General features: G+C 42.3%; 5 protein-coding genes and 1 long non-coding RNA gene across 9 annotated transcripts in view; all 6 read left to right on the top strand.

Annotated features, from left to right (window-relative positions):
• The window catches only part of LOC306748821 (uncharacterized protein), a 13468-nt gene extending 5075 nt beyond the window's left edge, over positions 1 to 8393 (top strand). The window contains exons 7-13 of the mRNA XM_079232045.1: positions 152 to 427; positions 1106 to 1180; positions 1559 to 1692; positions 1799 to 1954; positions 6104 to 6161; positions 6246 to 6326; positions 6432 to 8393. Of these exons, the coding sequence (XP_079088171.1) occupies positions 152 to 427; positions 1106 to 1180; positions 1559 to 1692; positions 1799 to 1954; positions 6104 to 6161; positions 6246 to 6326; positions 6432 to 7990 (2339 nt within the window). The 3' untranslated portion in view covers positions 7991 to 8393. The remainder of the gene's footprint in view (positions 1 to 151; positions 428 to 1105; positions 1181 to 1558; positions 1693 to 1798; positions 1955 to 6103; positions 6162 to 6245; positions 6327 to 6431) is intronic.
• A 6238-nt stretch (positions 8394 to 14631) lies between these two features.
• Positions 14632 to 16282, top strand: LOC306748505. Its single transcript, XR_013771156.1, has 3 exons — positions 14632 to 14675; positions 15666 to 15722; positions 16096 to 16282. It is a non-coding gene; the product is annotated as an uncharacterized lncRNA (long non-coding RNA).
• Positions 16283 to 21680: 5398 nt separating this feature from the next.
• LOC306748766 (regulation of nuclear pre-mRNA domain-containing protein 1A-like) lies at positions 21681 to 29934 on the top strand (the record flags this gene model as incomplete). Its single annotated transcript, XM_079231976.1, has 7 exons — positions 21681 to 21831; positions 24678 to 24807; positions 26082 to 26188; positions 26713 to 26807; positions 27067 to 27193; positions 27912 to 28087; positions 29836 to 29934. The coding sequence occupies 7 exons, from the start codon at positions 21681 to 21683 to the stop codon at positions 29932 to 29934; spliced, it is 885 nt and encodes a 294-aa protein (XP_079088102.1).
• A 7148-nt stretch (positions 29935 to 37082) lies between these two features.
• LOC306748638 (uncharacterized protein) lies at positions 37083 to 40489 on the top strand. The gene is made up of 8 exons (XM_079231844.1): positions 37083 to 37195; positions 37297 to 37342; positions 37731 to 38685; positions 38845 to 38941; positions 39063 to 39128; positions 39218 to 39319; positions 39748 to 40003; positions 40228 to 40489. The coding sequence occupies exons 2-8, from the start codon at positions 37300 to 37302 to the stop codon at positions 40473 to 40475; spliced, it is 1767 nt and encodes a 588-aa protein (XP_079087970.1). The 5' UTR covers positions 37083 to 37195; positions 37297 to 37299; the 3' UTR covers positions 40476 to 40489.
• Positions 40490 to 53774: 13285 nt separating this feature from the next.
• On the top strand, positions 53775 to 64257 carry nfyc (nuclear transcription factor Y, gamma; the record flags this gene model as incomplete). Of its 4 annotated transcripts, XM_079231542.1 has the most annotated exons (11): positions 53775 to 53873; positions 54041 to 54112; positions 55561 to 55674; positions 57406 to 57501; positions 58472 to 58648; positions 60033 to 60074; positions 61145 to 61213; positions 61738 to 61887; positions 62226 to 62330; positions 62435 to 62494; positions 62976 to 64257. In XM_079231542.1, 11 exons carry the CDS (start codon positions 53775 to 53777, stop codon positions 63093 to 63095), a joined length of 1104 nt encoding a protein of 367 aa, XP_079087668.1. In that variant the 3' UTR covers positions 63096 to 64257. The 4 variants fall into 4 exon arrangements, with proteins under 4 accessions (XP_079087668.1, XP_079087665.1, XP_079087667.1 ...); XM_079231539.1 differs by lacking the exon at positions 61145 to 61213 and having other exon boundaries at positions 60033 to 60118; positions 61740 to 61887; XM_079231541.1 differs by lacking the exons at positions 60033 to 60074; positions 61145 to 61213 and having other exon boundaries at positions 62979 to 64257.
• Positions 64258 to 70317: 6060 nt separating this feature from the next.
• kcnq4 (potassium voltage-gated channel subfamily Q member 4) lies at positions 70318 to 119085 on the top strand (the record flags this gene model as incomplete). Its single annotated transcript, XM_079231849.1, has 15 exons — positions 70318 to 70619; positions 94396 to 94486; positions 105755 to 105881; positions 106049 to 106224; positions 106858 to 106983; positions 107982 to 108092; positions 108199 to 108294; positions 108385 to 108473; positions 109495 to 109620; positions 110665 to 110718; positions 112372 to 112598; positions 112685 to 112784; positions 117763 to 117894; positions 118053 to 118191; positions 118888 to 119085. 15 exons carry the CDS (start codon positions 70318 to 70320, stop codon positions 119083 to 119085), a joined length of 2094 nt encoding a protein of 697 aa, XP_079087975.1.
• Positions 119086 to 119367: the final 282 nt, after the last annotated feature.

The following is a 119367-nucleotide window of genomic DNA, read 5'->3' as shown; positions in this document are numbered from 1 at the left end:
TTATTGTGTAAAATGATCAGAGTGCAGACATTTTAATATACAGAGTCTCATTTTGTTAGCCCTTGTAATGGTCTTATTGATGGTGTAAGTCCTACTGTATCACTTACTTAATTTTCACAAATACACAATCTCTTTCATCTCTAAATCCCAGCAGGCAAAATGGAGAGACCTCAGGGTTGTGCGCCTCCTCCTGCCACTGACGCCCAAACTCCTGGATGCAAAGAGACTCCTGGGTGGAAACAAAAGCAGGAGAGAAGTCCCCCAGAGATGCAAGACACACGGAAAGTGTTGGAAGGCTCTCAGAGAACATCACCTGTAAAATTCTTCAACCCGGACCAGCTCTTTTCTGCTTCAGTGAATACAAAAAAGCTGGACCAACCAAGACCCAGCCAGAAAGCAGAAAACGCACTTCCAATGATTTTATTAGGTAGGCATCTGTGTCTACGTTTTTTACCATTTAATGTACTGACAATGTTTGGCAGTAGCGGCACTACAAGTAGCCATATTACTTGTTTAATTATATTTCTCAGTAGCGTGGTGGTAGCGTCTGCATTTTCTGAATTAAATAGCTTTTCAATAGTTTAGCGCTTTAATTATTAGTTTTATTAAGTAGTGAGCATAAGTAGAGTAGTATCTCTGAAACTCAAGCACTGCTTTTTTTTTTGCCATCTAAAATATTCAAGCTTGTCTATATTTACTTGATGGGAAGGTGGCAGATGATGAAGACTGGGGGAAAGGGGCCACATATGGCTATGCACACTCTGTTTATTATATTAATATGCTACAGACAGTGTAGTACATTATGTATTTGTACAAGGCCGGAGGATATTGCTATGTTAGTAAGGTGCATGATTGTTCATGGATGTTAGACTTGAGTGTGCATTGAAGTTGAATATACATTCATTTAGATTACGGATATTTGTAGTATATATTTGAATATTAATAGCATTTACTTGGAATGAAGTTGCTTCAAGGAAAAAAATACAACTACTTTTTCCATGTTGCTGTAGCTAAGCTTTTGGGGGAAGCTTCATTTAATGACGAGTAACTGGTAGCTAAGCTCACTACACTTAAACAAACCGTATCTGTTTTTGTATGGTCACAGGAGAAAGCACTGAGGGCTGCAGCCATTTGTCCTCCTACTTGAAGGTGAAGGGATCCGACGGTGAACCAATCATAGGTGGGTGTGTCCATCCTGCAGTGCCCTGCTGTTGAGTCCTTTTTAAGATGAAATGCCCAATATCGTAAAACAGAACTTATCTTTTGAAATGATTTATTCTTGCAAGAAGAGGCAAAGTTATACAGAGTCACAAAGAGTCTGTAGAAGTGAGACCTCGAGAGTCACACAGTTGTATTGAGTGAACACATGTTGGGGGGATGTGGATTGAAAACATCTCATTTGTCTTTTTGATTTTATTCGACAACAGGAAACGTACTCAAAAAAAGAATATGCCATTTCCCGTTACAATCCCTACACAGCAAACCCTTTTCGCTTCCCATTATTTAATTTCTTTTCACAAAAGCATCCAATATGTTAAAGACGGCGTGTCATCACCAGGTATGGACTTTGTGTGGGAGTGTCGAGAGCATTCTTTAAACCCATTCTACCTGTGTGAGAGCTGCAAGGTGATGCTGTCCTCCAAAGACATCTGTCAACACATGATCAGCAAGGATCACCAATACAACTTCATTGTGAGTGTTGTCTCAATAATGCATTAAGAACCTTTTATGAAATAAATGTTTTAAGTATTGACCAATCATTCCCACATTTTATATCCTAATGATTCATGTGTTTCAGAAAAGTCAGAAAAGTCAATTTCTGTACTTCTGGCCGGAAAGTTATCTACTCAAGCCTCCTGATGTGTATCTGGAGAAATGGATGAAATTGGAACTTCTGAAGGACATCGCCCAGTGTCTGTCAGAACAGGAGCGTTACGTCAAGATGGATGCTCAGGTAAACTGTCAAGCATGTTTTGTCCAGGGAGTAATTTGGACACAATGTGGTTAATAATGTTTTTAAACATAAGTTGTCTTTTTCTGCTGAAATATATTGTTTTATTTATAGTGGACTTAGTTTAATATGTCACAATTAACATAGCAATAGACAACCCATTCCTCCCCACTCTAGCCTAGGAACATATTCAGACTATCTGGGAATAAGCAAGAAATATACCAAAATATCCATCCATCCATCCATCCATTATCAGCCGCTTATCCGGGGTCGGGTCGCGGTGGCAGCAGGTTCAGCAGGCCGACCCAGGCTTCCCTCTCACCCGCAACACTTTCCAGCTCATTCTGGGGGATCCCGAGGCGTTCCAAGGCCAGCCGGGAGATATAATCCCTCCAGCGTGTCCTCGGTCTTCCCCGGGGTCTCCTACCAGTTGGACGTGCCTGGAAAACCTCTAATGGGAGGCGTCCAGGAGGCATCCTGACTAGATGCCCGAACCACCTCAGCTGACTCCTTTCGACACGAAGGAGCAGCGACTCGACTCCAAGCTCCCTCCTGATGTCCGAGCTCCTTACCCTATCTCTAAGGGTGAGCCCGGCCACCCTGCGGAGGAAGCTCATTTCGGCCGCTTGTATCCGAGATCTCGTTCTTTCGGTCACGACCCAGAGTTCGTGACCATAGGTGAGGGTTGGAACATAGACCGACCAGTAAATGGAGAGCTTCGCCTTCCGGCTCAGCTCCCTCTTCACCAGGACGGACCGGTACAGCGCCTGTTTTATTGCTGCAGCCGCACCGATCCGTCTGTCGATCTCCCGCTCCACCTTACCCTCACTCGTGAACAAGACCCCGAGATACTTGAACTCCTTCGCTTGGGGTAGGCAGTTTGTCCCCACCTGGAGGGAGCAATCCACCGGTTTCCGGCAGAGCACCATGGCCTCAGATTTGGAGGCGCTAACTCTCATCCCTGCCGCTTCACACTCGGCTGCAAAACGCCCCAGTGAATGCTGGAGGTCACAGTCCGAGGAGGCAAACAGGACCACATCATCTGCGAACAGCAGAGAGGCGATCCCGAGACTCCCGAACCGGATCCTCTCCGCCCCCTGGCTGCGCCTAGATATCCTGTCCATGATGGTCACGAACAGGACCGGTGATAAAGGGCAGCCCTGGCGGAGGCCAACACCCACCGGGAACGTGTCTGACTTATTACCGAGGATACGAACACAGCTCCTACTGCAGGCGTACAAAGACCGGATAGCCCGTGCCAACGGGTCCGGCACCCCATACTCCCGCAGCACCCCCCACAAAAACCCCTGAGGGACCCGGTCGAAAGCCTTCTCCAAGTCCACAAAGCACATGTAGACTGGTTGGGCAAACTCCCAGGACCCCTCCAGTAGTCTTGCAAGGGTAAAGAGCTGGTCCACTGTTCCACGACCGGGACGGAATCCGCACTGCTCGTCTTGAATCTGAGGTTCGACAAGCGGTCGGAGCCTCCTTTCCAGCACCCTGGCATAAGCTTTTCCCGGGAGGCTGAGCAGTGTGATGCCACGATAGTTTGAGCACACTCTCCGGTCCCCCTTCTTGAAGATGGGAACAACCACCCCGGTCTGCCAGTCCATGGGCACTGTTCCCGACCCCCATGCGACACTGAAAAGGCGTGTCAACCAAGACAGCCCAACAATGTCCAGCGCTTTCAGCATCTCAGGGCGGATCTCATCCACCCCTGGCGCCTTGCCACCAAGGAGCTTTTTGACTACTTTAGCGACCTCTGCCAGGGATATGGGAGAAACCACCCCAAAGACTTCCGGCGCTGCCCCCTCTCCGGGGGACATGTTAGCCGGGTTTAGGAGTTCCTCAAAGTGCTCTTTCCACCGCCCGACGATGTCCCCAGTCCGGGTCAGCAGTTTCCCCCCCCCCCCCTGCTGAGAACAGCCTGGGGTAGGCCCTGCTTTCCCTTCCTGAGCCGTCGGATGGTTTGCCAGAACTTCCTTGAGGCCAACCGAAAGTCCTTCTCCATGGCCTCCCCGAACTCCTCCCATGCCCGAGTTTTAGCATCCGCGACCATCGCAGCTGCAGCCCTTCTGGCCTGCCGGTACCCGTCAGCTGCTTCAGGAGACCCCTGGGCCAGCCAGGCCCGAAAGGCCTCCTTCTTCAGTTTGACGGCTTCCCTCACCCCCGGTGTCCACCACCGGGTTCTCGGGTTGCCGCCACGACAAGCACCGATGACCTTCCGGCCACAGCTCCGAGCAGCCGCGTCCACAATAGAGGCTTTGAACATGGTCCACTCGGGTTCCATGTCCCCAGCCTCTCTCGGGATTTGTGAGAAGTTCTTCCGGAGGTGGGAGTTGAAGACCTCCCGGACAGGATCCTCCGCCAGACGTTCCCAGTTCACCCTCACTACACGTTTGGGCTTGCCAGGTCTTTCTAGCCGACTCCCCCGCCATCTGATCCAACTCACCACCAGGTCGTGATTAGTTGACAGCTCTGCTCCTCTCTTCACCCGAGTGTCCAAGACATACGGCCGCAGATCAGATGATACGACTACAAAGTCGATCATTGATCTCCGGCCTAAGGTGTTCTGGTACCAGGTACACTTATGAGCCACCTTATGCTCGAACATGGTGTTTGTTATGGACAAACTGTGGCTAGCACAGAAGTCCAACAAAAAAACACCATTCGGGTTCAGATCGGGCAAGCTGTTCCTCCCAATCACGCCCCGCCAGGTTTCTCTGTCATTGCCCACGTGAGCGTTGAAGTCTCCCAGGAGAACTATGGAGTCGGCAGGCGGCGCCCTTTCCAGGACCCCTCCCACCGACTCCAAGAAGGCCGGATACTCTGAACTGCTGTTCGGTGCATATGCACAAACAACAGTCAGAGCTCTACTCCCTGCAACCCGTAGGCGCAGGGAGGCGACCCTCTCGTTCTCCGGGGAAAACTCCAACATAGCGGCGCTCAGCCGGGGGCTCGTGAGTATCCCCACTCCCGCCCGGCGCCTCTCACCCTGGGCAACTCTAGAAAAGGACAAAGTCCAACCCTTCTCCAGGAGCTTGGTTCCAGAGCCCACGCTGTGCGTGGAGGCGAGCCCAACTATATCTAGCTGGTACCGCTCCACCTCCTCCACCAGCTCCGGCTCTTTCCCCACTAGCGAGGTGACGTTCCATGTCCCTAGAGCTAGTCTATGCTGCCGGCGATCGGCTCGCCCAGGTCTCCTGCCTGGCCCGCCGCCCGGTCTGCATAGCACCCGACCCCGATAATTCTCCACGCGGGTGGTGGGTCCACGGGGTGACTGCTGCTCCATGTTGTTTCTTCGGGCTGAGCCCGACCGGGCCCCATGGGCGAAAGCCCGGCCACCAGACGCTCGCCGACGAGCTCCCCTCCTGGGTCTGGCTCCGGGAGGGTGCCCCGGTTTCCCTTGTCCGGGCGAGGTAGCTATAGACCGTGGGCTGCTATTCATCAGGGTTTTTTGAACCGCTCTTAGTCTGGGCTCTCCCCCGAGACCTGTTTGCCTTGGGAGACCCTACCAGGGGCTGACACCCCGGACAATATAGCTCCCAGGATCACTGAGCCACTCAAACTCCTCCACCACGTTAAGGTGGCGATTCATTGGAGGAGATATATACCAAAATATATTATTTTTAAATGTATTCCTAATGCAGTTATCGTAGTCCACGTCTCTTCTGCCAACAGCACAATGTCGCTCCCTTTCCTCTGGCAGCATACACAGCCACTCTTCCTTGCTGCAACTGACTCAACCACTAAGCGTTGTGCAAACAAATTTTATGTCACCAATATTTTAGTGACTTTTGAAGCTTGTGCTATTTTTTTCTCTTTGGAAAAGAGTTGGCATCACTGCACACACTGCAGTTACTTTGCGTGTTCCAGCGTCCGCTCCTGTGGATAGTAACTGCAAAGAACTTCCACTGATGCTGCGTGGTAACTGAGGATAGACACTGATCCTCTTCCTGTTTCGGTTGCTCAAGGGTTGTCTCACTTCCTTTGTGCAGTAAATCAAGCCTTAATTTTCCAGGTAGATCATACCAGGTGGCAGACATAACTGCGTTGTGAAAGCCATTTATTCCATCATAAAAAGATAAAGCAAAAAACCTGTACTCATCCATTATGCTAATTGTTGCTATGTTTGTGTCTTCACTCACTCAGCTTATACTGCTGGTACCGGAGTTGTATGAACATGTTCGGACTGCTCCGTTCAGTAAAGGTAACAGTAAGCAAAGTCTACAGAGTGTATGGTGCGTCGGGGTATACTGTATTTGGTATCAACTCTGCAATTTGCTTTTTGTAGCTTTAGAAATAGTTAAAAACATCAAGAAAGAGCAGAAGCTGAGCGTCTCCTGTCAACCCATCTGTACTGCTCAACGAAAGGGTGAGTCCCATTAGCCCAGGTACACGGTTTTCGTGTTCTTATACTAAAGTGACTAATACAGGCAGGTTATGGGTAAGAGCATGTGTTCTGGTTTCTGTTGCACAGTCCAGCTGCCTGAGGCCCAACATAGTCCAGAGGAATCTCTCTCTATGGAGATGCAGCCAGCACAGGCACTTGAGACGAATCCAGAGCCACCAGATTCCAGACCCTCCGTCTCTCCGCACCAGAGGCCGATCCAGGAGTTGCCAGTGAATCAGGCAGGAGTCTACCCAGAATCCACATCTTTCTCTGTTTCTCCTCAAAACCTGCCAGTGTCTTCCAGCGATCAACATCTTCCAACCAGGAAAAGACCAGTTGTTGAATCTATTGAAACATTGATGAGAGATTGCACCGATCAACCCAACCTTAAGGATCCCATGCCAGCCAAACGCAAACCCACGTACAGTAAGCTGCAGCCCATCATTCAGCCAAGCCCCGACTCGGTCTCTGAGTCCACTTCTGTAAACCCTGCTTCAACCTCCGTCCCCCTGTCTCCTCAGGATGAAGACATTGCACCTGGATCTGATGAACAAGACATACCCATTCATCACCTAATTGCTCTAGTGAAAGAGAGGAAGTCTGCGCTAAATGCATCCCGTCTCACAGCCGCTCCGGGTAATGGTGAGACTACGACCTCCTGCTCCAACACTTCATTAGAAAGTGGGGTACAAAAAAGACAGGATTCTAAGTCTGTGCAGACTACATCTGAAATGGCCATGAAAAGAAGAAGAAAACAAATATGGGCTGAACATTTGAAAATGGTTAAAGAGACAACAAATCCAGTCCCCGCTTACGCATTGGGGGAGAAGTTCAACTCATCTCTTGATGGCTCTTCAGCGAGGGACGACCTTTTGTTCAGGGCGACTGAAGCCAAAGCAGTCGGTACCGTGTTACCTTATGCCAGCACTGCTGACCCAAGTGACCCACAACACCAGAGAAGTATCAACACTCAGACCACCTTTGGAAACACGAGCCAGTCCAACTCAAGTTCCATTAACTGTGCAGTCGTCAACAGTAACCCAGGTCACATACCACAGCCACGCGATTACACAGAGAACGACAGCACTGAGTCTCGTCAGTTGCCCATTAACGCCATCGTAACTGTCAGGTCAAACCAGCCTAAACGGCAGTTTATAAGTGGCAATAATGAAGAGGACCTCGCTGAGGTGAACAGGGGCAGTCTGGTCACTCACAATTTCTCCTCTGTTGCAGAAATATGCCCCAGTAACGTTTTAGGAGGATATGGTCGGTACAACCAAATGGTTTATGTCACCAACCAACAGTCGGGTTATTTTTCTTCTGAGACTGTTGGAAGTTACGCAACACCAGGCCACCTTCCTGTACACACTGGGAGTTCATTTCAATTTGAAGGGTACCCTACAGAGGAGCTCTACTTCCCAAGCCAGATTCACCCGCACCGAGAAACGACCCGCCAAAGTCTGCAATATTTTGGAAACAGTTTAGCAACTCAAACGCCCCCAGAAAGGATGGGGCTAGTTTACCTCAATCCTCCAGCTATTTACCATCCTCCTGCAGCAAACACGGAAGTAATCTACTACCCTCCTACCACCAACACTCAAGTCATGTCCCAGGCATCTGCAAACGCCTCTGGTGAAGAGTTTTAAACCCATAGCCCTCCTCCATGAAACTACCTGTTTAACCGTGTCAATAACAATACCACGTTTGTTCTGCATTAATGTGTGCGTGCGTGATTTCTGCACTGTGAGGAAATCTCGTCCATTTCGCGTGTTTTAATTGAAGTTAATCTGATATTCCGTTGGAGTTGCATCAAGTTCAGGATATTGAAACTATTGCTTGCTTTACGTATGAAGGATGACGTTTCAAAAAAGCTAGTATAGCTATACTTTCAGTTTTTGTACATTTCTAATATCACATGTTCAGCAGACTGATTTGTGAAGTTGTTTTATATTCATGTTTTGTTCATTTTAATAACATTCCTGTCAAATACAGTTATTGAATGTGAAATATATTTGTATATTTTCTCCATAAATTTGGTTTTTCATCTTTTGACTTAACTTGTTTTGTTTGTTTTTTCATACATACAAATTACTGTGTGAACGGGGATTGCATTTAATGTGTCACTTATCAACGTCCCAGAATTCTCGGTGCCATGTACAGAGTACATTGCCCACGAAACATCTTAACCATTGAAATTAGACAAATGCACCTAGGCTTTCCTAGTAGAGGGAATTAAAACAATGTCAATTTGACACAAGATTTGTCTTAATTCTAACCCCACACAAAATCCCCCAGAGACATTGATAAAACCTTAACCTAATCGGACACATTTTGACAGAAAAAAATGTACTAATAAATAAACTTTTGATAAAAGCAAATACTTATCGAAGAAGGTTGCCGCCTATAATCTTTCTCCCAAGCTGAATGGATGACTCAAAAACACGCTTGATTCCATGTAGTTGTTACTCTTAACTCTTGTTGTTTGTGTTCTTTGCTATCTATGAAGATGAAGACTTCCCAGATGTTCATCTTGACAACAGACCGACTTCCTTATTCCTGAATGGCCCTTTATCTCAATCGCCACAGACAAGCGTGTCATTGTCCATGACTTATGTCCCACCAATGAGCCATGTGATTAAATTCAGTGTATGAGGGTACAAATAGCAGAAAGACATGTAACTTGTGGAGGACAATTATTTTACCCGCTGTTGAGTCTTTTTACGGTGAAATTAAGAATATTGTGAAACAGAAATTGTCTTTTAAATGATTCATTCTTGCAGGAAGAGGCAGTTAAAGAGTGTAGAAGTGTGCGCTCCAGAGATAGTCACACAAAGTTAGACTGAGTGATCAAGGGGGGCTGGGTACTGGAACACCCGGCTCCAGGCCGCGGCAGTAAAAGAGGTGCTTCATCTTAAAAACATACAGATATATATATATATATATATACGTTCTATCCGTAAGGCATAGAACACGTGCTTGTTATTCAACAGCATTGAAAAGGATGTGCATGCAGGCAGTCAGCTCCTGCAAGGATCACAAGTTACACAATGCAAGCTTGTGATAGTTTGCACAATATAAGTTATACATCTTATAAGAATATAAAATACTCATAAAAATATAACGTTGCCATTACATTATGCAGAGTTATTAGGGTTATTATCCTCATTTAACTCATATAGGCATTCATAGAAGATTTTATTAGTTATTGGAAAGGGAACACATCTCATTTGACTTATTGATGGAAAGATTCCTTCTTGGTGATATTACATATATTATTACATTTGCATAGATTCATGTGAGTGACATTTATTCTTTCTATAACATCTTGTTTTATATTTGTGAGAATTGATCTATATGTATCTATACCTTTTGATCTTGAGCTAAATATATCCAAAGTGGTTCATATTTTCTTTTACATACTAAAATACTTTTAATAATTCCCGCAAGTCAGTAAAATTCTGGAATTGTTTTTCAAGGTTTTAACAATTTCCTCCAAATCAAGTCAAGATGTTCATTGAGACTTGGAGGGTCTCCCCTATGGATGTAAGAGGCGGTACGATAATAGATAGATTGGGTGTATTCACTGTTCACCTCGTCTCAGGTACGATTCTGTGAATATGTGAACGTTCCTTTTTCATGTACAACAAAAACCTCTGTTGTTGGTTGAGGATATTTTTAAAACACTTGGCTGCTTCCCCAGTTCCTGGAAGTTGAACGCTAGTAATGGTGGGAGTAGAGGAAGGGAGGAGAGCATTTCTGGGGCATGTTTTGTTTCAAGGTTGTTTTGACTATCATCCTCCTCCTCCTCCTCCTGTGGTATTTGCAGGAGCTTCAATGTCATGCAAGATGGCATCAAGGCCAGACCTCTGTGGGAAATGAATGACAACTGATGTGGGGGAAATTATTCAACCCAAAAGAGAGCAGAGCTACTCCGTGTAGATGCTATAAATCAGGCTGTTGGAAAAAATAACTAGTTGTAGTCGGGCTGTGACCTTTCAGATTACGGAATCCTTCCTTGTTTTAATTGCACTTTATATGTGACTTATCTTCTGAGGTCTCACACAACAAAGAGATGCCTTGTGAAGGACACCAAGAGGTATTCCTCTCCAAACACACACACACACACACACATTTACAAGTGAAGAACAACATGTCTGCCTCTTTGGAATGTCTACCAGGAGGGAAACTCAATCGAGACCTGATCTCAAGGTAGATGAGGAGGGATCAGAGTCGAGTGGTGTCAAACCGCCAGCACCCTCCTGTAATGAAGTGTTTGTTACAAGATATAGAGAGGACAGAAGGTCAGAGACCTTTGAGTATTCACTAGAAAGCATAATGTGTGTGATTTCAACTCTGCTCCTTCTTGCAAGAATAAATTACTTGATTATTGATTTTACACTAGGTGTCGAATTTTTCTAACAGGCCTTTATTAAAAATAAAGTGTTTGTTTCCTAATATGTTGTAATTACAAAATATTGTTTGCCAATTAGAACAATGCAATAAAATGTTATTGTAGGATCCATGCCTAAACTTGTGTGTGTTGGCTACAACCTGTGGCTTGCTTCACTAATTATCACAATTACTGAATGTGTGCTTTTCCTAATGGATTAAGGATTGTAATGTGAAATGTTATATTTGAGTATTTTATACTCTTATATGTAAATAGCATAGACTATCAAAGCTTGCCATATGTAAATTGTAGTTTCATGCAGCAGATGTCCCACTGCATGCAAATCCTCTTTTCTGTCTTCAAATAACAATCAAAGGGTAGTGTAATGCTGCGTTCATACCATCGCGCCGCGCTCGGTGTGAACGCAGCATTACACTACAAAGGGACAACAGACGGGGCGTTCCAACACACATCTCAAGATGCGTCTCCTCACTTATTGGCTATGTGGTCACTCTCTGTGAATTCCCCAAACAGAATGTTTCAAATATATCTCCCCCAAGCCCTGTGGTCACTCTCTACATAGTTGGATGTGACTTTCTTTCTGGTGGTCTCACTTCCACAGACACTTTGTGACTTGGTGGAACTATTCTTCTTGCAAGAATCAATTATTTCATAGATAAATTCTGTTTTTTAGTATTCATCATTTCAGCTTTAAAGGACTCACAGTGGGTCCCCACAGTGTCCTCCAGAGAACTGCCGGGTCTAGACTCACTCCTATGATTCAAGGAACACTGTTGAGACCATCGTATGTATGGTATGTATCCTTGAGCCGCAATCAGAAAACCTATTGTGTAGTAGTGTTGTTTGTTACGTTGTTTAAGATTTAATCTCAGTGAGACATCATGATAAAGATTAAGTAAAGACTAAGATTAAGTTTGCTTTGCCAAGGTGGAAAGGATAAGGGCTGCATAGATCTACCACGGTGACCGTCATAAATATAGACAAGGAAATACAGCATTGAAGGGGGCCTGACAAACAACTTTAATTTATGTGACCAAGCGGAACTTGCTAAAGGCCCAAAGTCTGTTCTCAGGCAATCTCCGTTAAACAAGTTGTATGATATCACATTTCACTTTTTGTGTGTGTCCTGAGCTCCAAACCTGCAGATGTGCTCATTTCATAAATACATGAGTAAATTGAGCACTAAGGCCAATATTATGAAATACAATCATTTTGGCCAGGATAATCATTACATGAAATGTTCATATGTCCCATGTAGAGGATGTGATGGAAGTCTAGTGAGCAGATTAACTGAAGACAGAAGCAGCAGGAGACTTTCAATGTCTTAAACTGAAGAATTATTGAAGCTTCAATTTAAGGAGAACCGAGTTCCAGCAATACAAGTGATAAACAAGAATGTAGTCACAATACAAAGTGCTGGATGTACAGAGATAAGATATATAAAATATGGAGTATTTTCCCCACCAGGCCTTATGTCTCAGTTGTCATGCGGCTCAAGGCTTCGATTATCTACCATGAGTGAGCGGTGTTCCTTCAACAAGCCTCTCAATGTGTATGTTAGGATTTAGGTGTTGAACTCTCTCCCTCATGTCCTCGATGAAGGATTTCCAGAAGAGAGACAGTGGAGCTACTATCACCCCACAACCCTGAAGGAGAGTCCTCCTCCCACTATCTACTTACTGTTTTTTGCAAAGTAACAGCACTTTTACTAGACTGGTTTGGGCTACTCTATGTTTGTGTAGCTTCAGAAAACGTATACATTTATCAGTGCTGCCAGAGCTAATATGCATGTGTGGCCGGAAGCACAGAGGAGTTTAGGTTACAACACACACAGAGGAAGTGTGGCTTCAAACTCAGCTCAGGAAGTGTGAACATTTTCCTGTCAACACATATTATGCTTAGATATACGTTTTAAAATATATTTTCTCTCATGTATTTGTCATACATACTATATGTGTTTACTTTACTACGCCACGTAGCAAATAGTTGTTTGCTGCTATATTATTGCTCTGAATTCATTTGCATCTTTAAACTTTAAAATACAACTTTAAAACATAATCCTATATATTTATCTCTATGTAGGGTTCATCTAATTAATTAATTAATTGCAAAATCGTGAAACTGCGGTGAACTTCAAGTGAACTCTGTACACTGAAGCGCTATGAAGTTAGATTTGTGTCTTTATTACGCAAACAAAAAAACATGTTTTGAGAGCAAATTTCTCGTTTTAAAAAAACCTTTCCTCTCAAATCAAAAACCTTTACTCTCAAAATAAAAACCTTTGCTCTCAAAATAAAAACCTTTACTCTCAAAATAAAAGCCTACGCTCTCAAAAAAAAAAAAATCGCTCTCAAAACTAAAAGCTACGACTTGAGTTTGGACGTAGTGGGCGGGGCATACGCTCCTGAATGAGCGAGGAGTTTCTATTGGTGGGTTTGACTGGGCTCTTGGCACGCTACGCTAACGGGACTCCACGACACTAACAACATGAAAACAAAGGGAAGTGCTGATACATTTAAAATACTTTTGACAAAGCAGAGCAATATGATGTCAACTTACCTCTATGTCCTCCTCACCGTAACCTCTCGTTAGCGTAGCGTGCCAAGAGCCCAGTCAAACCCACCAATAGAAACTCCACGCTCATTCAGCAGCGTATGCCCCGCCCACTACGTCCAAACTCAAGTTGTAGCTTTTCATTTTGAGAGCGTAGGTTTTTATTTTGAAAGCAAAGATTTTTTTTTGAGAGCAAAGGTTTTTTTAATTGTAGCCAGAAATTCTAGTTGCAAACGAGAAATTTGCTCTCAAAACATATTTTTTTTGTTTGCGTAATAAAGACACAAATCTACTTTCATATAAGCTCCTGCTTTCAGTGGAACATGCAGAAAGCATGAGGCCATAAAAGTCTCTGTGGTTTTGAGCACCTGACTGCCGCTTATACAACAGTGACCTTTGTAACCTTAAGTCACTAGAGCAGTGGTTCTCAAATGGGGGTATGTGAAGGCACTCCAGGGGGTACGTGAGATTTCTTTTTACTTGCTTAATTGAGTTAGCTCAGATTGATTGACCTTGTACTGTTTAATGTGGGCTCTGTGTTGCTTATGACCTCAAGGCTTGAACAAAGCTGTGGCGTTTAGGTGGTCAGTGTTTGATTGGCATCTAAATTAGGGGCAATAGAGGGAGGGGGGTAGGAAGGTTGAATACAAGTCTGTTTCACAAAGCTAGCTACGGTGTGACTTCTCACACAGGCCTGTCTCTCATGACACAACAAAGGCTTCACTACCATATCTGTTAATCATTGTAAAATAGTTTCTCTCAACGAGGCAGAACGAAGTCAGGATACAAAAAGATAATATCAAGATTTAATCCAAAAAACTAAAACTATTTTCATCTGATCTTCCATCACTGACCCGAACCATCACAACAATATACCGGACAGCCCCTTACCCTAATTCTAAACTATATACCAAGTCTTATCATTCAGAATCAGAAACCGTTTATTGCCAGGAATGTTTGCACAAACGAGGAATTTAGTTAGGCGGAAGGTGCATACATTGGACGAGACAAACAACAATCAACGACAGCAACAGTGCAATGATGTCTAAATCAGATAAGGATAAAGTGCTCAGACAACAGATAACATTAACAAACAGTCATCGGGAGTAAAACATGGAAGAGATATCCTCACAGTGCAGAAATAATCCTCTCTCTCTCACTCACTCACTCACACACTCACACGTTGATTTGATTGGGCCCGGGAGAGAACTTGTTGCGGCGCTTCGCTGCTCACTCCCCCCTGATACAGACAGTGACTCGTTTTATCATTTTTTTTCACATTGTCCTTGAACGTTACTTCCCTGATTTCAGATTTCGAATCCTCGACCGAGCAACGAGGAGACGAGACGGACACGAGCCAACTGACGGTGAGCTGCTGTGAGCTCGGTAGTCAAAGCGCCTTTAGCTCGTAAACAAACTAATTACAAGGGTTTCGATGACACGTTGAACTCAAGCTTAGTTTAAGTTGTTTAAATTGGTAATTTACGTCCTCTCAGCTTTAACTTAAATCAGCTGCGTTACTTAGCGACAGCAGGTGTAACGTTAGTCAATCGTGGCAAACGTTTAGTTTGAAATGATTGACAGGTGAAGTCACGATTTAGATGTAATTGTTACTAACTTTTCTTAACTCTCACTGAAAGGCTGTTTTGTTAAGGCCGCCGGGTCAGGAGAGCCCTAATCGATAACCTACTGAGCTAGGAGTTTATTGCACGGGGTTCATAGAGGGAAGCTAAGCCACAATAACGAACGTTAGTTTACGTTAACCACGTCGCATGATAGCTGTTGTTGTTGGCCTTCAGTTCATGTCTTTTAAACTTTTAAAAAGTCACTTTAGCAACCTAATCCGAAGGAGACCATCCCGTCTGTTGGGGTGCGATGATGTAGCAGCGCCATCTAGGTGTCGGTTTGATTTAGACAGTTTACAGTATCGGTGTCAGTGATCCTGTTATTTTAATACAAGACGAAACTGATGTCCAGCAGATACTGGACACAAACACATGGATACAACACTAAACATGCTCAACCAATGTGCACACGGTCATTATGGGCATTATCGTTGCCATTCTATGGCTCTGTAAACTTTGGTAAAGTGAATAGACTTGATATAAGTATTATGTATGAAGTTAAATGAAGGGGACTGATGTATTCCTGTCATTGTTGACCGTGATTCATCTCATACTCTTTATTATCTTACCCTTTCATTATACACCTATGTTTCAGGAAGTTTTCTATTTTACTGTCCCTTTCCATATGTGCTTAGCTTATTCATGCTATTTTAGAAGTAACCCAAAAATAGTTGAGGCATCTGGACACAAGCACATTAAATTATATGTACTTACTGTAAACTCCAACTTTAGCTGTGTGCAGGTGGTGTTTCTACATCTGCAACATGCAGCCGGTTGAAGAACAAAAAGGTATGTATTTTGCTATCTGCATGTGGGCTACCATGATGCTAACTCTTTTTATTAGGGCTCTGCGGAAGCAACCCTGGTATTGTTTTCACCTTGCGAGTCTGTGTGTGTAAATGTGTTTTGGGAGACACTTACCGTAGCGGGAACTACCGCAGAAGCGGTTTTGAGTACTTTACCAGGCCTCTTCTACATGTCTGTCTGTGAAGATGCAATCACGAAACTTTACAGGTGTGAAGTTGAGATCAAAACAAGCACTGTGCCAGAAGTTGGGGGGGGGCTTTATCCCCCTGGCCCAGTTTGGCGTTGTTATCCCTGTTGTCATCCCATCTCAAGGTGGTTTCTAGTCTGTAAGGAAGTTTGTCTTCTGTGTTTGTAGGCATTTCTACCAAAAGCCTGCTGTTCAATTCTTTGAAGGTGTATTTGAACAACAAGAACAGACTGCAACCCATTATTGGTCTGTTGAAAGCACTCCCTATATTCTGTGTATGTTGTATGTGTTCTGTGTGCATTTATATAATTTGTAAAAAAAAAAATTGTACCTTCAGGTCTGGGCAGCATTATAGAATGCGTGAAGGTGGGTACACAACACCGAGAAGTGTTTTACCTGTGTGACGTGTGTGTGTGTCGACTCAGTAAAGCTGACATGCGGTGCCACATTATGGGAAGCCTCCACAGATACAACTACATTGTAAGTAGTATAAAATAAGTCATGAGCGTTTGTGCTGCCTTGGATTGTAGTTTATTCACAGGCGTTGTTTTGCTTGACAGAAAGCCTGCCACCCCCACTTAGTGTCTGCATGGCAGGAGAAGTCGGACCTGTCTAAACTGGCCCGGCCACTGATGGAGATGGCCACGGTACTTGAGGGTAAAGAGGGGCCTGGAGAAATCCAGGTATGCTATTTTGACTGTGAGTTTGTAGTTCTAAACAGATCAGTGTTTTAAGTACTCATATCTCGTTGCACCTTTTTTATGTGAAGTGGTTAGAGGTTGAAGATGCTGTATACCAGAAGATGGCAACACACAGTGAGAATGCGGGTCAGTCACTATTACCTTGTTTAGAACAGTGGCTCTCTATCCCTCTCCACCCCATTCATTCCCACATGCTGTCTTTTTTGTAAAAATATTTCCACATGTTCATCAGTCTCTTTCTCTTTTTAATGCGACAGCTGTAACTCTGATAACAATCTTAAAAGATGAGCAAGGGCAGGGTGAATCTGAGAGACATTCAGAGACCACATCTGTGCAGAGGATCGTTTTGCTCTCACAGAACCAAGAAAGACCGTCCACGAAGTCCCTCAAGACCTTAGCACAGACAAACGAAACTGTAGCTTTTATGACGTCAGAGGACTGGTTAGAGAACACATCACCTGAATCCACTGTTCTATGGGAGAACAGCAACAGCTTTCTTGACGGCTACACAGGAACCACGCCTCTCATTGGTGAGCACAGACGTAGAACAGCAATGGGTGCAAGAAAATGCAGGAACGTATAACATGATTGAAAAGTAAACATTTTAATCGATTGTAGGATGAGACATTTCTTTACATATGGATTTTTATAATGCACCGAAACTAAACAGAATTGTTCTTACTTGCATTATAACCAAAAAATAACTGTTAGACATCAGTGTTGAGAATTCAAGTGATGAGTGCTACTGCATATATAATGGTTTTAGATAATTTTAAGGAGTAGAATATTCTTGATTAGAAGATCAATACCAATTTCATGTCTGTTTTAAAAAAATATGTAGTTTAGCATATCTTACTTCTTGACTGGGATTAGAAACGTACAAGGGTCTCATTGGTTGCCTGCGAACTGTTCTGTTCCCAGCCAAGGACTAATACAGCACAGATATTCAATACATTGAATCCCCATAATTGGCAAATTGTAGTTTTTACACTTATATTTTTGTATGGATTAAACAAATCAAAGGGATATAACATACATTTTGTGGGCAGAGCCATGTCGCTTGTTTCCAGTCTTTGTGCTAATCTAACCAGCCTATTGTACAGTTCTGAGTGGTATTGATCATATAACTCCTAGAAGGAGCACACATCTGTGTATTTTCCAAAAAGAAACGTCAAACTATTACTTTAAGAGAAGCTGTTTAAACATGTTTGCAACAGGTCTTTTCCGCGTGGTTGAATGTAGAAGTGAAGATGGCCACACATGCTGTTTCTTGTGTCACTGCTGCCGCATCCGATCCAACACAAAGGACATCATTGACCACCTAACCAAATCTTCCCATCTTGTGAACTACTTGGTCAGTTTTGTTTTGAATCAGTAATTGAAATGATCAAGAACAATATACTACTTCACCATTACGCATCCCAAGGCTGCAGAGAACATGCACGGTTTTTACTTTAAAGTTCCCTGAAAACGTCTGTGTTTAGATGGAAATTCTTCCTGAGAAGGTGGAGGTAATGATGGCAGATATTAATAACAACTATCCGCTTCTCCAATCACTGGCCAAGAAAGTGGAGCAAGAGGAGGGCAAAGGAGTGCTGCAGGTATCAGATTTCCTTTTAAGTATAGATCGATCCCGCCTTGGTTATTCTCACCTCGGTGTAAATGAGGAATTCACTCGATCTCATCTGTCCATCAAAATGTTCAAACATCTCATGTTTCCAGGTGTTAAACCCACCAGAATCGCTGTGTAGCCTACTGACTGGCAAAAGTTACCACTGGTGTAAGTACAAGTGCATGCCCATCCACTGTTTTCTTGTTTGGCCATAACCCATTCACTTCTTTAGTTCCAACTCTCTGATCTTGATAAGTGATTTGTGATGTAAGTATAACACTGACTTGACTCTCTGACCCCTAACACTCTTGCAGATGCATTTCTTGAGGTAAAGGTGGTGAGATTTAAAAGTGATGCTCCACAAAGTTTCAAGTTTGAAACACTCAACTCCCTCCAGGCTTGAAAGGTGGCTGTTAAAACATAAATAAAAATGCATGCAGTACCGTAATCTCCTAAATCCAAGGTGACCACAGCCTCAGTTCTCCACGATGGAGCAAAGTAGAAACTTTTACTGCCACCTTTTTCATAGTATAGGCAGGAGTGAGTTTTGAGAGCAATTTATACTTTATACTTATTAACTTGCATTAACAACTATTGTATTATTCACTATCTTCTCCATTCGTTGTGGTTCTCTGTATGCTGCTGTAGTCTCATATTTTACCTCTTCAACTACATCAATGTTTCTTTTTCAGCATTTAAACACACAATTTTCAGCTCCATACTATTCTCCATCCAGTGTATTTTGTATCGTTTTCTTCTTTTACAGGTATAAAGATGCTGTGTAATGGATGGATACATACTGACGTCCAAAAGCAGAAAATAGCTGTCAAAGGTTTGTGTCTTTGGAAGCAACATCACTTGAAGAGGAGGAAAACTCGGTTTTGTCTCAGTAATTCAATATTTTTGTAACTTCTTGTGGTTTTTCAATTTCTGTGGGTCGAATTTACACTTTTTCTTTAAGGGCCAAGTGTGAACAAGACTTCAAATGAAGTCATGCCAGAAAAATCTGGCGTGTTGCGGTCACAATGGCCCAAAACAGTGATCACTAAGAGGAAAAAAAGGAAAACGAGGAAAGGGACTAACCCTGTGTTCAATGTAAGCGTGCCTCTCACCAAAGGGTCAATGCTGCTGGAGAGGACCTCTTTCAGCACGGACAGCCTCCCTGTGACATCTGCATATTCCCCTTCAGTCGACTTAGATCTCAGTCCCTTGCCAGAGTCCGACTCAGAGCGCTGTGAGTTGGACTATGACGCGGGATCATTGGAAATGTACCACGCTGAACACGCCTCACAACTTCAGCATGACCTCTGTAGTGGAGATGCAGATGCTGGACAATACATGGAACCAGAAAGAAACTTCACAGTCACTCTGTATCAGGAGGGGAATGGTTACTCCAATGAACACTTCCACCAGTCAGAAAACTTAAAGGTTTATGGGGAAAATAATTACACCGGAAAATATGGTTATCAAGCAAGACCAATTGAGAGATTTTACAACGATGGTCGAAATGAAAGCCCACAGACACAAACTGAGTGGATGCCACCTGCTTACTATGGACGAGAGACGAGCTGCACGGAGCAGTGGTACAATTCAACTTCACAGAGTAACGTTGGCGCAAGAGTGTCAAGAGAAGGACACAAGATGAACTGGGATGTTGCGCAACACTATTACTACCAACAACTCCAACCAAATCAGTCCATGGCACAAGGTCATAAGAGTCTTCTGCCGGGCAGTGAGGGACAGCATGGTGTGTCTGGTGAAGTGGCTGCTCGGTCCGATGCTGCGTGGATCAACGTTCAGCCTTGCTTTGGAGATCCCTGTGCTCCCAGTGGCAGCATTGCACCGGAGCCTACAAGGCCGTTTCACGAGATTCAACAGGGTCGAATGCCAACATACATGGGAGTTCACTATTGGTCATGATTTGAGGATTTCTGGAAGCTCAGATTGAGCAAATCCATTTTTGTTTGCATATCCAAAGTTTAATTCTGCTCATGTTGCCACAACCCATTAAGACCTCTACTGAAGGGGCTGGTCTCCCATGTAATGAAGTCACACGCCGATGCTCGAGCTTTGTTCCTCTAAAATAAATGTTCTCCGTCAGAAATGGGAACTTCCTAATGGACGGATGTTTTTCCTGGAGTGATACAACCTTCATATCCTCAGTATGCCACTTTGGCCCTTTTTTATTGTCAACATTTATTTTTTATTATTTTTCATTATTAAATTTGTGTGAAACGTGTTGATTTAGCATTTTCTTTCCTCCAAATCACAAAAATAAATATGCAAATGTGTACATCTAAACTGAAACAAGCCTGGAATGTGACATATTTTCTTGGATGTGCTTGACCATTTAGGTTTTCAAGCAAAAGTGTATCTGTCAAAATAAAGGATATGGATGATGATGGCCTATGTTTTTGTTATTTTATAGGTTTCAGATCACACTGACGTTCTGGTTTATAGTTGTCACTAAATTAATGAAATATGTACAAATAATACTTGTAATAATATCTACATGTTCTATTTCTTTTGGACCATTATGCCAATGCGACTGCATTATGTACAAGCTGTGTTTGTGTTTCTCCAAAGAAGAATTTACTAAAATTAATAAAATGTTTGATGGCCTACTTTTAGTTTTGTGCTTGAGTGTATTTTCTCAATTTCTTTAGGGCGACCTGTTTTTGCTATCCCCAGTTGACTTTGTCAGGTTAGATAGCACTATTAATGTACTGCATGATTAAGTTACTACTGTAACAATGCAAATGACCATTGCTGTGGTGCAAAACATGTTTTGTGAATGATAGAATGTGAAAAAGAATTGCTGTCTCTTGATTTTAAATGTTAAAATGTAAGATTTTAAATCAAAGTTCATGTTATGAAGGGTGGGGAAAGTTACCTGAAGAATGGATTTAAGCCTCAACGCAGTCAAATTCAGCAAATTATTTCCTCCTCATACATCCAACCAGTACAATAAACCAGCAACGACCTGACAAAAAATAACGCTATTCTGTTACATTTGTCACGCCTTTAATGAACTCATCAGATAATTCTGATAATGACTATTCTCCGGAATTATATCAGCAGCCTGTTATCACAGAAATGCGCGACACAACGCTCATTTATGTTGTATTTACAGCTGCTAGTTGGACGATCATATTCATGTCTGTAAATTCCATCGGACTTGAACGCAGCATGCGGAAGCAGCTCCTGCAGGCTGCTGTGGTCACAAGCTAAGTTAAACCAGAAAGGCAGCTCATCACTACTTGGAGAACGGCGGTAGCGAGCTAGTTAGCAGTAAGACCCAGGCTTTACGCAGGGCAGGCAGCGTACTACATTTAATTTGGATGGCTGAAATGCATGTGACGTTAGTGACCAGTGGCTAGCTGCAGAGACACCGTGAAGCTGCCTCTCCCAGTGTTGTCGCCCCCTCGCAGCTCGTCAAAATGTCAGCTTTCTCTGAGGCGGCTTTAGAGAAGAAACTGTCAGAGCTCAGCAACTCTCAGCAAAGTGTGCAGACGTTGTCGTTGTGGCTCATTCATCACAGAAAACACTCGAGGACTATTGTCAATGTTTGGATCAACCAACTGAAAAAAGGTAAGGTCGCCAGAAGCTAACAGTTAACGCTAGCTAGTTCCCCAAAACAATACAGACACACACAAGTTAACTTGTGCAGAAGCTGCCTATGAATAAAGCCTTATTGTTAATTTCCAATTGTCGCTATTTAATGTACCGTCACTGCTAACACAAGCCACATTTAGAGCAACAACGTCGCCAGTTGAAAAGGAGTTGATTGATTCGCCTGGCTAACCGTAAGGTAGTCTTGAACCACGTGACCTGTCCAACGTTGGCCTGGCCAATGGTCACGTGTGAGGACTAGTTAAGTTAAAGGTAACCTCTAACTGTATGAATGACCTTCAGCACTAATGAACAAGATGTCAGTCTCTCACATGATGTTTGCAATTAGCTGGTGAACATAATGGAGCATTTATGCAACTGAACCGCCCGAAGACAAAGAGGTGGAGACCAAAACTGAGCATCCAGGTGTTCACATTAATGCTAATGTCGCTCCACATCTGTAGGATGTGTAACTATCTTTAAGAGGTGATAATGTATCAATGCTGTATTTACAGCTCGTTCTACTGCCACCAAGTGTCCCAAAAATTCATGCAGCTTAATTTATGCATTTATTACAAGAAAAATAAAAGGCAGTGTGCGAACAGTTATACGATTTTAAAAGGGGATTTATTTTAGTGATGCACCTGCTAAGAATCATCATTTGACTGCAGCTCCCCTCAACTTTATGAATCTTTCTAGCGAGTTTCAGCTCATTGTTTTGCTTTAATAACACTGTTTTCGGACGCACCAGTCAGCTGTTTTCAATGAAGAGTTTCTAAAAGCCTCTAATTTATAATTATAATATTTAACTCAGGAGTTTGTGTAGACTAAAACCTAAAAGAGAGTGAATATTGGACTTACCTTTGCTAGACACGACTTTAAAATGAAATAAAATGTTGCTCTGTGACCGCTGAATGTGGTTATATGTCAATGCTTTTTTTCCTGATGGACTCCTGGGAAGTTCATCATTCATTTACTAGTTAAACACTGAACAAAAAGTTCAGTCACTTGGGATAGCTGATTGTCAATCAATAACTTCAACCTCAAATTCAGGTGGCCAATGATACTCCCTATGGTTAATTAATAAGGTATTCTAGCTTCTACTGTTTGTTGCTGCTGGCACAGACTTTCATTTTCTTCTGGAACGTAAGAAAACTTAAGCTACGCCAAAAGGGGTTTCTCAGTAATATTTTACCTTAATTTCTTTCTATTCTCAAGCACTGACATTTGACTTAAGTTTAAAATATGTCTTTTGATCCCCCAAAGGCTTCAAGTGTTCCACTGAAACTATTAATACAAGATACCCTGAAGTTCAGTCAGTGTAATACTTAAAGGCTTAGCCAGCAGTTTATGTCATGAGAAAATAATATAAACTACATTACTGTGTACTAGGATTGTGCTTTGTCTAATACCTCAACTTTGACAGATTGTGACAATCGTATACGCATGATCATTCCATCAAGTTAAAGTCAAGGTTGGCAATCTTGAGAAACCAGCAAGAGAATGCTAGATTAAATATCTAACTGAAAAACCCAGCCCAGTGTTGCAACTCTTTTCAAATGAAAGTAGCTAGCAGCACTGGCTCCAAAAGTCCTTAAACCTAGCAAGAAAGTTTCCAAGTCTGCAACACCGACAGCCCAACCCGTCAGGTCTCCCTTCAAAGCCACCCCCCCGAAAATTGTCTTTATGAAGGTAAATTTATCATAATGTAAGCAACGTACGTGGCTATTGTTATGATTGAATGATATGAATTAGCAGCTTTTGGACGAGTTTTGGTGAAGAGCATTAAGTAGCCCGTCCACTGATTACATTTGGGTTGAATTAATTTATTGGATTGGTTTATTACAGTCCTGAAACAGCCACAGATAATGAATTTATTTTATTTTATTCATTGACAGAATGATACAGAATGTGTTGAACATTGCTGTGTAACTGTAATGTAAGGGTTTCCTATGAATTTATAACAAGTTATTGTTATTATTTTGCATCATGGTGTCATTCAAAGCATGTCAAATGGAACATATATTACTAACCCTCCCATTGCTTACTGTAAACTAACTTATCCACATTGAATCATTACAGTTAAAGTTAGTGGGTTCACAAATGTATTTAGTATATTCAGTTACAGTACAAGTACATAATAGATTTCTTTGTGAATATTTTTACGAATTTGTTTTAAAAAGCATGTTGTATGGATGTCTGTTATTTTCTTATTGTAGCTAATACTGGCACACTTTTCCTTCGTGTGCTATTCAAAAGCCTAATGATGTCTCAAGAGGTTGTTGTATTTTAGCAGCGTGTCTGAGGACTTAAAGGAGTGTGTAGTGTTCATAACAATGGAGACGGAAATCACACATTTCTCTTGAGCTTTACGCTCAGCTTTGTGTTGACTGTTGTTCGAAAGACAACAAAGAGATATGCACCATTGCTTGTATAATATGACTGTGCTATGAAGAACATGTTGGTGGATAAAACCCCACTGGAAAATACATGTAACACAACAAGCTTTGTGATTAGAGTGAAGAAAATAGAAATTACATGTGAAATGTAATTATTTACCAACCTATTCCTATACGTAGTTAATATATAGTGAATAATGCATAATGTGTGACTAAATGGTTGTTACTGGATACATTTTGTTCTTAGCTGTGACTGATCGCTGTGAGTGTGAAGTGATTTGCTGGGTTTGATACACGGAAAAACTAACTTTAATATTTAGTTTTAGTTGGATAATTGACCTACCACTGTTCTTACGTTTCATTTGTGTAAATCATGGCCAAAGGCCTCACTTTAATATGTGTATGTGTGCATTTGAATGCATGCAGCTCCGGTATCACGCAAGCTGACCTTCCTTTACTTGGCCAATGACGTCATTCAGAACAGCAAGAAGAAAGGACCAGAATTCACACAGGACTTTTCACCGGTCATCGTTGATGCATTCAAACATGTATACAGGTCAGATTTTCTTTTGTAGGTCATTTGTAGGTCTACATTTCTATAAATGGCTCAGGAAAATGCATTGTTGACTTAACTAATTAGGACTGTGTAATGTGTGTTTTTAATTGTTTGTCTGTTGTTTAAGTACAGGGTTAGGAGGGTTACTTTGACAAATGTTATCCGATATAGTTACTAATGAGCTGTAGTACTCATTAACCTAATCCAAGAATCACAATGTTAAAGTTAAGTAATTTGATTACTTACCTTTATACCAAACATGCAAATTAAGACAGTAGAAAATAAAAATGCAGAAATATAGCCATCATTTTTGAAAAGGAGAACAACATCACAGTATGTGCTGCTTTTCAGTTTTACAAACTGTGGCACACAGTGTTGCCAGATTTGACCTTGGAGAAGCAACAGTACAAATATTCATCAAATAAATTAACCGACATGAACATTTCCCAGTTTGTCCTGTATTATGTTTGCTGGACCAGAAATTTGAAGCGAGCCGCTCATTTCATACAAACTGTCTTTTTTAAAAAAAAATTTTTACTAAGTTGGAGGCTATTCGGTGAGACTAGTGTTGTAATGTGTGTGTGTGTGTGTGTGTGTGTATTTATACACACACACACACACACACACACACACACACACACACACACACACACACACACTACTGTTCAAAAGTTTGGGGTCACGTCGAACTTTCGTTATTTTTCAAAGGAAAGCACTGTTTTTTTTTTTTTTTTTAAATGAAGATAACGTTAATCAGAAATACACTATACATTGTTAATGTGGTAAATCACGATTCTAGGTGGAAAGCCCATTTCCAGCAACTATCACTCCAGTGTTCTAATGGTACATTGTGTTTGCTCATCGCATATAAGACTAACGGATGATTAGAAAACCCTTGTGCAATTATGTTAGCAGAGCTGAAAACCGTTATGCTGGTGAGAGAAGCTATACAACTGGCCTTCCTTTGAGCTAGTTGAGTATCTGGAGCATCACATTTGTGGGTTCGATTATACTCTCAAAATGGCCAGAAAAAGAGAACTTTCATGTAAAACTCGCCAGTCTGTTCTTGTTCTTAGAAAGGAAGGCTATTCCATGCGAGAAATTGCGAAGAAACAGAAAATTTGTCTAATTTGTAAAATGTTCTATATATATATATATATATATATATATATATATATATATATATATATATATATATATTTGTATCTAATTTGACATCCCAAATGTCAGCTATTTGACTGAGAACCTGTTCTGTCTCGTGTTTTCCTGTCCAGAGATGGCGAGGAGGGCTGTAAGAAACAGTTGGGTCGGGTTTTGTCTATCTGGCAGGAGAGAGCTGTGTACGAGATCAACCTGCTGGATCAGCTCTCACAAGTACTTTGTAAGTTCACCCAACACTAACACTACTACTACTACTACTGTAGTATTATTACTTTGACCAGTAACGAGTCCAATTTCCAAAACAGTAATCATATTACAGTTATTAATCCAAGCAATGCTGTGTTACTGCAGTAATGGAACCAAATTAGTTTTTTGGTGCCAGGTAAGTTCACGTTACGATGACGCTGATGTGCATAGCCTACATTTTCCTCACTTTGACAACATTCCCTGTTTTTAGTGTGTATTTGAAATGCATCTTCGTGATAGCTCCACTCTAAAAAAGCATAATGAAAATAAAGATGATTTATTCATGAAGCCCATATACGCCTGTTTTGTTGATTTACTTACTGCGCAATCGTCTAGTTCCTTCCACCGGTTCTTAGTAAAAAGTACATGCATAGTGTTTTATTATAATCAAAAATGAATAAAATAAAGTACTTGGCTTGAGTTGACTGAGTAGCTGGGTGTTTGGCTGGCAGCTGACACTTATGGAAAGCTCTGTTTGTCTTTTCTTTTAAATCTTAGATGGAGAAAAGAAGGCTAAGAAGAGGCCGTATGAGGAGATCCGACCAGATGATGAGGACTTTGCTTCCCAGAGTTCCCCAGCTAAACCCCCACAGGTGATTGCCGAAACCAACAACATCGCCATAAATACTGAACCATGTAACGGTCCTTTTAATGATGCTTTTTACAGCGGATGTGGCTGCCTCTGGATGGATTTGTATTGCAATACTGCCTTTCTCTGCTGCCTCTAGTATTACTCATATTTGACACATACTCATGTTTACTGTTAAATTGACCATTCTTCCTTAACTTCTCTTCCTCCTTTGCTCCTCTCTCCTTCCTTCCCTGCTTATCCTCATCCTCCTTCTCTCTCAGACAGCAGAGTTAATCCAAGCTCTTCAGGATCTGGAAAATGCAGCCTCTGGTGACTCAGTGCTGCGTCAGCGCATCTCTTCCCTTCCTGCTGAGGTGCAAGACACGTCACTGCTTCACAGGATCACAGGTAGGGGGCAGAAAATGGCCCAGTATTGTACACACACGTATGATCCATAGCTCATTCACACGTCATGCACTTAAGAGTTGATAACGTAACTAATTAATGTCTTCATGGGTCGCAAGAATGGGTACTAGAGAAACTGGTATTTATGTAGAAGACCAGTGTGCACAAGTATTTTGCAACAAAAACCTGTGTGTCCTTCACAGAGAATGTTGATAATAGGATATAGTGGAGCAGTAATTTGGTCGACACTTCACTCCCCTTTTTGTCCTTCTGCACAATACCTCATTTGTTCTCATTGCTCAACTATCACTCAACAGTAGAAGATTCTTCTAAATATTCCAAGATGGTTCACTGGACCTTTTTAAAAATGTTGTCATGATTCGTATGGAAAACCTTATTTTCTCGAGGCTGAGACAACACGTCTGTCATTCAACCTCTTTGACATACTATACAATAAAGAGCATACAAAGCGCCTTTGCCTTCACTTCAAAAAACAAACATGACAAACAAACTGAAGTGCCCTTGAGCAGGACACTGAAACTGGAAAGATAAAAATGGCTACCATCAAGCATTGGAAACAAGGTTTGATTTGCCAGTGAGTTTACAGTAGCTTTTTACATTGTGCCAGTATTGATGGATAACTGAATGACCTCCAGTTGAACCCTCTAGACTGGTTATGTTTACGCACTGAGTCCTGCTCTGTGTGCTTTCTGTGCTTCAGATAAGGAATCGGGGGAGCGTCTCTCCCGGCTGGTGGAGGAGGCCTGCATGTTGCTAGCAGACTACAGTGGCCGCTTGGCAGCGGAGATTGATGATAGAAGGCAACTCACTCGCACACTAACGGTCTTCCTGCAAAGCCAGAAGGACGGCCTGACCCAGAACGAGGAGAAACTTGAAGTGCGTAAACCTATTTTTTTTCTTCCAATTAATGTACGTCTTGTCCACCTCACCTTTGTGTCATCATTTGTGTTTCTTGTGTTCATCTGTCTTGTGTAGCTGTGTGCTCAGACGTCTTTTGAATAAACATTTATTTTCATGTATTTCAGCATGTTGCATACTTCTGCAGAGTGCCTGTCATGTTGCTGAGTTAGACTCTAGATTTTAGACTGTAGATTTACATTGTATTGTCAGGCCTTCTGGCTCTAAAAACAGGAGAGATTCTGATTAGATACACTTGAAATCATTGAAAGATTTTCCCTTCTCACTAGGAGATATTTGTTTGTCATTTAACCCGGTTCAATCTTTTCTCCATGTCCAGTATATACGTCTATCTCTGACGGTAAGTATAGGCCAAAGCACTCGATCTCGAAAAACACAACTACATATATTATTTTTTGTGGTGACAATAACTGTCCAGTCTTCATCCACAGGATACCAAGAGGATAAAGTATTTCATATGTGTATCTTCACTCAGTCAAGTCTTTTGTAATAAAAATAAACCTGAAAATAAAAATGATTTTGTGAGTGCTTTTATTTTGCTGTTACATTTGCAGCTCATGATGTTACATTTTAAATTTTGAAGATGATCTATATTAACAGTATTGTTTTTGTAGTATGGACAGTAAATGTTACCTACACACTCGAGGTTAAATTGAGCTCAATTCAATAGACATCAAATCACTCAAATAGTGGAAAACTTGTGACAGGTCAAAACAAAGAAGGTTTAGGAATCTTGTTACAGGGCAGGATTATGTTTCCTGTTTTTGTTAGTATTGGTGACATGATTAGATATTAATGGAAACTAATGTACATTTGCAGTGTGTGACTCAAACTAATTTGGTGAGGAAAGCAATTTTTCTAGCACAACGCACCTACATTCATCAGCTGTAAACGTATACAATAAACACACGCATGCAGCAAAGATGATACATCCGAGTGACACTACATGTTGCTGTGTCTTTAAAGAGTAAAACACGATATATATGCAGCTTTGCTAGCTGACCCTCCGTTGGTCACAGACATTCATTTTCTGAAATGATCTCATAATCTAATCGGGCACAATGACTTCCCTGTAGTTTTGTTGGGTGTCTTGTGCAGAGAGAGTAAAATACACAAATACTTGAACCCTCTTTTATTCTTAATTGATTGGAGGAAGAAAGTTTGTTTCTATTTTGATAATCTTAAACATGTTTCTTAGATGAGGTGAAAGTAAACCGTGTAGCAAGTTAGTTTTATAGCTGTGGCAAAAATGGTGATTCCTTTTTTTTTTGTAACTCACAATAAATGTAGGTGTTGAAAGGGTTGCAAGCTTAGTGGGCAAAAACATTTGTTTAACATGCTCACACAACTGTTCAAATGAGGCCTAACTGTGAGAGACAACACAACATGTTTGTATTTAGCCAGAAATCCAAACTTTGTGTCATTAAAGTTAAGTTAGACTTTTAACTAACACCCCTTTCTGTAATTCACAATGCATATGCAAATAATTACATAACATTATTTATATTTCTTAACGGCCTTCATATCCTTTTCTTCACCTTTTTCTAATCACATGATGTCAATCCATTACAACTGTCCACTTGCCACTAATTGTTTGACCAAAGTGGCTGTTGAGACTTTGACAAATAAAAAAATCACAATGTCACTAATTCCAGCTATAAAATATTTGATCTCTGATGGATTTTTTCTGCTGTGGACATTTTCAGGAATACAAACGCAAACTGGGGAGGGTGACCCAGGTCCGGAAGGAGCTGCGTGCGCGTCTGAATAATCTTCCAGGAGGAATCTACAACTCTTCAAAATGACTCACGTTTTGCCTCCTGACCAGATAACCTGGCCCTCCTGCTTCTGCAACATCTCAACCTGCCTCTTAGATACTTGATCAGTGACATCGCCGTAGTCCGCTGTTCTTAATTTTGGAAAGTGTCTGTGCGGTGACCTGTCTTTCTCATTATATATCCACTTTTTTTATCCATTTTTTTTTATTTTTCATCCAGTGCTAGGGGCTTTTCTGAACAGAATCTCTTCTTTTTCTGTCTGTGAGTTCATCTCTTTGTGCTGAATGTGATCAGTACATTGAAAATTACAATTCATACTCATCAGACGCAAGCCCCTCTTGGTTTGGTCCCTTTAAAGTGACATCGGAGGTAATGCTGGTGTGATATTTTTGTATTTATAGTGACTTAAGATAATGCAGAGAATACCCCCCTAATGTGATCATGTATAATATGTTCAGTGTTTTGGATTGTTTTCACTAGTTTCTTTAACTGGTCTATACCTGTAAATGCGTCTGTCTAACTATTGGTTATATCTCATTGTTTTTATGCAGTGTGATAATGGCCTCTGAAGAGAACGGTACATGTGTTCAATCTTTAGGAAACCACATTATCAAGCTGAGCAGTAAGCCATGTCCCTGAAAGCAAACCAAAATGTGTAATTGTCATTTTCGTGAAGCCTCTTTCTGAGAGGGGCTTGGAAGTCATGTGTCAATGCACATATTCAAATTTGCATGTATATATGATGGGAGTTATACTTGTAAATTATTTGTATCTATGTTGACATGGCTTGTGGTGAAATAGTCATTCAGACAAATCACTAAGGTGTGTCCCTGTAGTCTACATCTTCATAGCTGCTCAGACATCCACTGTACTGAAATAATGAGTGAAGGAGTCTGTTGTCTTGTTTACTGTATCACACTGCTTCATAGATTCCTCCTTAACTCTACTGAATGCTGTCCGGATGCCTCACACAGCTTGATAGGCGTCCCCGTTTCCAAAGCCAGACTTAAGCTGTTGTTTTTGTACATTTGAAGCAAATTCTTCTTAGAACCAAATAAACAGAGAATGTACAAAGCTTTGCAGTCCTGTCTGCAGTGTGCAGTGTGTGGCCTTTCAATGTGATTGCACTTGCTGGGTCCGGCCAACAGGGGGCGTGAACGGACGACCGCCAACAGGCCCGGATCTGAGGCCACGTCGCTCTTGTTTCCCACGGCAACATGTGCACGAACACCGGAAGTAGCAGCAGCAGCAGCCTTTTTGAGCAATTTCGTCGATTGATGAAAACAGAAACCGCTATAGATCGGACAATATATGCAGTATAAACCACATACACGATCACTCGCTAGTGTCGGTCAGATCTATTATTTATTATTTAGTTATTATAACCGTTTGCTAAGCAACGCAATTAACGGTTTCTTAAGAAGACAACGTCAACAATGGACAATTTCGAAACGCCATACGAAGAGGAGGCTGGATTTATTGAATGCACGGTAAGCTAGCATGACGTTACATAGAGTTTCGTGAGTGTTTACGCTCCGGTCCACCTCGGTTATCTGTACCTAATGCAGCAGACCCCTCCTCTCCCAGTAAGAGATGTGTGGATTCACCTTAGTGGTTATTGTTGTGGCTGTAGTTTGTGTTGCTACTGACTGGCACTGCTTCGTACAACATGTTTCTAATCATGTCTACACCTGTGCCCCTAATGTCTGCTTTAGTGTATGGTGTGATATACTGATTTCTTTCTGTTTTCTCTTTGAATCCAGGTCTGTGATAAATCCATAAGGGGGGATACCTTGTACAAGATACACCTGACGACACCAGGACATAGAAAGGTACACGGCACAGTTTACTGGTGTAGAGAGCTGGGCAGTCTGTGAAAGATTTGTTGATTTGAATGCAGGTTAAACACCCAGTAAGAGACTTGTAAGGGAATAGACAGTAAGCACTTGTACTGTGACTTGTGATTTTTCTATGGCATCCTCTTATTCAGTCACAGGGTTTTCACAGGTCCAAGATGCAACTCAAAACAAGGAGCAACCAAAAGTGATATTACACTGTCTTTTGAAGCCATCAGCAACATCTGGAGCCTCTTAGAAAGTGTTTTATTTATCATGTATTGCCTGCTGGTATATCCTGTGACCTTACTTACCAGCCAAACATTATGCATTTTGTTATGCCAAGGTTAAACAATCTGTTCGCACAGTAAGTACCAAATCAGGTGTTCCACATTTCTTCTTGGGCAGACTTGAAGCTGAACCATACTGTTCCGTCCCTTCTTTAGCAACGAGCAACCAGGAGAAATGAAAGCCTACCACCATTTGTCTTTGACCATTATGAAGACTCTGTCCAGCTCATTTTGGGGGAATGCAGTGTCTTTGTGCAGTGCACCTTGCAGTAAGTTAATGGCACATACGAAAGCTGCCAGGTTGATCTGCATTTCTGCTATTTTGTCTCAAATCATCACATGTGGATGATTGAGATGGACATATCTTCTTTACAAGAGCAGCAGTTTTCCTGTTTTTGAAAAACATACTTTGCTCCACAAAATGTCGCTGTTCGATTTTTAAAGCAACCATTTGTTTTTTTGGAGGTCATCGCCTATAGATCAACCTGCATTATTCTTGGTCCACTTCAAGAAAGAAAGAAATTATTCTTTACTATCCGCTTGGGGAAATTGGTCTCTGCATTTGACCCATCCTTAGTTATTAAGGAGCAGTGTGCTGCCGTGAGGCGCCCGGGGAGCAACTGGGGGTTCAGTGTCTTGCTTAAGGACACATCGACATGCGAACTATGGGGAGACCCGGGATCGAAGCGGCTACCTTGTGGTTTCAGAACGACCACTCTCCCCATGAGCTATAGCCGTCCCGGCAGTCAAGTATTGAGACTCAAGGCAACAAAGCACAGCTTATTGCCATCAATCTTTCTCTCAAGCCACACCACAGGAATGGTTCTGATGGTTTACACATGGCAAGCCTTAAAGTCTGAACACTGGATTGATTTGAGCTTGATAACTATCTTCAATGGAGTCTGGTCCTTCTTCGTGGTGTCACATGGAGGGTGTGCTTAATCCTCTGTCTCACTGCACTGTCATGTAAACATGTTCTGGCAATTCTCTTTGCCTGCCGTGCATACAAAATATGTTTTCAAACTCCCTCCAGAAACTTGCCAGCTCGAGGACGTTCTGCAAATCTTCTTCTGTGTCTTTTAATTCACCAAAAGCTGCAGCACCCGTCAGAACAAGTGGAAACATCAAACTGTTTCTGCATTGGACGGGTTTTATGTTGTGCGAAGGAGCCAATCACAAGCAACTCTGAAGATTCATGTGTTGTTGGGAAGCTTCGACAGCTGACCTCAATTCTTTCACTTGGTTAACTGATGAGTCAGTCCTGGAATACAAATGGAAAATAAAGATGGACAATATTTTGACAACTAAGCATTACAGATGCTAACTAAGTGTCCACGCTAACTAGCTCCAGTTGCTTGTCAGCAGCTTCAGTCTTTTGTCAGTGCCTACTGTCTACACTGGATGCATTCAGACGAGAGATGGACATTTATTTTCCAGAGTTCTGTGAGATTCCTGTGGGATGTTCGTCAATTTCACGATTTATCTCGTGCCTGGGACGGGAAAAAAGTCAACTGGACCGCCGGGATCGTAATGATAACGATGCGATACAACAATAGCGCTGGAATTTCTTTACTCTGTCATGGGATTGAGACGGGACAACTCACTTTTTGTCGGAGTCAGAGTGAAAGTCAGCTCCGTTGTCACCCTTTAGTTCAGACACAGTACTGGTGTGTGGCCAGCAACATTCACTGGCAGAGCTCACTGCCCGATACACGATCACTTATGCTCGTAAGCAAAAGTTGCTTGATCATTGGCCGTGTTGGCGAAAACTGGATACTGCTATTCTGCATATAGATATCCATTTTCACGACGATATGTAGGCCTATGTTTACCACGCCTCAAGTGAGCCGTGAAATATATTTATCCATGATATAACCCTTTTTTTGTTTGTAGCAGTGAACCAGTGTCCTGTTTACCCAGCACTGATTGACTTAATTGTGTTGCTCTCCTTTCGTCCCTGGCAGAAAGAGGATGTCCTTGTTGCTTCGGGTAAGTAGACTTCACCTTCAGCATTGTCATTTTGTTCTATTCTGGCTTTGAGTATATTTGCTGTCTATTCTGGCAGGGAAATCCGTCCACACACAAAGATAACCGAGGCCTCTCTGATCAGTGCCTCGTTTCATGGACAGCATTTTGGTCTAGATTCATCAATGGCTGCGATCCTCTCAGAATGACAATGAACTCAAAACAAATCAAAGGACATGTCATTGGTTGGACTGTATCGTACTGCGAGAATGTGTGCAAGCTCTTCATCGCCAGATAAAGAAACTTTTTTCTCGTTATGCATTACAGCCAAAAGACTGTCTCCACAACTTTGTGTGCTTTTTGTCCTCTGCTGTTTTCATGCTTTGGCCCCTTGATTCCAGTTAAGGGGAATCTTGACTAACCTGCACAATGGGGAATGAGAAAAATATTTGTTTGTATCGTCACTGATTGTGAAGTACAAAATGACCTCAATCGGACTGACAGGCTTGCGGATTTACCAGTGGGAGAACCATTATTAAAAAAATACCACCTGGACAGGATCCAGCCTCAGATGTTAAAGGCATCAGAGGCTTGGATTGCACGAGAACCGGGAAGAGGCTTCTTCTGCTGTGTGGTCTGATTTGTCAGTTTTGACTCAGTGACTACAACTGTTTGGCTCCGAGAATGCTCTTCACTTTAAGTGGGCCTCTTGAGAAAATGTATCAAGACCCCTGTTTCATTATCCGTACACAGGGAGTTTGTTTGTTCACAGTTTTACATTTGCACAAGTTAGCTTTGCGAACGTTGACGGTCTTCTTCAGAGTTTGACTTCAGACCTGTTGTTGCCTGTGAGCTGTGAGTGTGCCCTCTACTGGTGGCCTTTGAGTCAACAGAAATACCACTCATCCATCCATTATTCAATTGTCGGGCACTTGCATGCCACCCATGCCTTCATGGCTGCCCCAAAACTTACTGTAGCCAAATGTGGCGGCTACATAAATCACTGTGGTGCTGGAACATCAGCATGACCTCCGCGGTTCAATGCACAGAAGAGTGTTACAGGTCGCAGAGGCTTGCAGTGAAGCCGACACATCAAACGAGCTGATTGTTTAGTCCAACTTTCTTTTGGAGGTGGGTTCAAAATGGAAAAGAAAAAGTATGTTCATGCTTGTTGCATGTAAAAGAGACAAGGCCACAAAAAGGTTTCCGACCGACTCCTGTGCTCGCTTGCTTGTGTGCCGCCTGTGGAGCCATGTTCCACTTTCAGCTGTGGGAGAATGTGGCTCATGCTGAAATACATAAAGGTGTTTGTTTAGACGACTGAGCAAAGAGCTGTAGCATGCGCATGCTTAAGGCAAATACACTTTGTATGTTATGGCGGTAACATCAGCATTTTACAGCCTTTGTCTTTGTTAAGATGTCACAGGAAGTCAAGGAAGTATTGCCTCCAAAGGCTTTTTTTCTTCTTGCAAAGTGTCTTCCATAAAATCATGAACCTAAAGACATTCGCACAGCAACACCCAAAAAATCATGACGACCTCCCTGCTGATGTAAGTAGAGCAGAATTTGAAGACTGAAGTGTTCAAAGGTGAAGCGTTGGAGATCATTCAAAAAAACATGTATGGTTACTCATTTGCAGCATTCAGATTTCTGATGTAGAGAATTCAACACTTTTGGCTGCAGTGAAACTGCATTTGCTTATTACTACCTCTTTTCGTCCTCTTGGCCTGTTGAACACTGATGCTACAAACTCGATAGTCAGTTCTCAACAAATCTCACTTAACGAGGCCTGTCTCCTCAAGTTTGCGATGGTCTGCAACAAGATGAACACAAAAGATGGTTGGAAATGAACCGCAGTGACGATGTCGCTACATCTTAAACAACTACATTACATGAAAGATAATGGCCACTGATGTTTGTGCAGCACTGGGATCTAACCAGCAATGTAAGTTCATCTCACAAATGATATGCAAGATAAACGTCACCCAGAATGCATTTTACACTTAAAGCTACTACGAGGAACTTTCATTTTGGGTTGAATTTGGCAGTCCCTGTGGACACAAGTTGTAGTGTTTACTGGCACCAGATTCACTTTACAAAACCTGCCCCGCTCAGGCCTGGTTCTCCGGTTCCTCCCTGCACTCCAGAGGGCCCCGCTATACGGCCTGGTTCTCCTGTAGTGTGGGGTTTGTGTCGGCAGCAGAGCAGTGAGGCGAAGCTGTGCTCCTGGCCACAGGAGGAGACGCTGCTGCAGTGCGCTGAGCTCTCCTCCGCTGTGAAGATGGACCTGGGTCTGTCCACAGTGACCTGGTCGCTGCTGGAGACTGAGTTGATGGACTTTCTGGTGAATTGGCAGGATTTCATCTGAATCTGACCCGGTAACGCAGATGACAAGCATTAAGAATAACTATATAGAACTGGCCAATCTTCACACTAATTATGTAGGTCATATTGAGGCATAACTATTTAATAGAGACTGTTTCATAACCAGTTAATAGGTCCTCACAAGTATCTTAAAGTAGACAAAAACACAAAAGTAAGGCCTTCCTTAATTAGTTTTGCCTTGTTAATGAAACATATGTACACTGTATATATTTATACTATCTTTAAAATAAATTATCTTTGTTGTAATGTTTTCTTTTGCTAACTACAAGTGTTTGGGTTTCTCAGGGTTTGCTGTCAGACATCCCCGCATACCGGAATTTGAGGACATATTACACTATTTGGATTTCATGAAGCTTAATGAGCCCATCATTGGTGAATAACTTGATACCATTTTTAAACATATTTCACCATGTGAATTTGGATCCTATTTACCTTTGTCTGCTTTTCCTTTTTCTTAGGTTTGACCTATTTGGAGGAACTGCCTTGTAATGATCCACAGGCAGGCCTCAAATACCTATGTAAGCTCTGTCATCAGAAGGCAAACCTATCGGAAATGGTCCATCATGTGATTGGACGTAAACACCGACAGAAATATGTGGTAACGCTTGTGAATATTTTCAGAACATGCCAGGGAATTTTTTGGAGTTTTAGCTTCTGCTTTTTCATTAACACGGCAAAACTAATTAAGGAAGGCAACTGAAACGGCCAGACTTGGTGACCTGGAACCAACAATCCATAATAACCCACGGAGGAAAGATTGTACGAGCCAGAGCAGAAATTATAGAGAGACAGGATGGACGAGGAACTCCAGTGGTGAGACACACAGACGGCAACCGGACATGTTGAATATTATTAAGTGATACATATTTTTTTAAGAGTAACATATTTCATTTGTTTCCTTTTTTGTGTTTCAGCTAATGGCGAAAATGGGGATCACGGGCAAATTTAATCTCTCAAAAGGTACATTCATACTGTGAATTATGTGTAGTAATAGACATTGGATAAGATATAGCACGGCTCCATACAATATTTACAATTATTGTATTATTCCATGTTATTGTGTTCTTACTTTTTCAGGTCTGAGCATTGATAAATGCGTAGAAATATCAGGGTCAAGTCAGAAATTCGCTGTCAGTTTTTTTAATTAATATTTAGTAATTATAGCCTGACTAACAATAGATTTTTAAGGCCGATATAACTGTGTTTGGGAGTTATTTTTGTTGTAATATGCATTTAATGCTATATGATATAATACATCAAAGTCACCTGATTTAAAAAAAAAAAAAAAGCTCATTCCAGCAATACTGTACCTGCTATTTTTAACTATACATTTACTCTTCCTCTCTAGTTTCCCCAATGCAGAATCAAAAGAGGGATCGGAACCTTTTACAGAACCAACGAGATGTGTCGTCAGACCTCAAGGACTATCGGGATGACTACTCTCATCCAGGGAAATATCCCCCAGGTCACCCAGATACAGCCCCATTGCGTCCAGAAGACTCTTACATGTTGGACAGAGACAGGCCGATGTACCAACAGAAGGACACTCTCAGCTATGGCCGCATGGAAGATGAGCTGCAGAGGGCAGATGACAGGGAAAGTCATATGTACAGACGAGAGTTTAGGGACCCAGATTATCGGACCGAGTATGAAGAGGAATATGTTGAAGATCCACAAAGAAGAGCCATACCAGAGCCAGGTGGTGATTCCAGGTTTGGTTCAAGGCAGGAGATGCCCCGTGGCCAGGCCCAGCATGGAAAGTATTACCCAGATGAGGCTACTCCTTCCAGAAAGCCGTATCCAGAAAGAGATCCACTAAAAGAGTTCTACACTGAGGAAGTTCGGAGGCGTGGGCAAGGTTGTTCCGAGTACCCGCCCTCGCAGCCGGGGCACCTCGAAGGCGATGAGCAGCGGTGTTCTCTGAACTGGGAATCTGGCAGACGTGAAAGTATGAATGGAGCAGGCAGGCAGGGACCGAGTGAACCAGAAGCCAAGAGAAGGAACTTTCCCACATCTATTGAGAATGACCAGACGCCTGATGGCAATTTGTTTAATTTCGTCAGAGATTATCGTCGTGAAATGAGAGAAGCATATCAAGGGGATGCCGTTGCCAACCCTGAGCAGAGCAGAACAGGAACCTCTACCGCCCAGAGACAAGTGGAGGCTACCAGGGCCATATCTGACATCCCAGAGCCATTCAGACGTTTCCTGAAAGGGGCTGCTAATGAAGGATACGGGAAAAGAAAAAGAAAGAGTCGCTTCTCTGATGCCACTGCAGAGGAGGCGGCAACAACGAAGGAGATGTGAGTGATAATGTCCCTCGTAGTTTTTCTGTAATTATGTATTACTCTTCATGAAACTGGTTGGCTGATACCTTCTGTTTTTTAATGTTTTATATTGTTTCACTGAATACTTTGTGTCTTACATTATTTTTGCTCAATATGTTTGATTCATGATTTAAGGTTCAGTGATAAGTATGGACCTCCAAATCCAAAGTTTGTCGGTCGTCCTAGACCCGTCCATGAAACGCAACATCCTGACCTCTACGTAGAATCACAGGTAGTTAATAGTAAAACTAGGCTATTTGTTTTGATTTACTAGTAACCTGCCAAATTGTTAGAATGTTCACTTATGTAGTATAACTGCTGTAGTGATGTCACATCTGTTGTATTTTTTTTAGGGCCTGCGTCATACTGAAAGCTACCAAGGAGAAGGCTCTGAGTCAACGGGTGTCTTTGATATGCTGGTAAGATTGTATATTTGTTTTTGCAACGTAGCAATGATACATTTGTTTTGCAGACATTTATTAAATCTGTGTTTTTCACTTGTCACTAGAACAACATTGAAATTGAAAATGCAGAAGAAGCTGACTTCCTGAAGAACAAACTTTGCAACCTTCTGAAAGAATTCAAGACCAAAAAATCTGAGAAAGCCGTGGTATGTCTCCCTGCACAGGGTCTGTCTTTCTTACTCAACGTGTAGTCTATTTATCTGCCTGCAAAGCACTGCAATTAATTTAAACTAGGGTTGGTAATGTTGAGAAACTAGCAAGAGTAACCAGCAAGATTATAAACATTATCCAACCAAAAAAAGCAGCCCAGCTGTTTTCCAATGAAACCCTTCAGGCCTTCTCTCAAAGCCACTTCCCCCTAAAAATGCTAATGAGTTCAAGCCTGAATTAAATGATTACAGGTAATTACAGTCCTGCAAAAGCCACAGATACCGGCTATTTTTCTTTTGTCAGAGCATTTGATTTATTAATTGTTGCCGGGATGCAATGAGAATTTCAACAAGTATTAACAAAAAATGTCTTTGAAGACCATAACCAACCCTAGCGTTAAAGAAACCTGTTTTTGTTGCTCTAGCAAAACAGCCAAGGTCGAGTAGCCGTCTCCAAAAACTACAACAGCTTTAACCCGGACCCAGAGCTGTCTCCAAGACCACAGTACGACACAACCCACAGAGAAGATTCAGACCTTCGACGACCAGAAGACTACTTTAAAAACGACCAGAGAGGAAGAGTCTGGCGAGAGCAGGAGCATGTACCTGACGAGCAGCGAAATGAATACCTCCATTCTGTATGCGGGGAGCCCGGACAGTCAAACAGAAGACGTTATGAAGGTATCTATTTGTATGCAAATCATTTAAAGTATTGAATGGGAAGAACTTCATGTTGTGTGACAAGTATCTTGAAATGTGTTGTGTTATATGTATACCATTTTCATTTAAATTCATGTGTAATAACTGATTATCAATAAACTTTGTTTTCCGGTTCCCTCTGTCAAAATAGATGCATTTTTACACTTTCTTTCATACAAGTTATTTCCCTCTTGTTTGTCTTTCAGAGGTGTTTGGGTGGCCCAGGACGCAACACGATAGCCGCCCCGATGAGCCAGCACGTAATGCTGGTAGATTTGAAGAACCCATGCATCCTTTAGACTACCCACGTACTCCTGAGGGGTTTATGGACTCCCAATCCTCTGCACCACCGCTCCGCATGGAACGAAGAAACCGGATGGACAGGGGCCTTCGGTACTCCAACAACCTGGACAAAATCACCTCCACTCTCCTGGAACTTGTGGCAAGGAAATAATTTACATAGAAGATCTGTAGACATATATATATATATATATATATATATATATATATATATATATATATATATATATATATATATATATATATATATATATATATATATATGTATATATATATATATATATATATATATATATATATTTGATATGATGCTTTTGTTTGAAAACATTATTTCATAGCAAATTTCGTTCTTCCTTGTTTAGGAAATATTTTTAAGTCTAAGTGTGAACATTAAAACATTTGCCTACAGCGGCTGTCATGTCTTTCAATTCTTTGTATTACTGTTATTGCAATATTAGTCTATAACTTTGCAGCAAATTGGATTCAATTCTACTTAATTTAACTTAACCCAATTTGTGTTTTATTGTCCTGCAGACATTTGTGAATTTTTGGTCCAATGTAGTAGTGTAAATAAAAATATTCAGGTAAATCAGTCGAAGCTGTTCTACTTATTGTTGTTATTAGCAGCAGTGGCATTCATATATTGCATTCATGTTGTATTGTGTCATTGTTACACACAGGTCAGAAGGTGTACTTGGAGATTGAGTAGAAATGGGAATCATTGTATTGTTTTACTTGTTCACTTCTGTTTCACTTTGACAAATAATACTTTGGGACTTGATATATTAATCATATAGTCCATATCCCTTCAATATAGAACATTTCATGAAGTGCAGTAGGTGACGCCATTACCCAGGGAACGGAACGTCTACGTCATCACGTTTGTGCATCCAACTATTTCCGGTTCGAGTTGCAGCCATCTTGTTTCCCCCTGCTAGCTAAATAAAATAAATAATACGCTGAGCCGGACTTCACTTCGAACCCGTAAAACAAAGTGAGTAAGAAATTAAAATTCGTTTGTGTGTAGAGCGTTTACAATAAAGGAGCCTGGTGGGTTGGGAGTTTGAACAATTACTTGGCTCCTTTTCATTTGCTGTTCTTGACCAATAGACGATTGTTTTGGAAGATGAACATAGGCGCCATTTCCCTCTCCGCTCTCTGAGGCGCTTATTGGTGGCCCGCTGAAGGGATCACGGGCGGTCAGGAAACTGATGTCTTGTGTCCGCCATGTTGGATCTTGTCTACGTTGATATTAGATGGACTGGCTATTTCAACTGGAGCCCGAATGGCGTCAGTTGCAGAACGAACTTAGCCCTAAAAACCTTGATTGGTGGAATCTAGTCCGAGTTTGATTGGTCTGAAGGACACATTCAAACGTTGCCATTATTGGTTAGACTGCTTCTTCCTAGCTCTGGAAAGCAGTGCAAACTTTCACTTGATGGTCGGACTCGTTGTCCAGCGGCTATTATAAATACACACTGCGGATTGTCACCTATGCTGCACAACAATCATAAGTGTGCGTCTCCAACCAGCTAACACAAACTTCACTCGCGTTAGCATGAAGTCGCACAGTGCTTGACGTTATCATACCGTTAGCTACTGGTGCTAAACGTGTGTCAAACGCGGTTTTAGCAGCTGATATGTCACAGTTTAGCACGACGGTGCATTTTAATGTTGTTTGTTTGATCGACATTTTGCTTTATTGATAATTAAATATTCCGTCTGCTAACATCGGATGTGGCATTGGTTAATGTCTCCTGCTAGCCGCTTTGTTCCTCCTCACTGGCTAATGTATGCTGTAGCGACCCAGTTAAAGTGTAACATCATGAGAAAGGCTAAGGCGTTAAAGAGCAATGGTGCCCTACTGCCAGTGTAAATGCATCTAGATGCACATATCAAGTGTGTCTTTGTTTCCTTACTCAACCCTCCTGCTCTTGATGAACATTCATTTACGCACCTTTTTTTCTAATGCTTAAATAATTAAAGGAGAGTTTCAAACTAAGCCACAATTTTAAAACGGAACAAAATCACCCAACATGATGCTGCACTTTTTCATCAATGATTAGTAGATAAATGCATTTCCTATCGATTGTTAGTAGTTGAGAGAAATACTGTTAACGGTTTTGCAAACTTATTAATCGGTTGAGTTCCTACTTTACTGTTGTTTATGCATGTTTAATATAGCAGTTACATTATATATAAAATGACTAGACGACGGTTAGTCATATCTTGGAGAACTCAATCTGGGTTACCCATGTGAAAGTCAGTTTACCGTTTATTCATGGAGGTGTGCATGTGTTTTTGCCAGTTTGTGGGTGAATGCATTGCTTGGCCTGGCTACCCTTAGGGTGCTGTGTGTTTATGAAACCCATAGTCTGGCTGGTGTATGTTTATCTCTAAACAGCATCAGAGAGAGCAAATATGTCCCTGCTACGGGCAGGACAGGTCATGGGAAGGTCTCATTTGTATGGTGACCTTGCCAGGTGTTATTACTGAGGCATTTTGGGTAGCCAGAATGCATCTACAGAGAGAACTGCTGAAGAGATTAATCTTTGTGCAGCTCTGCTCTAATCATTAACCGGATGGCTGTGGAATCTGCTGTAGTCCCCATGCACCTTACAAAAATAGTAAAGGGAACATTTGGCTTTGTTTCTCTTGAGTCTCTATCTTGTTCTCTCACCCTCTCTCCACTTGTTCTACCCCTCCCATCCTATAACAACTCTTCTCTCTGTCCTTCTCCATCCTTCCGGTTCCCCTCCCCCTCTAGGTTTTTCATTGATGGGGCAGGTTTGCTCTCTTTTTTTTTCTATCTTCAGCTTGTGTTCCTACAGTTGGGATTTGCAGTAAACTGCAGTATAATGCTTCAGGTCATACCTCTATCCTTCACGCAAGTTTTCAGTAAAAGCCACTCTGGCCCATGTTTTATTACGTTTATCACACCTGCAATTTCTGTCACTTCTCAGCGCTTAATGTCTAAGATTTATGTGTCTCAATAAGTTGGCATATTCAATGTGCGATTACTAATGCAGTAGATAGTGCATTAAACATAAGGAGTTGGGCAAATGAGCAGCAATGTCATGCTTTGGAGCTCTAAAGTAAAGGTTACGGTGTTGAAGAAACTATGCAGTGGTGAGTTAACAAGAAGGGCATTGTATGACATTGCTGATGTAGTTTTTTGATGACGTTTCAATTATGGAAGTTGCTGTGAGCGTAGTTTTTTTTTGTGGTCAAGACATCAATTTCTTTGTTTACAGGCTTTTACCCATATCTTAGTCTTGTTTATCCACAAATAGGACGGGAATCAAATGCATTTTTTCCCCTCCACTGTGGCTGCTCTCTCACCAGTCAGCCGATTCTTCTTCATTTTGTACAAAGGCTCTACAATGACCTTTTTGCTATAGTTAGTTTTAGTGTAAATTTGACTGACACCATAATTAGATTTTCATTGTATTAATGTTGCAATATAACTAATTGTTCCTGTGAATCATGGGCATTTGTTGAATAAAGTAGATTAATGACAAGTGGTCATAGAGTGCCTTTAACTGATACTTGTGCAAATTATGGCGTTATGACCTGGATGTACAATGAATCTTATAACAAGTTGGCTGGTTATAGGCTAGATGGATGATTGTGGTGTGTGACTGTGAGCAAGGATGAATGAGAAAGCAAGGACAAAGTGTGTGTGTGTGTGTGTGTGTGTGTGTGTGTGTGTGTGTGTGTGTGTGTGTGTGTGTGTGTGTGTGTGTGTGTGTGTGTGTGCACACGTATGAGACAGTGAGTCTGCCTAGTATGCTTTTGTACTTTAAATCATGTGGATGCAACATGCGGCATCCATTCTGGCACTTGTTTCAGCCAGTGAGGGCCAGCGTGGCTGCCTGCATCACTGTGCTGTCAGCCTGTAGCAGCAGAGAGGAGGTGGGGCTTAGGGAGACATTTAGTTTGACATTGTAAATAAGCAGAGAGCAGTTGTCAGAGAGCAGCCCGTGGAACCTTTCTCATCCGTCCAGCAGCAGAAGAGGCAGGGACCGCTCGAGGACAAACAATGCCGAGGCAAGCCACCACTATCACACCCTCACTCAATCCCAGAAGAGCTTTCCAGAACTTTATATAATCTTTTTCCCCTATTCTCTTCTCTACTCTCTCTTCCTCTTTTCTTTTCCCTGACCCCTATCCTGCAGCTCAAGGTAACTTAGAGCAGGAAGTTGGCTGTCGGTAAAAGGGGGTTGAGCGGAGGAAAGGGGAGGAGCAGGGGATGTGTTTAGAGCTGATTGATGTGTGCAGCCTCCAATGGCAGAAGAGGGTCTTGTCTTCTCATTAGTTGCAAGTGTGAGAGTGAGGCGGGAGCCGGGTGTGAGGCGGGATTTGAGTATCATGTAGCATGCTAGATTGATTACTCTTGAATGTTAAAGGGGAAGGAGGCTAGAGATTTTTGTCTGAGAGTCAGGAGTGTCGCTGTACTGTTTGCCTGCTGTTGCGTTGGTGCCTGCTTCTGTGCTGGCTTTCTATTCCCTCTCGTCCTCTTTCTCTGCACCGGGCCAGGGGTCAGCTCAAAGACAAACGACGGGTCACGACTAGAGAGAGGGAGAGGGGTTAAAGAGTGCAAAGGAAAGAGAGAAGGTCAGCTAGTTGAGGGGACTTGGTCAGAAGAGAAACAGGACAGACGGGGCTGCATGTTTTGGAAGGAGGAGGACTTTGGGGGGCTGCTGAAGGAGACGGGGCAATGTGTAAAGGGAGAGTGGAAGAGAGAAGGGGGAGGGGTAGAAGAAGGGGGGCTTGCTCTTCTCTGTCCAGGCTGAGAGCCTTTTTTAGAGCCGTCCAGTGAAGCCAGAGTGCCTTTTGTCTGTTGATACGATCAGGGGACCGGAGGAGGTGAAGGAGCTTAAGAGAGTTTTTCTGTCAACCTCTGTGCCTCTTCTTCCTGCTGCTGCTGTTGATCTCAAGGAGACTTGAACAGGGCTATCTGTTTCCCTATACTCTGCTCCGCTCTAGCACGGCAGACCATTCAACATGAAGGGCACAGGGGTAAGTCTGACTGCTGAAAACACACAGAGCAAGAGAAGAGCTGTCAAGTTGATTAGGCTTTGAGTTTCTGAATAAATTGTTCACATCAGTTCACTTTTTGATGTCTCTCTCTCCATCATGCTCTGCAGTGATGAGAGTGTCTGTCCTTTACAGCCATCCTCAATCCCCCTACTTTTCCTGTCCTGTACTACTCTCCTTGGATGATTGGAGTTGTTTGTGTGTGTGTGTGTGTGTGTGTGTGTGTGTGTGTGTGTGTGTGTGTGTGTGTGTGTGCGTGCGCGCCTCATCTATGTCCTTCAGTTGTCACTCCAGCAAAGCAGTCATGCATTTAACAGTCTTAAAAAAGAAAACAAAACTATGATGATTGTTGTTCATGTTGTATGTTTGTCGTATTTTTTCAATTCTGAAGGTAAAGAGTGGAGTCTGTCAGCCTTTGGCGGTCACTAGTTTTTACTTTTAAACCATGTACACTCTCGTCAACCCACTGTTAACAACTGCATGTAAGCGCATGGCTGCCAGACTCTGTGCTCAGATGTCCTTCACTGTCTTGGTGGGGTTGATGTCCTGGGGGTCTGTGGCTGCAGTGCTCATGGTGCTGGTCCGGACTCTGTTTCCCCCGCCCCCCGACGTCCTTGTTTACACGCCAGTGCCAGACAGTGACGCAGAGCTAGGAGCCAAAGACGGCATCCACGTTGAAAGGAGATATTGTGTATGGCGAATTCTGTGAGCATGTCGCTCAGTGTTGTTGTCGCTCTTGGTGTTGCGGGTCCCCAGGGGTGGAGGTGCAGCTGGTTGCAGTGACCTCAGGACCCCCCAGGCCCCTGCCCCAACAGTGCCAGATGCCCAGATGGGACAGACTGTCAGTCTGTCAGCTTCATGGACAGAGGAGGCTAATCGTTTGATCTGATCTCTTCTGATGGAATCTTTAGAGGGTGCCTCTTCTCTTTCTTGCTGCTGTGACTGGCTTTGTCTCCACTCACTTTCTCCCCAATTGAAAGTTTCCATTGGTGCCTTCTGAAAAAACAAATTCCCAATGGGGAAAGGGAGAGAGAAAGATTGAGAGAGCGAGAGACTAAAAATAACTCTTAAGTTGAAGCCATTGCTGCCAAATCCCAGGGTTGGCTGCTGTCTGCATGAGATTTGAATATTTGTGCCTCATTCTGTATCATAGGCTCACCAGGGAAGGGAAAAAGTTGATGAAACATGCAAACCCCTCAGACAATGCTAGGCCTTTCAGCTCATCACTAAGGTGACCACTACCGCCACGCATTTGCTCTTTTGCCCTTGCCGCCTTTTTGTTTTTACATGTGTACACTGTCACTAAAGACGGTGTGGGCGGCTAGTTAGTCAGCTGTGCTCCAGCGTGTACTATGCAGGTAGCTTTAGCCCTGCCTACTTTGATGCCAGAGACTGGGCCTAGCGTTGGATGAAGGTCACAGGAATGTGAGGTTGGCTCCTGCAGTCTCTCTGTCAGCGATGACGAGGAAACATGTCAAGGGAGATGAGAGGAAGCAAAACCCAAAGGGTGATACCGACCGAACATAACTAATATGTACAGTATGTGTTTTTATTAAGCTTCTTAGAAAGTACATTGCCCGAACCACTGGGGTCACTTAAGTGCTGCAGTGAAAGTTGAAAAGCCTGACCGTTTCTATCCTCCCCCTTTCCCTCCCCTTCTCTTTATCTCTCTCTCTCTCTCTCTCTCTCTCTCTCTCTCTCTCTCTCTCTCTCTCTCTCTCTCTCTCTCTCTCTCTCTCTCTGTTTCACCCTCTCCCTCCTCCCTCTCTGGTTTCTCTCTCTCCTCTGTTGAATGACCTTGGGAGATCAGTGACTAGCACTTCCTGGAGTTGGCTTGAAGCAGAACCAAGGGCAGAGTTTGCAAGGCTGTTTGGTTGGCTGGTTCTGTCCAGCCATGCCAAAGGGATGTTGCATTGCAGGTCACAGCGAGCACATTCACCATTATAACCCTGTCTGTTCTTTTTTTTTTTTTTTTTTTCACAAAGCATTTGCACCAACATCTGTGAAAATGTTATGCGTGTGTGCGTGTAGTTAATCTGTAATTCCTGGCGCGGGAACTTCTTGTTTTTTTGTTTGTTTTGTTTTTTAGTAGATCATTTACCCTGCGTGCTGTAACCGTGCCAGTTTATTTCTTTCATCAAGGTGAATGCTGTTATAGTCCGGGATTTGTAACCCCTTTGATTTATAGCCGCCATTTATGTTTGTCAGTATGACATTTGTCACCTAGGCTGTATTTATTCCATCAATGTAGGTATAGTAAATCAGAATAAAACTGACATACTGAATGCTAAACATTAGGTAAAGAATCTCAAGTGGTCCAATGATATGTCCTGGTTTATGGTAACGTACGTTATGTAACTCTCTGCTTAGTCCACTTAAAACCTAGCAGACTTAAACCTTTAGTGACCTTCCTGCAGAACCGCCCATTCTGCATCATTGACAGTTTCACACAGCAGCATGTGGAACATTGACCTCTCTCTAGACATGTCAGTGTAGCAACACTCGTCCAATAGCTGTCACTATCTTACACAAAAACATGTCTTTAATTGAACTATTGGTGGATTTCATCAGTTATAGTGACATTGTGAAAGATGAGACAGTCCATGTGGTTACACATTTGCTCTTTGACCAGCCTGATGTTTTGACTGTGAGCAACCTTGAAGCGTCACAATGTATAAGGTCACATTGAAAAAATAAATCCTTTCTCTTTTCAGCCCCTCCTGTTTGTCGTCCCTTTCCCTCTTTCTGTCTTTTCTCAACACAAGTTATCTTAATTTGTCTTTGTGTTATATACCAACAGCCATATTTAATTTAAAGTGTGTTGTGACAAAATCAAATTACTTTTTATTATGAAGTATCTGGGATTACCTGAACTATACTCACGGCTTTTCGCACTGGTAGATAATAAACTAATCAAATAAAGCAGATGTGTTAACAAAATGGGTACACTGTTCATTTCACTGAGCTGTGAGATAAACTTCCTCTGTGACCTAGGTTAAAAAAAAACTCCCCTCAGTGCACATCTGCTTCAATGTGAAGTATCAGCTGTGCTTCAGGGAAAGATCTAGAATAAGAGGAGTTGTTCTTCGGCACAATGACAATATGATACTGAAGCGCCTCGGGGGGAAAGTTCACTCTTTTGCCTCAAATAGGCCTCCAGTTTGTCCTAAACTGCCTTACGTCATTACGATCAACGAAGCTGCAAAATTAACCTCAATTCACACCAACCATCAGGTCATTAAGGGGGCAATTAACTGCAGAACGTTTCACCTTAATCAGAGACCAATTAATTAGCTCAACTGCACTGTCTCTCTCTTTTAACACTGAAAACCTTTGCCCTTTCCCTTTTCTTTAAAGTGATGTTATCTTGATGTCGGTTTTTTTCAGTCAGGTTTATTTGTACACAAATTTGAAGTCTTCTGTAATGCCGTGTTCACACCGGACGCGACGCGAATTTGCGGCGCGACCGGTTTACATGTTAAGTCAATCCAGACGCACTGCGGCGCGAATTTGCGGCGAGATAGACGCGTTGGAGGCGGCGCGAACAGAACGTTTGACCTGGGGCGAACAAAGCGAAGGACGCGGCGCGAATTCGCGTGAGTTGAATTCTCCCAACTCTGGCAGAGAAATCGCGTGACGCAAAGTTGCGGCAGCCAATCAGCGTTGAGAATCAGCGTTGAGAAGCTCCGCCCGTCACCACCGCCGTCTCCCTGTTTCTGAATGAAACTGCTGCTGCTCCGCCTGAACCAGCGCTGACAGCGGCTTCATTGAGACGCTGTTGTGGGACTACGGCTAATATTATGAACCCAGACACCATGGAGTTTGATGTTCCGACATATGTGGAGTTTACACAAAAAGTAATAAGCAGAACTGGTGGTTATTTCCATGGTGGATGGCATAATCGGTATCGTTTTACGGAGATACGCGAGACGCAGTTCCTGGAGGAGTCGGTGAAATTCACCGAGCTGTGTGCGGCAACGGATGATGTTATGAACCCAAATACGAGGGCGTTTCATGTTCCGACATGTTTGGGACTTCCACAACAAGTATAAAGCAGAACTAGTGGTTATTTATTCCATGGTCGATTGCGGAAATGAAAGCTTGGTCGCTTGTCTCTCACAGAGGCAAGCAACAGAGCTAAGCCACGCCCCTTTGGTCGCGCCGCGAATTCGCGTTTGGTGTGAACACCCTCTTTCTACTCGCGCGAGTAAACTTCCGCGGTGGACGCGGCGCCGCAAATTCGCGTCGCGTCCGGTGTGAACACGGCATAAAGTGGTGTGATGTCAGAGTTGGATCGAGTCGCTGATGCTGCTGTGAGTGGCCACTTGATGTGACGTGCCAGTTAAACCAAGTTTATGGTTCTCCGTGACGCCGTCGTTAAGCATTCGAAGTTCTGCGTCGAGGGACCGCGTTGCTCTGCAATTAACCGCTATGCCGCCAGGGGGGTGTGGCTGTGTGGTTTCAGGGGTTATAGCCGAATCCTTGCTTTTTCTTCCGGTCACAGTAAACAATGGCGACCAAGTTGGAGCAGCTGCATTTGGAGTTGGAGCTCATCAATATTGAAGAGCAAATGCTTATATTGCAAATGTTGAAGCGCAGGCGACAGAAGATGTTTGCGGAGGTGGTGTAGGAAGACCGACCGGAAAAAGCAACTGCCGGAAATTATGTTCTGAGCGGACCAATCACAGCGCTTGCGGTCCGTGTCAACGAGACGCGTAGTTAGGATTTTTTGGAGGTGCGCGTCAGGCTACGGCGTAGGGGTCTGCGTCGACGGCGTAGGTACGCCGTCAACCTGACGGAGAACCATAAATTAGGCTTTAGTGAGTGAGGGAGGGAAGGAGGGAGGGAGGGAGGGAGTGCGGGATGAGAAGGAGAGATGCAGGACTGGGCTGGCACAACAACGTTAGTGCTGACTCAGCTGCAGCAAGTGGAGCAGCATTGATTTTCTCAGAGAAGTTAGAAGAAGGGGAATCAGGTGAGAATAAGTAAGACAGAAGAGAGAAACCCTCACCCACGAGTGACGGAGAGAGATGGGAAGTACTGGAGAAGAGACAGGATGAGAGACATAGCGCCGCTGAAGGAGGAAGAGCAAGTTGCTGTGTTGTCGACAAAGTACAGACATCACATTTATCCTCAAAGACAGACACACACACACACACACACACACACACACACACACACACACCCCATTATCATGATGGTGTTTATTTACTTGACAGTGCAGAACAAAAAGGCTGAAGGTGAAACATACATACACATACTCAGCAGAGACCCTGACCCACAGACAACAGTCTTGTTTTATTCTCCTGCAGATGGGTGATCAGCAGCGGTGTTGACACTCTCTAATCTGCACTAATCTGTGTTTATGTAATGTTATTGCATTGAGGCGGGCAGAGTTGGTACGAAACCCAACACCGGCATCTCTGTGTCTCAATGACCTGATGAAGGACAACAGAGCCGCAGGGAAGAGGAGAGATGCACAGCACAATGTACACTGATATAGTGTACAGTGGCAGCTTTGAAAAACACAGCAGAGATGCTTGTAAGGTTCATTACAACAGAATGATACACAATATTTTTCAGAAGCCCACGACATAAGTATAAAACGTTCATTACACTTGTACCTACACTGCTGACCATGAGTATGGAGTGGATAGAGCTTAAAAGCTTTAACATATTCTTAAGTACAGATTTCCATTTAATGAATACTTCAAAGCTGACTATGGATTAGAGACCTGATATCAAGAGGTTAAAAGTACAGATCGAATAATCATTCTTGACTCCAGCTGTCTGCGTCAACCTCCAGACCTTTTACAACTTTTATAACGTTGACATTTATTAGCTTTCACTGAGTTTCAAAATTAATTTTCTTTGTGCGGTGGATAGCCCCACTCAGCTTGTTTGACTTGACTGGACCCAGACCATAGAAGGTGTTGCAGAAGTCAGCAGAAGACATCTTGTTCTGCACTTGTGTCAGACATCAGTAGGCTCCCACTCAAACCTTCCATTGATACCAAGCCCTGGGAAATATATTGGTGTACTGTAGGTAGAGCTCAGTTAGCTAGCTGGAGGAGCAACCTTAAGGCATCTTGATGCTTAGCTCTTCTCTTCATACGCACATTGTTGTTCTGTTTCCTTTCCCCCCTCTCAAGTGTCAGCCTGCCTCTTGTCACACTTGCGTTCTCATTTCTTTTCACATATTGACTTCCTCTCGGCCCCCCTCCTCCTCCTGCTGCTGTGGTTAGTGCGTGGCTGTGTATTTAGATTGAAGGTCACAGGGTCAGAGAGGGGGTTGGGCTGTATGTGTCTCTCTCCACAAGTGTTAAAAAAAGAAAGAAAGAAGGCAGGAGTTTAAGGTGTGTGTGTGTGTGTGTGTGTGTGTGTGTGTGTGTGTGTGTATCAACTGAATCATTTTCTATTTAAACTTATTTATCCTCCTTTGTTTCCTCGCAGCCAAAGTGTTGTTACCATGGCAATTAGTCTGATTGTTGTCTGTAATGCTGTTACGTTCCTAATTATTATTTCTTATCAGGCTACCAGTTGGAGAGGACCACACAAGCTGGCAGGCAGTAGTACACAAACGGATATACAAGGTTGTCTTGTTCAAACTTATCACAGGATCATGTGCTGATACTGGTGCTCAAATGCTTTTTAGCGGGAGAAGCTTTTTTTTTTTCACTCTGTTTGCGTGGTCATGGTGCTGGAAAGTACACAGAGGCCATGAAAGAGCTGGCAAAGGTCAGTTTAACCGTCAGGCAGAAGAGGAAAAAAAAACCCTACAAATTCCATCAGTCATTCTTGTCGCGCGGAATGCTGGGATTGTTCTAGTGACTGCAGGATTTCAATCAACCTTGAAATGCTACTGGACACTGGAGCGTCAGACAGAGAAGGGGAGACATTGTCAAGGTCAATCACTAGCCTGGCATGCCATAGCTACAAGCTGCCTGATTGATTTATATAAGCCACCTCCTGCTGCCATTCTGTCTCATTGATTTAGGCTACTCTCTGTCGAAAACTGAATGACAGAACAGGATGCAGCAGTACTTCTTATATTATTCAGTAACTCCCACAGCTGCCATCTTTTCTGTCAAAAATCAAATATGGATTCTGGATTAGTAATTGTTCGGGGTAAAATATTTATAACTGCATATAAATGGTTTGAATAAAGGAACTGGCCTGAAACCACAGTCAAAACAATCTCGCACAACACCGCTGCAACAGGGGAGACACTAGATGGAGTGCTTGAAAGGCTGTCTTTTGTTTTGTATTGGTCTGTCAGCTCGGCAAGAGCTGCAGCCATTCATGCTTGTTGGCCCAAGATAAAGAGATGACCCCCCTTCTCCGAACACTCTTTTTCTTTGTTCTGTCATGTCTCTCTCTTTCTGTCTTGTTTGACCCACATAGCTAGTTTGCACAGCAGTCTGACTGTGGGCCTGTTTCTCTCTTACCTCCCCCTGTTAAAGCCTCTGGCACTTTGTCTTAGCGCTGGATTAATGCTGAACTGGACAAGGCACTACCCCTCCCTCAGCAACACAAAACACACCCCGTCTCTCTGTAGTAGCTCCACACACTCATCTCTTGTCCGGCCCCCCGTGTTTCTTTTTCTCTGTCTTCTGGCAAATCTTTTTATTGAGGTCGAGGGAAAGGGGAGAAAGTGAAGGAGTGCAATCCAGACACTCCAAGCCCTGCGTGTTCAGACGGGCAGGCCAATATTCCCCCAGCAGATTCCTGGCATGCCATAGTAACCTGCTGGATCCTCTTTCAAACCGCCAGACCCCTTTAGAAGCCCTGGCTTTTATGTCAACATTCATGTGTGTGTAACAGTTGGTTTGTTTCACTTTACAGCTCTTGGTTTGTTTGCGTCTTTTTGTGTCTATGTATGTTCACAATGTGCATCCATCAAAAAAACTGGAATGCAGTTGTTGTCAGGAGACTGTTTCTCTATATCAAAAACACACATTTGTCTTCTTGATGTGTGGCTTCAGCATTGTTCTCGAGAGGGTTCATCTGCAGTGCTGGAAAGCACATGACATGCTTGTGTTTGCAGAGGAGCTGCAGCAGCTTTGTGCCCAAGGTGGGCCATTCATAATCAGGGAGTGTGCAGCCAGTCTGGTGGTGTGTTGTTGGGCATGTCAACATTTCACAAGGACAAGAATAGAAGCATGTTGGGGCTCTATTTTAGATTTCACTGTATTATAATGATAGGCTCTTATAGGATGTGTGGTTCTGACACACGAGAAGAGCCCGGCACAGGCCTGGCTTGGACTGACACTGTGTTGTGTGTCCTGGTGCCCTGAATGAATGACAGTCATAAATGTCTGTTTTATCACAATATGTCTTTGAGTTTTATAATAATTAACATTTTGCTTGCACCTCTCTCCTCCTGTCATTCTTTGATAAAGCAGATTAGAGGATGTCTGCAGATGCATTTGGAGCCGGGGGGAGCGATGCCCAGCAAACCTTGCAGTCCTTCTGGCCTCGTGTCATGGAGGAGATCAGGAACCTGACTGTGGTACGCTACTCAGTGGAACAGACAGACACACACATCAGCCAAATTAATACTAAGAATCAGTGGTTTTATGTGGTTTCTTTCAGACATACACACATGCAAATAGTAAAGCACAACTTGCTTGTGCTTTACTCTGTGACTCTAACTGACCACCCATACATTGTTTCCAGAAGGATTTCCGTGTGCAAGAGTTACCTCTGGCTCGAATCAAAAAAATCATGAAGCTGGATGAGGATGTCAAGGTAAGAAGACCATTATTCCACCAATTTACCTTTTTGAGAAATGAACTGATATTGTAAGAGCAAATGACACTTTTGTGAATCCCAAAATAGTTTTGATCATAATATTTCTATGTTATGGTTGCAACTCGTGAAGCCTTCCAGTATTTAGAGGGAGGATTATGGACAAAAATATGCAATTCATAGCTTGAACCAGTTCTTTGAAATATATTTTTTACTTCCATTGAAGATAAAAGTTTGATTATTTTAATGGTATCTAATGTGGTGCCTGCCAAATTCTTGGTTTGTGGTCAGACCACTCCGTGCCTGTTGGAAAAATATGATCAGCTCTTACGCATTCAGGAGTGTCTGTTGATAAGAAGTCCATTATTTATATCAAATGGGTTTACATCCAAACATATTAACAGTGTGCAGACACAATTAAGAAAATTACAAGTAACTGTTAATACCACTTTGTGAAACATATTGTATTCAAGAGGGGTAGATGTATGTAGCTGCTTTTATTTTTAATTTGGCTCCACTTTGCAGAGAATTTAGCTCTTAGTTGACTTTTTAAAACATTCCACAAGTTGCACTGCATTTGGGTCAAAAAAATATACTAACAATCTGAATTTAATTGGGCGTATTATCACAGATATTAATCGCTTGAATTGTAACTTGATACTAATAGCAATCTCTCAGATCAGCTAATGATGTACCGTAGTTTTAGGCCCATACGCCACATCCACTAATCTCCCAACATTTGTCAGTTGCATTGAACTCAACCGTTAAGGCACAAAGAGTGATTATTTGACTCCCATTACAATAGATTATCATCCGGGACTGTTACTAGTCTCTAAAGAGAGAGCCTGTGCTTGAATGTGACGTGTCACCAGCACTGTCCTGTTAGTTAAGCTGTAGCTTAAAGTGCTAAAGAGATCAGGAGATCAGTAACATATCTAGTGACAGGACCCGTCTGTCCGCTCTGACACAGCAGCTTTCACTGCATGTGTACATGTGAGTGTTGCGGTACTATTACAGTACATTTAGGCTTCACAAATATGTCCATGTACTAACCAATTACCGCATAGCTTGGCCTGAGAGTTCAATGCCACTATCAAGAAGTGGAGTGAGAAGCTAAGCAATTTGCCACCTGAGGCTTGCCTGATTTCACAGCTGACGAGGCGTTGTTGGGCACAAACAAAGGTTTGAAGGTAAATCACTGCTGTTATGAAAAGGAAAGTGGTTTTGTGAATAATACTGACAAATTATTTCTGTTTGAGTAATGTTTTAACTGACACATTGGCTCGAAACTGATTATTATCTCGTCATATCCATCAAATGAATACCTTTGTTTATTTTGCAACACCTGTCAATGTGAAGCAGCCATTTGTCCCTTCACTCCTGAGTGATTGATGTTAAATAGTCTGTGGGTGTATTCAAGCAGGTGTAACTTCATCTCTTCTGTATAGATGATCAGTGCAGAGGCTCCGGTCCTGTTTGCCAAGGCAGCACAGATCTTCATCACAGAGCTCACCCTCAGAGCGTGGATCCACACCGAGGACAATAAGAGACGCACGCTACAGGTCAGATGCGCTCAGACACATATGAACTCTGTGGGACACTTGTTTCACCTTTTTATCAGATTATGCTTCGGTTAAGGAAGTAAACAAATTACCTGTCAACCTTTGTCCTCTTTCTCCTTAGTCTTCTTACTCTCTTTCCACCATGTTTGTTGGGATTGTCAGTTATCTATTGTAATAATTACATAACCTCTATCTTCCTTTCGTATATTTTTTTAACTCCTCTCCCACACCCTTACATCATGTGGGTGTGTCTTTGGTTTGTTGCTTTCTATTCACTGGGTGCCCATGTCTGTGTGCGTATACAAGCAGAGGCCCCATACAGCATCCCCTTGAGGACTAGTCCTCTGTTTAGTTCTCCCTCCACTGACTTTGAAAGCAAAGCCAGGCGGGTGGCGTGACCCACTTTTCCCTGCGGTGCCATTTTGCCTGCCATGCTGTCCCAAAGTTGAATAAGATGGACTCTGGAATGATGTGAGGGAGAAACAGGCCGCAGAGAACATGAGAACGCTGATGGGAACAGTTGGGAAAATCAAGACAAGAGTCTCACCTGTATGTCAAGAGGGGAGAACGCTGGAGCAGAACATGAAAGCCCTTAATTCTACTTCATCCATTCACATACTTCTGAGAGATTAGCAGCCCATGGATATGTGTGTGTATGCCAACGCAGGTAGGAAAGGAGACTGGAAAAAAGACGGCGTAATCGCCCTCATTGTAGTTGATCTGGTAGGAATCTTAAACTGAAGACCTACTTTGGAAGTGTGTTCACTTTGCTGTTGTCTTGGCTCAACTTGGTCTCAGAGTCCTTTTTTTAGCATGAAACTCTCAGGTGTAAGAACTCTACACGGCACGCTATAAATAGAAACTTAATTTACTGTGCAGGTTTACATGTTAATTACATCTTACCCCGCAGATGACGCATTAGCTTTGTGTGACTTGAACCTCGTAGATGTGTGATTTTCTTTTCCCTAAATGAGGAAAAAACGGCATCCTCCATTTCCATGTTTAAACACACACAGAGCCCTAGTCCTATTGTTAAGAGGGCCGCCAATTGAGGTCACCATAGCAACGCTCATCAATAGAACAAGTGTAGATGTGACCTGGTGTTACCAGATATTAATCAAGCTGCTAAAAATAGCCTCTAGTGAAGGGAGGGCCACAATGGGGGGGGGTCTCGACAGCCAATATCCTGTGGAAAATTCCACAGAGACGGCACACTGCTGCTGTTATAGGAAAGTGTATAGCTGCAGAGCCTCAGCTTATGAGGGCGGGGAAACGTCATTCCTGTTCATTTCCACCCATCACACATACCCATTTTCATGATTGTGATGCTAGGGTGATTGTTTTTTAGTTATTAATTTACCTTTACTGACTGTTGGTTAAAAAACAACTTTGAACAACAACTCCTTACACTTGAGAAGCTGAAGCAAGCAGATGTTTGGCATTTTTACATGAAAGTAACAAACAATTAATCGATTCATCAAAATAGTTAATAGTTGATTTATCTCTAAACGTATCCCATCTGCCTTTTGAGCTCCGTTATGAAAGCTAATACCTGTTAGAATACTACTGGGAACTTCATTTCAATTCCACAGCAGCCTCTTGTGTGGCTATTTTGAGGGAGTTAACCTTAGGCCTTGAGGCATGTTTATATATAGCTTGCTGCATATATTGAATTAGCATAATTTAAGTCTGACCTCATCATTTGACCCTCTGTGTCTGTTATGCTTTCAGAGGAACGACATTGCCATGGCAATAACAAAGTTTGACCAGTTCGACTTTCTGATTGACATTGTGCCCCGGGATGACCTGAAGCCACCTAAACGACAGGTACGAAATCACACGCAGCACACTGACTGGGCAAACAGCCGAGGTCTCCAGAGGTGGTCAGAGTGTTAAAGTTAGCGCAGGAGAACGAGGGTCTTCGCCTCAAGTGCTTTTCCATTGTTGGCAACCCGGAGGTGCTGTAAACATCCTTGACTGGAAGCTGGGGTTTGGACAGCGAGGGCTTTCAGTCGGATGTTTGCAGCATCTTATTGCCTCTGACAGCCAACCGTAACTTCAGCGACGGCACTAGTTTGTACAATTGGTAACAGAAAAGCACGACTTCATCAAGCATTTGAATATGTCCTCTACCTGAAGGATCAAATCAATTGCAATATCTTACAGAAAACAGCACATTGGACTGAAGTGTTGCTCCAGCAAGATTATAATGTACAGGATACAAATGTAGGGTACCAGATGGAGGAGTGAGATATTTAAATTAGTCAAGTAGACTGTCTCCAGGCATGTAAACATCCTACACTCTCAGCTGTGTTGTCATGGAGCTGGGAGAAGGGTGTTTACTCTTCTGGTGATGGAGAAACCTCATCACGATGAAGCCCTGCTCATCAGTCAGTTATCAGCATTGTTTTTTGGCAATGACCCAGGAAGAAGACTGAGAGAGTTCACATACATAAATCAGTAATTGTCACAGTCGCTTTATTAGTTCTACTAAACCAATATTACAGTAGTCACAAATGGTTGATTCTGTTTTTTGGTGTAAATTGTCCTGGCCGATGCCTTCTGTCTATGGTATGGACCAGTGTGAAGCTTGTAATTGATCTTACGTTCAGATTACATTACTCTTCTCCAGCCACATCAGTTATTTATGAGACCTCTAACATTACACCTGCAAAAATAATTTATGGAGATGTAATGGACTGATAGGTGTGTGTGTGTGTGTGTGTGTGTGTGTGTGTGTGTGTGTGTGTGTGTGTGTGTGTGTGTGTGTGTGTGTGTGTGTGTGTTTCATCATCAGGAGGAGATGCGTCAGTCAGTGGCTCCAGCAGAGCCCGTGCAGTACTACTTCACTTTGGCCCAGCAGCCTGGCGCTGTACAGGTGCAGGGCACACAACAGATCCAGCAGGCCGGCGGACAAACAGCCACGACCATCCAGCCGGGACAGATCATCATCGCCCAGCCACAGCAAGGACAGGTAGTATTAACACATTGTTTAGAGAGCTTATATAACGGGGTTCGCCACTGAGTACACACACCAAGATTTAAATAAGCTGAAACCACAGCTGGATATGAGAATTGTAGGCATTAATAATGGCGATGTGGAGAAGCACACTGACAACAGCTGACAGGCTTAACTGCTCCCACAGAAACAGAAAATACCAGTTAATGAAGCGTTCACTGAACTTTAAGAAAGTGCATGTGTGTTTTTCTGTGGATGTATAACACATGAAGGATTATGTACAAATTCTAAACTCCGCCTCGTCTTTGGAATCATGCTGCAAAAGGCTTGTTTCTCAAGTCATCACACCTGGCTTTATTGATATTAGCCTTAGCTTGCATTCGGTCGCTGACCAGCCCCACCAGCAGGATTATCTGAACCTCAGAACACACCCAGGCCACATAACTACAGGCACACATGTGCACCCTTCCTCTGAAACCCTGCAGAGGAAACATTTGATCTGAACAGCTATTTACTTCTATGAATTACAATGAAAATCCAATGAAATGTTTCTAAATGTTCTCTAACTGATTGATTTTGAAATTTGTGCATTTCTGTTCCTTGTCTATTTTTGCAACAACATAGCCAAACTATACACATATCATACGTACAGTGTGAATCATTGTTGACTTTCTGAAATCAGATAGATATTTGGTGTACGTTTTGCTTTTAAAAGTAAAGCAAAGATCAAATATCTTATAAAGCATAAAAAATAACAGTATCAAAGGCAATCATTAACTGATTTTTTTCCCGTATTTCTCATCCTAACTAGTGCTATTTGCATTGGCTACAGAGAAATGAGCAAAAAGAAACAAAAACTGGGAATCAATAGATGTTTCTAACGACGGCCTAATAGGGCCATTGTAGGTTAAAAACATTACAGCGCTGGTCGAGGGGGTTAATATTCTGAGGAAAAAAATCAGAATTTACAAGAAAAAATCTTGGATATTCTGTCAAGTTTAAGTGGTTAATTTACATGAAAAAAATGGCACAAATATGAGAAAATCACTTTTTTTCTCTCGTAAATTAACGACTTTAATCCTGGGAATTCTGAGTGTTTTCTTACCACCCTTCCCCAACTCTACAGTTTGTTTTTCACCTACAACGGCTCTAAAACGCCGTCGTAGTTTCTAAATTGTCCCTAGCACACACATACAAAACACACACACACACACACACACACACACACACACACACACACACACACACACACACACACACACACACACACACACACACACACACACACACACACACACACACACACACACAGAGAGACAACACATGCACATGAGTATTGGGGAGAGTGTGTGTCCACCTCTGGATCCCATTTTCTCATCCTATTCTGTCGGGCCATCAGATGCTGCAAGGTGCCACCATGCAGCAGTTACAGCAATTGCAGGTGCAGTCACAGGGCACACCAATCACACCCATTTTCAACAGTCAGTAAGATGATAAACATGCATATTTGGGGACAACTTTCAATTGTCTCTCTGTCTAATTACCGTACTCCTACTTTTGCTGCTGCTGTGCTCTCTCTCTCTCTCTCTCTCTCTCTCGCTTGGTCTCTGCATGTCATGTAGCCGTGCTTTTGAGCTGCTTCAGCAGACTGCCTTTAGCTGTCCTTTAGCTGAGCTGTCATGCTCGTTTAGAACTGGCCTGATTCACTGCTGCAGTCCCCGCTGAGAGCAGGGAGGTCACAGTTTGACACTCACCTTACGTAGACTCCATTGTAGGCTATTTACAAGGTAGCACTTTAAAAGGTGGGCCTTGAGGTAATAAGTGAAAGTTGAAAATTTGACTTCTCTTTTGAAGCTTTGTCTCAATCCCTCTGCCATTGCAACCTGCTTATCTTACATAATTTCCCCCAGTTTTGCATTGGATGCGTAGGGTATATGTTTTGGTGCACCTATCCCTCTTGGCTGTTAGGGTTTGACGGACACATGTGTTTTCTGGCGTAAAACAGCTGGTTAGATTGTCACTACCTACCAGGCACATGCTGTGTTTATTACAACAGATTTAGTCGATAGAGTAAAGCGTTAGCAGGAAATACTTTAAAAAGGAATAAGGAAAAGATGATGCACAGAGCTTTCAATGTCACTAGTCTAGTTGTACCAATTATCTTTTCTTAGGTCATCAACTCTCTCATAACTACTTATGAAAAAACAGTTGACATTACTTTAGCTGCTGTAAATGTTACTGTGATGTATATGCATTTTCTAAATCTGTCCAAACTCCCCCGGTATTTATTTAACCTGTTTCTGACTTTCACCTTAACTTCTTTATCATTTATAAGCATGTCATTAAATGTAATTTGCCACTTGTATCTCACTTTTTGCTGCTCTTAACATTTAAGCGTTCAATGCACACACTCCACACATGCTTACATCCACGTGTTAAGTTGTTGCAATCGCTGCTTTCTCACTGTGTGTCTTTCTCTCATCTTCTCATCCTATTCTGTCGGGCCATCAGATGCTCCAAGGAGCGACCATGCAGCAGTTACAGCATGTGCAGGTGCAGTCACAGGGCACACCCATCACGGTAAACACACATGCACATTTGCATTTGTATGACACACACACACACACACACACACACACACACACACACACACACACACACACACACACACACACACACACACACACACACACACACACACACACACACACACACACACACACACACACACACACACACACACACACAGAGGCCACTGGCTGTGTCATAGCCCTGTAGGTGAAGCTCCGTCCTGCTCAGGTGACTGAGGCCTGTAGGGGTGACCGCAGCATGAGATCAGGTGGCCTCTCCTAGATTGTGTGACAGACCAAGGACAAAGGGAGGTCTTGAAACCTGCGCTGTCACCTCACTTCCTCACATCTTTTGTGCCTTACCTGATAATATTTTACAGACTTTTTCAAATGTAAGAATACATACGTTTCATGGTTCTGGTTAAAATAGTTAGTGCTTTTCTGGTACTTTATGTCAATCATAAACTACATGCCCGTAATGTGTTACTTCTGTCTCCTTCTCTCCGTGTCTTCTCTGCTTTGTCTCTCCATCAGAGTGCACCTGTGTCAATGCAGGTGGGTGACCAACAGGTACAAATTGTCCAGACCTCAGCTGCCCAGGGTCAAGCCCAGACAGCTCAAGGCCAGACCATGCAGGTCATGCAGCAGATCATCACCAACACAGGAGAGATCCAGCAAATCCCGGTAAGAAATGAGGTTCAGTGGAAAAAAAGCGATGTGAATCAGGAGAGGGAGTAGTGATGGAGCAAAGAAGCTAAAACAGTAAATGAATTGGCTAAAATGGCTTTGTATTTGCTGCATGTTTGACATTGTAGTCCTGCACAAACGTGGTGTTCTAGTGAATTATCTGTCCTTCACTGTTTGATGGGAATTACGTTTTTACAAAGTTAACAATTCATTGGAGGAAAGTGAGTGATTCTTGCTGCTGTTTTCCAGAGAAGTAAAATGGCTGTGACCTCTGGGTTTGAACGACCTTTGCTCCAAACTAAACTTTGTCTCCCCCTTGTGTTGGTTGGGTGCAGGTGCAACTAAACACGGGCCAGCTTCAATACATCCGTCTCGCCCAGCCTGTGTCTGGAGCTCAAGTGGTCCAAGGACAGATCCAGACTCTCGCCAACGCTCAGCAGGTAAACACATTAACAAGAAAAATAACATTCATAAAACAAATGATTTAACTTAAAACATTTACTTTCTTCATTTGTTTTTTTAATTGAACTTGTTTTGCTTTCAGCTCACACAGGCAGATGTACAGCAAGGACAGCAGCAATTCAACCAGTTTACTGATGGACAGGTAACCAATGCAATGAATGTATTCAGTGTGTCAAAGCTCTTACAATGATAGTGACATTTTAAACTAAACGTTAATTCTGGCTTGTCGGCATTGTTAACATTTTAACTAGTGCACACATTTAGTTAGGAACCAGCTGACATGTGCCCTTGATGAAAAAAAATAAATAATTTAACTTCAAGTAAAGCCTTATTTAGATAACAATGTATTTTTCAAGGCTGTACCTGTCAAGAAAGGCAGCAAGAACACAACGTTACAGACGAATAACATCAGACAGAAAACACTAAACGTGTCAGAAATCAGAATTGGACAAAAATGTTAATTAAATCATGAATGAAAGCAGAAAACAGTCAAATATTTTCCTTTAAAAAACAACCTAAATAGCACCCTGTAACAACCCTGTGTGAAATCATGTAGTTGAATGTGATTGCATTGAAATCCAACTGCACACAGACCGTGAGCCTCTCTTGTCTCTGTTTTACAGCAGTTGTATCAGATTCAGCAGGTGACGATGCCAGCAGGACAGGAGCTGACCCAACCGATGTTCATTCAGTCCACCAACCAGACAGTTGACGCACAGGTCACGCAGGTCACCACCGAATGAGCCCGAGAAGGAACCTTTTCTCCACACGCATACCAGCCCATTCAAAGCCAACAGATGCCGCCAACCTTGACAAAGGACACTTGATAAACTCCAATTATAAACACTGCTCATCTAGATGAGGGACCTGACATCTTATAACTCTCTTTGTAATAAATTTAGTAAACTGGATTAAAAAAAAACAACAACCAACGGACACGGACTGGCTCTTTAAATGACATGTTAAGTTGCATCCATGCTTAGACACGGTTGACGTTTTGTACTTCTGTCACCGACCATTTGTAGAGAAAATGTGCATCCACTGCCACAGTCCCTGACAGCAGTCTTTCCACAGGCCGCCTCAACTATACTTCCATGTCGAAACTTCAAAGATTTTCCAAACATAAGAAAGGGTTTTATTCCTGGCGCCTTCCTTTCTGCTCTTTATTTGGAAATGAACTGGGAAAGTGTCCGTCTCTCTCTACATGACATGCTCCTGCTGGTTTATCTGTGGCTGAAGGTAGCCATGAGATTCTTCACCTCCTGACTCATACCCTCTTTATTGTTTTCCATATATTTGATGGACGAAATGAAGCCATATACCTCAGATATCACTTTTTAAAGAAAGTCAATCTAAGGGATCTTGAGAAGAGGTTATAAGTTTCAATGATTTCATGTAGTTTCTCTCAACATTGACGATGAAGCATGACTTTATGTTTTAAGGGACTTTAAACTGTATCGTAAACCGTGTGTGTGAGGGTCGTCTTTACTCTTCATGTTCCTTTCATTCACTCTTTCTTCATCCCTCTGCCTTCAGAGCAGAGAAGCTCTTCTCTGCCTCGATGCAGCTACACTCAACCCTCTCGGCCTGGGTGTTTTTGAGTCTTGTGCCCCGGTTTAAGTCTCATGTACAAAACCGTCTGGAGCAAAATAAAACAACCTTTTCATAGAACTCCCTTTTTTCAATACAATTATTTTTCTTTTTGGTTTTGAGATGTTTGGCCTCATATCTTCCTGCTCATTTTTTGTACAGTAATGATTATTGTCAATGTTCTTATTATTGTTGTTTTTGCATGTAGTTCAAACTGCCAGCATGACATGCAATAGATAGGTACAATTTTATTTTTGATGTTCCTTTTTGTAAACAAACTTTGTTTGTGAGAAAAAAATAAAAAACATAACTTGTCTAAGAGTCGTGTTTTTCTGAGTTTCTGTCCTCAAGTACTAATCTTTGTTTTAATTTGTTTTATTTTAAGTGATTTAGGCACTTTAATGTAGACAGACAGGGGAAAATGCAACGGCAGACCAAGAGATAAGAATTGAACCAACCCAGTCAGCATGCTACTGTGTTTCCAGGGAGAGACAACCCTCTGCAAGACAACCAAAATATCATTAAATGGTTGCGTTTATGGTAAGAGTTTTTTAAATGTTCAAGAACATGTTGGTGGTTTCAACAGTGTTGGTGTGAGGTTTGTGTCGTTTTCCCAAATGGCCATTGGAGGGCAGCACTGATCTAACAAACCGTAAATGTCACTGATATCCTGTGTTAGGGCACCCGATTTATTGCCGAACAAGGGGTTAACAATTTTTCACCAAGAGCATTGTTTAATAGCAGAGACACTAGCAAAATGTGTAATCAATATGTGCCCACGTTGCACCCAGACCACCAATCCCCACACTATATGAACATCTCTGCTCCGTTCACCTCAGCTTCATGTGCTACAAAGGACAAGCGGTTAACAATAGTCACGAGCTATTTGGCTGGAGACTGCTCAGCTCCTGCGAGATCAGACTGCATTCCTTATCCGACCTAAATCTTAAAAGGAAGAGAAGTACTTATGGTGAAATGGAACATTAGATATGCAGAGAGATCAAAATGATCACTTAACCCAAGTAAAATGTCTCGCATTCAACATTGTGTCAGTGTTGAAAGCCAAAGATCAAAAGTTGCAAGTATCACATTGAAGGTGTTTCTCCACAACACACCGCTGACTACTCAACTGTCTGCTTAAGCCACAGTAGTCGGAGCCACAAGCAAACATTAGTCAAACCAGAGGGCCCTTTCTTAATCCACTTAATCACTGAACAATAACAGAATTAATGAGTACAGACTCATGCTCGGCTCTTTCTAATGAGAGCAGCAAAGATTGTGAGAATGTTTGAGCTTAAGTCGAGCATGAAAAGGATCGTCTGGTGGTATTTTTCTTGGCCGGCTCGTCGGGTCAGATCAAGGCAACCTTGGCTCGATGAATTGGGGCTGACGGCCTTGGCTGCGATCTGGACCTTGTGATTGGGCCACAACGCCGGTTGGTCTCACCAAGTCACAGACGAACCCTTAACAGGAGTGGACGTCCACTTTGTGTTTGATCCACTTTTCTGCTTTGCTGAGGTGTCGGGAGAGTTTCTTTTTATCACCGTCAAACCATAATGCAAGCTTTTCCCAGGTCCTGGCATTTCAGTGTTGAGTAAGAGTAATGTGACACAGAGGGAAATCCTCTTAGTGTGCGTCTCCCTTCACAAGGAGCAGTAACCGACTGGGGAAATAGATTCACAACAAGTGTATCAATTAGTGCAATGAAGTAGAATCCTTGAAGTTTGTTTACAAGGTTATTAAATCGTTTTGTTCTCGACTATAAAGGACGGACTCTATGTCCATGTCTTCATTCAGATTAGACAATTGAGATACATCGTGTTCATAGAGCCAAAATGAATCCTTCATATAGACTTACAGCAGTTGAGTAACTTTCTGCTCTGAACTCTTTCATTATCTCTCTCCTTTTGGCTTAAGATCTACTATAATCTAGCCTCACCCCATTTTCACCCTGTGGACCTTGACCTTTTAGGTCATCAAACCCCTGAATGTTTTGAAATCGACTCGGTTGTAACACTTAACTATACTGCTGCTTGTGTGTGTTGGCTGGTGTCTTTTTATAGCTCAGGGTTTGGATGGTTGCCTGACGGAAGTGAGGTTGTGTCTAACTTGCAGTTGCTTCAACAACACGCTGCATGTACACTCATTCACTGCTGTAGTGAGTTACAAAGGATCCTTTGACTGCTCATGAATGGGCCACTGACTGAACCAGTGTAATTTCCTTACTCACTCGCTGGATGTAGTGGTTGACACTTATTCATGAAGCAGAATGATGAACACAGGAACACTGCCTCACGTCCGTTGACATTTTTACAGCGTCGACATGACAGTCGGAGTGTGTTGTTCAGCGGGAGCTCTTGCTCCAAGCGCAGCCCTGTTTGACACGATGTCATCATTTCATCTCTCCTCAGACTACAACCATAGGTATCACAACAACATCAACGCAACACAACAGACACTAAATCAACAATCCAGTCCTCCTCTCTTAGTCCCTCTGATGTTTTCCATGTAGAAAATCTGTTAAAGGGGAGGAAAACAAAGAAGAGAAAGAAGATTAAATAAAGGCAAACAAGAGTGTGGTCTGGGAAAGCCATTAAGTGGCGTAAATAAACGTCCAAGTGCACAGCGGAAACAAAAGGTTGGTGGGGTCGGACGCAGCGGGTTTGTACTCTACTATGTGTAGCTCACAATTGCTGATGTGAGTATTTTTAAGTTCCCATAGATTCTCTGAGTGGCTGTCGGCTCCCGTAGCTCAGCTGGCTCTTTGGGGCGTGAGCGAATGCTTGGAGTGAGAAGTGCAGTGGAAAAACAACAGCGAGGGAAAAGGTGGGCGTGAAGGGAACACAACACTGGGCCCCTGCAGTCCTCCCCGGGTCATCCCCGACTATAATTCCACCTTGGCTACCATAAAATCTGTGTATATGAGAGTTTGACCCTTTCTTTATGGTCTGGTTATATACATTCGTACAACCAACCACCCGTTCCACATTCACATTTCACAGTCTGACCTTGCTCAGCTGTTGTGTGTTGTCACTGGGCAGCTTTTATCCACAAGGCAACGTTGGATACTCTGCCCAGCCCGGAGTGTCGATTACTGGGTGAAAGCAACAATGCAGCAGGGCTGGTACTGTAATAGAAAGAGGGGGTGCGTGGTTTTGCCTCGGTGCAACTTTGATGTAAATCCCAGAGGGTAAGAGCAGGGCTGAGCTGTCAGTCGGCACCTTCTTCCTTCGTCGCCCCCCCGGCCTGGTTTGGACTGCTCAGAGGAGGAGAGGAAACCAAGCTCAGAGAGAGAGAGAGAAAGAGAGAGAGAGAGAGAGAGAGAGAGAAAGAGAGAGAGAAAGAGAGAGAGAGAGAGAGAGAGAGATGTAGCGGGAGATTCCCATACAGGATGCCGTTGTGTTGATGTTTAGAAAGGACCTCCTCCTTTCATCACTGGGTGGTTAGGCTCCACAAGACTCTACTATTAGATGACCTTCTTCTCATTTGATCCCCTGTCTCTCATTTATGTTACATCACTATTCTGGCTTGAAATATACACCTTTGCTTGCACCTGTAGGTGTGAATTTCACCTTTGCATTTTGTCACCATGTAAGTAAAGAGTTTCATTAATAGATTCAATATCAGCAGTTTATGTATTTTTTCCACTGATCATATTTCAAAATACAAGATGGTTTCACTCCTATATTTTCTAACATCACTGAAATAAACCTCTTGGTAGCACCAGAGCTTGAGTGAAGTTAATTTAGTTGTTGTTTGGAACTAGAACAAACAATCAGTTTGGGCTTGATAGCTGCTCCGATTGTTGTCATGTCTTGATAATCAAACTGAATTGCCATTTTGTCATTTAAAATAATCATGGATGTGGGCAGCAATTCAGAGGCCTGGAACCATGATGAGGTCACACTTTTTTTTAACTTTTATTTGATGGATTGTGTTATTTATTTCACTAAGGACTTCAGCATACTCTGCTTCCCTCATTTGTAGTCAAGTCTTGTAAACTGAAACAATTCTAGAATGAATTGATTTGTCACCACTTAAAATGTAGGTTGCAAACATTCTGTGGCTCCAGCTTCTCTAATGTGAGGATTTGCTGCTTTTATCTATTTTTATGTCATGGTAAATTGACTGTTGTTCTGACAACACAAGACATTTTTAAGACGTCATCTTGAGCTCTGCACAATTGTAAAGGAAGTGTTTCACCACGAGCGGACATTTTGACCCCTAAAATGTTGTTACGTTGGATCAATAACATTTATGTATCTTTATGAAAATACTAAATTATGAATCAATTAATTCAAGAAAATCTTACATCTATGTTATGAAAATGTTGCCTCACATGTCAGACTGATTTGTTATGTTAACTAGTCTGTAAACAAAAGCTGATTCCATAGCCATCAGTCAATATGTGAGACTCTAAGGAAAGAGTTAAGGATTAGTGATGTTTCGTTATGCAATGGGACTGGGCCCTGGGAATAATGTGTGGAATTGACTTGTGAGAGACTCCAGTTGCATTCCCACTCCCCATTCCACAGTCCTGCATGATCCATAAGCAGCAGCAGCCACTTAGCATGAGGGACCTTCGTCTTCTGTTGTTGTGTAACACTGTAGAACTTTACCAATGCTGAACGCACAGATGTGATAGGTCCGTTTCTCTGTTTGACGCAGGCAATAAAGTGTATTTTTATTCAACAATAACTCTTATATATTCTACTTAAATATCAAGACAGTGATATCATTGAGTAATGGCTCACTCAAGTGGGGACTGTAGATGTGAGCAATGAGGTGCTGGAAAAAGAGAGCAGATTTGTTCCTCTGAACTCCTCATTTCTTTTCCTCATCAGGATTTTACACTTCCAGATGTACATTTGAGAGCCTCTAGTCTATCTGAAAAGAGATATTAGCTCACACGCATAATTGTGAATTACCTCATTAATTACTCACTTTTGGTAGTTGGATGATACACTGAGGCCAGCTGGAGTTTGGGGACCCCCTCAACAATGCAGTCAATGCGACCCAGTGCTCCATAACGGCAGTATTTGCGTCATACCCATAAGCCTCTGTGTGTGTCACAGTCATAGATTTAGAAAGCTCCGTCCACTGAGGTGCTGCCACTGTGTCCCCCTGCACCTGTCTCTGCTGTCCCAAACTAATGCAGCATATAGCCCCCTCACACAATAAACACAGGGGGCATTTTCATTTCACAAAATAAACTTTTGTACTCAAAATCCCTGACCCTTAAAACGTATGTTTTTAAAAATATTAAAAAAGGTAGCTGAGGAACTTTGATCCTCATAGATACTTTGTAATAGTTAAAGTATTAAGGTAAGCACGAGCAGCAGTTCTCTTAGTTATCCGTTTTACCATAAATCTCCTTCTTTCGGGAAAGAAGATGACTGTCCGGCCATCCTCTCTCTCCCCGGACCCACGCGCACTCACCGCGTCCTCGCCTCTCGCCGGCGCTTCTCCTTCTGAGCGTGAACTCCCCAGAGAGAGGAAGAGAGAGTTGGCATCTCTGTAAGCGTTTACAAACCAGATGCGAACATCGGCGAGCGTTTATTTGGCCTTTCAACAGAGTTGTAGAGTTGGTCGTCTGCGATTCTTGACATCCTGCTGATGGTCTTCACTTCTGCGCGCTCCACCCCGCCTGCCGGAGCGCACGAGCGCTGGACCAGAGAGAGAGAGAGAGAGAGAGAGAGAGAGAGAGAGAGAGAGAGAGAGAGAGAGAGAGAGAGAGAGAGAGAGAGAGAGAGAGAGAGAGAGAGAGAGAGAGAGAGAGAGAGAGGGCTGATGTTCGCGACTGGGCGAGTCTCACTCTGACAATTCAAACTACAAACAACAGCTTAAACGAACTTAATGACAGACTCGGATATAGTTGGTTTTTAGCGGACACAGATCCACTGCGTGAGCATTGCGCTCACCTGCTCTGTGGCTTTTAGTGTATTTGTGGTAATATACTTTACTTGACTCAGTTTGGGTTATTTCTGCAAAGAGATGACAGGTCTTTCACTCTGTTCTTGGAGTTAGTGCATGTGTAATTACTTGTCTGCGTGCACCCCGTTGATTACCTTTCACATTTGACTCTTAACAATGTTCGCTGAAGGTCACGTTTCAGTGCGACGCACTTATTTAAGTAATGTGCATCTGTTCTGTTGCAACCGGGACTTGATTTACAGATAACTTTTAAATCTTAAGTAATTCAACCGAGACCGCAGGGATGGTGTTTATCCGTGTGTTTTGACCAGCAGACTACTTTAAGTCCACTTTATAGGCGAGACAACCCGAACTATGACTTGGTCAAAACTTTGCTCTGCGCTGCTGCGGGCGACCCAGTGAAAAGTGTCAGACAGGAGAGTTTAGTGGTGCCAGCGGAGCATGCTAGGAAGCCCGTCCAACAACGGCGGCATCAGGATGCTGGTGCCCCCGAATCCGGACGACGAAAGGCGTGTAGAGTTTGTGGCTCTCACCGCCGTCCACACGGAGAGAAGCGAACCGTCCAGTCCGGAGCGCGGACACCCGTCTCACCGCACAGGTCTGCTGGGAACCCCGCGACCCGGGCCGCCCGGACCCCGGGCCAACTTGGCCGTTTCCAGCAAACGCTACAGAAAGTTGCAGAACTGCATGTACAACGTGTTGGAAAGACCAAGAGGATGGGCGTTCATCTACCACGCATTCATGTAAGTGTATACCATCATCGTCCCCGTTTGTTTTTATTGGTGTGTGACAAAGTGAAGCACATTTCAAACTCAACATTTGGCTTTTTATCTAATAAAAACTGTATAAAGATGAATAAAGTCGGTGAGCGAAGCCACATGCTGCGAGATAGGCGACATTACACGTGTTTTGATCAGTATACGCCAGCAGTCACATGATGTATTTCCCAATTAAACAGGCAGAGTTGCTTATGCTGCAGTTAGCGCGGTTACATGTCATACATCATCACAGCACGAGGTCTTCTGTTTCATTTCCCTCTGTGTCTGATCACATCATCAGAAGGACCCTGGAGCAACTGCATTTGAACGTGAAAAATAAGTGTTCTCATGTGAGGGCGGTTGTAAGTGTGGTTACAAACTTTATTGAGACTGAATTTGTTCATTGCAGCATTTGTATGATAGGTGAAGTAAATGATGCATTCTTAAAAAAAATACTTGAATCCATTCTCAATTAATTATTACATGACAGCTTTTTAACCATATGAAGAATTATCTTGCACGAAACATAGAGCTCAAAGGAAGCAACTCCCCCGCTGTAGAAAGTATTCTGTCACTGACATTAACCCCACGTTGCTCCCGCTGTGTATGAATGGGTATGCATGTTTGTTAGTCCGGATGGGCGGGTGGCACCTTGCATTAGTGTATAACATGGGTGTGAATGACATGTAGTGTTAAAGCACTTTAGTGGTCGGAAGAATAGAAAAAAAGCGCAATACAAGTACAGTCCATTTACCATTTAAAGTACTCACGTGCCATATGCTCTATAATGTATACAACATGTAAACACTGGAAAAGTATGAGCTCACTGGTAGCAATGGCTGTTCCCCACAGCCCAAAACTAGCATGTGAAACATGCAGCACTTATCTGTCCAGATCAAACTGTACTGAATTGTCATTTGTTTAAATGTGCACCCGTGTCAAATTTAAATGTAACCTCTTGAAGGACTAAATCAAAACACTTGGTAGTGTTGAAAAAAAGTTAAAGTTCACTGAGTGATTATTTACAGAGATTATTTTATTTTCTAAGAGTGTCAGTGTATGTCACTGTCTTTTCAAGTGAAGCCCAGACCACTTGTGCCCCAGCAGCTGTCCTCCATCTGGCACATAGTGGACAGAGCATTATGTGTGGGAGCTCCTTGGACCGGGCCGTGCTTTCACCGTCATTGTTTAGAAAAGAGCAGCCGTCTCCCTGCCAATGCCATCATGTGTTTATAACAGGGAAATCCCACTGCAGAACATCCCATATGTGTTCTCATCATATAACGTTGGCACACTAGTGAGTGCGGATCAGCAGAATGCTACACTCGCTTTGACCTTCAGCTCTTTCACTTCTCTCTATTTGTTCCTGCCTTTTCCGTTCCCATCGGACTGCAAACATGTCTTTGCACACACGGGACTAACATGCTCATTAAAAGCCATGGTCTTTGCAGGGCAGTTGCAGGTGACATTCTCCCTGATGTCACTGGGCGTCGAAGTGGATGGCAGCCATGACATTATTGTTATTTCTCTGTCAGAGAGGCCGGGCCGGCCTTCTGAGGTGCCCAGATCACGTTTCAGATGCCACGGCCTCAAAGACGGAGCTGGACTGACTTTGCAAGTGAGCCGGCTCTGCGATGTCCTGTTTTATGCTGTGCACTTGTTTCGATTCATTACATGTGAGGTGCTCGCCATGCTGAGAGCCGCACCATGTGTGAGGGAAATAAATTGTACGAAGAAGCTCAATTAAGGTGCCGTTGATCTATTGTAATTGTTGAGCCATACACTGCTGTGTAGGGCGCTTTGCTAACTTCCATTGAACCTTTAATTAGTCCTGCATCGTAATGGGGGACATGAAACAGATGCGCTGCTTCCAGAGAGCCTCTCGTCACAGGTGTGTGTTGGAGCGTGTAGGAAAGGCTCTCCACTGTAATGTCTCTCCACGGGCTCCCACTTAAGTCTCACCACACTCCTCAACCCTCCTTGTTGCTGTCACAGCTGCACACAAGATGCATTCTCATAGAGACAGATTCCGCCCTCGATAAAGATCTTGGGTAACTTTAACATCCTGCCTTCGCAACGGCTACGGTTACATTATTGTAATCTGTTTTACATATGTATGTCAACTGGCTGCTGTGGAGGAGACACTTCTTCAAACACCTGCTCCTGCCAGTGTAACAGCTCTATGCTAATTCAGTTTCTCCTCTCCCATCCTGGGAACTTGACATTAGTTAGATGAACAGACTCAACTAAAAAACTAAGAAAGAAAGGGATGGAGGAATTCTAAGGATGCAGTAACTTGTTAAAGGAGACAATAGTGCTCCTGGAAATGTCTGTGAATAAGAATTCCTCGGTCCACCAACCCGATCTGTTGCTTAGACGCCACTACAGGCTCTGGCGTTTGCCGAGGTTCTGTTTCAAATGGTGTGTGAAGTGTTGTCTTGTTATGGTCCCTTCACTCAATCACTCATGGTAAAATAACTCTTTGTCACCTTTGAATCGCTTCCTTTTGGTCCACCTGCTGTAAAACTACAACGTCAGTAGGAGGGTTGTTCTGTTTGTCTGAGCTGGTTCAGACATCAGCGGCCCTCATTGTATTGTTCACCATCTGTGTGTATTACTGAGGATCTGTTGGTAAGGACCTAATGATTATATTATTGGTTCATTGTTTAGTGTATAAAAAGTTGGGAAAAAGTAATAATCACAGTTTCCCAGAGGAAACGAAGAAATAATCAAATGTCTTCTTTTGTCCGACTATCAGTTTAAAACCCAAAGATTTGAAGTCTACAATGATATAAAATAGAGAAAAGAACCGCAGAATGATTCAAATGTTATCTTAATCATTACTTTAAATGAAGGATTGCATAGCAAAATTGTGCACAAATTGCTTCATCAACTAATCGTTACAGCTACTGTTGCTCCTCTCATCTGTGCGTGTGTGGGTAAACCTACCCTACGAGCTTGCCAGAAGAGAGCATTCAGAGGGATCGGTATCAGTGTTTCCCCTCACCTCTGACCTTGCAACCATTTCCACCATAAACAGTGCCACATATAGACCATCACATGAGGCCCCCTGTTTTTGCCTGTACTTATTCATCCCGGCAGGAGGTCCTTTGGGGCCGTGGAACTCCAGTCTAACATCAGACTATCAGTCGCCTATCAGGTCATTCTGCGATGTCCAACTAATGTTAGTACTGTGGAAACCCAACAAGCCATGCCATGTCTTGATCTTGGTTGTCACACTCCATCTTAGTCTCTTACTCGGTGCAGCACTCCCCACTGAAATATTCAGTCATAGTGCATGTGGACGGACAGTAAAATCAGGACTGAACAATGATCAGCCAGAGTGATTGATGGTTCTAAGGAGGGTAAAAATATACCGGTCATATATTATTTAGAGTTTTTAGACTTGACCTCGAGTATCAGTATTAGTGAAGAAGAGAGTAGTCTTTGCAAGTAGTTGTTTTATAAGGACAGAGCTGACCTTCCTGCCGGGCTAATTGAGAAGGTTTTGAGAAACCTCTGCTTTAGAGGACTTTGTCGCTTGGACATAAATGTATGTTATTTTGATGACTTACTAAAATGAGCTATTCAGATGTTTTTCTAAGGGTGTTTTTAGAAAACCTGCGTTACAAAATGAAGTTGCAGAGTTTACCAGCGACGAAGGATCTTACAGAAAGACTGAGTTGCATCATAGAAAGCGTGGGATCAAGTGTTCATGGAAGTGAGGATATCTTCAGCCTCCGCTGCTTCCGTTTTGGTCATTTGCTTTGTCTCTTGCAACTTCAATACTAAATCACTTTAAGAGGTTTTTCCTGCAAGCTGCACATTTGGCCGTAAACACTCTGCAGTAATTGAATGGACGAGAGAACACTTCCGTGCTTGCTAATCGGTTGCATCTTTTAATAATGCACTGTTTATGCCGATAAAGAAATTATCATTAATCTGACAGGGAAGCGGAAACCGACTTCTATATTCATCCCTCCCTTTGATCTGAACAGTAGCTTCATAAAATACACTTCTCATGAATCTTTGCCAGATGAAGCCTTCTGTCTCCACGACGTGTGGGAATGCCTTTACTTTAACCTTTCATAGCACAAGTCCCAGTGATGGTTTCTGTTTATGAAAGCTTGAGCCTAAAGCCACATTATTTATAGATGTGGAGGGAGATACCCACAACAGGACTCACCGCCTAATGCTCTCCATAACCTTTCTACTGATGGTTTGAGGGATTTACTGAAAATACAGTTTTAAATATCTACTGTATATGGTGATGGTGTATTCCTCACATGTCCTTTGTGCTAACGGTGCTGCACACATAATGCAGCTCGCAAGCTTTTCATAAAAGGTGAATTGCCTTTTGACATTATGAAACTCATTTGGCCCAGGCAGCTTGTTTATTGAATGTGTTCCCTCTATCCTTGCAGTTTTCCCTCCCTCTGAACCCGGTTTAAGTCAGCTAATCTACTCTCACCTCGGTCATGCAAACTGTCTGGTCTGCTTTTCCAGGTTTTCCACCACGCGAAACAAAACCCACTAAAATCCCTCGCTTTGGCATCCTCCAAAATGCACTAACGCATTTGGTGTTGAAGCTGTTTTTTTAATTATTGATGGTCTAAGTAGTGTCAGAAAATAGCTTTTTGTTGTTTGTTTGCTTTTTTCAGTCAGCGCATGAATGTGTTTTTATTGATGACTAAGAAAGAAGGTTGGTGGAGCAGGAGGTGGCACCATAAAACGGTGAAGAGTGAAAGCCACTCTGCACATTGTGTGTGTTTTTTAACCTGCTCAGGACTGCAGGTTGGATGCTTGTTGTTCAATTACTGCGGCTGTTTTTTTTTTATCTGTTCCCCTCAGCAGGTTGTGTAAATTCTGCTCCATTAAGGATCCTTTATTGCCTAAATGCCTTTTCTCTCCCGTCTCTCTCTCTCTTCTCCATCGTTCCTCCCTTCCCTCTCCTCCTGAGTGGGATATAATCTCTCATTTGTCTAATTGACTTTCCCTCCTTCACTGCCTCTCTATCTCTTCCCCTTTCTATCTCTCAGTGCTGATTGGCCGGTGAAGTCTTTTCTCAAAAGAGCTCTGTGTGTGTGAGACGTAAGATCAGCTATGCTTTTAACATGTGGAGGACTAAAACATAAAAAAATAGGTAAATATGTGATAACGGTCACATGCAGGAGTTACAAGTAAATCTAAAGTATAGTCTATAAATCGATCGGCTGATTGACAGAACTATTTTGATTACTGATTATTCATCCCAGAATTTTTTCAAGCAAAATGACAAACATTTCCGTCTTTCTGCTTCTCAAATGTAATGATTTTTGTACTTTTCTTCGTCAAATGTGATATGTGTAATGTCTGTGGGGTGTGGCCTGACCTTTCTGACATTTAATAGACAAAATGAATATTTGATTATAATAAAAATAATCGTTAGTTGCAATAGTTAATTGGTCAGTAAAATATGCATCACTTTGAATAAGCCCATGCCACCTAATGTTCAGGAGTTGGGGAAACCTTCACTTGGTACTTACTTTAAACAATCCCTAAATTGGGATGAATGAGTGCCGCAAAAGCTCTGATATTAAATCAGTAAAGTTGAAGAACCGAAAGAATCTTCCATATGTCTTCCGCAGGGACACACCGGTGGTGCAGTAACCTGCTAATTCTTCTTCGAGCATCTTTGGCCTTTCCTTTAATTTGAGAGAAGGAGGAACCAACGGGAAGTTAGCTGATAATTAGATTGCATTCAGAGTGACTGGATTGGGCAGGAACTCAGAGAAGAGGATTTTGATTGATTTGTGCTCTTGAGCTTTTAAAAACCTAATTTTGGATACAGATACACACAGATACATTTTTGAGTCAAGATGTATTGATGTCTTCGTGCTGCTGCTACTTCCTGTGAGGATAACAGTTAAAAAGATCCTTCTCTTCCTGCTTGAAAATTTGCTAAAACCTTCAGTTTGATTTTAAGTGACACAGTAGAAGGAATACCTTAATAATAAAACATAGTTTGTTAGACACTAAATTACACTAATCAAACAGGTCTTTATTTATCCCGGTGTTGTTGCATCACCTTGTAAATGTCTTGGGGTCTTTCCCCGACTGTCTCACCCGGCCTATGTGATTGTCTCAGTCAAGCTGAGTGTCTCATATTATGTCATGTGTCCTGATCCACATTCTGCAGCAACTGCTTTAACCTTCTTGCCTGCCCTGCGGTGGCTTTACTTTTCCAGAGAGTGGCTTGCTTCCTGCTAACACCAAAGTGTGACACAGAGGACAAACAGAAGATGGAGGACGGAGTAGGAGGGAGCTTGATTTTGCTAAGGATGAACGCTAAACATGATAATGTGATACTCTATCGATCCCTGTAGGAAAATTCTCTTTCCGCTTGTCCCCTACCGCAATAGCAGCCCTGAAGCTGGAGGGGATCCAGTGTCTTGCTCAAGGGCACTGCAGCAGGGCAGATGCTTGCTCATGGGGATTAAAAGGTACTCACTTTAAAGCCAACAGGCAGAGAAAAAGGTGGGAGGAGATGTCAGGAGCATACGGTATGTCCAGAAACAGTAAAGAAAACATCCGTTGTGGAGGTGTTGATAGCTTAGTTGTCCTGCAAAGGAGGGAAGGGCTTATAACAGGACAAGTGATTTGTTTGTGCATGTGAGGGAAGGTTAGGAGAGGGGAATAGGAGTAAGATGGAAAGAGGGGAGAGTCGAGGTTAGTTGGTATATTCATTTCTCCTTTCGGGACAAGATACTGTATGTCTCCCTGGAGAGGAGACTATCTGTCCTGGGATGGCATCAGGTTTCCCCCCAATATTCAGCCCTGCTCTCTCTGCTCACGTTCATACAGGAAAAAGACAAGCATGCACACACACACACACACACACACGCACACACACACACGCACACACACACACACACACACACACACACACACACACACACACACACACACACACACAACATTATCATGATGGTGTTTATTTACTTGATAGTGCAGAACAAAAAGGCTGAAGGTGAAACATACAAACACACACACACACACACACACACACACACACACACACACACACACACACACACACACACACACACACACATACTCAGCAGAGACCCTGACCCACAGACAACAGTCTTGTTTTATTCTCCTGCAGATGGGTGATCAGCAGCGGTGTTGACACTATCTAATCTGCACTAATCTGTGTTTATGTAATGTTATTGCATCGAGGCAGGCCAGGAATACTGTGGCATGTGCTCGGCAGGGTCAAAGGGAAATACCAAGAGTTTATTTTGACTAGTCAAGACCCTCTAAACATCAGATCTACTTTCACCAGAATAATCCAGGAACAGTCTCCCAGCTCCCTTGCACTGTATATATTATGATTACATCTCTGTCTCTCCGTAATATATAGCATCTGCAATATATGCAGAGTTGGCAATTCTGCTCAAGTAGATGCACAACCGGAGCTGCAAATACTGACAAATTGTTGTGCCATTTTCTTCTAGTAGTCATTCATTTAAACAAAATACCGTCTGTGGATGATTTTAGTGATTTTGTGGATTATATTGTTCAAACTACACGTTCCTCTTAGCTGCTGACACATTTCAGTGAATACAGTGATGCTGAGGAGGTGGGATTTGTGACATTTGTGTGGCAATACATTGCATATGTTTGGGAGGATTTGTTTCTGTAAAGGTCTCACAACATCAACATGTCAAAGCCTGTTTTCAAAAATTGTGGTTCTGATTTATAAATTAAAAAATAGAAATGTTCTTTAGCAATCAAGATGGACGAAAGAGGTTGAAACAAGATTACCATACAGTGATACAAATACACGTGCAAAAAATTATTGTAATTATGTCACCAGCTGCCTAACTAGCTCTCAAAAGAGAGACTAAACGAAACAATGGGCTCCATTTATTTGCTCACAAGTTGTACAAAATGTCCTAAACAAGTAAAAAGTATGTCAGTATGCTCACTCGTTTGCTAAGAGTGAGATTAGTATTTTTTGGCATTGTTTTTCTTTATTTTCTGTTCAAAATGAACCAAATTGAGTTGCTTCATCGCATGACACTTTCCCTTGAGTCACCTCTCAATTGAAAAATCTGTGCATTTGCAACATAAATGTTTTGATTGATCAACATTACCTTCCTTCTATTTGTCACTGCAAAATGTCATCCGACACCTCTTGGTCTGGCTGCTCTGTGAGCTTTCTCTTGAAACACTTTACTGCGCTGCCACCAACTTGGTTCTCACACTGTCCTACTTTAAATCACCTGCCGAAACCCTGCAGCCCAGCTGTTCGGTAAAACAGGACAATTAGGACTTTGGCCACGATAGACGGCCCTGCCAGTAAAGTCTGACTCTTTTGTGACTGTAAATGTATTGTGTCACAAGCTACGGAAGGGCTGCTGTGTAACGTCACTCTCTGTAAATGCGCAGTTGCCCTGCCAAGTGCTCCTCTATTAAATCTTACAATTCCAGAGAACTGTTCTCAGCTCGGGGCACACTGTCACCATCTGTACAGTAACCATCCCCGGCAGTATCCACACAACATTAGGATGATTATCTCAAGATATATCAGGGTTTGAATGAATGGGGTAAGCAGTGTGCATGTTTTCATCAAGGTGTTCATTGGTGAGAAAGAGTGACGAAGACGACCTATGAGGCAGGGTATGTGTGTCGCCAGCGGCTGCAAAGACCAAAAGCGCATTTAGAAATATATCAGTAGCGCAAGCCTACCCACTATCTTTCAGCAGCACACTTAACACCTGACCCTAATGGTGTCTGCACCTGCACACCGCTGATTATAAGCAGATGCTGAATAATGTGGAAGCTAATGTTAGTTTATGTGGTCTCATTCATGGTCGATATGACAATGACTCTGAGGCATTAAACGATATGCGATAATGAATCAAATGGTGACGAGTCGAGTCACAGGAAATGTTGTTATGAGAGAAATCTCCAGAGACAATATCAAGTAAGTGGTAATGTAACTAATTATTTGTCAGAAGGAATGATATGAGTGATATTGATACAATCCTCTCCAATGCTATTTCATATCTTTTGATTGATTTATATTGTGGTATTGTTAAAAAAAATCGATTGAGAAATTGTCCGTCTGTTTCCAACCAGACCAGCAAATAAAGTACCCGTTGAATAAAATGTACTTCATTACATTGATGCAAAAAATCTTGTCATAAATTTGTCCTGCTCATTGATCTACCCACAATGGCCTAATATACCAACACGTGCTAAATGGAGAGCTTTGGGATTAATGTTATGGTAAAATCTCTCACTGTATACACATTATAATAGTCCCCTGGTATATGTAGACAGTTACATCGCACAACCACCATTTCTTTGGCTTGTGAAAACAAGTAGACATGTATATTCAAGCTGTTAAAACTTTACAATATAAGCTTGAAAGCTATATAAAAGTGCACGTCTCTGCAGAGGCTGGCCAGTCTCTGATGTGTTTAGGTCCAAACAACTTCTGTATATCAGACTCAGTATCTCTTTGGCTTGTTATGTTTCTGGTGTTGGATTTTATTCTCTGTCAAGTGTTTGTAACTTTACCCCATCCGGCATGTGAGCGCTGCGCATATAGTTTTCAGGATGAGGAGGCTGCATGACTATGCAGGTGTACCTGATGTGTATCCCTGGTTGTCCAGGCATCCTCAATATTGTATCTGCTTTACATCTTACTTGCAGTTTGGAGCAAACCTTGTTCCTCCTTTCTCTCGCCCGGTTCTCTTCCTGCTCTTTCTGCTCGTTGTCTGTCTCTGTCTCTTGTCTCTCTAGATCCTGGGATAGCCCAGGTCTCGGTGTCTTTCTCCAGTTGTCCCTGCCTGGCTGCACCAGCATGCAAGGCCCATCTTAAGTGTTGTTAAGATCATTTTAATTTATAACGGCAGTCACTATAAACATGTGAGGAAGCAGCACCATGGAGACGGAGCTCAAACAGAATCACAAAGTGGGACCGTATTAATAAGGTCTGCCTTGCCTGCGGAAAATGCTTTGCAATGTGTGTATACATATACGTGTGTGTGTGTGTGTCTGTGTGTGTGTGTGTGTGTGTGTGTCATTGCTCATGTGGCTGAGTGCATGCTGCCAGGTAAAGTCTTGATTGGCATGTGCACATTCGCAAACTGTGTGCATTCATGTGTAGGTTTATGGAGATTGTGTGTGTGTGTGTGTGTGTGTGTGTGTGTGTGTGTGTGTGTATAAAAATGCCTGGCCAGTTGCATCGTGGGCAGAGCATAAACAATAATCAAATGTTAACGACGGAGCCATAATTACGCTCGCTCTTTTGAGATTGTGTTGGTCTCTGCTCTGTCCCCTCCTCCTCTAAATGCCTTATTCGCGCCTTTATTCGTTCTCTCTATCGTTATCCGGTTGCTCACGACATGAGGCCAACAGGCTTCACTATGAGGAGAGGAGGAGGGGGAGAAACTTTGTCCAAAAGTCATCCTGCCCCGTGTCCCCTGTGACATCTGCTGCTGCTTCTGTTGCAGCTCTGGCCTCACATATCACTAGCTCACTCCCTTTTTACAACAGATATTGAATATAATGAACAGTGATTGGTGATGAAAAGGTTTCAGTCAATGTCAAAACATAATTGTTTGTAGAAAATACAGAATTTATTTCGGCCAAATTTGAAATACAAACATAAACATAAACCTGCCACATCAAACTGTCCTCATTTTTGTATGTTATGATGTCATGCAGACGTCCTGCCTGACTTTTTGATTATTCTTTTTTTAACTCAAAACCCAGCTGCTAATGCTGCTCCATGCACACACAAACACACAGTAAATCTGTTCCCACATGCCGGCGACCATGTTCACTGTGCAACAGTGTGTGTGTGTGTGTGTGTGTGTGTGTGTGTGTGTGTGTGTGTGTGTGTGTGTGTGTGTGTGTGTGTCGGTGGGCCCTCTAGTTTTCTCTTGGCCCCGAGATTAAAGCAATGTCAGCAAGTGTGTGATGAGACCTCACAGACGATACCTCATCTCTTGCTCTTTTCCATTCTGGCTCTCCTCGTCTCACTGTCCCCCTCGTCTGTCCAATACATTATTCAAACACCTCTTACAGTCTCTTATCCACCATTTTCATTATCTCTGTCTGTGTCTGACTGATACTCACTCCTTGTGGTCATTGCTACTTTTCTCTTCACCCCCGCTCCCTCCTCTTTCTACCTATACATCTACTACTGTAATATTGTATGTATATATGTATATATATATATACATGTTCCCCCTCTCTCTTCCTCTGTCTCTTCTTAGCACTCTCTCTCTTTCTCTGTTCTCCTTTCTCCATTAAATATCATCGCTCAATTAATTGTTCCAGACCTTGTGGTGTCCTGTGATGTTGAAACAACGCCCTGTGTCCCAGAGTGCACCTTATATGAGGCCAATACAACTGAAAGAAGTAGTAAGGAAGACATTCTGTTCCAATCAGGGATGTAATGATTGGGGCTAAGTGTCGTTTATGATGCCAGTGCCACTACCAGTACCTTAAGGTGACACAGATGCCAATAAAGTACTTCATGATACCCATCATGTGAATGGCAGCTGTGTGTCAGCATTGCACAGCACTCAATTAAATCTGCAGGTTTGTTCATAAAGATTTTTGTCCGCACTGAATTGCCAAAACAATAGAAAATTAGACGTTGAGATCAACATTTTAAAATTAAAAAATAATATAAATACATCTCAGTGACACTTAAATGACTGATAACGCTGGTAACAGCAAGTTCCTTTCTTTTCAGACTCACAGGTGTCTGAACAGGTTTTTTCCTCGTCCACACTAAAACACATAGCTGCGGTACAATGAGATTCAGCAGAGGGATGAATAATTCAGGAGAGTGTTATCTCCTTCCTCTCCCTGGCCTGTCAACTAATTGGTTGTAATGAGTTAAAGAGGGGAGAGGGTGTGTCTAAGAGGCCCACAAGTGGTCCACTCTTAAGCTACACTAAAGAAAGGAGGAGAAGGAGAGGACACAAGGGGAGGAGAAAGGAGAAAAGTTAGGGTGAGAATGGCAAAGTGAGTGTAAGGCAGGAAAAATTGTAACAACAGTGATTTGGGTGGAGTAAAGGGGTCAAAGGTACATTTTAGACATTATCTCTATGTAATTCAGTCATTAACTCCACATAATCAGTTGTTGTGATACTAGTATCTTGAAAGTGTGAAAGATGTTGACGTCTGCAGTCTTGTGTGGTTATGCACTAAGTTATTAAGTAGCTAATCAAGTGACCAGAATTAAGGACTTGGTATGAGGAGAGAAAGTGTAAACTTTAGAATAGAATACATATTCTTTATCTTGCTTCATGTGTTTGTTTTCCCGCTAGGGGATGTGTGTCAGAGGGGAAAAAACAACATGACACTGCTCATAGATGAGATATTTATGACCCACATTGTAGGCAAACAGAAGGCCATGTCCAAGCTTTGAAAACGTACTTCCTGTGCTATATTCAGTCAGTGAACAAGGGTCAACAGAGTGATACAGTTGTGCAGTTTGCATTTGATAAAAACATTGCTACATGTTAGCTGTACGCTGCTGCAGCAGAACGTATGGAGCAGCACCCTTTACCCTACAAAAATGCTTTATCTGTGCTGTCTTAGATGTTGTGCAATGTACAAGGAATAAAAGCAAAAAAAAACAGCTCCCCAATCTAAAATTCTCAGTATTGGCCAACAGGTGCGGAGCCAGAGGTTGTAAGTAGTCAGAGCTCAACCCGGTCCTATAGTGGTCCAGGAGCAGATATTTTTCCCATTGATGGCACTTTTTTCAAGCCATTTGATTTAATTCCATGGCTAAAAATCATCCCGTAGAGCTTACCTCCTATTGTCTTCAGCAAATGCTCTGATGTTACTATCTTTAAGTTGTATAACATACATAAGTAGGGTTAGAATTTGGCGCACACAGAATGACTAATCTTGATACTTATTTTGTAATACTGTGTTGGAGTAGAGTTCACATAATGAAAGTTTAGCTGATAATTGTGCTTCATTTGAATCAAAATCTCGTAATAATCTACAATTCCAAGTTAATGTGGTCTTCAATACTCTGAATTGAATATTAGGACAATAGAAGATGTACTCAATATTATTAGATTTCTATAGAGACAAGTGTAGTATTAGTATACGTATTAGTAATATAGAAAAACCCCAATGACAATGTTAAGGCAATAACATAACTTTTGCTCCACTCCTCAGAGACTGAGGTGAAATGACTGTTCCAAGGTATTTTAGCCTTTCTCTGGACTCTGTCTTATGAATACACATAACATAAAGACACTGACACCTACACAAAGACACTCAAACTGTTAGTCTGACAGGCAGGGATGGCATGCAGCATAGACACTGGACTGAGGAGTAACACAGTGCAGCCCCCCGTGTCATGTGACCCGGGTACCAGTGTTTGACTTCTGTCACGGCAGCGATAGCAGATAACGATGCTCAGAACTCACCACGCGATACGACTGCATATCTGTCCAACGGACGGTTCACCATCAAAGAAGGAACTCCAGCTTTAGGGTCTCGGGGTCGTTGCCTTGGTTGCAACCTGACAACAGAGTGGCAGTACTGCTGAGATTAAAAAAGTACATGTGTTGACTTTACTACATATTTGACAAAATCACTGTCAGAACTCCAAATTTACTACATTTTATCTACCCTCCACCATTTCATTCTAATTGATTTCATCCTTAATATAGTAACTTTTTTCCCTCTCTACACTGTTGAATAAAGACACATAAAAAAACAGACTACAATGTTAGCTGTCCTCCGGAGCAAATTAAGACTTTTGCTGCTCATTTAGCCTTGTTCAGTTACTGTTGGTCCACACAAGCATTATGATTAAGTATTTTTCCAGTAAACACAACGGGAAGAGTCAGACTGTTTAGGTATTAATATTTAATGTTTGTGTAGCAGTTAGATGGAGGCACAGGTCACTCAGGATCTTTTGACTGACAGGTAAACTGCATGGCCTCCATATCAGTAGATATTCCCTGTTTGGGGTGTCCTTGTGGTCTGGAGCGTGTGCCATGTGGATGCAACGTCCATGATTTTACAGAACCCGTTCTCTATCAAATGCAAAAAATATGTTAAAAAACATAGTTGTACAGCAGTGATTTTTAAACATTGTCACTGATAAATATTTTGTAACTGTCAAAGTCTTTAATGTCCACTGTCTCAAACACAATTGTCATCACACTACACAGATGGTGTCAGAGATTGTTTTGGCACAGTTCATTAAATGCCCTCAAGCCTATATTACTAACGGTGACCTTAACATCACCATAACCATGTTTTCTCTGTAAATCATGTCAGCTCCTCCTCGAGATCCGCTGACCACCAGTGTTGTGCGTGAACCCGGCTCACGTTCTCACACCACTTGCCTTTAAACTGGTGATGCCGATCCCATTAACCCCGAGTTCAAATGTTACAGTCACCGCTTTCTTTTTGTTGCGTCTCAATCCTCGAGAGATGCCCCTAAACCCGTACAATCCATCACTGGAGATCCCCGCTGCTCCGGTAACAAGTTTAGACCTGCAGAGTAATGATGATTGGCCTGAAATGCAGGTGGGTTTCACCTCCAATAAACCTTTGGCAAGTCACATGGTGGGTCTGCTGCTATGCCTTCAAGTTGTAGTTTTTAAATTAGTGCAACATACTTTAATACCGATATAACCTTATATTCACAGGTACCAAGTATTCTCTCTGCCTCCTATTAGGTCTCAACAAAGACCCGCCCCCAACCTCCAGCCCCAAGCTGTGTGAAGGTTGAGCTCACTCACTGGTTCAATGGTGAAATGTCAGCGCTATACAAGCACACTGGTGTGTGACGTGTGAGCCCATACACCTACTAAAGGGGTCTGTGGACTCTGTGCTAATTGGCTAGCTGGCGCTAACAATACCACAGCTAAATGTCAGAGCACTCTCAGCACTTCCCCTCCACCCTGGTCGCATCTCCAAGGCAGCTCTGTACAGACAAGTCCAAAGAGCAGAAGTAAAAAAGAAAGGCATCAGAAACAATGGAATGCATCTGTATGATTTGTGTTGGGCTGTAGTGGGAGGATGTGTGTGTGTGTGTGTGTGTGTGTGTGTGTGTGTGTGTGTGTGTGTGTGTGTGTGTGTGTCGTTGCTTACGCCTGATTATAAGGTCTTTACGATGGACACTTCTTCCAGCTTAGTGGATAACTGATGTCAATATTGTGCAAATAAATCAAACGGTTTCATATTTCCAGTCTCTCTTTCTGTAATCACCCACATTTTCTATGATTTATGTGGACAATTTCACACTGAATTGTCCTGATGTCATAAACTGCTTTCATCTGATACTTCCACCAGGTCAAAGCAGCACCAATCAGCAAGAAATTGTGTGTACTTACTATTAATCCAGTTCCTGTTACACACACACACACACACACACACACACACACACACACACACACACACACACACACACACACACACACACACACACACACACACACACACACACACACACACACACACATCCTTCCCCACATTGTGGATTTATCCTTCCTCAGTGGTTAAACTTTCACTTCGCCTCATTTACTGGTTAGATATGAGACCACTCTGGACACATTTCCTCAGTCTCTAACCATCTGAAACAGACAGGGTCATGTCCCTGAGGCACAGGAAACCACCAGCCTTCTTACAATGAGTGTGCTGCATTAATATCATATACATTTATTTGTGTGTGTGTAAGCAGCTTCTGCACAGAGACAAACTTGGAGGGTATGTGTTTCGAGAAGCTATGAAATGCTGCTTGATTATGATGCATACATCTGATGATGAGAGGAGGACTTTATAATACTCATGATGCAGATATAAAAGAGACAATAACACCTGAAAAAAACAGGAGGTGCAGTACTTTTTTATTTCATTTTTTAAGCGTGTACATAATCACAAATTATGTTCCTCCACTCTCTTCCTCTAAAATACACATTTCACTTTCACATTTACAACTTTATATCGTTCTTTTTTTCAAATGAAAGACACTTTCTCCAGTTTGCGGTGCAGATCATCTTTTCTTCCAAGACTTTCTTGATACTTGTGGACTGATGTTCTGCATTCCAAGATAATTGTTGCTTGTTTCCGTTCCCGTGTTCATTCCCAGGCCGTCAAATGCCGACACTTTGTCACATCCCTGCGCAGCTGATAGCAGCGCACGAGGCCCCCGTGAGTGTCTGTGAGAGATGCGACAGGCTTTCAAGTCACTACCATGTAAACCCATCTAGACACTCAGAGAAAATGCTCCCAGAGTGTCATGACGGAGTATAAAGACGGAAAAAAGCCACACCGGTTGGGAGGGTCACACCAATATAAGACCATCAACCAGTAGACCGATGTTGTGTTATGTTGAAGTTACGTTTGTGATGTTTGTGAGTTGCTTTCTTTGTTATAGAAATGTTATCTATGTTACCATGTTTGATGTTCACCTAGCTTATGTTTTAGCCCAACTATTTGCTGTGTCAGATGTGTGGGCTCGTTGGATTATCGGTTTCAGAAAGTTGCAAAACGTACATCGTCTCCACGATTTTCACGGTTTCTGTCTGAGATAGACGGGCCACTGGTCCAGGTACACCTTCCCCTTCATACAATGCATGCTGGGATTGATTCCAGCCCCCCATGATTGTAAAAAGTTAAATAATCTTTTCTGGTTTCTTGAATAACATGTTTAAAAGACTCTATATTTATGAAAATCGCTTGTACAGTTTAACCAAGAAAAGGAAATGTAGTGTTTTCTGTCCTGCTTGTGGTCTAATTATTCCAAAAATGAAACTATACCATACTATACCAACTAGACCATTAAAATGTAGTTATTGGAAATTGAAACAATTGGAATTCATAGATTGTTTTCGCGTAATTAAGCCTCATTCTCTGGAAAAGAGCCGCTGAAATGTTTCTTTGTATTGGTTGAAGGCAGCAATAAATCACTGAAATCCTCACAGCTGCTTAAAAGACTCCAGGAACTTCGTTTTGCAGCACTGCAGTCTTAATCCATTGTGTGTGATACTTCAATATCACGGTGTGCGAGGGTCAGGGACAAACACTCAACGAGCAGCAGAAGCCTTTTGTTTACCTCGTGTTTTATGCAACTAAAGGATTAGTTTCGATGAATCAAAAGTAGAGAATAAAGGACTCAATTATGATGTGATGTAACATTGTCTGACTGTGTGCAGGCACTGTGTGTGTGTGTGTGTGTGTGTGTGTGTGTGTGTGTGTGTGTGTGTGTGTGTGTGTGTGTGTGTGTGTGTGTGTGTGTGTGTAGTTGGCAGATACTTTCATGGCTGCTGTGACTGAGAGTGACATTCTCCAGCAAGGAAAATGTATCAGTCTAATTGGCACTCTGTTTGAAATACATCATCCGCAGACAGACAATGGAACAGCGTGGCAGTTTGTGGCTCTTTGGTGTGGAGTGTGTGAATACGTGTGTGTGAGAGATCATCTGAACAGTAGTAGTGTGGCTGCGATGGAGAGCGCGTGGCACTTTAGTGCCGTTTGAAGAGCCTGTTTATGTAATAAAGCAAATTATTTGTGTGATAGTGTCCGTTAGTGGCGTTTGTGATGCAAAACTGCCAAGGCTGCACCTTTGTGACACAACGTTGTTTCTCGCAGTTATGTAAATAATTAATCAATTCACGTAATATTCCTGAAGGTTGTGGCATTCAGAGGAAAACACACTCATTCCTCTCATTTTTACACAACACTCATGTCAGGTAGCCCTCTCTTCCTTGGGCATGAGCCAGTACTAGAGCCCCTGAATCGCTCACTCAGCTTCTTTCCTCATGAAAAAGCACTTTTCATCTCAGATTTGTTTGTGTGTTGGGTTTTTGTTCCCGCCATGAAAAGTTTGCTGTCCCAGAAGAAGAAGGAGGAGGAGGAGGAGGAGAGGGGAGGGGGGGGCTGCGATGTGCTCTGCAGCTACCTGCGCACATTTTGCCTGCAGTCGGTATTTAAGGAGAGAGAAACGCTATTAATATCTTTCTACTGTTTCCACCTTTCTCCTCTCCCTCCCTGCTCTCCCTCTGCTCACGACATACTCACTCGTCCTCCTCACTCTCCACTTACTCACCTCTTTCCTCCCTTTCCTCCCTCTCTGGACAGAGCTCAATAATTCCTCTCTTTATGGCTTGTTTGTTAGCGCTTAGCCTCTGTTAGCATTGTGAAGGGAAGTGTGTGTGTGTGTGTGTTGCACTTTTGTAAACACAGTAAGGGTGTGAAGTTCCGCTTTTCCAAGGTGACATTCGACATCGGTTTATATATATGTCTTTCAGCCTCTGCTATAAATAAAGCTCATGTTCTAATTGAGCTTCTTTGGTACGTTTGTTGAAGCAGGTCTATATGTTTACCTGTGTGTGTCCTTGTGGAAGGCGTGAGTTCAATAATTGGACCGTTCTCTTTTTGTTTGCGTGTTTGTGCAACTGCAGTGTGCACAGATGGCGGGTCAATTCCTGAATTTCTGAAAGCGGTGGCAAGAGCCTCACTGATCATTGCTGCACATACACGTGCACTTTCACGTACCTGTACAGGTACAGATACAGGTACAGGTAAAATTATGACTCCATGCAAGGCCTTTTCACTTTATGTCCAACTTCATCCCTCACCTGCTCTTTCTTTTTTTTTTACTCTTTTCATGGCATCATTCTTTCTTTCTCTTTGAATCGTCAACCATCTGTCTTCGCATCTTTCTACCTCAGTTTCATCTGTTTCTCTCTATCTCCCCTCTCAGTCTTCTTCATCACGCTCTCCTCTCCCTCCGCCTCCTCTGTTGTGTGTAACTGATAGCTGCTTTATCATCCAGTGGGGATCGAATCAAAGGTGCACTCTCCCACAGTACAGCTCCGCTTAACCGGCATGAAAACACATACAGAAACACACTCTGTGTAATGCAGCAATACACAATGTCATATGTGTTTATTAGCACTGGTTATGCCTATTTATCTCACTAAAATATTTTCACAGCCCAGTCTAAGTAATGTGAGACCTCCAATCTCACTTATGTATGCTTACAGGAAAACAGCAGTAAAAGCACCCAGCCTACCTTCCATTAAAAGCAATCTGGCTGCCTGTTAGGCTGCTGTACATTTATTTGTTGTCAGCTCCACCAGCCGCCCTATGGCCTTCTGGAGCTTCACAGGCCGTGAGCCAAGTAGTATGCACTTTATACAAACAGTCTTGCGCTGTGTAGTGTATTTAGGATGTGAATGAGTAACAATTGCACAGTATAGAGGAAGACTTATGTGTACTCGTTCTTTCTTTCTTTCTTTCTTTCTGTCTCACTGTGCTTGCACTTTTCCTGATTCTCAACAGTGTCCATGAGACAAATTACACTCGGGCGACTTTTTGGAGGAAAGTCAGATATTCTGTGTAAAGCAGAGCATGCATTAATCTTTTTTAAAGTTCTGGAGCAATTACTTATGCAGACAGCCTTACAGTAAACCTCTTGAGCAGCTGACTGTTACGTTTCATTTATTGAATCATGGCGACCTTTTTGATTTGCTACATGACCAGTGGTGCATCTGCACATCAACATGTCCTAATGCGTATAAAGACACAGGCTTTTACTTCAATTCACTCCAGGTCGGGTCACATGTTCAGGCCAGTTGTAGCGGATGAGACACTGTATCTTGTGTTGAACAGGCAGAGCCGAGGCATCGTAATCTTTATTTCTCAACATATATTTAAAGATTTATATTGTTGTCTCGGGCCGTGAGAGCAATATTTATGCTGATATTTAAGTTCTGTCATCTCTAAATCATGAATTGGGAATTCTTTACAAATGTCTTTATTGAGAAATTTCTATTTGAGTACATTGTGTTGAGGCGCGTCAGTAAAGCACTTAGGGCTGAGCCGAGTTTTGTCCCGATGTCCCCATGAGACCAACCTTGCTGATTTGGTGGGTTTCGACTGATGCTTTTTAATTGACATTTCCCTGAAAGGAGGGAGGGATGGTGGATGGGGTTGCTGGGGTGAAAGTGTGCCCTCAGCAGAAATGAGATTACGTCTTCAGATGCATCAGGCATTGGCCTAAATGTCTCCTCATCCGTTCAAATTATGTATCTATTTATTTATTAATGTATTTGTTTATTTGTAAGTTGTTTCATTCATTGGGAACAACAAGGCGACGTCTTGGTGGATGTTCAGGTCACTTAGCTACATGCAGTAGGAGGAGATTCAGCTGAACACGTAAAACATCGTGATCAAAGGGGACATTAGAGAGGTCGTTAAAACAGCCACTAATATTAGGTTAGGTCTTGTGTTTAGATAATGTTTTCAGGAGCAACCAATCATTACTTAGGGCTGAGAGACACAAGCCAGAGAGATGGATTAACTCATTTTGTTTTTTGATGATTTGAAGTAACAACTATCAAAATATAGAATACAACCCACTTTATTCCATCAGTGCCAGGAATACCATATCAATAATCCTCAATCATCTTTGACTTTATGCAACTTTATACGTCACTTTAAACGACACCGGACACTGACATGTACTTGGTTGGAGGACGTCAACATAAATGGTGGTATTTTGCAGCCACATGTTTGGCAGATATTGTGATTTGAGGCGTGCTTGTGGTTTGAATGAGATGAAGTTTGATGGGTTTGTTACGAAACCCAGCAGATTTCTACATTGTTATGCCAACTGCGTAAACAGATATTATGACCCGTGCTTGTAGTAACTCATTGCGGTGTTTTGGAGTTACTGTAAGGAAGTGATAGCATTACATTCCCCATTACATTTGGGGAAATGTAGAGTTTCTTTCGTAACTTACTTTTACCGGAATGTTGCGTCTGCATTTTGTAAAAGCCAAGCTGTGGATCCGGCTATCTGTGACTTGTTTCCTGTCATAAAGCACAAGTCGGTGAAAGAAACCACCTGAGATGCTGCCCCAACTAATCACCTCCTTATGGAAATCCACACAGCGCTTTAAGTTAATTGAGAGGAAAAAGAGAGATAGTTTAGTCAGCACATTACTCAGTTGATGAACAACCAACATGCATTGTTTGCAGAGAGTTTTCGGAGTGTGTTTTCACAAACTAACTGAAACACAAACCCTCCTCCGTGCATGCACCTGAGAAATATACAGTCGTAATCTGGGGGTGTCTGTTTATTCACGCTTAGTTTAAGGTGTCTTTCTAGCTGTGTAAGATCAACTTAGTCTTTATATTTGTGTCTTGCCATCTGGAAACTGTGCCAGCAAGTAAGACAAAATAAAAAGAGAGAAAGTTGCTCATTCACTGACTCCTCACACATGTGATGACCACGCACTGTTTTTGTTTGTAGTAAAGATGAAACTAGCAGAATTCATGCTTTTCAGACTGACTGAGAAGACGAGTGACTATTCTGATCATACGTTTCACTTCACATTTGCACACCTTTTTAAAGCAGATTTTTAATGCAAGTGCTTGAAATGCATTTACTTTCACACACACTAGCCCAGGGAGACACTTGTTGACTGAGACTGTCCTCCCCCCAAAAAGCCAGACACACACTTTACTACACAACACACCACCTCTACCAAGAGACACACCCTGAGATAACTTCTGCAGTTATATCTATACTTCTATTTTTAACACAAACCATGATCTTTTGCTATTTTCTTTTACTTAAATCAAACCAAACTGCAACAGTTTCACAACAAGTTTAAAACTTGAGGACATGTGAATGAGGCACGCTGATCTCCTGCACTGGTGGGGACGCATATTTAGGAAACGCTCCAGTGGGCCGTATTAGAGGATAGGAACACATAAGTAATGGTAAATTGATCGCATTACTAATCGCAGAGAAAGGGCACCATTGTGTGAGACCATGAGAATTGGTTTAGCGTCCAACAAGTGTTCTCTAACTTTGGGCTCTGACATCTCGACCAGCTGGACCAGCAGCTGCCGCCGGGCTGATCCCTCGCTGCTGTTAGCGGTTCACGTGGCACCGGAGCAGGAAGTGCTGCTGTGTGTTTGTGTGCTCCCTTCCCGCTCTCTTGTTCTTTTACCCAACATGCTGTCCCACCAGGTCACAGATATGTTGTTAAGCTGCTTATTAACATTAATAATTACTAATACAACATGTCAGTGTTCTGACTGCTTTGTCTAAAACTAATCTAAGTGAAAGCATATTTATGGCATGTGATGAAAAATCCTCTTGTTTGGTAACCACGTTTTTAGGAAGTAAAACAAGTAGATACAACTAAAAGATAATGCCATTATAGAAAATGTAGGAACTACCAAACTATATCTACCTGCTGCTGCAATATCTACCACAGGAAGCACATACACATTGTATACATATTATCTGTTTTTCTATTTTTGTTACACCATTACTGGATGTCTGACTTTATATTGTTTTTGAATGCTGGTTGTTTTCAGGTATCTCTTGATCTTAATGAGACCGCCTGATTAAATGATGTTGCTGTGTCACTTACAGTAATATTAAGTCTTCTTTTTTTTTTTTACACCAATTAGCCCAGTATTGTTCTCTGCCCTCAGTGATCTTTTCTTTTCAGTCAACCCCTCCTTCCCACATCCTACCAACTACTACCCGTCATCTCACATGATGTTGATGTGATAAATAACACAAAGCAACATAAAAAAAGAAAATATATATAAAAACTAACATGAAATAACACGACTGATACCTTTATTGATAGAAGAGATCCCCAAATAGGCTTTACGTCCTAACTGTCTGAAATCAAATCGTTCCTGCAAAACCTCACGGCTGTCTGGTACCTCCTTTAATCTCGCTGTCAAACATCTCACAATATCTTTTTCCACTGTTTAAGTGGGACAGAGTGTGCGGTTGCCACATAAGTGTGAGCATTTCTCTTTTCAGCAGCTCACTATTTCTAACATAAATGTTTTTACTTTGAAATTATACTTAATGCATCATCCTTAGTTCATTTGAGGTAGGTCTGTAACCTGTCCCTAAAAAGATTTGACCACCAGGGCCTTTCAAATCATGGGTGTAATAGCTGTATGTGAGAATTACACTATGAACTAGAAATGTATGTGAGAATAGTTTGGGCTATTTAAAGAAATGTTGACAAGTGTGTTCCTCAACTGAAACATACGTATTGTAATGTACGTCGTTTTGAACCCGAGTTAATGAGAAACTGTCGAGTCGAGACTCTTTTTCTGTGTCGTGGAAGAGACAAAGTGTTTATACTAACATGAAAACACCTCCAACATTAGACACATTTTACCAGAGTTTATGGGGTGTTTTATTCTGGAGTAGTGCTCTAACTGAAGTGGCCATTACGTATGTGCGACAGTCATTCTTGTCCCAGTAGAGCTGCAGGGTCCCAGTCTTCCTGGGAAAAGAAGTAGCAGTCATCTACATGTTGCTATTATTCATTTTAACAGATATCATGCTTAACACTTTAAAAAAATAAATGACTTCAGTACATCTATAGGTGCTGCATTTCATCCAGTCATGTGTATACAGCAAAAACAAGATCAGTCACATAACACAACTACACTTGGTGGCATTGTTCTGATTCTTGTGCAATGGACCGTATTGGACTTGGCGTGTTGTGCTTGTATTACATAACAAATATTTTCCTGCTTGTGTTTTTGTTTATCTCTGTTGGTTAATCATTCAGATTGAACAAAGCATATTTTAATGAGTTTTATTTCGCACATTAGTTTTTTTCCCTGCAGAGATTTATGAAACCCAGGAATGTTATTTCTGATGTGTGTGTGTGTTTTCTGACCAGTGTGTGACTCTGTGTTTCAGTTTTCTGCTGGTGTTCAGCTGCTTGGTGTTGTCTGTGTTCTCCACCATCCCCGACCACCAGAAGTTTGCCAACCAAGGCCTCTTCATCCTGGTACGACCTTTTCTCTCTCTCTCCTTGGCTACACAAACGCACACATACGACTTCAGCATCCATACACCTTCCTTTTGTCCACGGCATCTCACTTACTGAAGTGCATTCATATGTGCTAGCGTACGTTTTGCTTTGTGTGCCAGTGGAAGCACAGACAGCCATGTAAGCAGGTGGGAGGATTCAGGTGTTGTTGACTGCGCAGGAAATCACAGACACACACACACTAATCTTAATAGCTATCCCATAAATCCCCCTCTTACTCCGTGCTCCAGTTGCTTTCGTGAAAAGTAATGGACACTCACTCCCTCCTTCTTAACCTGACTCGTCCTCTTTCACCCCCACCCCCTTCTTCTCCCACCGTCCTCATCTTTACATGCTACTAAATGATCAGACTCTTGCCTTTCACATTCCTTCAATTCATTCTTTCGATCAATCACCCGGCCATTAGCAGGTGTAGTGTTTTTTAAGCTTAGTTTGTCACATGTGGACTTGCACATCTATGTAAAATGAGTTGTTTATGTGTAGATTGCAATGCATGAAATATGATAATTAACTAGAAAATTTCACAAGAAATTTTGAAAGTGTGGCTACTACTGCCGTAAGACGTCGCAATATGTATACATTACCGGTAGTGAGATGTGTTATTGAGGTAACACATCTCTCAATAACACAATAACCTCAACAACCTCTGCCACCTTCAGAATTATCAGATCAAATGACTTTCTTTGAGAGGGTGAAAAACGTAGTTTTTTACACAATGAAAAAAAAAATCCTTAACCGAAAGCCAAATAAAAAAGAGCCAATCAGACTTCTTCTATGGGAGGAGCCTAATCGGATTTGTTGTGTTGTCCATTTTTCCCCAGCAACAACAGACTCATTGGGTGAAAGGTCGATCCAAGTTGTATCTCCTCACTCACCAACTTTCTGGGGTCAAAAAACGTGCGCGCACACACACGCGGGCGCACATAGACACACACAGTCAATCGTTTTGTGATAATTCTGTGTGTGTGTGTGTCTAAGTCTAATGTATGATATATAAGAATGTGTGTGAAACGTTTTTTGTAGAGTTTAAAATAGAGTGTCTTGGATGTCAGCTGACCAACGTCAGTTGGCTCCTCCTGCGTTTGTATCACCGGTTGTCGTGGTGACAGCCCTGATTGGCTAACTTAAAACAGGTGTGACACTCACAGAGCGGGAGACTGAACTGTGGATTTAATGAGAAAACAACCTTTTAAACTATTGTATTTGACAGACAACCGTGAATCCCATTACGAAAATAATGACATCATGAGAAGCATAAGACTTCTGAGAACGTTTCCGTCTACTTAAATATTTGTAAGGATTTATAAATGAGAGCGTAAATTCAGTTTGTAAAGTGCTCACGTTTCCGTCATGAGAGAAAATTGTGGTCCGATTTAACATGGAGGTTAATGGAGCAGTTGGCCGGTCTTCATGTCGCTTTCAGGCTTGCTGACAAAACAGTCAGCAAGCATGTGTACACGACGCATGTGTACCACCGGCACAATATTTCCAACGTTTTCATATATAAATTATGCCTCAAAAGTCAATATTGTGGAGTGAATGGCAAAATACAAAAAGGTTGTTTAGGACACAGCTCTGTAGTGGATTTCTATGTTCCTGAACTTGAATAAAAGCCAAGGGGATTGAATAAGTTCAAGGATTTAGAGATTAGTTTATATTTAACATTAATTAGAATAGGAGGAGGGGAGAGGAGCTCTTTGCAGGGGTCTGGGTGAAAGTCTCTGTGGGTGCAGCTCATTTGCATAAGGCGAGAAAACCGTGGGTGTGGCTCATCAGCGTCTGACAGAGGACGTTATTAATGGTCTAAAATGTCTATTTGTGTGCCTTATTGGTAATATTAGGATGTTTAAACCGTGTCTATGAGTCTTAAGCTTGTTTAAGTGTTTAATAAGAGGAAGCATATGGAAGAAAAGAAGTTAAGAGGCGTTTATTTGTGTCTTGAGACCGGTGTAAGTGTAGGTAATAAAGATGGGCCATTATTCGAGGTAGGGCGCAGAATTGAGTAGGGAGGTGTGGTTACACCAAGAAATAATACTATTGTATTTGACAGACAACCATGAATCCCATCCCATCACGAAAATAATGAAATCATGAGAAGCACAAACAGTCAAGTGTCAGCTGACCAACTGACAGTTCCTCCTGCGCGTGTGTGCGTGTGTGTCACCGTTGCCATGGTGTTCACTGAGAGAGAGACAGGAGAGTTGATTTAATGAAAAAACTAACTTTCAAACTAGTGTATTTGACAGACAACCATGGATCCCATCACGAAAATAATGACATCATGAGAAGCACAAGACTTCTGAGAACGTTTCCGTCTACTTAAATATTTGTAAGGATTTATAAATGAGGGCGTAAATTCAGTTTGTAAAGTGCTCACGTTTCCGTCATGAGAGAAAATTGTGGTCCGATTTAACATGGAGGTTAATGGAGCAGTTGGCCGGTCTTCATGTCGCTTTCAGGCTTGCTGACAAAACAGTATACATTTGTTGGATTCCACGACGCATGTGTACCACCGGCACAATATTTCCAACGTTTTCATATATAAATTATGCCTCAAAAGTCAATATTGTGGAGTGAATGGCAAAATACAAATACAAAAAGGTTGTTTAGGACACAGCTCCTCGTGCTCTAGCGATGACATCACAGCTCTAACCTTCCCCACACACACCCATTGTAAACTCTGAAATGGTTCCCACATTTTCCTAAACTTGAACAATAATTACATGAAAACTGTGCTAGCTATCAAAAAATGCCCAATTGGGCAAATAAACTCCAGACTTTTGTCAACGTTTTAAACTTTAAATCATTTCTCTACGATACATTATGGCGAGTCACTGTGGGCACAAAGATGTATGTTTTTTTGCTCTCTTCAGTCCGAAACCCCAGTCAAGTGAATGGGACAATTTCTCGCCGTTTTTCGCACTTTTCGGGAAAATGGCTGGTCGAATCTCTTAGAAAAGTCATAGCTCACGATTCCCGATCGGGCCGCACGTTTTGATGTATTTTTTATGCATGTGCGGGCAACGCTGTGGGAGAAGATACGGTCCAAAGTTTGGCGGAATAAGAAGAATAATAATAAGTAATAACTAGAAAATTTCACAAGAAATTTTGAAAGTGTGGCTACTACTGCCGTAAGACGTCGCAATATGTATACATTACCGGTAGTGAGATGTGTTATTGAGGTAACACATCTCTCAATAACACAATAACCTCAATAACCTCTGCCACCTTCAGAATTATCAGATCAAATGACTTTCTTTGAGAGGGTGAAAAACGTAGTTTTTTACACAATGAAAAAAAAAAATCCTTAACCGAAAGCCAAATAAAAAAGAGCCAATCAGACTTCTTCTATGGGAGGAGCCTAATCGGATTCGTTGTGTTGTCCATTTTTCCCCAGCAACAACAGACTCATTGGGTGAAAGGTCGATCCAAGTTGTATCTCCTCACTCACCAACTTTCTGGGGTCAAAAAACGTGCGCGCACACACACGCGGGCGCACATAGACACACACACAGTCAATCGTTTTGTGATAATTCTGTGTGTGTGTGTGTCTAAGTCTAATGTATGATATATAAGAATGTGTGTGAAACGTTTTTTGTAGAGTTTAAAATAGAGTGTCTTGGATGTCAGCTGACCAACGTCAGTTGGCTCCTCCTGCGTTTGTATCACCGGTTGTCGTGGTGACAGCCCTGATTGGCTAACTTAAAACAGGTGTGACACTGTCACAGAGCGGGAGACTGAACTGTGGATTTAATGAGAAAACAACCTTTCAAACTATTGTATTTGACAGACAACCGTGAATCCCATCACGAAAATAATGACATCATGAGAAGCACAAGACTTCTGAGAACGTTTCCGTCTACTTAAATATTTGTAAGGATTTATAAAAGAGAGCGTAAATTCAGTTTGTAAAGTGCTCACGTTTCCGTCATGAGAGAAAATTGTGGTCCGATTTAACATGGAGGTTGATGTAGCAGTTGACCGGTCTTCATGTCGCTTTCAGGCTTGCTGACAAAACAGTATACATTTGTTGGATTCCACGACGCATGTGTACCACCGGCACAATATTTCCAACGTTTTCATATATAAATTATGCCTCAAAAGTCAATATTGTGGAGTGAATGGCAAAATACAAATACAAAAAGGTTGTTTAGGACACAGCTCTGTAGTGGATTTCTATGTTCCTGAACTTGAATAAAAGCCAAGGGGATTGAATAAGTTCAAGGATTTAGCGATTAGTTTATATTTAACATTAATTAGAATAGGAGGAGGGGAGAGGAGCTCTTTGCAGGGGTCTGGGTGAAAGTCTCTGTGGGTGCAGCTCATTTGCATAAGGCGGGAAAACCGTGGGTGTGGCTCATGAGCGTCTGACAGAGGACGTTATTAATGGTCTAAAATGTCTATTTGTGTGTCTTATTGGTAATATTAGGATGTTTAAACCGTGTCTATGAGTCTTAAGCTTGTTTAAGTGTTTAATAAGAGGAAGCATATGGAAGAAAAGAAGTTAAGAGGCGTTTATTTGTGTCTTGAGACCGGTGTAAGTGTAGGTAATGAAGATGGGCCATTATTCGAGGTAGGGCGCAGAATTGAGTAGGGAGGTGTGGTTACACCAAGAAATAATACTATTGTATTTGACAGACAACCATGAATCCCATCCCATCACGAAAATAGTGAAATCATGGGAAGCACAAACAGTCAGGATGTCAGCTGACCAACTGACAGTTCCTCCTGCGCGTGTGTGCGTGTGTGTCACCGTTGCCATGGTGTTCACTGAGAGAGAGACAGGAGAGTTGATTTAATGAAAAAACTAACTTTCAAACTAGTGTATTTGACAGACAACCATGGATCCCATCACGAAAATAATGACATCATGAGAAGCACAAGACTTCTGAGAACGTTTCCGTCTACTTAAATATTTGTAAGGATTTATAAATGAGGGCGTAAATTCAGTTTGTAAAGTGCTCACGTTTCCGTCATGAGAGAAAATTGTGGTCCGATTTAACATGGAGGTTAATGGAGCAGTTGGCCGGTCTTCATGTCGCTTTCAGGCTTGCTGACAAAACAGTATACATTTGTTGGATTCCACGACGCATGTGTACCACCGGCACAATATTTCCAACGTTTTCATATATAAATTATGCCTCAAAAGTCAATATTGTGGAGTGAATGGCAAAATACAAATACAAAAAGGTTGTTTAGGACACAGCTCTGTAGTGGATTTCTATGTTCCTGAACTTGAATAAAAGCCAAGGGGATTGAATAAGTTCAAGGATTTAGAGATTGGTTTATATTTAACATTAATTAGAATAGGAGGAGGGGAGAGGAGCTCTTTGCAGGGGTCTGGGTGAAAGTCTCTGTGGGTGCAGCTCATTTGCATAAGGCGGGAAAACCGTGGGTGTGGCTCATGAGCGTCTGACAGAGGACGTTATTAATGGTCTAAAATGTCTATTTGTGTGCCTTATTGGTAATATTAGGATGTTTAAACCGTGTCTATGAGTCTTAAGCTTGTTTAAGTGTTTGATAAAAGGAAGCATATGGAAGAAAAGAAGTTAAGAGGCGTTTATTTGTGTCTTGAGACCGGTGTAAGTGTAGGTAATGAAGATGGGCCATAATTCGAGGTAGGGCGCAGAATTGAGTAGGGAGGTGTGGTTACACCAAGAAATAATACTATTGTATTTGACAGACAACCATGAATCCCATCCCATCACGAAAATAATGAAATCATGAGAAGCACAAACAGTCAAGTGTCAGCTGACCAACTGACAGTTCCTCCTGCGCGTGTGTGTGTGTGTGCGTGTGTGTCACCGTTGCCATGGTGTTCACTGAGAGAGAGACAGGATAGTTGATTTAATGAAAAAACTAACTTTCAAACTACTGTATTTGACAGACAACCATGGATCCCATCACGAAAATAATGACATCATGAGAAGCACAAGACTTCTGAGAACGTTTCCGTCTACTTAAATATTTGTAAGGATTTATAAATGAGGGCGTAAATTCAGTTTGTAAAGTGCTCACGTTTCCGTCATGAGAGAAAATTGTGGTCCGATTTAACATGGAGGTTAATGGAGCAGTTGGCCGGACTTCATGTCGCTTTCAGGCTTGCTGACAAAACAGTATACATTTGTTGGATTCCACGACGCATGTGTACCACCGGCACAATATTTCCAACGTTTTCATATATAAATTATGCCTCAAAAGTCAATATTGTGGAGTGAATGGCAAAATACAAATACAAAAAGGTTGTTTAGGACACAGCTCCTCGTGCTCTAGCGATGACATCACAGCTCTAACCTTCCCCACACACACCCATTGTAAACTCTGAAATGGTTCCCACATTTTCCTAAACTTGAACAATAATTACATGAAAACTGTGCTAGCTATCAAAAAATGCCCAATTGGGCAAATAAACTCCAGACTTTTGTCAACGTTTTAAACTTTAAATCATTTCTCTACGATACTTTATGGCGAGTCACTGTGGGCACAAAGATGTATGTTTTTTTGCTCTCTTCAGTCCGAAACCCCAGTCAAGTGAATGGGACAATTTCTCGCCGTTTTTCGCACTTTTCGGGAAAATGGCTGGTCGAATCTCTTAGAAAAGTCATAGCTCACGATTCCCGATCGGGCCGCACGTTTTGATGTATTTTTTACGCATGTGCGGGCAACGCTGTGGGAGAAGATACGGTCCAAAGTTTGGCGGAATAAGAAGAATAATAATAACTAGAAAATTTCACAAGAAATTTTGAAAGTGTGGCTACTACTGCCGTAAGACGTCGCAATATGTATACATTACCGGTAGTGAGATGTGTTATTGAGGTAACACATCTCTCAATAACACAATAACCTCAATAACCTCTGCCACCTTCAGAATTATCAGATCAAATGACTTTCTTTGAGAGGGTGAAAAACGTAGTTTTTTACACAATGAAAAAAAAAATCCTTAACCGAAAGCCAAATAAAAAAGAGCCAATCAGACTTCTTCTATGGGAGGAGCCTAATCAGATTCGTTGTGTTGCCCATTTTTCCCCAGCAACAACAGACTCATTGGGTGAAAGGTCGATCCAAGTTGTATCTCCTCACTCACCAACTTTCTGGGGTCAAAAAACGTGCGCGCACACACACGCGGGCGCACATAGACACACACAGTCAATCGTTTTGTGATAATTCTGTGTGTGTCTAAGTCTAATGTATGATATATAAGAATGTGTGTGAAACGTTTTTTGTAGAGTTTAAAATAGAGTGTCTTGGATGTCAGCTGACCAACGTCAGTTGGCTCCTCCTGCGTTTGTATCACCGGTTGTCGTGGTGACAGCCCTGATTGGCTAACTTAAAACAGGTGTGACACTGTCACAGAGCGGGATACTGGACTGTGGATTTAATGAGAAAACAACCTTTCAAACTATTGTATTTGACAGACAACCGTGAATCCCATTACGAAAATAATGACATCATGAGAAGCACAAGACTTCTGAGAACGTTTCCGTCTACTTAAATATTTGTAAGGATTTATAAATGAGAGCGTAAATTCAGTTTGTAAAGTGCTCACGTTTCCGTCATGAGAGAAAATTGTGGTCCGATTTAACATGGAGGTTAATGGAGCAGTTGGCCGGTCTTCATGTCGCTTTCAGGCTTGCTGACAAAACAGTATACATTTGTTGGATTCCACGACGCATGTGTACCACCGGCACAATATTTCCAACGTTTTCATATATAAATTATGCCTCAAAAGTCAATATTGTGGAGTGAATGGCAAAATACAAATACAAAAAGGTTGTTTAGGACACAGCTCTGTAGTGGATTTCTATGTTCCTGAACTTGAATAAAAGCCAAGGGGATTGAATAAGTTCAAGGATTTAGAGATTAGTTTATATTTAACATTAATTAGAATAGGAGGAGGGGAGAGGAGCTCTTTGCAGGGGTCTGGGTGAAAGTCTCTGTGGGTGCAGCTCATTTGCATAAGGCGGGAAAACCGTGGGTGTGGCTCATGAGCGTCTGACAGAGGACGTTATTAATGGTCTAAAATGTCTATTTGTGTGCCTTATTGGTAATATTAGGATGTTTAAACCGTGTCTATGAGTCTTAAGCTTGTTTAAGTGTTTAATAAGAGGAAGCATATGGAAGAAAAGAAGTTAAGAGGCGTTTATTTGTGTCTTGAGACCGGTGTAAGTGTAGGTAATGAAGATGGGCCATAATCCGAGGTAGGGCGCAGAATTGAGTAGGGAGGTGTGGTTACACCAAGAAATAATACTATTGTATTTGACAGACAACCATGAATCCCATCCCATCACGAAAATAATGAAATCATGGGAAGCACAAACAGTCAAGTGTCAGCTGACCAATTGACAGTTCCTCCTGCGCGTGTGTGCGTGTGTGCGTGTGTGTCACCGTTGCCATGGTGTTCACTGAGAGAGAGAGACAGGATAGTTGATTTAATGAAAAAACTAACTTTCAAACTACTGTATTTGACAGACAACCATCGATCCCATCACGAAAATAATGACATCATGAGAAGCACAAGACTTCTGAGAACGTTTCCGTCTACTTAAATATTTGTAAGGATTTATAAATGAGAGCGTAAATTCAGTTTGTAAAGTGCTCACGTTTCCGTCATGAGAGAAAATTGTGGTCCGATTTAACATGGAGGTTAATGGAGCAGTTGGCCGGTCTTCATGTCGCTTTCAGGCTTGCTGACAAAACAGTATACATTTGTTGGATTCCACGACGCATGTGTACCACCGGCACAATATTTCCAACGTTTTCATATATAAATTATGCCTCAAAAGTCAATATTGTGGAGTGAATGGCAAAATACAAATACAAAAAGGTTGTTTAGGACACAGCTCCTCGTGCTCTAGCGATGACATCACAGCTCTAACCTTCCCCACACACACCCATTGTAAACTCTGAAATGGTTCCCACATTTTCCTAAACTTGAACAATAATTACATGAAAACTGTGCTAGCTATCAGAGAGAGAGAGAGAGAGAGAGAGAGAGAGAGAGAGAGAGAAATCAGATTAACTAATATCATGTCAGCCACGGAAAGGGGGGGGCCAGACAGAGTTAGACAGACAGGGGGCGGTATATAGATCGAATGGCGGGAAAAAAATAGCACTCAAACACTCATGCGAAAAGCCCATTGGGAGGGGCAGAAGAGGGAGAAGACCTTGAAACAATCATGTCAGCCATCAATTAACCAGAGCTGCTCAATGTAAAAAAGTACAACTTTGCCTCTCTCCTACCCAAGACTTCAGTTGGTTTGTTTAAATAAAATGAAATGAATAACCATGTTTAAATCCATGAGTCAGTCACAACAGATATGAATAAAAGCAATGAAATCATGGGAAGCACAAACAGTCAAGTGTCAGCTGACCAACTGACAGTTCCTCCTGCGCGTGTGTGCGTGTGTGTCACCGTTGCCATGGTGTTCACTGAGAGAGAGAGACAGGAGAGTTGATTTAATGAAAAAACTAACTTTCAAACTATTGTATTTGACAGACAACCATGGATCCCATCACGAAAATAATGACATCATGAGAAGCACAAGACTTCTGAGAACGTTTCCGTCTACTTAAATATTTGTAAGGATTTATAAATGAGGGCGTAAATTCAGTTTGTAAAGTGCTCACGTTTCCGTCATGAGAGAAAATTGTGGTCCGATTTAACATGGAGGTTAATGGAGCAGTTGGCCGGACTTCATGTCGCTTTCAGGCTTGCTGACAAAACAGTATACATTTGTTGGATTCCACGACGCATGTGTAGCACCGGCACAATATTTCCAACGTTTTCATATATAAATTATGCCTCAAAAGTCAATATTGTGGAGTGAATGGCAAAATACAAATACAAAAAGGTTGTTTAGGACACAGCTCCTCGTGCTCTAGCGATGACATCACAGCTCTAACCTTCCCCACACACACCCATTGTAAACTCTGAAATGGTTCCCACATTTTCCTAAACTTGAACAATAATTACATGAAAACTGTGCTAGCTATCAAAAAATGCCCAATTGGGCAAATAAACTCCAGACTTTTGTCAACGTTTTAAACTTTAAATCATTTCTCTACGATACATTATGGCGAGTCACTGTGGGCACAAAGATGTATGTTTTTTTGCTCTCTTCAGTCCGAAACCCCAGTCAAGTGAATGGGACAATTTCTCGCCGTTTTTCGCACTTTTCGGGAAAATGGCTGGTCGAATCTCTTAGAAAAGTCATAGCTCACGATTCCCGATCGGGCCGCACGTTTTGATGTATTTTTTACGCATGTGCGGGCAACGCTGTGGGAGAAGATACGGTCCAAAGTTTGGCGGAATAAGAAGAATAATAATAAGTAATAATAATAATAATAATAATAAGCCCGAGCAATAATATGAAGTGCGCTTTGCTATAGGGGTCTATGACCCCTCTAGCTGAAGCCACACTTAATAAGCCCGAGCAATAATATAAAGTGCGCTTTGCTATAGGGGTCTATGACCCCTCTAGCTGAAGCCACACTTAATAATAATAAGCCCGAGCAATAATATGAAGTGCGCTTTGCTATAGGGGTCTATGACCCCTCTAGCTGAAGCCACACTTAATAAGGGATATTATTATGAAGGATTTGTGATTGTGATTTGTGAGCAAGAGAGGGCCTCAAGCGAGAATGCATAAGCTGATTTTGTGATGAACCTTTTATTAAATACTTTTTAATTATACCTCATCGAATTCCGGACTATTATTTCCCATGATCACCCGGGATTTAAACAATACAATTCACACAGGCGATCAGCCATTATTGGACTTTACTCACACGAACATTGGCCCTAATGACAGATTGGTTCAGTGCACCTTCAATTGTTCGTACAGAGAGGCGTGTTTATAGGCTGGGAATGGCATGATATATATTTAATGTTTTATCTTTTATAAGATATAACACACATTGTGTTTGTGTGCTACTGTAAAGATTAGAACATTTACTTCCCAACTTCCCAAAATGCTCGCTTTTTAACTTTTCATGCCGTCATATTCACATGGATGTTTGCTTCAAACATAACGAATAACTTTTCTGTTGAGAAATTGATACACATGCTAAACAACCAATACATAAAAAAGGTTCATGGGTAGGTGGAGGAACCTTTGTTTGGGTGATCTGTCAAACTCTATGCTCACTTGACTGCTGCACGTCACTGATCTGTGTGTGTGTGCGTGTGTGTGTGTGTGTGTGTGTGTGTGTGTTTGTGGTTTGTAGGAGTTTGTGATGATCGTGGTTTTTGGCTTGGAGTACTTCATCAGGGTCTGGGCATCTGGCTGTTGCTGCAGATACCGTGGATGGAAGGGACGGCTGAGATTTGCCAGGAAGCCCTTCTGTGTTATAGGTATTGTTTGTGTGTGTGCGTGTGTGTGTGTGTGTGTGTGTGTGTGTGTGTGTGTGCGTGTGTGTGTGTCTGTGTGTTTGTACACACACTTACATCAAAGTCCTGTTGATTAGAAAGTTGTGTCTTCACATCTTCTCACTGTGTTTCCTTTCTAAACATCCTCACAGACTTCATAGTATTTGTGGCATCCCTGGCAGTGATAGCCGCTGGGACGCAGGGCAACATCTTTGCCACGTCAGCCCTGCGCAGCATGCGCTTCCTGCAGATCTTGCGTATGGTTCGTATGGACCGTCGGGGAGGCACCTGGAAACTACTGGGCTCAGTGGTTTATGCTCACAGCAAGGTGGGAATGACAGCCGGCTAAATATAGTCCTCTTTTTACACATGCTCTACTACAAAGACACACTTTCTTAGGTTTATATGAATGGCCTACAATTAAATACACTGGTTAGTAAGCATAAACATAAAGTAGGATTATTCAGGTTAGCTGCACACTGTACAGCTTTATTGATTATTTTAAGAGCAGGAGAGTGTTATAGAAAGGATGACGATGACGGCCATGATGGTTACTAATGGGATAAATAACTTAATAACTCTCAGTGTTGAGGAATATGTGGCGAGTCTACTGATGACCAGCTGTAACTTCATTATGCTGGAACACCAAACTCCCCTTTAGCGGCTCATTTGAGGCAATTAGTTGTTGGTTTTTGTGCTGACCTAAACACCTGACAACCGCCGGTCAGCTGCAGAACTCAGTTAGAGGGACGGTGGTGATGATGATGATGAATTGATGCATCAGCGGTCGAACCAGAACTGTGCAGCCAAGTCAAAAGTAAATTCCAAATGTGATGATGACAGGGAATTTAGGCAATAATTATGATAGTAATATGGTAATGACAGCAAGGATTATGATGGTAAAGATGCTGCTGTTGCTCACAGATTGATGATTGATTCCTTCTCTCTGTGTCTCTCTCAGGAGTTGATTACCGCCTGGTACATAGGTTTCCTGGTCCTGATCTTTGCCTCCTTCCTCGTGTACCTGGCAGAGAAAGACATCAACTCAGACTTCAACACCTATGCAGACTCCCTCTGGTGGGGGACGGTGAGTACTGCATAATACACACAGGATCCCTGAGGCTGAATCTCATCAAAATCAACAAAAAGCGAGGTCGACTGACAGTGCAAATATATAGATGCATGTAATGTACGTAATGCATCTGGGAATAGCACAACCAAATAATAAGAATGTAGATCACATTTGTACTATAGTCCTTGACAACTGTTTATGACGTCCACTCGAAGTGATTGCCAGCCATCAACAGTAGAGACTGAGTGTTGTTCAGTCTTGTTGTCAAGCTTTCCATATGTACTTCATTGTCCGTGTGGTAAAATAAAAATAGGTTAAACATCCGGTTCCCTTAAAGAACATATCACTGAACATCTGATCTTCATCAAGAGGAATATAGTCTTGTTGCAAGACATTTCAATAAAAAGCAGCACCACATTTCATCTTTAGTTTTCATATGTATAGAGATTATTAAGCCAAAGAGGTGGTATTGTCAATTCTTCCTTCGAGCATGAATGAGGAATTCTCAGTTAAGGTGTTTTTATAGTGGTCCTTTAATATCCCTCACTTAAGTGGTTTAGTAATAAGTTCTCTGTTTTTTTTAAAATATATATTGTTCTTCTTCCTCTTTCTATATTGAACACTGTAATACAAGTGTGTATGTAGTACCACATTGAATGGGCACATTTTGGGGTTCAGGCCTCTTCTACACAAACTAAGGTTGGGCATTTTCTTTCCTCTTTTTGATTGTGGTAGTACCAATACAAACAGGACATGTGGGAAGAAACCTCTCAAGTTTTCTGTTGTATAAACTTCAGATTGATATGTGAATCACCGAGGACTCTCCGTCAAAGAGAAAGATTACAAAATGTTTGACACAAATTTACAGTAACAGTTTTTAAGAATTGACGAATTACAGACACTGACGAAATATTCCCGTAGAATTAAAATTACACAAAGCACAGGTGTATAGCTATTGTAGTTTCATACAAAATGCCCATAGACCTATCCAATTATTATTATTTTTTTCTCAGATTACTCTAACAACCATTGGCTACGGTGACAAGACCCCTCGTACTTGGCAAGGACGGTGTCTCGCTGCTGGCTTCGCTCTGCTGGGAGTCTCCTTCTTTGCTCTGCCTGCTGTAAGTCCCCTGTATGTTCACATCTATATATTTACTCACAGCCCTATCAGCGGCGCCCCTCTACCCGGCGACAGTTGCTCTCCTAACTTTGACCTCTGACCCTCAGGGAATTCTCGGGTCAGGCTTCGCCTTAAAGGTGCAAGAGCAGCATCGACAGAAGCACTTTGAGAAGAGGAGGATGCCTGCTGCTAACCTGATACAAGTACTAGGAGTCATTTATGCTGGGGTTGTACGTCACAATCAAGTGCGGAGTTTTTACTTTATGTTTGTGTGTATTTGTGTAATTCTTTAGGCTGCATGGCGTCTCTACTCTACAGATGCCAAACACTCCTATCTGACAGCTACATGGTACTTCTATGACAGCATGTTGCCTTCGTTTAGGTGAGTGTTGCATCTGGCTACAAGCTCAGAGCTGAGCGGATTTAACCAGTTGTTGTCTTTGGTGAATCTTTTGACGTGTTGTAATAAATTCAAACAGCGATTTGAGAGTAGCATCGCACAGTGGATTGTGTACAATAAGGAGTGTTTTTATTTATCCTGCTTATACATTCGGAATAACACACAACACATTTCAGAAAAGCAACCTTTTGTCCATAAAGTACCCCATCCAGTTACATTTATGCGGTGGTAGTTTCAAGGGAACATATTATGAAAAACTCACGTTTTCAGTGCTTGTGCACCTACATTTGGGTATCTGGGGTTGCCTACCAACCCACCAACTGATAAGACAACCCAGTCAATTGTGTGGGCTGCCTAGGTCAGCAAACATGCGATTCTACAAGCTATTCAGATTTGGCTTCCCTCTCCTATGTCACATGCAGACTCATTAGAATATACTGTACAAAACTGAGTGTGTGCATCCACGGCTTGAGGACTGCCTTTGCAAAGGTGCGCTGAAGCGGAGCAGAGGGCCAGTATGAGAACAATCATTTAAAAAATATACTACTTTACTCTTCTAGTAAAAAAAAAAAAAAAAAAAAAAAAATGAATGATATGTCCCTCTAAGTAAAAAGGAATGTTGTTTCCTCTAATTTCGAAATTATAATTTTTAATAAATTCCGGGCCATGCCCTTTAAATGCTAGCTTGCCCCCACTATTCAATTTGATTTTCATTACTTTTGTTCCACGCAGTGGTTTTTAATATTTTGCATTCATGTATTAATTTGACTAATTTTGATTTGCTTAAAAGGAGGGGAACATGAGAAAGTCCAATAGAAACATCAAGTGAAAACTTTCACATTGCAATACTTTTAATAACATTCCTTTTTCTCAAGTATCCCTCTTCTTTTGAGTGTTTGGACCATTGCTTTGGCCTTTTTGTGAGTTTTTCCATATTTTATTGTTTTTTGTTCATTTGCCATGTGTTTTTTGTTTTGTTTATTTGTGCACGTGGGGGTGTCAGAGAACTGACGCTACTGTTCAGTCACCTCCAGCGACAGCGTAACACCAAGAAGGTCCTCCACAACTCCTACCACACGCTGCTGTCTGGGCTGCGGCCCTACAGCCTCCCCTACCTGTCAGGGGACAGGTATGCACCCCCGCCAACTCTTACAACCTCACAGTGCATACAGACAGGTGGCTGAATGTCTGCCTCCACTCAAAACACACTCAAAACAGTAACAACAGGGACTTACAGAAGAATACATTCAACAGGGGTACAGAGAGAATCAACGTTGACTCCTTCTGGAGCTTTCTGCATGGATGAGTCGTGTATCTAACAATGTGTCACTAATGCTGATTGAGACCACTGTGTTGCAGGCCCTCCCTTTGCTTCTCTGCATCTTTGTCGGCTTAGCTCAAACTCTTCTCCACCGCCTCCCGCTGTTCACTCACTGGTTGCCTCTTCCTGTCTTCCTGTCTTCCTCTTTCTTTCCCTTTATTTCCATTGTGTCTTTTCCATGCCATCCATCCTCCATCCTTCATCTGTTCTCAGGAAGGCAGAAGTTCCCTGCAGGTTTGTTCTTCAAGTCATGCGCTGTGCTTGTGTGTTAAAGGGTATTGATACTTAGAGTGGATTTGCTGCATTAGATTCATAACATCTTTAGCATAACCCATAAACAAAAGCCAAGATAGTAAAGGGCTGATTATGTACATTGTATGTGTCGAACGTGTGCATGCATTAGAGGAAAGGAGCACCTAAATAATACAAGTTTAGCTGTTAGAAAATGTCTTTTATTTGAGGAGCTGCTGTCTCACCATTATGTTTAACGGGCTTGATGTCTTGATGAATATACTCAGCTGACACATAACCCACTAGCTTTGCATGAATCTTCCCCACCTACTGTTTCAAACCCACCTCCTCACTTCTCACCGGCTGCGCCTCCATAATCCCAAACTGCATCTCGGAAGTACATTTTTCAGTTTGAGATAAAGGAACAAGATCAGAAAGGGAAAGGGCTGTTTGGATTATTGAGATTTTCACACCTCACCCTCTCTCCCCGGTGTTATCCTTCATTGTATCCTCCCAGGTTGTGTCCCAGAACTCCTCATCCTCCTCCACCCCCCCTCCCTCCCTTCTTCCACTCCTCTCCTCCCCTCACCCGCTCTCCCTCTGCCTTGTGTGTTTCCTCAGTCAACTTTCTAAAAAACGAGGTCTCTTCCGGATTCACGCTGGCCGCAAGCAGAGGTATCCATGGCAACAAGCCTGTGCACGGGGCACGCTAAAAATCTATAACACCACTCTTTATCATTTAACACGCATCACACTCACCTTGCCTGAAACACTCAAAACATTTGTGGACTGGGGCAGTGGCTTGCTAAATGTATGAAACACTATGAAACACTTTAAACAGGCAGCATACTCTGGTCCACAAATGCTTGCGTAAATCCTCCACTATGAAGAAATGCTGTGAGCCTCATTTTGATAGGATGTTACTCCAGCTCAGACCTTCCTGCTGGAGAAACTAGAACTGCTTGTGCTTGGTTTGGCTTGAAAGTCAGTTTAAACCATGTGACGAAAACACAATGAAAGTCCTCAATGTTTAATGAGAATGTGACAAAAACACCTGTTCCTAGTGAGCTAACGTCAAATGTTTCATCTAGTCAAAGGAATTGCCCTGCTCTTGGCTTGCTTTATGTTTTCAATTCAGTCTTTTTGGCTCATTTATAGTGCCTTCTTGGAGAGAAGGTTTAAATGATTCAGCATGCTTTCCTATTTGAGATTAGTCATGTAACCTTTCAATACAATCAGAATGTTTGTGTGCTGTATTTTTAAAAGGTTTTTAAGTGCTAAGATGTTTCTGTTTGCATGCGTTATTCTTTTTGGAACGATTCAGTGAAGTTCATGGTCCTGAATGTATACAAATCATTTGCTTGCTCTCCCAACAGCATGCAAAGCTCTTTCACTCTATCCCCTCCTCCGGTCTAATTGAAACATTTCAACTTGTTGTATGAAATGCTGTTCCCACTAACCTCGCAAAACTATTTAAATTTTAATTTAAATGGCCAGCTAACACACACGCACAACAAAGAGTATATCATCGTGAACATGTGGGAGTAAGCGACTGGGCTGGAATTGCTCTGTGGTGCATGACGTTTGCCTCGCCTCATGGATCCGTAACGGTGTGTAACATGAAAGTGGCTCCAGAGAAGGAGAGGTCTCCAGAGCATGCCATAACAGCCGCGTTAGGAGTCAATCTGTTGGAGGGAACGGGTGCCAAATAGCTTTCCTCCTGTAAATAGATGACATCACATACCGGCCTGCGTTGGGTTGTTGTGAGTGGTATAGAGTACTTAATGAGAGATACCTTCTGCACGGCTGCACTTTGAAGCCAAGGTTTTGATGCTTTTTCACTCTGTTGAAGGGATTAAGAAATCGTGTCATTTTCCGCCGGCCCAGCACTTCTGCAAGTCTTGAATCAGGTTTCAATCAGATTTTGCAGGTGCTATGATAGGCACATTAAATTAACAAATCTGCAGGGCAGAATCAGTTATTTTGCAATATTGCGTGGTCCCTGTGGACAAAACTGCCTTTATGATAAGTCAGCTAGTCTATCTGTTGTTGAGACAAAATGCAAATGTCTGTTTGTGTCCCTGTTTTGTCTGTTTGTTGATAAGTTTCTCTGATGATAAAAGTCAGAGGCCATGTTTTGTTGTGTCACTTTTACTAACTAACTATTTTCTAACAAGCTCAGACTGCCGTTCTGCTGCTCCACTAAACTAACGGCTTAGTTTTCCATTAAGGTCAAAGGCATGGACATTGTGATCGTTGACAAAACTATATTAATCCAAAAAGAATACTGCACCGACAGATGTTTGACGATGCAATCTTCACTATCAGCAGTAAAATGGGCTTTCGGGATCGGATCAGGATGAACAATTCACGATCATCCCAAACCATTAGGAGCAAGACATCCCCACTGCCCCCGGGCGCCGGCGCCCGAAGCTCCCCCAGTCAGGAGAACGTCCCCGACGCCACCAGCCCGAAGGTCCAGAAGAGCTGGAGCTTTAATGACCGCACACGCTTTCGCACCTCCCTTCGCCTCAAACCCCGTCCACCTGTTGATGGTAGGCAATGTACACAACATCCAAACACGTTACACTCACAAGCATCATTCCTGCATGACAATGTTTCTCCTTCTATCTTGGCTCAGTAGAGGGGCTTGGGGAGGACAGCGTAGAAGACAAACCATATTGTGACGTGTCCATGGAGGAGGTAATCCCAGCAGTGAAGACGCTCATACGGGCTGTCAGGTGAGTCCTGTCCTCAACAGTATAGTAGTTAAACCTGCAGTGGAAAACCTACAATTGTTATTGTTATAAAGATGTACACATACACTGGTCCTTCTGCTTCCTTGTAATGGTCCCACACAATTAAAAACAATGGGAATTTCTTAGTTCCTTTGGGCACGAACATAAAAAAAATGTTTTTGCAACAGTTAACCTGCTATTAAAATTGTAGTTGAAGGGAAATATTAAAAGAATGTATGGCCAGGTTTAAACCCAACTTTTTATATTTCACACATAAAAACTAGTTTAACGAGAGTTAAATACAACACATATATAGATAAATGCAATTATGACTCGACCAAATCATTTAGAGTATTGTACCATTAAAAGCTTCAAATGTATATACGATTTTTTGGGCAGCAAAAGCTTGTGTTTCTTTTTTTGCACACTCGGCTCCCTAAGGTGCAAACTGGAGCTGCTGTGCCTCTGGTTATTGATAGAATAAGGTCACTTTGGTCACATGAAGAAACCCATGCATGTGTATTCAGACATGAACGCTTCTTGTGGTATTTGACTGCCTGCAATATTTGGTGAACATGCGGCACTTCCATTTAGCGGCTGCCGTGAGCAGATTCTGCTGACGAAGTAGAAATATCCACTTATGAGAGGTAACTGAGCTCTCCTGCAGGCAGGGTTAGTTCCCCTGTGTGACCCTGTCGCTCAGCAAGCACAGCTCATTCAGACCGGAAATGTGGTGTGTGTGTGTGATAGTAGAGAGTACAGCCACACACATACACACAAATACCATACAGATGGAGGATCACAGTACATTACGACTGTGCAGAGACCAATGATCTTGTACAGTTTAGACAAGGACAGCTGTAATAGAAATTGATCAAGAGCATCGCTGATGTTGATTTCTGTCATTGTGTCATCTCTTTATCTACTACAAGCTTTGATGTAATGTCATAGTAGTATGTCAGGGATGGATGTCCTTACACAATGTGTGCTTAGACACTAAATACATTCAGCCATATAGTCATGAAGAGAAGCAAAACCTTATATATGCACATATAAACATATAATGCACAGTACTCATAAATCATGGACAGGGTGTGAGTAAAGAAATGCTCTCTTGGGAAATCTATAATACAATTAAAATAATTAGTCATTACTCATTGTGTAAAATGCACAAATACATAACCTTATGTTCTGAAATGTGCAGATATCCCATAGGGATTCCAACAGTATCATGAATGCAGCCTCCCTCCACACACACACACACACACACACACACACACACGCACACACACACACACACACACACACCACACTTACTCCCAGAGTAGCAGTGTAGAGTTTTTTTACTGATGGTGACAGAAAAAAACTACAATTGCTAGCAAACATCTGGTGCTGGGGCCAGGCTGGTCTCCATTGAGGTTTGATGAGAGCAGATTATATTGACTGGGTCCCTGATGTCAGGGCTGTTCCCTCACAGCATTTGTCTTGGTGGCGCTACGCTGTGTGTGTGTGTGTGTGTGTGTGTGTGTGTGTGTGTGTGTGTGTGTGTGTGTGCGTGTGCGTGCGTGTGTGCGTGCGTGTGTGTGTGTGTGTGTGTGTGTGTGTGTGTGTGTGCGTGTGGTTCCATATGCTCTCTATGAAGCTCTTGAATGAAGATGGGTATGTGCCTAGAAATAAACCCTGTGTTTGGCAGCTTGGTGTCCTAGTTGTTAGAATGCATACCGTATAATCACTTGTGTAAATATATATATATATATATATATATATATATATATATATATATATATATATATATATATATATATATGTATATATATACATACATATATTTTTGATGATGTGTTTATACGGTATGCATTGTAACAACTAAGACACCAAGCTGCCAAACACAGGGTTTATTTCAAGCAATGTATATATGATGAATGATCCATCCTGGTTAAGATTGTTATTAAAAACCACATGAAACACAGCGAGCTGTCTGCCTGCGTAGCAGCGGCTGAGTGGCGTTGATGTACTCAGCAGTGTGTGTCCTGGTAGTTCCTTTAGCTGTTAGACAGACACACCGTCCAGAAAACTAACAATGTGCAAACTGTTTTCCCCCCGCAGTGTCTCTGGGCGCAGAGCAGCAGATGGGGGTCGGTGATGCACTCAGTGTGAGTCACCGCAAACGCAAGAGGTCCTTGAGCATGCAGCTATCCCTGGCCACCCAAAATATTAAGCATTTGCTGCAGCAGAATGTAAGACTTGCTGTGGACAGACACAGAGGTGCACTCACTCACTAAGGCACGCACAATACCAATCGCATTATCCCTCTGGTGGAGATAATAAGCAACTCCTGTCTTCTGCGAGGTAACATTTTACATTTTTGTTAACTCAAAACCAAACTGAAATCTGAATTTTCCATCCTGATACAATCGTTTGATTGAATTATGCCACTGATAGGGTATTATATGACCTCACATCTGATTTGCACTTGAATCAGCAGATATCTCTGGCCTCAGCTGCTCTGTGCTGCAGACAATAGAAGAGAGGGAGTTCCTATAGATAGTACAGGTGTGTACACAGCAGGTGCATCACCGAGGTAACTCATGCACATGCAGTCGCCTGGGCGAGTTTCATGATGAATGAATTTCGCAGCAGGCCTTAGTGCTGAGCCTTCACTTTAAAGAGGCACATGTGGTTTATCAGTGCCTGGTTGCATACGGTGTTCTGTTTATGTACGGAGGGAGCAAGAGAAGAAGAGGGAGGAGGAACACAAGGCCTGATATATCTCTGTGCTTTCGCTACTGTGACTCTCCTCGCACAAAAAAGATTTCTGCATGTTTGCAGTCTTGGATAAAGCTCCTATTTTATTAAACAAATAGTCTAGACATTCTTACAATTTATAACCATTTGAATTTTAGTCATCGTCATCAGTTTCTGTAGCGTTTCAGCTGTAATATTTTTAAACTCAAATAATGTTTACGTCGTATATTTCTCTGTTGGACTGATTGAATACACATACTGTAGCTTGTGTTCTCTTAGCAGGTAGGTAGTTGTTTCTGGCGAAGAATCAGACCCTTCTTTGCTCACCTAGGATTGGTATCAGCATAACAGTCACACATCCACCTTTGCTGAATTGCAAAAAGATTTGCACTCGCTATGCAAGCATTTTGGGGCACAGATGACACTTCTGTCCCTCCAAATCATTGCTGTGTTTTATGTCTCAACTTCCTTACATTAGGAAGGTTTAATATGTTTCAGCTGCACTGTGCTACTGCCACTGACTGATGTACCACAGGTGTAAGACCGTGTATTAAGCCAGCCATTTCATTGACCGAGAAAAAGAGTCAGCATTTCGAAGAAACCCTTGGAGGATTCAAATCAAAAGTCCACCAAGTCCCCCAACACCCACCCTCCTCCACATCCTTTCTTTACCCACACCTGAGACCCACCCTGACAAAAATCTGCATCTATCAGCAAAATATGAAAAAGACCGCCTGCAAAAATACCCCAGATGCAGGAGTCATCAAGAAACAGAGTGCTGCGTGTGGGGAAGAGTGAGCTGACGGCTGCTATGTCACCACCCGTAGACCACCACTCCTCCTCCTCTCGCTCCTCTTCTCCTTCCCTCACACCTTCTCTCCTTCTTTGTTGCAGCACTGGCCACCACACAAAACTATGCGCTTTACGTATGTGGCTGCTGTAAGTGCAAGCGCTGCAGACCTCAACAAAGGTTACAGTGGTTATAGAAACTGACCCCTCTCTCAAGTTCAGATTTCACTTGCTCCCACCAAGCCTTAGTGTGTGTAGTTGTTACATACTTTTGACCCAGAGTGTGTGTTGGTGTAGGCATCTGTGGCATTATCTTTTTGTATTTGTGTGTGTGTGTGTGTCCGGTTATGTGTTTTCTCAGAACAGCTGAGTGCTCCTGATCTTCTGCTTCCCCGACCTTTGATGTGATTTCTTTTCTTCCTCCTGTGAAGGAAAGTGGGAGTATTATAGTGGACTTAGTCATCTGGCTGTGTGAGATAGGATTTCTTAAAAAATATCCCTCCTTTCTTGCCCTCCCACTCTCTCTCTCTCTCTCTCTCTCTCTCTCTCTCTCTCTCTCTCTCTCTCTCTCTCTCTCTCTTCCGTCTCCCCCAGCTGACTTGTAGCACAATCCTTCACAGGGTGCGATGACAGCTTCAGTGTGCATGTTTTGTCTCGCATACATTTGATGTTTCCGGTGCTTCTGCAGAGCAAGCATCTCTGAGCTGCCTATCTCATAAGTGATAAGAAGGGAATTGAATGACCCATCCAACACAGAAAGCCAGACACACACACACACACACACACACACACACACACACACACACACACACACACACACACACACACACATGCTTAGACTTTCCTTTGCTCCCTTCCCATTATCTCTTGCACATCCTCCACTCCCTACAAACGCCCAACCAGACATACTCCGGCAGAAAGGAATGTCAGTGATATGTTTGCCAAGTGCAAAAGTGCTGGGTCAACATTCCTCGGTGTGATTCCCCCACATTGAAATGTGGGTGGTGATGTGTGGACCGGGAGCAGGAGCAGCTGTGGTCCACCAGTGGCACCAACATGGCTGTCATACTGACAAAAGAGCAGAAAAAAGAGCAGAAACAGGGGAAAGCTCTGAGGTGTGTGTGTGTGTTACCCATTAGGATGTGTGCTAATTGCTGAAACAGCAAGCACTGATAAGCAACTGTTTCTGGGAGATGTGTCATCGTCACAATACATCCAGACAATTAAATAGAGGGGCGACTCTGCTCTCTTTATGGAGCTGTTGGTGAATGATAAGGTCACTCTGACTGTAATTAATCTTGTTATTTTCAGGGTCTCCCGCATCATTTATACTTCTCCTGCATTTTTCCAAAGGTTTACTGTCCATCCATATATGCGGTTGTGCAGTGGGAGGCACTTTAACGGTGCTCAGAGGAGTGATAACAGTGAGTGTCCTGTGTTTGTGTAGGATCTTAAAGTTCCTTGTGGCAAAGAGGAAGTTTAAGGAGACGCTGCGTCCGTATGATGTGAAGGACGTCATAGAGCAGTACTCAGCTGGACACCTGGACATGCTGGGCCGTATCAAGAGCCTGCAGATGCGGTATGTTACCGCAACTGCTCTGCTGCTTGAAAACTGCAGTGTTGAAAAAATGGCTTACACCAAATCAATAAAAACGATTGAAAAAATAACTCCTGTCCTGTTAGTCTTTAATGTCTCATCATAGTTATGGTAATCTTTTTGTTTTTTTTGTGTGAAAGGGTGGATCAGATAATTGGCCGAGGAGCCGTTCAGACCGATAAGAAAACGCGGAGTGAAAAAGGAGAGAAAACGCCGCCAGAACTGGACCCACTGGATGAGCTAAGCATGATGGGACGTGTTGTCAAGGTGGAGAAACAGGTAACAGAGGAAGAGTTTAATTTATAGAACGATGTGTGGAAATGTGTTCTCTTGATTAACATGTGAATCATTTTCAAAATTGCATTGGATTGCTTTCATCCATCCTGGTAGATAAAAAAAAAACTGTTATAAAAAGTACAAGAAGTGAAATAAACTAAGAGCAGGAAATGACGTGATTTAACAAGATGTACCTGAGTCCCTGTTCAACTAATACAGGGGATTAATTTTATTTTCTGCAGCTCCACGCAGGATTTAACAACTAATGGCTAAGACTCATGAACACATGCTGACAAATTACGTGGTGTTCTAATGTTTTTGTACTCGTTTTTTTTTAGAACATAAGACTACATTGTCATCCATCGTACAGTGTATTACAGTACATAGAGGAACACCATTGTGTTTTCTTGGTTCCTGGTGTAAAACAAAAGAATGGGCATAAGGTGCAAACAACAACATGAAATAACAGGTACAAAACAAGAGACAACAACAATATAGTCCAGTAATCAATATAAATACAGGTAGTATTAATAGATGTAAACAACTGTAAAGTGCAGTAACAACAGAGAAAGAAGTGTTTGGGTCCCTGAGGACATTTATGGTCAAGGGTATAAAACTCCACATGCTTCATGTCATTAGACAGACTGAAGAAGTAGAGTACCTAAGACGCTTGACACATGTATGTGTGTGTTTGCTCAGGTTCAGTCTATAGAGAACAAGGTGGACCTCCTGCTCAGCTTCTACACCCAGTGCCTAAAGAAAGGCTCGTCCCACTTCACCCTGTCCTCCCTCCTGGACCCCGACCTGACATCTGACTACCACAGCCCCACGGACCAAAGAGACCTCTTCCCCTCCGCTAACACTCTCAACATCTCTGAGAGCAGCAACTTGGAATGACAGTGAGCTGAGCGGTCTCCGGACTGTTCGAACACAGACACAAAACCCTTTACAGTATGTCTTCCTGCGGCCGAGGCCTCACTTGGAGCAGCCGGACCTTAATGTCATCAATCATTTCATATCTGTCCGGGATGATTTTTACCCTTCCATCTCAAATCTGCACCCTCAACTCTTTTTCCCAAAGTGAGTTTGTTTCCAGAGCTGATACAAACTGAGGCCACCAGATGGCGCCACCTCACAAAGAGCTGCAGCCAAAGCTCACCGCACACGCCTCTCAACCCA

Source organism: Taurulus bubalis (assembly GCF_910589615.1).
Source record: "Taurulus bubalis genome assembly, chromosome: 16".
NCBI lineage: Eukaryota > Metazoa > Chordata > Actinopteri > Perciformes > Cottidae > Taurulus > Taurulus bubalis.
The sequence above is the reverse complement of the archived record's forward strand: the minus strand, read 5'-3'. Positions and strand labels throughout refer to the sequence as shown.

What these genes read in the sequence shown, in the direction of transcription:
- LOC306748638 (XM_079231844.1), top strand. Translation starts at nt 37,300, where the DNA reads ATGGCGAAAATGGGGATCACGGGCAAATTTAATCTCTCAAAAG. An exon ending in CAAATTTAATCTCTCAAAAG is followed by an intron (nt 37,343 to 37,730) that starts GTACATTCATAC and finishes CTTCCTCTCTAG; the next exon opens with TTTCCCCAATGCAGAATCAA. An exon ending in GCGGCAACAACGAAGGAGAT is followed by an intron (nt 38,686 to 38,844) that starts GTGAGTGATAAT and finishes TCATGATTTAAG; the next exon opens with GTTCAGTGATAAGTATGGAC.